This window comes from Apium graveolens, chromosome 6 (assembly GCF_009905375.1).
Source record: "Apium graveolens cultivar Ventura chromosome 6, ASM990537v1, whole genome shotgun sequence".
NCBI classification, from domain to species: Eukaryota; Viridiplantae; Streptophyta; class Magnoliopsida; order Apiales; family Apiaceae; genus Apium; species Apium graveolens.
Window position 1 is genome coordinate 10,943,429 of NC_133652.1, and position 102,742 is coordinate 11,046,170.

Consider the following 102,742-nt stretch of genomic DNA (forward strand, 5'->3'; position numbering starts at 1 on the left):
AATATTTAGAGTTTAATTTCAAAAGAGATTTAAAAGATTTTATAAATGGAAAGATTTGAATCATAAATGTTCAAACCATGTTAACCATTCTTCTCAAAACCTCACTTTAACCATGAATATTTTAAACATGTGATCCAGCCTTGTGAGTTGGTTGTTACTACTAAGTTTTTAGATAAAAACTGTGATTAAAGTTACTTGCTGAGCCTTTTAGCTCATTCGTTTTGTGTTGATCTAACCTTGGATGAAAAGCAAGAAGATGACGAGATTTAGGCGCTCGGCTCAGGTAGAAGCTTTGTGAGATAATCGTTTGTAATCTTTTGATTTTCAGTCACAGTTGAGTAATCTAGCAATTCCAATTCAGAATTATAAATTCTTAAATTGTTATAGGCTAAAAATTTTATGTTCTTGATTAGTGGTTGTATCTTGTTTCATACCTTATCTTGTGTAGATCCTTGTAACTTTTTGGGGTTATTATATTATTAAATTTTACATAGTTTATTATATAAAGGTGTTGTGGGTCCTCAATCTTAACCCCAGAGTTGAGGGCGTCACAAGTTGGTATCAGAGCTACAAAATTTGGTCCCTGAAACAAGTTAGCTTAAAAAGGTTATAGGTTAAGAATATAAGTAAGCAAGAGTGTTTGATTCATATAGAGTTGAGTTAAAGATTATTGGCGATAGTCTGAGAGTTAAGTTAGTATAGGGATTTGGTTAGTGATAGATTCAAGGTCACCCTAATTAGTTTTCTTGGTTGCGTATTTTATGTTTTAACCTCAGGACCCTGATAGCAGTACTGATGATAGTGATCTTGAGTTGACTCCTCCTATTAGCCCTCCTGGCTATCCCATTGGTACCATTATACCTCTATCTGAGGAGCCGCAGTACATTAGTTCTGATTCTGAAGAAGATCCATCTGAGGACACTGTTACCCCTATAACTGTCTCTCCTATTGTGCCACCACTTGAGCCCAATCCTGTTAGGAAAGATCAACCAGCTCCTACCGTTGAATCTCCAGTTCCAGCTAAGGACACTACCTTACCTATGCCTGCTCATGTGAGTTCTTATTTTGCTCAGGATCATGACTTTCTGTTTGTTCATAACCCAAAGTTGAGAGCTTTGGTTAAGAGGATGGATTTTGAGTCTAATAGCAGATGGTTGTTTTCGAGCCCGAGTGGTGTGTTACGATTAACATGGTGGAGCGGGTTTGGATTGTTACGACCGGTATTCCATTTAATCTTTAATTGAGTATTTTATAATTGTAATGGAGTCATTTATAAAATTATATGGATATGTGCTTGTGTGATGGTATTGGTGCATAATAATTATGCTAAATTATTTAAGAATTTTGAGAGCGAGAAATGGATTATTTGCTCTTTTATGTGATTATTAGAGTGTATTTCTTATTTTGAGAAAAGTCGTTTTAAAAATATTTTTATCAATAAATTTCAAAAGTGATCTTATAAAAATTTCTAAAAATTCTAAGCTATTTTATGACAACAGTCTTGTAATTTATGGATATATATTTTTATTCATTAAATTTATTCTTTGTAACTAGTTTGATTATTAATTAGCAAATTACCCCATTACCCATGCATGCATTCAACCCCCAATTCAAAGACAAGGGAACAATGGGAATTTCTAACCCCACTAACTACTTCTACACTAGCCAGTACCAAGATAACCTTGCATGCAAACTTTGCTTTCAAAAGGAGAGGGAGAATTTGGTAAATGCATAGCCCACTCAGTTTTGCATGCGGGTAAAGATATAATATAATGACCAGAACCATTCCAACACACCATACTCCACTCCACTCATTTTTCTCTCTTCTCCCTCCTCCCTCTCTTCTCTCGGTCGAAGCCCCCTCCACCATTCCCTTATATTTTTCATTCAATCTCCCACCTTCTTTCAGTGTAATTACACTTCCTATGCCTAGTTTACACATTTCCCAAAGATTTTTTGTTTAAAAGTTGATGATTCATGGCTACATGTGATGTTTTTGTTTAAACTCAAAAGAAAACCCTTGTTTCTTGTGAATTTCTCCATGAGATACATTACTTATGTGTTAGTAATATGTATTTTTATAAAGAAAACTTGATAAAACTCTTTCCATATTAGTGATCATTCTTGTTAAAGCTATTTCTAGTCTTGTATGTTAGTTTTATAATGATATTTTGATGAAAAACTATGATATTTTACTATTTCATTCGAAAGCATGAATGTATTGTTTAAATCCTTGAATTTCGAATTTGTTTGTGCATATTAGGAGTTGTTTCCATATTATTTTGCTAAAATTAGTTAAGGTAAGATAGTATGCACGATTATTATTGTTGAGTAAGTGTTAAAATTCGAATTTATAAGGAGTAATCTCCCTTGTTTAGTCGAAATGTTGATGATTATTAACTTACATTATTTTTGGTAATTTATTTGCATGAAGGTGCACTAGGGTATGATTGATCTCCACACTTGTTGAGGCATTAGTTGAGAGTATTAGGGTAGTAGGGTTTCTTGGTTAAAGGTTGATCTCTTGGTTTTAAAGTGGGAGTTAAGGTGGAAAGGTTTAGAGTAGGACACTTTGATTTTTCAGATTCACAAACTAGTTGTAGGTGAGTTTTGAATGGGCATTTATTAGGTCTTGATAGGCCCGATCTACATAGATTTAGGACTTGATATATATATATATATATATTTTAGTCCAGGAGCATTATATTTAAGAAAACTTACCATTTAGTGAGGTGCACAAGCGAAAATGCTAAATCTTCCAAAATAGTAAACAATTTAGGTTGGATGTAGTTTTGAGGTCATAAAGTGGTGTTATGAGTAGGCCCTCATTAGGCATTGAATAGTAATGATACTAGGAAGTATATGGAAGATTTTCAAGTCAAAATATGTTGGTTTAGAGTTAGAATCAATGGATAAAAGTAAGTAAAAAAAGGGCAGTTTTTAAGGCACCAAGCAGATTTGTGTCAATTTTGAGGGTATGCCCAGGGAGGCCTAGGTTAGACCTTGATGTCATTCCAAGTGCATAAGTTAGATTTAGGTCTTAAGAGTCCTGTGGGTTAGTTTTGGGAGGAAGGAATAGAGCAAAAGAGTGTCAAAGACCCTAGGTCGCCCAAGGTGTCGCCAAGAGAGTGCAAGTGAGAACACTACGACTTACATTTAGTTTTCTGAACCCTATGAGCGAGGCCTAGATAGGCCTTAGTGTCTTCAATTAGATAGAGGTCATTAGAAGGTAAGGCTATAGGTGTGGTTAAGGGAAATGAGATTACCAAGTTTAGGCACTTCGGGTTTTGAGACTAGTAAAGTTGCACTATGCTAGTCAATTGGTGGAGATTTGATGACTGAGATCATTCAAATGCCCAATGATGAACCAAGTCTAAATAATATATTGCATGTAATTAACTTTGATTATGTTCTCCAAGGTTTTATAGTGCTATATATATAGTAATGTGTGTTGACTTTAGGTCTTATGCAAAGTAAGACGCTAAATGCTACTTGGATTTGAATTGTGCAGTAGCATTAGGGTCGATTGTTCTTATAATAGTCTTTTATAATGAGAGTTATTTTATTATGTAGGATCAAGTGAAGATAGGAAGCTTTCCTTGAAGGTCGAGTAGTGCTCCTGCTTTCTCCTAAGCCAAGTCGATTTCTAGATAAATCCTTCTTTAAGGCAAGTGTCCCTACCCTAACTTATCGTTCAAGTGATGTTTTCTTTAAACTATATTATCAAGTGTTTCTCCCTTGACAAATTTATTTTATGCAAGTACCTTAATCTTAAAATGAGATGTTACAAATGTTATGCCATGCCTGTGATTATCGCAATTGTTCCAAGTTCATTTGTGCACTATTAAAGATCATTTGCTTATCTATATCTTGACCCAAATTGACTTAGTATCCACAATTGATATACCTCGATTACTATTATCATACCAAATTGCCTTCGTAAACTCCAATATTTCAATTTCCATGGTCATAAAACCCCTATTGATTTGATACTATAGCCCTATACCCCTAATACCTTGAGATATCAATAATCCAACTTCATACTTCTTCATTACTCTTTATTATCATACCCAAACTTTGTAACTAGATATATGCCATGTATTACCCTCCAAATTTGAGATCCCTATCTTGTTGATTATCGTTATGATTCATTTTTCAATACTTTCTTCCTTGGTTGATAAACCATTGTTATTCATCATTGACGACCCTGCTAGTGAGATGATAATTCATTTCCGATACGAATTCCAATCCTGGCTTTATAATTAAAACTATATTATTTAGAATCCTTGTAATTTCTCCCTGACATCAGTTTTATAAAAGATAATTGTTTTTCAAACAAAAGAATGTTTTCTTGAGATTGGTGGATTGGACTAAGACACAAGTCCCTTTCACACTTATTATTAGGCTTAAAAGTTTCCTAGGGATCTTAATAAAAAATTGTTAGAACCCGGCGAGGTTCAGGATTACTTCACGGCTGATCACCGGCTGTAATCTGTAGCGTCATAAAATGATTTTGAGCAATGATTTGATTTTGACTTGATAATGATGCTATCCACCCCAATTTCAAATTATGAATTTCTATGCTGATAATTTCTGTCTCATGATATATCTTGCTGAGCATTTGGCTCACTTCTTGCTATTTATTCATGTTATTTCAGCTAGCAAGTATGGTTAGATTCAAGCAGACTGCTTGTAAGTCTACCGATGGAGATACTGAGGCTTAAATGAGAGCTCAGGTAGTGTAGTTGACGTCTGTGTAAGGACCAGTAGTATGTAAAAGTTGTAATAGTTGTAGTGTTGGACTGTTCAAGCACTGAACCTTTGCGATCTTGGATTTTTTTGTTAACAGCCATTTGTAATGACTTTATATTTATCAGTTGTTATCTATTAGTTTTATTTTCGGGCTGTGACAGGTCTTGGTATCAAAGCTAAGGTTTAGAGTCCCTGAACAGTCCACATAGGTTATATGATATATATAGATATAGGAAATACGAGAGTGTAAGTTGATATTATTCGAGTACGTCGCTAATATTCCCTTCGTATATATAGTATAGTGTAGGACGAATGCATCATTCTTCCTTGTCCTCGGTGCCATCCGACGCTATTACTTTCTATGTGTACGATGACTTGAGGCTTCAGTTTGATAGGCTCCAAGGGAAGTACGACTGACTTATGGAGCAACTAGATGTAGCTTTTCAGGATGATACTCGGCTTAGGGAGGAACCTAAGACATAATTGATTACGAGACTCGAGTCCTTAACATAGTTTGTTAACACTAAGCTCGGGAAGATGCCAGCACACCGTGATCGCAACAACCACTACACCATCCAGATGGTAGCAGATGAACTTCAGGGCATTGTGAAGGTACTTCATGGGGAGCAGTTGGAAGAGATCCTGATAGCTCGAGATGATAACAAGGAGACTTAGGAAGATGACCGTTAGGCCGAATTAGGAGCCAGATTTCCTATTTCCTTTCCAGTTGGCTATCCTTTATTTTGTTGTATCTCTTGAACTATGTAGTTTCCTTATTTCCTTTCAGAACTATGATGTTGTTGACCTTTAAATTCAAACCTTATCTGGCTGCTTTGTAAGTTAAGCTTTGTTTTAATAATTAATGCACTATCGTTCCGTTTCAGTTTCGCTTTCGTTTCTATATTTATAATTGTATATCACCTTTATTGCTAATAATCGATATCTGAATGCATGCGATCCCCTAACTTCGTAACACATTGACTTGGAAATAATTGTCGTATTCATAACTGTTTTGTTAAACCTTTTGTTTCAGAATCATTCCACCTAAAAAGACGAAGCAAACCAGTACTTCTTCTGCAGCCGACCCCCGACCCCAATATCCTTCGAATATTAGAAACCCTGCAACAACAAACTAATACAATTTCTCAACAACAACAACTCTTCAACAACAATTCCAACAACAACAATTTCGAAACCCAGAGAATCATGATCAACATCAACATCAACCAGACCCACCCGTACCATCTCAACCAGTTGTGACTTTTAAGGCTTTTCAGAATGTGAACCCTCCAGCTTTTCATGATACCACTGATCCAGTTATAGCCAACACTTGGATAAGAGAAATGGAGAGATCTTTCGAGTTGGTTCAATTAGGGGAGGATCAGAAGAATGTATATGCCACGTATTTTTTGAAAGGGGAATTAATTTATTGGTGGGATTCAGTTAAAGCTTTAGAAGAGGTTCAACCAGTTACTTGGGCAAGATTTAAGGTACTATTTTTAGAAAAAGTATTATCCCAAGTATGTACAAAAGAAAATGGAAGTGAAGTTCCTAGAGTTGAAGCAAGGGAATATGACAGTCTTAGAATATGAGAAGAAGTTCACATAATTATCGAGGTTTGTGACCAAGTATATGGGTACCGAAGAAGAGAAGGCTCAAAGGTTCCAACAAGGGCTTGAATATTGGATCCGAGATAGGGTATCAATGTTTGAGATTGATACATATGCATGAGTAGTTCATAAAGCGACCTTGATTGAAAGTAACGGAGTACAATCAAGGAAGGAAACAGATAACAAGAAGAATAAAGTGTTTCATCAAGGGGAAAGGTCAAAATCAGGGATTCAGTCAGATAAAAATATAAAGAGAATTGGATTCCAGAAAGGATGTAATGCACAGAAGAAAGGAGAAGAGAATAAGAGGCAAGATAATAGAGGGAGCTATCAGCAAAATCAAGGACAGGAAAGTGAGAACAGGAAACCAAGAGTTGAATGCAAGCATTATGGAAAGAAGCATGTGGGAATTGGCAACAAGATTAACATGACATATTATCGATGCAAATAGAAGGGGCACTTGGAAATAAATATAAAGCTCAGAAGATGGGAGTTACGTGTTTCAAGTGTGGGTAGCCAGGATACATGGCTAGGGAGTGTAAATCGGCAGGACCAATTAGGAGTATGATGAGCGTAGCAACGACCAGTTCGACTGTACCTGCTGAGGTATTAGCTTTGCCTCCACCAAAGAACAAGTTCAACAAGCATCCGCAAGAACTTTTAATTTGAAAATGAAGGATGATGTTCAAAAATCAGAGGTGATAACAGGTAAGCTTTCTGTGAATAATGTTGAAGCTAAAGTTTTAATTGATTCAGGAGCTACAAGATCTTTTATATCAGAAACTTTTGCTGATAGACTAAATTATGATATGAAGAGTATGAGTGAAGTAATGAACATAGTAATTGATACCCAAGAAAAGGTACCTGTAAGTCAATTTTTCTCAGAGTATGAGATTGATATCTCCGGGAACAAGTTCCCAGTTGACTTGATACTCTTCAAGCTAGGAGAGTTTGACAAAATCTTAGGGATGGATTGGTTAGGGAATAATAATGCTCAGATAGATTGTAGTTCTAAGGGAGTTTATTTAAGGAAAAGGAACGGGAAGAAGGTGATGTTTAAAGGTAAAAACAAGGACAAATGTTTCTTTCAGCTGTCCAGACTAATAATTTACTTAGGAAGGGTTGTGAAGCATTTAGCTTATGTAGTGGATACGCAAAAGGAAGTTACTAGTGTAGAGGAGATTTTGATGGTGAAAGAGTTTCCAGATGTATTTCCAGAAGAACGACCAGGACTATCTCCAGACCGACAGATTGAGTTTGAGAATAACCTTGCTCCAGAAGTCGAACCTGTTTCGAAGGCACCATACAGAATGGCACCAGCAGAGATGAAAGAGTTAGCGAGTCAGTTACAAGAACTTTTGGATAAATGAGTCATAAGTCCAAGTACGTCTCCATGGAGAGCGCCAGTTCTTTTTGTAAAGAAGAAGGACGGAAGCATGAGACTCTGTATAGATTATTGGGAGCTGAACAAGTTGACGATTAAGAACAGATATCTGTTACCAATGATAGATAATCTATTCGACCAACTAAAAGGAGCTAAGTGGTTCTCCAAGATTGATTTGAGGTCAGGATACCATCAGTTGAAGATCAAACAAGAGGATATCCCGAAGACGGCATTCAGGACAAGATACAGACATTACGAGTTTTTAGTAATGCCATTTGGGTTAATGAACACCCCTGCAGCTTTCATGGATCTAATAAATCGAGTTTTCAAGAAATATTTGGACAAGTTCGTCGTGGTATTCATCGATGACATTACGATATATTCAAAGTCGGAATAAGAACATGAGCAACATTTATGATAGCATTGGAAATTCTTAGACAAGAGAAGTTGTACGCTAAATTTCAAAGTGCGAGTTTTGGTTGCGAGATATTCAATTTTAGGGACATATAATTGAAAGTGAAGGAATTAGAGTGGACCCTACAAAGATTGAAGCAGTTATGAGTTGGGAAAGACCAAAGACTCCTGCATGAAGTAAGAAGTTTTCTAGGATTGGCTAGATACTACAGGAGATTTGTGAAGGATTTCTCAAAGATAGCTATGCCACTGACCAAGCTGACAAGAACGAATCAGAAGTTTGAATGGAATGAGGAATGTGAAGGAAGTTTCCAAGAGTTAAAGCAGAAATTGGTTACCGCCCCAATGTTGGTATTACCAGACGATAAAGGAGAATTTGTGATATATATCGACGCTTCACATAAAGAAATGCCAGAAAGAGGTAATGGATCAAGATATAAATAGTTTGGTAGGTGAGGAATTATGCACGCAACAAGATGATCAAGGTATTCTTAGGTTTTCTTCAAGAATTTGGATTCCACCAGTAACGGAGCTGAAAAATGAAATTTTACAAGAGGCACATAGTTCAAGATATTCCATCCATCCAGGGAGTACCAAAATGTACAGAGATTTAAAGAAGAATTATTGGTGGCCAAATATGAAGAGGGAAATTGCGGAATGGGTTAGCAAATGCTATACCTGTCAGAAAGTTAAAGCGGAGCATCAGAGACCAAGTGGATTGCTACAGCCATTAGAGATTCCAGAGTGGAAGTGGGAACATATTGCCATGGATTTCATAGTTGGATTACCAAGGACAAGGGCTAATCATGATGCCATTTGGGTTATAGTAGATAGACTTACCAAGTCAACTCATTTTCTGCCTATAAATGAAAGATTTTCGCTCGACAAGTTAGTTCATATGTACTTGAAAGAGATCGTAGTTCGTCATGGAGTTCCAGTGTCTATTGTATCTGATCGAGATTCAAGATTTAATTCAAGATTTTGGAAGAGTTTTCAAGAATGTTTGGGAACAAGATTGAATATGAGTACGGCTTATCACCTCCAAACGGATGGCCAAAGTGAAAGAACGATCCATACAATCGAGGACATGCTACGTGTTTGTGCTATTAATTTCAAAGGAAGTTGGGACGAGCATTTATCCCTAGTAGAGTTTGCTTATAACAACAGTTATCACGCCAGTATTGGGATGCCACCTTATGAAGCCCTTTATGGACGCAAATGTAGATCTCCAGTATATTGGGACGAAGTAGGAGAACGCAAAATACTCGGACCCGAATTGGTGCAGCAGACAAAGGAAGTTGTTGAAATTATCCAGAAAAAATTAATAGCCACACAAGATCGTCAAAGGAAATATGCAGACCAATCAAGAAAAGACATGGAATTTGAAGAAGGAAGCTTGGTACTATTGAAAGTATCACCATGGAAAGGACTAACAAGGTTTGGGAAGAAAGGGAAGCTAAACCCAAGATATGTCGGACCTTTTGAAATCCTAAAGCGTATTGGCAAGGTAGCTTACGAGTTGGCGTTACCTCCGCACATGGAGCACATTCACAATGTTTTTCACATATCAATGCTTAAGAAATATAATCCAGACTCCAGGCATGTAATAGAATATGAGCCAATAGAACTTCAAGCAGATTTATCATATGTAGAGAGTCCGATAGAAATTCTAGAGGAAAGAGAGAAAGTATTGAGAAATAAAGTGGTAAAGTTAGTAAGAGTATTGTGGAGAAACCCAAAGGTTGAAGAGTCAACCTGGGAGTTAGAAAGTGATATGAGAGAAAAGTACCCTCATTTATTTTCTTAGAGATTCTGAGGACAGAATCCTTTTAAGGGGGGAAGGATGTAATATCCGGGATATATCGTGTAATTATTTTTGCTATTATATAATATTATGTGTGTTCAGTATCTATTCTGTGAGTTAATTGTTAAGTGTTATCTGTACTTGAATATTCAAAAATAATATTAATTGAGTATTTTAATTTTTATATGTCCAAAATAAAATATAGATAATTATCATATCTTCCTAATTATTTTTATGTTGGTTTATGGATTTATAAGAATCATATGAAATTTCTAAAATCTTTTTCCGGGTAATTAAAATCTATTTTATAAAAACGGGAACCAACCGACGTCAACCGTTGTTACGTTTTTGGAACCCGAAACTCTTTCGAGAACTCCTTCCTAACCTAATTGTAATATTCCGAGCATATTCCATGTTTCGACTTTTTCGATCCGGCGTACGGTTTGTCCTGCGCGGGTCCCGGCGCAACATTTTCGATACAATATTCGTTTCGGTAAATCAATAAAACCCGTATTTTCGATAAACGGGAGCTTTTTATTAAACTATCACAATTATCACTTCGTAATACGTGTAACCAGGCGCTGAGACCAAGACCGCAGTACAAATTGTACTGATTTGGATAATTATCCCGAAAACCGATACCATTTGGATCAGTTTTTACAAATAAACGTACCGTTTTATATCCGGAATGATCCAACGGGATACTAATTTTCCGTAATTATAAATAGCCTTTTACCGTATTTTATTTCGTATCAAAATCATTTGCAGACAGATAATTATATAATTTTCACAGAAAAGCCCTAATTACATAAACTGTTCTAAGAATCAAACAGCAAAACGAAGGCGTTACCGATCTCTGTTTTCAAAGCTTGAGTAACCAAAACGAAGGATTTGAGGTGTTCTATCAGATTCTGAGCTTTGTTTCACTGCAGAAATCAAGGTTATTTTTCTAAAAATTTATTTATTTTCAAATTTATTTTATTAAAAATATGAATTTTTGTTCGGATGATTGTTTGTATGATGTGATGATTGCATGTTGTAGAGCTTGTTTTCCTGATGATTTTCATATGTCATACGTCTGATTTGGAGTTCAATAACATGCTCAAAAGTGGGTTTAATTTTCGAATTTCAAAATTAGGGTTTATAACCCGTATGAATGTTCTTAATTGAAATTTGGGGGTTTCTTATTCTGTGATAGATTGATGTTGTGTTATAGTGGGTTGTGTTCTCTGTGAAATTTGCAATCTAGTCGTATAAGTTTCATGAACCAACGAGGTCTGTAGAGAAGGGAGTTGTGTTTTGAAGTTTTCCGATGTTCGCCGGAAACTGGAAAACTTCACGGCCAAATTCCGGCCAACTCAGGGATTGTTAGGTTGTTTTGATTGCATGATTGTATTCCTGGTAATTTGTAGATGTGATCTGGAGCTTGTGGTAAGGTGAGGATGTCGGAATCGTGTTCTCCGGCGAACTCGACTGTTTTCCGGCGACGGGGTGTAAAATTGCAGTTTGGTCCCTGGACTTTTGGGGACGATACAGTTAGGTCCCTGAAGTTTGCAGACTTTGCAAATTTAGGATTCCTGTTTATAAAATGTTTAAAAATCATATTTCCTATTTATTTTTATTATAAAAATTCATTTTTAATTTTTGAAAATTCTAAAAATTATTATTTTAATTCTGAAAATTATTTTTAATTCACAAATAAATCTAAATTAATTAGTTAATTAATTTCAGTTAATTTATAATTGATTAATTGGTCAATTAATTTGAAAAATAATTGATTAATTGATTTAATTAATTATTAATTAATTTTAATTAGTTATTTAATTAGATTTAATTATTTAAAAATGATTTAAAAATTCTGAAAAATAGTTTCGAGCTTTAAAATATTATTCTAAATTATTTCCAAGGCTCGATAATTATTCTAAAATTATTTCGGAGCCAGAATGGGTCAACCGAACCCTGTTTACTAACCCGAAATTGATTCAACGACCCGTTTTAATTCCGAAAAATGTTTTAAAAATCATTTTAAATACCAGAAAGCCTATTTATGACCCGAGACTTCTTTATAAATAATATATCATTGATTACGTGATGTATTATGTGCTATATGTGACTTGTTAATTGACTATCGGTCTATATATTCGGTGTTTACTTGATTATTGTATAACTTTCAATCCGTTAATCGGATTTGGGTAAAACGAAGGGTAGATAGAAGTATGTGTTGAATAGAATTCCATGAGTAAATTATTGATAGATGTTTATGATATGTGAGAAGAAGAGGCAAGACGTAGGAAAGGGAAACAGGTAGTTGAGGAGTAAAACGATTGTGATTGGAAGCGAGTGCAGTGTAGTAAGCTAATACCAGGCAAGTGTTCTGAACTTTCTCGAGATATTGTAGTACTTGATAATCCTGTGATATTACAAGTGCTTTGAAGCACATATACCTAAATCCTGATTTCAGTTATTGTCCTTGAGCCATGAATCATATTCTTTCTAATCCATTGATTATTGTATACCCAAACAAGAACCACAAATCTACGATACTACTCTACAAATACATGCAAACAAAATCCCAAACACTGAACTGAATTACTTGTACATTCACTCATTGTATCCTATGCTTTGAAAGCCTAAATCTTTGAAACCCTGAAATGTTGATTCCTTTGTTATCCAATTCTTTCATTACCCAGCATCCAAGCTTTTAAATTGCCTTATTGATCCTTACAAGGATTGAAACCCTTTCATTGTTAAACATTTATTGTTGTTAATGATTTCGGTTATTGTTTATTATTGCATATTCTGTTATTATGTTAGAATTGGATTGTTTTTATAAAATTGTGGACCAGATTCGTGGTCAGACCATATAATGGTCAAGTTAGGCCAATGTGTGCCTTGGATCCAGTAGTTAGAGCAATGCTGTGTACCTTGCTCGGGGTTAGTGTGTGACTGATCAGCAGCCTAACCTTGGTTTTTAAATTAAAAGTATAATATCCAATTCTAAATCATAATCCATTGTTCACTTGATATCATAACCATATTCACCTAATGATCATTATTCTCAGTTTTGTCATTGTGACTTGCTGAGCTAGTTAGCTCATTTGTGCGATGTTGTTTATATTCTTTCCAGTTAAAAAGGAACCAGTTGGTAAAGAGGATCCCCAGTCCAGCGCGAGAGCTAGGGGTTCAGATTGAGAAAGCTGAGCTAGTAGGCTTCTTTTGGAATAATTTAAGTTTGTAAAAGTTTGTAATAATGTTTAATACTCAGTTTGAGTTTAAAATAGTTGGGATTTGAACGGTTTGTAATATATTAGTGTGTTTGGCTTGTGTGCATACTTTAACCTGTTGCGGTCCGTGGTGGTTGGGAAGTAGGGTCATTGCATATATTATTATTATCTTTATTATTATTATAAGCAGGTTATAATTAAGGTGTGTGTGTGGACCCCAAACTTCTGACCCGGGTTTGGAGGGCGCCACAGAATGGGTCATTTTTCAGAAGCCCATTAGATTTAGGGTTAGGCATTAATACTCTCTCATCTATATATATATTAAGATGTATATTTTTAGGATTACTTGTCACATTACGTTTGGAGAAAAACCCTAGCAGCTCTACATCTTAGAGAGGCTAGAGAGAAAGAGAGAGAGGAAGAGACAACCAAATTGGCTAGTACCGGCTCCGGTGATCGTTGGACGATCGGACGTTCGTGTGGGTACCTTGGAGAACAGATCTTCGCAAGGAGGGCTGCTGTGGTTCATCAAGATCAGAACTTCCATCACAATCAGAAGGAAAACTTTATTAAGGTAAACATTTATTCTCCATAATTATCCAGTCATTATACATAAATCCTGCGGTAGGGATTCAAATTTTTTTATTTTCTGTTCCGTTTTATTGCTTGAATCCCTAACACTTCATTCACGCGATATGCATACACTTATAATTTGTATGATATAATTCACAAATGAGTGATTTCCAATTGGTAAGAAAATGTCGAAATTGTATATACTCAATTTCGAATGCCCTAAATAATAATTATTTTTTTTAAAAAAAAGTAAGCTCAATGATAAATTTGTCATTATGTTTTAATTCATGTGACACTTAGACACACATATAATTACATAATTTAAAATGCATACGAGTCTTTGGCCTAGTGGTAAGGAGATGTGCAATATAGTGTTCAGACTAAGTTCGAATTCTTTTAACTACAATATTTTCAAAAAATCGTAAGTATAAGACAACTTATACATTTGAAATGGAATAAATTTACTCAATAATTAGATGGAATAAGATATCTCATCAATTAATAGCCCCGTGTTGGGTTATGACATGTCATTATCAAATGTTTCAGAATATAGAGCGTAAAATTTAAAAATTTTAGTTTGTGTGAATTTCATTATAAATAAATGGTACAACCCCTAGTAATTTAAAATAATGTGTACGGAAAATTTCAGTGAAAACAGCTTATTCACGATCGTTCTTGATTATCGATTTATTAATGAATTTATATTAAAATCTCGAGTATAGCTAATATAAATTGATGAACTATAATACTTATGATTTATATGTAAAACATTATCAATCTGCAAAGTATTGCTAATTTAACTCATTGAGTGAATGATACATTTTTTTTGTATGTGTGATTTAATTAAACAAGTACAAGTAGTGTCATTAGTGTACATTTATATACAAAATACTATGTTAATATTGCATATAAAGTAAAACTAATACAACCGAAAATTTAAGTTGACTTGTAGCAACATAATGTTAGTTTTTGAGATATCTGTGCTGAGATATATGTCATATTATTGTCGATATCATAATTTTTCAACTAAAATTGATGTAATTCACCTAATTTCTGATCAATTGAAAAACTCCAGATTTAAATAATCATTCTTAGTTTCATAATAGATAATTTTTTTCTTATTACACCACAATAATACACCACATGGAGGCATTCAATTTCAACCATATGCCTTGATATAATGTATCAATAAAAGTATACACCATTTCAAATATCTCGATAAATTATATCCATAATCTAATATGATCACGAAGAGAATGGATTAGGCCCACCCCGGTGTAACTTTATCCTTTTCAAAAAATATCGAGTATTATTTGTCGGAGTCCCAAAACAAATGTTCTTACTCCCAAGTAGGGGTGGATCCAAGACTTTTCGTTTAAGGGTACACCACACAAATTTTGAGAAGACACCTTTATAGTTTTGAAATTTGAGGGGGTACTTTCATATATTTTCAAAATATTTGATGATGAAAAAAATATAAAATTTAATATTTAATTTTACGGGGATGCGTGTCTCCTGGTACCTCTTAAATAAATACGTATAATTTTGTTATTTCACATTTATATGACATATATTATAAATAAAGAAATAATTATGTACTTAGTTAATGAATTTTAACATAAGATTAAATGCTCTTATAACTTAGCTGGTTATGATAGTCTCATGTAACATGTTTCAAATTAGTTTTAACACCGATAGTCCAATATTTTTGTACATTTTTATACATATCTCTAATTAGGTTCAGAAATAAATAATATATTTGTTTAGGAGGTGTAACGTTCGGAAGCAAGTTGACTCAGGAGTTAGATTCGGAAGCTAATAAATCCGCTCATAAATTAGGTTTGATAAAATTAATTTGCTTAGCAGTTAGGTTAGTTATGTGTTTGATAAATTTAATTTATTCAGGAGTTAAACTTGTTAGTTATGTTGGAGTTTAACATATATAAGAGATTTTCTTAGTAATCTTAGATCAATTTCAGTGGTTTGTGCTGACTAAAAAAATCAGTGTTTTTCCCTGACAAAAAAAAATCAGTGGTTTATAGTTTTCATTTCTTAGAATAATTTCGATGATTATAGTTTTCATGATAACTGTGTTAATCCAAGTTTGTTACTAACGAAGTGTTGGTGTCGTTCAAGACATTATTCTTGTAGACAATAATATTAGTTTTTTGCTCAATATCAGTTAAAAAAATGCTGGATAAAATTCAAAAGCCGCTTTCTAAAAAATATTTTTGAAATAAAATCTACCGTTAGAGAAAGTAAGGTTTTTCATACTTTTCGAAAAATCTGTTTTCCAAATTTTGCGGGAAGCATTTCACTATCAAATCTCATCAAATATATTATTTTTTATAATTTTTAACATCAATACATATATATTAGAAATATTACCAAACAATAATACGATTTTTCCAACATCACTTTTTTCACCCGCATTTTTTCTAACATCACATTAATTGTTAACAATAATTCGAAAAAGAACGTAAATCAAAAATAATAAACAAATAATAATATGTATGCATCACAAAGACAGGATCAAACTGTTTTTACTTTAGATTACAATATCTTTTAAACGTTATCACAAAATTAAATAACACGATAAAATTCTAATGGATTCTAAGAAACGAGGATTATGTTAATGTAACTTGGTCTTGTATTCTGGAAAGGCAACAAAGAAGTCGATGAGATATGTTATAACTGAGAAGAAGAAAAATGAAGACCAATTGTGCGTCGGATATAAGTAGTGATGCAAAAAAAGTCCATAGGGGCTGGTTTTTAAAAAGCTCGGTTTTTTTAAAAACGGATTGGGCCGAATTTTTTTTAAAAATCAGGTTGGGGCGAGTTGGACTTCCCAGGAAATATAAGGTCCGTTTTAGGTTCACGGGCCGGGCCGGATCGGGTCGAACCGGGGTTTATTCGGGCTTTTAATTTATATATTAAAAAAATATTTTAATATTTTATAACTCAAATTATGAGTAGTTTAAATACCGGAGAAAATAATATCTTGATATATCAGATAGAGTAGTTTAGACACTGAAATAAATACTTAATTTTTAATATAATATATATAAATAATCATATATACCTTAATTGCTTATAATATTTTAAAAATTATAAAAAATTGTATATTTTCAAATTTTATATAAAAAATCAGTTTTTTAATCGGGTTTTTATCAAGTCTTTTTTAGATTCGGGACTTTTATCAGAGCTTTTTTAGATCCGAACTTTTATCCGGGTTTTTCGGGTTCGGGCCGGGCCGGATTTTTGAGAAAAAAAAGAGATCATTAAGGCCCGCGGGCCGGGCCAAATCGGGCCAGGTTTTTTTTCCGGATCGGGCTTTTCGGATTTTTTTTCGGATTTCGGGTTTCGAATTTTTTGAATATCTCTAGATGTAAGTGTGAAAATCTTAAAATAAGTAAGAGTTAAAATTTAAAATTAATAATTGATTTATAAGTGATAAATAAATAAATATTTATAAGTTATATAAGTGTTTTGATAATTTTACTTGTAAGTTAAAATATTTTTTTCTTAAATAAATTAAAATAAAGAAGTTTCAAATACAATTATCTTAATTTCGTGAGGTAAAATAACTTATAATTTAAAAACACAAATTTTAAAATTAAAGTAAATTAAAAAATAAAAAATTAAAATAAGTCGGGAACAAAAGCTCACCGAAATTGTTGCGGACCAAAATTGTTACGAGCTTATAAGTCATCAAATTAAGTTTTTGAATGCATTTTTTAAATGTTATGAAAAGTCAACAATGTTATGCTGTTGGAGCACTTCCAACGACGATAGCTAAAATGATTAGGCAAATTAAAATTATTTTTAAAATTTTTATTGAACCTACAAGACCATGCACTTCGGTGGTATTAGTTATAATCATTAGTTATATTCTAAAATATTATTTTATTCCTATTTTTCAGATTTATATGTATATATATATAAACTTTAAATAATAAAATAAACTTAGTTAATACTTAATTCAATACATTAAAAAATATATAATTGTAATTTAATAATTATTACAACTGAAAATATAATAACATATAAATATAATAAAAATATATTTAATGAAAAGTTACTAATATATATTGTATTATATATATATATTGTTTGTTTGTTTGTTAAAAATAATCAATAAATTTTGTTAATAAGAGAACAATATTTTCACACTTAATATTACATAAATTAAAAATATTATATATAAAATAATAATTTTAATATTTATGTATTAAATATTATATAAATATATGTATGTATTAATGTGTATATTTAGGTTTAAATATGGACTAAATGTGACGTGAAAGATATAGCCTGACGCACATATTCAACAAATCAAATATAGAATATCATATATCTAATTTTTTTTGCTAACAGGTGATGGCTGTTATTTTTTACCTAATATCTATATTTGAGTGACATATAAGAATTTTTAGCGAATAAAAGATGATGGTTGAAGATGATTTTAGAAATTATCTATATTCAAGAAAATATTGTACATCCATTGTAATGTAAAGATGATTTCATTTATATTATCTATGAACAAATGCCCTAAAACTTTTCGATATAATCATAGTAGTATATTTTACATTCCCACCCCAATACCAATTTAAATTTTACCTCATTGTGTCTTATAATTCTCTTTTTTTAATTTTTATCACTTTATGTTTTCTGTTTTTTTATTTTTCCTTCATTATCTTTTGCAATCTTTTCATGATTTTCATAAATGTTTAATATGTTTAAAATTATAAACTCTTTTAATTATTGTGCCCGTGTGAAAAATTTTAAATCAAGTAACTTATAACTTAAAATGAATAAGTGATTTATAAGTCATAAGTAGATGGATACTTATAAGTTACGTAAGTGTTTGAATAATTTTACTTAAAAGTCGGAATTTTTTTACTTAAATGAATTAAAATAAACAATTTTTAAATATAATTATCTCAATTCATGAATTTTAAATTTGAATAATATTTACAAACATATATTTTTAAAGTTAAATTAATAAGGAAAAACCGGAAAATGAAAATAAGTTGAGAGAAAGTACGTTAACACTAACATTCAACTTATCAATTTATAAGTTATAAATTTAGTTTATAACTTGAGTGGCGTCGATAAGTACTTACGGTTTATAAGTTAGTAATAAGTAGCTTAAGTGGAGGACGCCAACCAGACCCATTATTCTAGTAATCTAGTAATTTTCTTCATTATCTTTAGCAATCATTTTGTGGTTTTCATATATTTATAACATGTTTTTAAAACAAATTATATTTGTTACATTCAAGAATTTTTTATATTAAAAATATAATTTTTTACAACCATGGTTAGAACCCGGACGATATTAATAAAAAAAGCATTTACTCCCCGTTAAAAAAGAAAAAGAGTAATGCTAGAGTCTTTTTACAAAAAATTGTTACAAAATGACGTGTCATGGCTGATGTGGTAGTATTAAATGATTTTATTGATGTAAATACAGGGGTCCATTTTCATATAGCCAATAAAACTCTATATTTTTTAACTTTTTTGGGAACCAATTTGGTAACCCTGACATTTTCCAAAGAAAAATATACAGTAATACAGAGCATCAGAGGGTACCGCACGGCCCTCACTCACTTCTGACCTCCACTTGTTCGATGAAATATCTGAAAGAGAGATGTTTGCAAAAATTACAGCTCGCAATACCTATTCATTTTTTATTTGAGTTTTCAGGTCATTTCTTTTCATGGGTCTTAAAAAATATGCGAAAACAAGACGTGGGCTAGTGGCTTGTTGTGCTTATTTTGTTGGAGAGAAATAGTTTTTCTTTATGACGAAATATGACGTGAAGTTTTATATGGTGGAAGAATGGATTATGTTAATATCGTTGTCAAGAATGGATTATGGAGTCTGATGATGATGTGGTGGAAGTGATGAAACAAGAGGAAAGTACAAGAGGATACACTGGAAATGTTGAGTTTGATTTTGTCGATTTTCAAGAAAGTGTTGAGAGTTTGCAAGGGCATATTTTGAAGACTGAACTTAAGTCTACATTTTCTTCACAACCGGCTTTCTCATCACCGTGAGGTTCTTTTCTGCATTTGTAGTTTTGCAATTTTCGTCTCATAATCTTTTATTAGAGATTAAGATAGTATATGATACAAGATAGTACAAGTTTATTAGAGATAAAGCTAATATGAACTCGGCAGAGGCACTTTTTCCCTAGCTAGGAATGCATTTTGGGAGATAAATATCTTACAATACCATAACATTTACCAAACACAACATATGATTACACCGTAAGTAACATCTAAGACCATCGTAACAGCAATTGTGTAATTGTCATCAATATTGACACAGCTATCAAACAATAATTGTGTTACCTGCCTCTAATTGACACGAGACACAGCTATTAAACAACAATTGTGTAGCTGCCTCTTATTGACACGGTGACACGGTTGTCAAACGATATTAATCTAGAGTTTATTGAAGTTAACAAATCTCCATTAAAGCAATGAAGATCAAGAAAGTAGATGAAACTGTAACAGAATTGTATGCGCACAAGACTGTAAGTCTACATTTTAGCTGAGAGGAAAAATAGAAATGATTACAGAATATTGTAACTGAATTGAATTACAAAAGGTCTACTAAAAGACTATTTATAGTTTGACTTGATTAGACTACTACTAGAGACTACTAGTATTAACACTCCTCCTTCAGATTGGAATGTGATGAAGAAGACAACACGTTCATTCTGGAAAGCAGATTCCAATGAGCTGAACGAGACAATCCCTTAGTTAGAATGTCAGCAAGTTGATAAGCACTAGGCACGTATACCGGCTGAATTAACTTCATTTGTACTTGTTCCCTGACAAAATGACATTCAATGGCAAAATGCTTAGTTTTCGGATGAAAGACAGGATCTGCTGCAATATCAAGAGCAACCTGACTGTCGCTGTATATCACAGTTGGATAAGACTGAGGAATAAGTAATTCTTTGAGCAACAAGTGCATCCAAGAGAGATCACAAGCAGTATCAGCCAGTGCACGTAATTCAGACTCAGCAGTAGATTTAGAAACAACTCTTTGTTTTTTAAATGCCAGTTCACTAAAGAAGTACCAAGTAGTATACAAAAACCAGATACACTTCGACTTGAATCAGGGCAATTAGCCCAATCACCATCACAGAAAGCCTGCAGTTGCAAATTTGAAGTTGCAGGGAAGAATAATCCCTGAAAAGAAGTGCCTTTAAGGTATCTAAGAACCCTTTGCACAGCCAATAAATGAGGGACCCTGGGGACTTGTAAAAACTGACTTAAGTGATGAACAATATAAGCAATGTCAGGTCGTGAAACAGTGAGATATAACAATTTACCCACGTATTTCCGGTAAACTGAAGGATTATCTAAAGGAAGACCTTCATCTAAAGATAATTTGACATTAGTGTCCACAGGAAGAGATAGAGGTTTACTATCTTCAAGACCAGCATCCACTAACAAGTCATGGATGAATTTATGTTGGTGAAGAAAAATTCCAGAATCAGAACGAGTTACTTCTAATCCCAGATAATACTTCACTAAACCTAAATCTTTTATAGTAAAAGACTGATCAAGAAAAACTTTGACTTGGGAGATAGTCTCGGAACATGTACCAGTCAAAAGAATATCGTCAACATAGACCAAAACTATGACAAAAATATCATGACGATTAAAGGTAAACAGGGAGTAATCTGCAGTTGTTTGTTTGAAACCGAAAGTAAGTAAAGCTGCTCCTAGTTTCTCAAACCATAACCTGGAAGCTTGTTTTAAACCGTAGATGCTTTTATTGAGACGACATACAAGAGGTACAGCAAAATTATACTGAGGATGGCCCTGTGGAAGTTCCATGTACACTTCCTCGGGTAAATCGCCATGTAAAAAAGCGTTATTTACATCAAGTTGATGCACAGGCCAAGACTTAGCTGAAGCAATAGAAAGAATGGTCCTAACAGTAACCATTTTGGCTACGGGTGCAAAAGTGTTGTGATAATCCTCCCCTGCAGTTTGGGTGTAGCCTTTGGCCACCAAACGGGCCTTGAATTTATCAATAACACCATTAGCTAAGTACTTGACTCTGTAAACCCAACGACAACCCACAACCTTTTTATTCTGCAGTAAAGGCATGAGAGTCCATGTATTGTTTGACTCTAAAGCAAGTAATTCCTTTGACATAGCCTCAATCCAACGAGAATCAGTTATAGCTTGGTTATAGTTGTAAGGTTCCTTAACAACATCTTTACTGACAACACATGAATAAATTGTGCTAGGAATTTTAGAATAAAGACTAAAACCATATTTAGTTGCATCAATTGGACAATCTTGCAGGACTGAAGTTGCAGAAATGCAGTTATTAGCAGAAGTGGTAATAGAAGAAACTGTATAATCTTTAAACCAAGAAGGCTGGATTTTTCTGCGTAAAGATACACGAGGGGCTGGAACACTGGGCATGACAGATGGTAATGTACCGGGTAAATCAGTAGAAACTGAATCAGGAGTAGGCTGAGCAGGGAAATCAGGAGAGATTGAATCAGGAGTAGTGAGGGTAGGTAATGAAGAATCATTAGAATTTTGTAATGAAAGATGAATTTCATGAACAGGAGTGTCAAATTCATGACAAACTGGATGAGGAGGGATGAAAATGGGGGAAGATACAGAAGGCTGAATGGAAGGAAATTGAGTTTCGTCAAAAATTACATGTCTGGAAACATGAATAGTTGATGTGATAGGATCATACAGCTTATAACCTTTTTGATGGGATGGATAACCGATGAAAATTGTTTTAAGGGCACGAGCAGCCAACTTATCACCTGAATGAAGTGACATATAGGCAAGACAACCAAACGCCTTTAAATGACCATAATCAGGTGGTTCTTTGAATAATTTGGCATAAGGAGTATCAAAATTCAACTTGGAGTTTGGCAATCGATTTATCAAATAGGTAGAGGTAAGTAAACAGCCTCCCCATAAAATGGTAGAAAGTTTACTTTGAAATAAGAGTGCTCGAGTCATTTCAAGAAGATTTCGATGTCTTCTTTCAATTTTACCATTTTGTTGGGGGGTATATGGGCAAGAAGTTTGATGAATAATTCCATGTTTAGAGAAAAAAGAAGACAATTCTGAGTTTACAAACTCTCGACCATTATCTGAACGAATGCACTTAATAGAACGCTTAAACTGATTTTGAACATAAAAATGAAAATCCTGTAAAGCCTGAACAGCGTGTTGTTTAGTAGGTAGAAGAATTGTCCATAAGGCTCTAGAATTGTCATCTAGGATTGTAAGAAAATACTTGCAACCATTGCAAGTTGAGGTGCGATAAGGTCCCCATAAATCACAATGCACAAGATCAAAGATGAAATCAGAATAAGAATGACTGATTGGAAATGGAAGTTTGCTTTGCTTAGCTAAAGGGCAAGTATCACAAGACAGTTTATGAGAATCAGATTTTAATCCTGACAACAATGGTATTTTTGACATAATTCGACTAGGGACATGACCCAACCTTTGATGCCATAACAAAGGTATAGATGCTGCAGCAATAGACAAAGCAGCAGGAAAAGAAGTAGATGAAGTGGAAGAATTACCAGGTTGATTTTGAAGCTGATATAACCCTCCATCAAGTTTACCAAGAATCTGAGGACTGGTCTGGGACTGGTCTGGGACTGGTCTGGGACTGGTCCTGCATAACACACTCGTTGGTAGTAAAGTAAATGTGAGAATTAGTCTGTGAAGCCAATTTGCTAATAGAAAGCAAATTAAACTTGAAAGAAGGAACTAAGAGAACATCATGAATAACAGTGGTAATTGGCTTTAGCATAACAGATCCTGAATGAGTGACAACAGAAGTCTCTCCATTTGGAAAGTTAACTGAAATTGGTTCCGGCAAAGCCTTAATGTCATGCATTGCTTTACTGTCACAACTCATGTGATTGGTAGCTCCAGTATCAAGTATCCACACATTGCTTGATAAATCAGAAATAGAAGTCAAAGAGAATGTTGTACCTGCCACATTGTGTCCATATGCAAAAGGTATGGAAGAGACTGAAGATTGAGGACCAGTACCATTCTTAAAAAAACACTGCATTAGTGTATTCATTTGTTGCTGCAGAACAGCCATCTGAGAATTCAAATTAGAGGAACTCTCTGATGCAGCTGTTGGATGAAGAGAAGAACTAGAATCAGAACTTCCAGAAGATGTACTGATGTGCATAGCATGATCAGATTTATGAGGCTGTGAAGTCTGGGGATTAGAAAAAACTCCAGTAGGCTTATTAAAGGGCCTTTTCTTGCCTTTGTTATTAGGGTGATAAGGATGATCCAAAGGATATCCTATCAACTTGAAACATTTATCTCGTGTGTGGTTTTTACCATGGCAATAGCTACATTCCAAAGAGCCAGAACTAGAAGGCTTATTTTGATGCTGAAAATGTTGTTTGGGCAAGCTAACCATCATAGCCAGTGGAGAAGATGTAGTATGAACTTGACGTTGCCTCTCTTCTTGTTTAAGCAGCATATAGGCTTGATTAACAGAAGGCCAAGGGTTCATCATAAGCAAATTTCCTCTAGCTGTAGTATAGCTTGTATGTAAGCCCATAAGGAATTGAATTAGCCTCTTCTTTTCTAGCTGTTCTTCCCAGTTTTTAGTGGCACCACAAGTGCACTTAACAACTGGTTCTAAAGCACGTAACTCATCCCATAGACCTTTAAGCTTGTGAAAGTAAAACTCAATGGAATCATTGCCCTGTTCTAACTTGAATAATTCTTTTTGCGTTTCATAGAACTTGTGACCACTAACAATCGAGAAACGATCATTAAGCGCATTCCAAACATCAATGGCGCTGTCCATATAATTCATGCTATTGCTAATATCATCCGATACAGTGTTAAGAATCCAAGTAATTACCATATCATTAACTCGTTTCCAGTGCGGAAAAAGCGAAGAATCAACAGCAGGAGCAACAAAATCACCAGTTAAAATGACAAGTTTATTCTTAGCAGAAAGTGCTATTTGTAAAGAACGTTTCCAGCTAGCAAAGTTATCAGATCCAGTAAGCTTCTTAGATATCAAAATCATACCAGGCTGATCATTATTGTGCAGAAATAATGGATGCATATTGACATTTATACTGGATACATCATCTGTGTTTGAAGAAAGAGGATCTGAATCACTTACTTGTGTAGTAGTATTGGTAGGACGATGAGAATGATCACCTGACACGGCATTGGCATACGATTGATGTCGTGCAGAAGCCATTAGAATCACAGATAAGTGAATCGATCGTATAAGATCAATTCAAAGTAATCGAGAAAGATTGAGAGAGATCAATCAATCAAAGATTGAGAAATATTGAGAGAGAGATAGGGATCGAGATCGATTGAGAAGATAAAATCTGAGAGAGATCGAGATCGTAAGAATAAGATCGAAAAGAAAAAATGAGAACAGATCGAAAATCAATCAATCACAAGAAAATAAACGAGAAGTATATGCGGAATAGCTCTGATACCATCTAGAGTTTATTGAAGTTAACAAATCTCCATTAAAGCAATGAAGATCAAGAAAGTAGATGAAACTGTAACAGAATTGTATACGCACAAGACTGTAAGTCTACATTTTAGCTGAGAGGAAAAATAGAAATGATTACAGAATATTGTAACTGAATTGAATTACAAAAGGTCTACTAAAAGACTATTTATAGTTTGACTTGATTAGACTACTACTAGAGACTACTAGTATTAACAATTAACATTCAGTTGAACATCCTATTAGCAGCTGTGCCAAACCTTTCAAAACAATGAAAATTATGTGTTGAGAAAGCAGAGTAGTCTCTAGATGTTTGGTTGGACAGGTATAATATTATTATTTTTTAACTTTATTTTCCTTCTTAAACTGTCGTTTTACTTTGACAACTCCCTAATTCTTGCTATTAAATCCAACTCGCAAAGACTTTACGTATTATCAACCAGAAATCAATAGTGCATACCTTTCTAAATTTTAACAGTTTTAACCTCCTGACATCTTGCATGTTGATGTTAGACTATGATTTTCTCATTTTGTCATGAATCTTTTGAAGTATCCTTTATTGAAAATCAAGTCATTTCCCTTCCTCGTCTTGGGATTAGTCGTGCCATGTGTGTAATGCCATTTGTTTCACTTGATAGGGGGAACCTCGTGTTTACAAATTGTGGCTGAATTAGCATATGGTCTGCAGTCTACTGATTTTTTGAAGACTAATATTAAGACCGTAACAACACTTATTTATTTAAATGTCCAGATCACTATTACTGGTAAGTATCAAATATCAATAGTGTTGTTGCGCTCCTTGACACATCTAGGGAAACTATAACCAGGTTACGAGTATGGTTACATTGGACTAGAGGATGTGAGTATGGTAGGTCGAACTTTAGTACCACTCTTGGTTCATCAAGAAAAGGCTAGGTGATAGCATAACCCGTCTCAACGAGGAATAGCATATTCAGAGATGACCATCAGAGGATGTATCTATTTACCAAAGCAAGGTTATGTTAAGAGAGTGATAGTATAGTTATATATGTAGGGTCCAGTTCCATGCGGACTGAACATGATTTTGAATCAAGGTAATTTATATAATGGATTGTTAGCAAAAACACCAAAATCTAGAGGTGTGCAAGTATGGTAGCAAGTATGATTTATCGTCACTACTCAAGGACTACATACAACATTAATCACACATGTTCATCAAACACTTTGGTTCTAGGAAGCAAGGACACGGGTGCGTTAGTACTAGTGCGTAGTGCGGTGATACGGGAATTCGACAAATATTATAATACGGTGATACGGGTGCGGGCGGATACGGGAAAAATAAACAAAAAATTCATATATATATATAAATATGGGTGGCAATCCATGGAGGGCTCCCTTAGATAGAGGTCCGTAGAGAACCATTATTTAAAAAATATAAAATACATAATTTATTTATTTTTCATCATATACAGTTACAAATTTTAATTACCAAATTAAAAACGAAGTTGCACAATTTTTTTTATTTAAGATATTATTGAAATTTGATGAAATAGTTTAAAGTAGCTCTGTAGTAGAATCACAGTTTAATCACACTTATCCAAAATTATTCCACAATATAATTAAATTTAAAATCAATTTTTTTTTTCAAATTTCAATTGTTAAACGTTTTATTATATTTAAATATAATTATTATTCTACATTAGCAACGAATTTGATGAAATTCTATAATAGAATCAAGGGTTCTCTACGGTTCTCTATATAAGAGGGTTGTCTCTTGAAAAAAGGCCCATATATATATATATATATTTCACGTTAAACATAATAAAACCTACTAACAAAACCAAAAATTGTACAAAAAATGAAACAAATGCAGCATTTATTAATCTAAAATACCAAAATACAAGTAATCTTTTAGTTTATGCAAAAATGAATACGATAATCGATACTTTTGTTGTAACTAAGAGACGTGGATACGTAATTTTGTGAATGTAGTGTGCTAAAATAGATTTTGACTACAATTTCTGAAGATAAAATTTCAGACTAGTATCGTGGAAGAATCCGTGTGTCCGATACGGGGACTCTGCATGTGACAAGCCCCAAGTGTCCCTGCTTCTTAGTTTGGTTATAACAATTTTTTTGGTTTATTAATTAATAACCTTTTTTTAACGAGCTTCTAGATTTAACTAATATTATAGAATGATAGTAATATATCTAAGCTTCACATTAAATAATATTTAAAACATAGTTAGAAGAATTAAAACAAATAAAATTTGTAATTTTTTTTTATTAATATACAAATAATAGCATATTAAAAGGACCTTGTGGCTCCCGCATCGCAAGGGAAAAAAGCTATTTTATAAATTTAAGTATCAAATATTCATGTCACTAAAATATGAAAATAAAATTAAGCACCAGATTAAATCATACACCACTCAAGCTCAATGTTAAAGTAACTATAACCTCTCGGTATAATAATTAATTCAACTACTAACTACACTAACAAATTTTTAGAATGAACTCACTAAAACGCCACGTGTAATACTTAATAACATAACTCTAGTTATCCCTATATAACAGAACTCCAATAATCTCATAATAGTGTTTCACAGTATTCCAACTTTATAGAATTTAGTTCATAATTAAATTCTCAAAACAATTTCAAAATAATCCAAAAATAGCCAAGATATGTGATCATGATGAACTTGATAATTCTAAAAGATAATAGAAATGAAGCTAGTTTGAAGACATAATTGAATGTCTTCAATGCTTGAGTTCTTATAATGTATTGCTCTACTCAAACTAGGTATGATAATCCTTTGCATGTCTCTATAAAATAATCAATTCAATATTTTAATGCAAAGACAAGAGTATAATTTTCAAAAAAGAAATTTGTAGCCGACTTTTTGGCTTTGTGTCCTGATTGTTCCGTTCAGATTTTGATAGCTAGACCGCTCTTAAATTAGAGATTTTTCATAAGCTTTCTGTGGGCTGTTGAAATGTCTGAATTGGCCTTTCAGAAAGCCTAAACTGTAAAGACTGTGCAAGTTATCCAGAAAATTTGCTCTTTAAGCTGCAATCTGCATTCCTTCTTTATCAGATGATTCCTGCAAGAAGTATTATAGCTTATCAATAAAATATCTAATCTAATTCAATAGATCTTGTATATCGTTAGAAGATTCATAATAAACGTATGCATATTACACACTCAAACAGCCATGTATACAAAAAATAAAGAAATGTATAGAAAAGGGTGCACGGGGGTTTTATATCAGAGTGAGGTGATTATTTAGGATTGTAGAGTGTGTGGCTCCATTTTTGTGTTACAATCAGTTGAGTTATACAGTATTTTTTTTATGTTTGTTATTGTGTTATGACGTCGTCAATGTGGAAATGATTTCAATAACCTAACAAATTGGTATCAAGACCTAGGGTTTGAGGAAGAAATCATTGGTTAAATGTCAGCGACGAAGTGAATTGGTTTCTTGCAGATAGTTTGGTGTTGGAAGCAGTGCTGCTCATAGTTTGGTGATGTATGACTTGAGTCAACTGGGTGACACGATGGGGCTCAATGAGGGGCATATCTCAGTGTGTTGAACTGGAGGCGTAGCGCTCGTGAGGCGTGGTCGAGGCACGAATATCTAAAATAAAATAAAAGCCCAGAGTCAAAATTAAATTTAAGCCCAAATGGAAGCCCAAAATTGTAAGAAATCATTAATAAAGGAAAAAAACCTAACTCAAGATTGGTTTCAGTCTCTTTCTTGCATCTTCTAGCTTCTTTCCGCCGCTTTCTGCTTGTTGCTGCGTTCTGCCTCTTGCTTCATCTTCCTACTTGGTTCAAGCAAGGTATTAACAAATTCAGTGATTATCTCCATAACTCTGTTAATCAATTATGTCTTTTTTTCACATTAAAGACATAAATGCAGTTAGTATATATTTGATTCTCCTGGTATATGTATGATTTACTTTGTGTATTTCTGATATGTGTATCATATATTTCCTTAACAATCGTTACATATACCTAAATGACAAGATTATTTTTGATTTTGTGTCCAGATAATCTAAACTTAGATCTGCATTTTCACCTTCAAAATTGATTTCATTTCTGATTTTGTTGAATTTTGAAATTTGATTTCTTCTGATACATTTCTGATAGTGTATATATATATTTGGGTTGATGACTTATAAGTTCATACTCAAGTTTGCTAGGGTCTCCGTTTAATCTCGATAGTGGTAGATGGAATAATTATGTTTGTTTTTATCTCAGATGTAATGGTGGTTTGTTGACTTCAACTACTGTTTATTATCATCATAGATGTTGCAAATTATGAACTTCTATTACCAAGGTCTTACTTTCTGTGTGTAATCTGCTTCAGTTTGATTCTTTTTATATAATAAAATTCTGATTTTGCGGCTTTAGATCCTTTTAATAACTTGAGCAATTTTGGTTCAGCAGCACATCATCAGTAAAGAGGACATTTGCCTGTTTCAGCACAAACTGAACACTCATATTTTGGATTTGAACAATTACACAACATCCTACATTTCCACATCTTCTAAGCCTAAAATTATTTAGTAGAAGCCTCAAAGCTGGTTTTCACTTTATATGATTACAACATATATCACCCATATTGATGAAATTGTGATCTGTAGACCCCTAGAGACTTTCAAGGAAAAGGATAATCCTTAAAAGCAGGAGAAGTTAAATGAACACTAGTTTATGTCATAGTAAATTAAAGATTAAAGTTGTGAAAACTAGTTTCACTGCTTAAAAATTTTTCTTTCTTTTACTTGCTTGACATGTGTGTACTTATAGCTTGTACAAACATTTTTTTATCTAGTGTTACTTTTTACCGAGGTTATGTCTTCTTTTGCAGTTATCCAGTGCGAGAATATGGAGCAAAACTAGACCTTCAGCAGAAACAAGAGGTTGACGAATAAGTTGGAGACTATTAATGCGATCCCTGCTACTGTTCGAGGGGACATAGAGGAGCCGGTTCGGAAGAAGAGCCGAACAGAAGGCCACAGCTCACTGATTAACCTGAGTGATGACGGCACTTTGGAGCTGGTTGGTAATGGAGTCGCCTCTGGAGCAGAGATCCTGATATCCGGGGGGGGGGGGGGGGGCGGGGGCGGAGTCCGGTAAATGTTGCGGGTGCTCAGACAAATCTTGCTGCGTCAAATTTTAGGGATTATGCGGCGGCCAGATCGCAGGTTTCCCGATCCCAGTCTCCAACCTTTGTGGTGGCAGCTAGCGGGTCGGGTGGTGGTGATGCTAGTGGCTCAGGCACAAAAAAGGTCGGTTATCTCTTTGGGGTTGCTCGTCGGAATGACTTGTCCCATGTCAGTACCCAGGATGAAGAGGAGCTGATGAAGAGGTACGACTACAAGACCCATGCCATTGATGTGCAGAGGGCTATGGGTTCGGTGAGTTCTTGAGTTCTGATTTTTTTTTCCTTGGTAAATTAGTTCAGAATTATGCTTGGATTTTTTCATGTGTTTTTTTATCTGTCTTGCAGTTGGTTTCCCAGGTCAATGGCTACATTGCTCGGGGCATTGACTTGGAGATGCAGCTGTGGGAGGAGAAGTGTCGGGCTGATGCTCTCGAAAGGGAAAAGGATGCAGCAGATGCGGAGGTAAGGAGGCTTCAGGGTTTAGTTTCCGAGCTAAAGGGCATGATCGGGGAGATCGAGGAGCAGTGTGACTTGGCGGAAGCCTCTATGATTGCCAAGGTCGAAGAGGTCTCGTCCTTGGAGAAAGTGATTAAAAGACTAAATGACCAGCTCTTGCAGGTCTCCATGGATTCTGAGGTCATCGCGTCATATAAAGCCTCGGAGGAGTTTGGTGAGTTGGTGACATTGCTTGAAGGTCCTTCAAAAGGGCTTTACTTGTGCTAAAGAGGTGCTGGTCCGGAACCCAAATGCTGACTTTTGCCATTTCGCCGATCACTTCCTCGAGATGACGGAGGAGAATCCCGGTTCAGTTGCGGACTCCAATTCCCCTCCCCCCGCCTAAGCTGCCTCAAATCCCGTTGTGGTGAGACTTCTCCTCCCCCTCCCCTGATATCTTGATCTTGGCACCCTTGCACGGGTTTGCTGGTGTCAGGCATTATAGATTTTTTAATGCTTTTGGTTTATACTATGCTGCTTAGTCCGGCTTTAACGCCCTTTCTTTTGCGGTACAAAATGCATCATTTAGTTTTGCTGTTCACATTGTTGTTGCTTTATTTTTCATTTTAATTGTAAAAATTGTGCTTGTGCGATAGCTATATAGCACACACAGTCAAACCTAATAATTAATAAATTAATAATCTCGCTAAAATAATATTTTTCAAAATAATTTTTAATCCCGATAAAATAATAAACTTTCTTGGTCCGGATCCTATTAAGGTTTAACTTTAATATAATATAGTTGTAACAATTTAAAACTATTTTTTTAAATTTTTAAAAAATAAATGGCATGAACTAGACAAATATATTTGAGATTTGAAATAAGATTTATTTAATCTAATTAACAAAAATTGTTAAATAATATGAAAATGCTAATAATTTGAATTCATTAATAGATAACAATTAAATGTTAGTTTGTCCCAAAATCATTTTTCTTTTTTTCTTCTTTTCTAAACACTACATATATCAACTAACAAGAACAAGCATGTTGTATTAACAATGAAAAAAGAAACAATAAAATATCCGATAACAAAAATTACTTTGTTAAATGAACACTTAAGTATCAAAAAAATAATAGTTAATTAATTATAGGAAAAGACGTGAAAATTTATTAATTTTACTTCATTTTTTATGTTGGGATCTAATTTTGGTAAAAATGATTTTGAAACAAAGAAAACAATTAAACACGGAAGGTTAAAACAATAAAACTGTTTGAGAAGAAAAGTTGAAAAAACGTGAGGAACAAATCTACACTTAAAATTATAAAAATAATTTATTAATTAATAAAATTAAAAAAATATTTTAAAATATTAGCTAAAATAACCGTACTAAATGACTCTGCGATTACAGAGCATCAGGCTGTACAGTACAGTGCGCCCTCATTTGCTTTTGACCCCAAGATGTTCGACGCAATGTCTGAAAGAGGGACATTTTTTTCTTGGGTCTCAACAAATATGTGAAAACCAGACGTGGGCTGGTGCTTGTTCTGCTTATTTTGTCGGAGAAAAATAGTTTTTCTTTAGGGTGGTTAAGAATGGTGGTTACAAATGATTTTCTCATTCAGTCATGAATCTTTTGAGTATTTTTTTCTTTAAAATCAAGTCGTTTCCCTTCCTCGTCTTGGGATTAGTTGTCTCATGTGTGGAATGCTATTTGTTTCATCAAGATAAGGCTAGCTGATAGCATAACCAATCTCAACAATGAGGAGTAGCATATTCAGAGATGAACATCAAAGGATGTATCTACTTACCAAAGCAAGGTTATGTGCAGAAAGTGGCAGTATAAGTAAATATATAGAGTCCAGTTTCATAGTCAAGTGTGGATAGGAAATGATTTTGAATAAAGGTAATTATTTATATTATGCATTGTTTACAGATTTAATAATGATACAGCTTATAAAAATTTAACTTACTTATGTTGAAAATCAACCCACTAAAAAATAGCAAAAAGTGACCGGCATCTCTTTGATTGTGCATCCTGCCCACCAATGACATAAGATAATAAGATGTTTCGGCTTTAAATTTGTTGGCTACCTATTTAGATACGTAATTTATTCTCTTAAAAATCTACACATAAAAATCTAGATATATAATAAATGAGTTCCAAATAGTGCATTATAAGTGTCATACATCCTGCATGTGACGTTGACCAATATTGAAGGTTGTTTAGTAAATAGTGGAGTTATTCTTATAATCTAATTATCTTGATTTAAATTATGATCAAAACGACGCCTCTACTGTACCTACCTCCTACAAAACCAAGTCACGTAATATCCAAAGGCCTTCACGAGTCATTACCGAAGTAAGATCGGTTGTGTGATAGCTCCTAATCCTTCCCCGACATAAATGAATGCCTCACCCACAACTAAGAAACTAGAGATAAAAAAATAGCAAAGAAAACCATTTTTAAGAATAAAACATTTAAGAAAAGGGTCAAGTGGCAATAACACCCCTACGGTTTAGACTTAGGATTAAATATACCCTTGTGATTAATAATGGAGCAAATACACCCCTACTATTAGATTTATGGAGCAAAAAACCCCTCTCTGTTATGGTTTTTAACTAACATTAATTTTTTTTACGTATATATGTATTTATACATGATACTTCATAGCAATTTACACATATAGTACACAAAACGTTCAAACTCCCATCCCTGAATCTCATGAAGTAAATAATTAGTAGACATGAGTTTTTTCTTTTCTTTAATATAAATATATTTTTTGTGGGTCATATAAATATTTGATTCCTAATTATCTTCTTTTTTGTTTATATTAATTCATTGTATGTGGGAACCAATACATACACCTGATTGATATTGTTGTTCTTTAGTGTTTTTGACTAATTTTACTTTTTTACTATAGAGTGACTCGGAAGTGGACTTGTGTTTTTGTTACAGTGGTAAATAATAATATGAACCCGAAATAACACACACAGGAGAAGATGTAAACATACAAAATAAATTGATCCAGATTTTTAAGTTTAAATGGATATTGCCGAGAAATTATTCAAATCTATATATATGGATAACAGGAGGCGAAAATAACATGTTGTATGGAGCATAATGTAGGAGCATATCTTTTTAATTTTTTTAGTTAAAATATATTTATTTTTAAATAACTTTAGTTAAAAATAGTTTTTTTTCTTCAAATTAAAAGTTAAAAATATGACATACACACATTGACAAATTCAAATATAAATTTCAAATATATTATTTATATAAAATTTAATGTATGTTTTATATAATTTAAATTACTATATTATATATATATAATATAAAATAAATATAATATACTCGGATCAGGTCGTTAGCGGATTGTATCATCCTAAATCCATGTCCACTAGTTATCTGATCTGACCCTTGATTAGACCATTCTCCGATCGGATCATTAACGGGTAGGATCTTTTTTGAAGAATCCATAGTAGTTTATTTAGCTTCGGAACGGATCGAATTGGGTCAGATATCTGATACATCGACAAATCCTAACAAATAAACATATTTTTCGTAATTAACAAGTTCAAATTTTTTAACGTCTGTTAACTTCTCCGTATATTAGGGCTTTTTTGCTCCACAAATATGAAAATAAGGGTGTATTCAGTCCCTTTTTAACCACAAGGAATTTATTTTATTCTAAACCTATACCAGACAGGTGTTTTTGCCCCTTAACCCTTATGAAAAAGCTCTGCATTACCTCCCATCTCCCCACCCCTGGAGCCCACTAATCCAATTTTTGATGCATTGAGACGATTTATTGTTTTTTGCTTGATCAAAAAGAGCAACTGGCTCCATAATTGGAGCATGGAGTTATCTAATAAAAATGTTAAAAAGAAATATTAAATTCTTAGATGACACACTTGCTAAGCTCATATATGAACAGTAAAGTAAAACGAACTTGGTCATATGCGTCTTGGCAATTGGCATGGTTAGTTGTGGTTGATAATCTCTTGAAAAATCTGTGTTGTTTTGTTTATTTCTCTTGGACTCCACTTATCTCGATAAAATTATAAAGCCTCACAACTATTGTTCATTGCACAGATATCTGAAATGAGAACCTTTTACACTAAGCTGCTCAGACCAGATTATGTAGATTATGTATAATTGCTTATTAGTGTAGAGGAAATCCTTGGTCTGTTGTTAACATGTGTAATATAGTAATTGATATACTCTCTAATAAACTCTTTGCCCTTTGCTCGACACTCTGCTTTGTCTTTCAAGGAAGTCTTGTACTAACTTTTCCTATTACCTATTAGTTTTGATTAAAGTATTTAATATGATGTGTTTAATCTGAAAAGTATTAACCTAGTGTAATATGTCTTATTAAGTTAGTGTAATATACTCGTATGACCTAAATTTTCCGTACATTTGTTTACTTTATCTAGTTTTGAATCTTAGTTGCATGTTTGCAATGGTATCGGGTTTGGGTTAATAACGTCATGCTTTCCGGAGATAGGACCTTTTCAAGGTTCGTAAGCCTTGTTATGGTTAATACATCTCTATTCAATATTATGCATATGTGTATATATATTACAGGATCCTGAATAATAATTTGTCATTCATACTACTAACCGGTGGTATACGGTATGTTCCAAAGGATCATTCGCTTCCTAAACAATGGATATGCGTGATTGATGATAAGACCGGATATATTTATTTTTGGAATCCAGAGCCAATGTTACTCATTATCAAAAGCTCCGTTGTTTCACTAATAATGCCCATTTACTGGATAAATGTATACCCGATCAATTCAAGTTCTGCAATCCTAACATGTACCAAAGGAGGAAGTTACTTCCATTGATGACAACTATTAAAATGGTAGAGGAAGCAATCATAGACCCGTCAAAGGAGTTATCAGGTATTTGGTTGATTTTAAATCAAGATTGTGTGATTATTTTTTTTTAAGACGTTGACTGCATTGTTAAATATAAATTTAATCCATAAACTCAAAAAAATGTAGAAAATTTAGTTTTTCATTATTTACTTAGATTGGCCCAAATGGTTGTATATGTTAAAAATCTTAATATGATTATTATATATATGAAAGTTAAAAATATTAATTCGACTTAAAAAAATTTATGTAGTACATTATTATTTAAATTAGGAAAATTAATAGTCCTCTCAAGTAGAAGTTCAAAGTGTTTCAGGTTATAAATTGTTTTGGTGCATACAATCAGGGATATCTGTAGACTATTATGTAAAATTAATTTTAAATAAAAGTACCAGAATATAGAGGTGTGCAAGTACGCATAGTAGCAGTACGATTTATCGTCACTCCTCAAGGACTAAATATAGCATTAGTCACAAATGTTAATCAAACACTTTGGTTATAAAACACCAATATTTGGTGTTTGAATTTATGACCTTTATAATGAGGGTCCAGATTTAACTAGCTAAGTATATACTACCTAAAAGATACTGATGTATTTTATCTATGAGTAAAGGAAATGATAATTATTTTCCCTTAGTAGTGGTGGATAATATAACAAAGTCGCACTTTATTAGCCGAAGATTTTTTGTTTAGAGGTTTCTCTTGGTATTATGATATTTAAATTTAACTTAAAATAAAAATAAAAATACAAACCATCAGAAGATATTTAATAACAATATTATAATGTATCTATATATATACAAAAATACAAGTTAACACATACTCCGTCCTATCCATTTTTAGTTATCACATTTCCTTTTTTTAATGGTCAAAGTAACTAATTTTTTTACCAAAGTTTAAAAGTTACTCTTACATTATATTAAAAACTGAAAATTATGTAATAAAATAGATTAAATGTTCTTTCCAATGATGTAATTTTTTCATTTTACTCCATTATAAAATATTAATAATCTTCAGTCAAATTTTAGTCAATTTGACTGCACAAAAGTCAATTATGACACCTAAAAAGGGACAGAGGGAGTATATTATTATTAACAATATAATAATATTTCTATGCTTCGTATTAAATAATATTTAAAACATGGTTAGAAGAATTATTAACAAATAAAATTTATTAATATATCTATTTAATACAAATAATAACATGTTAAAAGACCTCATGCATAAGATATAAGTTAATTTTATAAATTTAAGTAGCATTAATTATATCACTCAAGTGTGAGAAGAAGATTAAGCACCAATTTGCAGGGCTATGCAAGGTAACAAAATTAAAATTAAATGATTCAATCATACGTCACTCAAGATTTAAAGTTATTATAACCTCACAGTATAAAAACTAATTTAACTACTAACTATACTAAATTTTTTAAAGAATGAATTAAATTAAACACCACAATGTAGTATACTTAGAACTCTAGTTATCCCTTTATAACAAAACTCCAACAATCTTATAACGGGGTTTCACAATATTTCAAATTTGTAGAATTTAGATTATATAAATTCTCAAAGCAATTTTAAAATAATCCAAAATAGTTAACACATACGCATATGTGATCGAGATGAAGCAGAGAAGTCCAAAAGATTAGCAAAAAAAAACTAGTTTGAAAGCACATTTGAACATCTTCAATGCTTGAGTTCTTTTTCGCGGCTATTCTTATAATATATTATCCAAATGCAAATTAGGCATGATGAGCCTTTATATATCTCTATAAAATAGTCAATTCAATATTTTAATGCAGAAACAAGAATTTTTCGAAAAACAATTGTGGCCCTCTGCCCTGGTTTTTCCGTTCGGATTATAATAGCTAGAGCACTTCTAAATTAAATATTTTTTCAGAAGAATTTTGTGGGCTGTTGAAACGTCTTAATTGGCCTTCCGAAAAGCTTAAACTGTAAAGACTGTGCAAGATTTTCAGAAAAATTCCTCTTTAAGGTGCAATCTCCTTCTTTAATCAGATGATTCCTGCGAGTAAATATTATAACTTATCAATTAAAAATCCACTTTAAAAATTCATAATAAATTAACTTTTATATTGTGACAAAATTCATAATAAACATATGCATATCATACACTTTAAAAACCATGAAACAAGTACGCTAAAATAAAGACATGTAGTAAACCAGGGTTTTATATCAGAATGAGGTGATAATCTAGGAGTGTATGGTGTGTGGCACCATTTTTGTGTTACATTCAGTTGAGTTGTATATTTTTATGTTTGTTAATGTGTTTTAACAACGTCAATGTCAAAACCATTTTAAACAACTTAGCAAATTGGTATCAAGGCTAGGGTTTGAGGAAGAAATCATCGGTCAAGTGTCAGCGACGAAGTGAATTGGTTTCTTGCAGATAGTTTGGTGCCGTATTAGTGTTTTCAAGAGGAGCTGTGATGTATGACTCGAGTCAACTGGGTAACCCTATGAGCCTTACTGAGGGCCATATTTTAGTGTGTAAAATGAGAGGCATAGCGCTGACAAATCGTAGTTGAGGCATGAATATTTAGAATCCAAATAAAAGCCCAAATTCAAAACTAAATTTCGGCCCAAGTTTGTAATACATCATTAGAAAAAGGAAAACCCTAACTCAAGATTGGGTTTCAGTCTTGTTTTGTCATTGCATCTTCTAGCCTCTTCCCGCCGCTTTTCGCTGTGTTCAGCCTCTTGCTTCATCTTCCTCGTTGATTTAAGTAAGTTATTAACAAATCTAGTGATTATCTCCATAACTCAGTTAATTAGTTATGTCCTTTTTCTTTTCACGTTATAAACATAAATGTAATTAGCATATATTCAATTTACCTGAAATATGTATGATTTACTTGGTGTACGTCTGATATGTGTATCATATATTTCCTTAACCATCGTTACATATACCTAATGACAATATTATTTCTGATTTTGCATCCAATTAATCCACACTTAGATCTGGACATTTTGACCTTCAAAATTGATTCATTTATGATTTTGTTGAATTTTGAAATGTGATTTCTTCTTATATAGATTCATTTTTGATATTGTATATATATTGGGGTTGATGAGTTATAAGTTTATAGTCAAGTTTGCTAGGGTCTCGTTTAATCTCAACAGTGGTGGATGGAATGATTTTGTTTGTTTTTATCTCAGATATAATGGTGGTTTCTAGACTTTGAGGTACAATTTATTATCATCGTAGATGTGGCAAATTATAAACTTCTATAACCAAGTTTACTTTTTGTATGGAATCTGCTTTAGTTTGAATTTTTTAATAAAAATATTCTGATTTTGGGGCTCTAGATCATCAGTAAGAGCACATTTGCCTATAACAGCACAAAGTGAACACTTATATTTTGGATTTGCTCAATTACATGACATCCTTCATTTCCACTTTCCACTTCTTCAAAGCCTAAAATGATTTAGTGGAAGCATCGAAACTGCTTATCGCTTTATATGGTTTACAATGTATATAATATTAGTATCACCGTATTGATGGGATTGTGATTCATGAACCATTAGAGACTTGTAAGGAAAAAGGAAATCCCTGAAAGCAGGAAAAGTAAAGCAAACACTAGTCTTTATCATAGTAAATCAAAGATTAAAGTTCTGTGTAAGTATCATAAATTAAAGATAAAATGTGATAGATTAGCACATTTCATAGTATCTCTTCATTTTGAAAAATGAATAAATAATAATGTGATATAAAAAACGTATAGTAATTGAGGTGAACCGAACTTTAATCTTTTTATGTAGTTTTTGGCTTCGAATCCGTGAAGGCACTCCTTTTTTATGGTTTTTTTTAAATAATTCTGTCTCGATGTTTCTAAAGTGCTCATTGTTCTCCGTGGCTTTTAAACTGGCCAAGGGTTAGAAAATGATCATGTGGAAATGTTATTACTTAAGTTAAATTGTTTCTCTTGATATAATACACATGTAAGTGGCAAGTATTAATATATAAACATTTTAATAAGTTCATACAACCCCATCCCCCTCCCCCCCTTTCTTATTTGCAAATTGTTTGCTTAATTGTGACTGGGTTCATGGAAAATGGGAGAAGCTGCTGTAGAATGTTTGCCTTATGCCCTTTGTGTAAATATACAGTGCTTATTAACAGAACACCTTTTTTTATTGCGGAAAGGTTTAAGTGTTCTAGAAATAGAATTAGTAATAAGTCATCAATTACAATTTGTAAACTAGTGGTTAGCACAAATACGGTTGATGGTTGAATGTTGATGTTTCTTTAATCTGTTTGGTCTGATCCTGTCTTAACATATTTTACATCAAGTAAGATACATGGAGATGGAGGAAGCAAGAGGGGGGGGGGATCATTTAAAATACTTTTTACAGGGTCATCGTTGGAAAATTGGTGAAGACACGAGCAACATTGACTGCCTTTTTATGTTACTGTGGAGCACAATAAATGCTTGACATTTCCCTTGCAAATTTAACTCAAACCGCACCCACTCTGCTATCTAAAATTGAAAACAAAGATCATTTGAGTTGTAGTAATTACCAAGTTATTCCATCCTATTCCTTTGATTTTTGTGTCTAGACTTTAGACTAAATACTTAGAAGCTCACTAGGAAGTCTGCATTATAATGTTACAGATTAACTACATAGCTAAGATGCTCAGTAGGCAGACTGCAAATTCAAACAGATTGGAGACGATGGCTGAAGAATTACAGTCCGAGTCTGGGAATTGTCCTGCTTCCTCAGGTATAAACATATCACTTGATAACATAATAGTAAATATATACAAGTTCAGTACAACCTTGAATAATGGTATTAAAAGAAGGATAATACTGGGGTTCATGTTGAAGAGATTGTTGACAGTGAATTTGTGTCTTGCAGGGGAACATTCGTCTGCTAAAAAAATTAGTGTTGAGAAAGTAAAAAAAGGTTCTGGGAAAAAGAGGGGAAGACCAAAGAAACATATAGGTTTGGTGAAAGATCTCCTACCACCATATACACACATGTGCACACATATATACATATATGTATAGAATTTGAAGATATTTTTTGTTAAGAGTATGTTGAACTAATTATCTGTAGGTGAGAGAAGCACAGGAGCGAACGTAGATATGAAAGATTCCTGTGTAGGGGATGAAATACCAAAAATTGGTGATTTTCATCCCTCTGGTAAGGACCTTATAGTGGCCCCAGTGTCATGTCGTAAATATATACAAGTTCCTACAACCTTGAATAATGGTATTAAAAGAAGGATAAAACTGGGGTTTATGTTGAAGAGATTGTTGACAGTGAATTTGTGTCTTGCAGGGGAACATTGGTCTGCTAAAAAAAATAATGTTGAGAAAGTAAAGAAAGGTTCCGGGAAAAAGAGGGGAAGACCAAAGAAACATATAGGTTTGGTGAAAGATCTCCTACCATCATATACACACACGTGCACGCATATATACATATATGTATAGAATTTGAAGATATTCTTTGTTAAGAGTATGTTGAACTAATTATCTGTAGGTGAGAGAAGCACAGGAGCGAACGTGGATATGAAAGATTCCTGTGAAGGGGATGAAATACCAAAAATTGGTGATTGTCACCCCTCTGGTAAGGACCTTGTAGTGGCCCCAGTGTCATGTCGTAAACAACCTAGAAATGGAGTGAAAAGACACAATGGTATGCTGAGAAAAACAGAAAAGACCCCTATGCTTGAGGGCCAGGCAGATGCAACACAATATCAAGGTATGCCCTGGAACTTGGTTTATGTTAGTAGAAAATGCAGGGCCATACTTTGAAAGTAAATTTCTTGTGTGCTTCTTAATTGCTGAAAGATGTCGAGTAAAAATCTGTAATCACTAATAGTCTTGTTTTGTGGAAATCTAATTACCCGCAATTCATTTCGTGATTTAATGCAATATGCTTTTACTTTCCATGCACCAGCAAGTTGTATTAATAAACATTGAAAATATATGCTTCATAGGTTTTCTTTTGTGGTGGTCAAACATTTAAGATTAGAAATGATTAACTTGCTTAATAGATATCTAGTTTAGATAAATGTGTTCTCTTCTGAATTTCTTACCAGTCTTCTCCAAGAATTTGGTTTTATATTTTTGTCCAGCTCGATGACATGTTAGGTAATGGGGAGTTTTCGTTCGGCGAACCTAATTATTTGAAACTCTGCATGTACTTCTGAAATTTGAATTATCTAGTTAAAGTTAAGTATTTTCGTATAAGTTGACAAGAATAGCAGTGGATTAATCATGAATATTAGGCAAGAAATTCGATGACTGTTGATCAGATTAACTTGTAAGTTCGATTTTGCAGGATTTCATCCGACATTCACTAAAATAAGATCTTTTATAATTTTCTTTTCCTGTTGTCTACTTTGTGTTATGCAGTTATTCCCAATCCTGCATACTCCCATGAAATTGATAATGCGAAATATGATTATATGATGATCAATGGAGATAGTGTTCTGGATGATAATCAAACTCTATCAATGTGCTATAACGCACGACTTCCAATTGGTTCGGATGATTCAAGTGAGCAAATATAATTTTCATCTTTAACTATCTGTAATTTTCGACTAGCGCTATTATATTGGTTATATAAAGTATTGTTGTTGTTTTCAGGAACTTTGCCCGTTGACATACAAGATGATAATGGAACTCCATCTGACCATGGGAATACCGTGAGGTCTTCTGATCTTCCGAATACGGATGGTCCTAGTAAGCTGACTCTCTGAACTCCAGTTCTGATAATAATCTGATATGGTAGCTTATTATTTATGTTACTGTTATATGATCCAGGAGATGTCCCTGATCTGAATCAATGTGCTGAGTTAAATGATGAAGGTGAAGAAGTTGGAAGAGCTGCGATTTTGAGCACTGATTCTATGGAGAATGAGGATGGTGGAGATGTTGGAACAGCTGCTTTTGTGAGCACCGATTCTATGGAGAGTGAGGAGACTATTCCATTTGTTAAGCGTTCTCCCTTATGGGAAAGTATCTGTTCCGGTAAAGCCTATATGAAGATAAAACGTAAGCCGCACTTCCAGCCTTTAAAAGAACAGGAAGAAGTACTCCGCGAGGGATCTGCAATTGGTCTTGTTGTAAGTTTTAATAATCTCTGCAATTGAAAGTATTTTGAGAACTCTGGATACGTTCAAACCTCACGGGTTTGATGTTGATAAAGTTGAAGAAGCTCTGGCCCAACTTAAGTTGAAGAAGCAAAAGCTCGAGGACCTCCAGAAAGACTACATGGAAAAGGAAAGTAAGATATTAAAAATTGTCGAAGAAGGCAAACTTGGCGATGAGGAAATCAGCCAACTCTGCCAGAAGCTTAGTGAGGCTGAAATGAAGAAGGAGAATAGGGAAAAGATCTCTTCGGCATTGCGGTCAGAGCGAGCGGTGGATGCAGAGAACATTCAGAGTTTGAACGCCGAATATGAAAAAATTGTTGGTTCCATTTTGTAAATGATAATTTTTCTGTAATGCATATGCACATTAAAATTGATCTTAGATGAATTTTAGTTGCCCGTTTAGCATAGAAGACTTGTTCAGGGTTCTGAGAAAGGCTAGATAATCTTGTTATTATTATTTTTTTTAATAAAGGCCAGATAAAATTGTGCAAAGCACAGAACCAGATCAGGCCCATTCTAGCATGAGATACGGGGGCCCAAACTTGACTCTACGTAAACTTTGCTAGTCATACTTGAAAAACCAACTTGACCTGCACGTGTGAGCCATAAACTTGTTCATACGCAATTGTCTTTTGTTTTCTGTTTTTTATCGTCGTTAACCCGGATCCGTTTTCAAGTGCGCACTAGATAAAATATATGGGCTCATTGCCCGTAAATCATGTGAACCAAGGTAAATTTAATTTAAACAACAGTCTCTGATTTAGGAAGTATAATCATAAATTTTCCTCCCATGAAATACGAACATGTAACCAAAAAAATAGTTATTCCCTCTTTTCTTCTTTTGAATTTTTCATTTTTTATTTTCCAGTCATCTTTCATTTAAAAAAAATAAAAATACTTAATATTTTTTTAACAATATTTTTTTTATAAATGCAAAAAACTTTCATTAATTTAAATATAGTACAATCAGGATAAAACCCCAACTATTGATACAACCAGATGGTAAAACAAATAATATACTAAAACTTGTTAGATGATTTTTTTCCTGATCGTTTAACACATAAAATTTAAAAATTCTTGAAGTTAAAAACGAAATCAATGACATCCCAAACAATCCAAATTGCACCAAAATATCTGAAAATAACAATATCGCAATTGACCATATCACATAAATAACCCATTGTTCAGACACACCAATCGCATAAACTGATATTGAAGAAGCGGCACCACAGCTATATAGATGTTGGACACCAGCTATAGACATGCCGAATGCACCCCAACTATCTACATACTGGATATCAGCTATAAACATTTCGAAAGTGTAAACTCGTGAAGGATGAACAATATTTGTTTGTGAAGTGTGAACTCTTGCAATAATCACCACCTCCCCAGATTCGATACAGACTTTGAAGATCAAATATCAATAAACTCGTTCTCAACATATCCAACACCAAATAAAACCCAATCATAACTAAACAAAAACCCAATCATAACTAAACAAAAACATAACAAAATACTCCAAAAGGAAAGATAAAACACACACTCCAAGAGTAGAGACACACTGATGTGGATCTCTCCACAAAGAAAGAAAAGAAGAAGAAGAAAAGGGATAAAAGAAGAAGAGGATATTTCAAAAGAACACGATCAATCCAGAAACGTGAACTTTGAATCTCAAATTGCTTAGATCAATCCAGAAACTAAGTAATTCGAATCTAATCTTCAAAACAATCCAGTAATTGAAGTTTAGAGAAAAGAAAAACTAATCATAGTTTATCTCAAAACACAATTTTTATATCATCCATTGTCTCTCTTAAAAGATTACATGAGAAGGGTATTTATATGCTTAGACAATAACCCAAACCCAACCCAATAGGATTCCAAAAGAAATTCAATATCTGCTTGAATTAGCCAATATCTGAATCCTTCCAGGAAACAAATTTAAAAACCAAATCCGAATAGAAAAAAGACCAAAATCAAATACAAATTGGAAAATAAAATCCTAAGTGCTTAAAACAAGAAAAACCCTTTCAAGTGAAAGGTAAAAACTTGCAAGTAAAATTCGAATTAATAATTATATAATAATCAGCTACTTGTCCAACTTCATGCATCGCTCCTTTATTCCTTATTGTCCAAGTAAGCTGCATAACCCATATTTGCGTCCTCTCCAATTGAACATCACCACGAGCACATATAACCAAATCCAAATTAACATATTCATTCCTTGATCCTCATCACACACAAACACACAAAAAATTAAAATTTATTGAAAGGAAATTAACGAGAATAAAAGAGAATGAAGGGGTTGGGATTTTCCAACGGAGAAAATCAATAGAAGCCCCTCGATTTATTTGAAAATGGACAAACACTAAGGAGAGGAGAGGAAGGAGGCGGTTGTGTATTAGATTAACTAAATTTTAAGTTAGGAGAAAAGATGCATTCTCCAATTGTATTATTGGTATTATATTTTTTTGAACAATGTTAATAGTACAAGGAGACGCATATAGGGAGCGATAATTAATTATCTACATCTTGTTTTTCTAAACCCTACTCCCATGTTTACAATACTTTCTGTCTATCTTCTTTAAATCTTCATAAATAATTTATGATAAACATGCAATGCATGCATAATTAAGTGAGTATGGTCAGTGATCCATACATATTAATATTTCTGAATAAAAGAACACGTACATCAGCCATCACAATTGTTGGAAATAATACTAACTATTACAGCAACATAGAGACAATTATATTACATTTAGCAAGACAAGACCAAGATAACAGTTAACGCAACAAAGCATGCAAATAAACAATAAACAATTAATTTATCATCCGTATATTTTTCAATATATGCATATTTGTTAGAAGATATTACAAAAAATAGTAAAAAATAAAAATAATACTGCAACAGTTCCATAAATAACCAAAAAAAAATAAAAAATTTACAAAACAATATTATAACACATTAAAAAAATTTGAAAAATCAAAACGTAAAACTTAAAAAGCCGTGTATCACACAATATAAACTAGAAAATCGGCGTGATGAATTTTTTCACAGAAATCACGTGAGTTTAAAACATTTTATAATATTAAATTTTAAAAATAAATCCGTTAATAAAATATGATTATATATATAAAAATATCATATATTACATTTATTTTTTTAACTCAGTAATTCATCTTCAAGACCCGCAATTCCATCGGGTATGCAATAAAATCAAGTTAGTATCCAGTAGAACTCCAACAATGCAGTAAGTTATCCATTAATTTTCCAACCCCGTAAATGACGTCCATCAAAATCATCATCTAAATTTATAAAACTCGGTAAACAGATGCCGATGGGCTCATAGGCCAAAGTAGAGAAACCGAAAAATAAAATAAAAAGTATTTATAAATGACTTTGCATATTAAAGAGCATCCGGGTGTACATTTGCTTTTGACCCCATATGTTCGACGCAATGTCTGAAAGAGAGAAAATTACTAATTTCAATTTTCATGTGTCATGTAAACAATAAAAAAAATGCTCCAGTAATTTTATATGGTGGAAGAATGAATTAGATTAATATTGTTGTCAATAATGGCGGTTAGAGTTTATTGGGTTGGGATGGGAATCTGATGGTGGTGGTGGTGAAATTGATAAACAAGAGGGGTACACCGGAACCGTTAAGTTTGATTTTGTCGATTTTCACGAAAGTGTTATTTATTTTTTGTATTAAAATTACACGAATAACAATCACATGTCTAACTTAAATAACACCGGTCTACATGAAATATTGACGGATTTAAAACAGATTGGATACAATACAGATTTATAGATCGGATACGATACAGATTTACAGATCAAAAATAGAAATTTTGTAAAATCTGTCTATAGTATATAAAAATATTGTCATATTGCTAAAATTTCAGATAAGGTTTTTTATTTTTTCACATTACCTTACGGTGGTCTGTCTTAAGAACGAGTTTAACTATTGTGGGCTTAATCCTTTTTTATATTACTCTTTTATTTTTGGTGTTTTGATAACTGAGAGAGAGAGTCAGAGAGAGAGAGAGAGAGCAAGAGAGAGAGATAGAGAGAGAAAGCTGGCTAGCCTCCTCGGAGGAGAAATTAAGAAAACCCCATGTCAAGAATTTACAATCCGATGATCTAAAAACTCATACAATTACTGTCTAGACAGAGAGGTACAAACAAAGAAACTGAGACATATGTGTATATGTGTGTATCTCTATGTATCTATATCTTGTTTTTCTTGGTGTGGAACCACCACGTTAATGGTGGATCTAGCTCAAGGAAGAAGATAAAGCTTCATCTCTATTTTATATATTCAAAACTAGAATTTCAGTAAAAATCAAAAAACATACAAGCTGTCCACTCTCTTATATCAAAACAAAAGAAGCAACTAACTCCTAACAAACTAGCTAGCTGGCATCCAGCTGTCAATGAAGTAAGCATGACATAAGGACATGAATCAGCCAATATCCCCCCCTCAAGTTTGAGGTGAAACAGAGAGAAGACCAAGCTTGTCAGCAAAGAAACGATGTTGAGTAGGTGGCAAAGATTTTGTGAGAATGTCAGCCAACTGAACAAAAGTGCGGATATGAAGAATATTAAGAAAGTTGGAATCAACATAATCCCGGATGAAATGGCAATCAACTTTGAGATGTTTAGTACGTTCTTGAAAAACCTTATTCTCAGCAATATACTTGGCAGAAAGATTATCACAAAACAAATCAATAGGAAGGGGAAGAGAAACTTTTAAATCCTGTAGCAAACCTTGAAGCCAAATGAGCTCACTAGTAGTGTAACTCATAGCTCTATACTCAGCTTCACAAGTGCTTTTAGAGGTAGTCTTTTGTTTCTTGGTTTTCCAGGAGATTAAAGCCGAACCAAGAAAAACAGCATAACCAGAAAGAGATTTTGCAGAAAAAGGACAACTGCCCCAATCAGCATCACAAAAAGCTTTCAAAAAGAAAGGATTGTCTGAAGGATAAAACAGTCCCAAACTGATAGTTCCTTTTAAATATTTCAGAATATGAGTAGCAGCAGTCAAATGAGAAGTACAAGGAGCATTAAGAAATTGACTCAACTGCTGTACTGCATAAGAAATATCAGGCCTGGTCATATTCAGATATAAGAGCTTGCCAACAATCCTCCTATATCTTTCAGGATCATCCAATAAATCCCCATCCTTATCAGATAAATGCAGATTAGCAGGAAAAGGAGTAGAAACACTGTGACAATCTTCCATATGAGAATCCTTTAACAAATCAAGAATATACTTTCTCTGATTTAGTAAAATACCAGCAGGAGTCCTTTGAACTTCAATACCAAGAAAATACTTCAAAGATCCTAGATCCTTGATTGTAAAAGCTGCATGAAGAGACTTCTTAACAGCTTGAATATCAGATAAAGAAGAACCAGTGAGAAGCAAGTCATCTACATAAGCAACAACCACGGTAAATTGACCATCAGCACCAACCCTAGTAAACATTGAATAATCTTGAGAAGACTGCTGAAAACCAATCAACAGTAAATGCTTGCAGAGTTCCACATTCCATTGCCTAGCAGCCTGTCTTAAACCATACAAGGATCTTTTCAACTTATAAACCAAACCAGAATGAGGCAATGCATAACCAGGTGGAGGCTGCATATAGATTTCTTCCTCCACACATCCATGCAAAAAAGCATTGTTAATATCCAACTGGTGTAAATCCCAGTCCATAGCAGCTGCTAAAGCAATCAGAACTCGAACTGTAGTGAATTTTGCCACAGGACTAAAAGTATGCTTAAAGTCCTTATTTTTAATCTGTTTATCTCCTCTAGCAACTAATCTTGCTTTACATCTTTGTAAAGTACCATCAGAATTAAACTTGGCTTTATAAACCCATTTACAGCCTATGGCTGTTTTTCTAGGAGGCAAAGGAACAAGATCCCAAGTATCATTATCTTCAAGAGCTTTAATTTCTTGATGCATTGCATCTACCCACTGAGGATCTTGCTTTGCTTGTTGATAACAAGAAGGTTCATTTGTAGCAAAAACATTTGCTAAGGAAACCAGCTCAGAAGTGTCCAAATGTGACAAAGAAGATTCAGTATAAACATTGAATGCTGAACCAGTAGTAGAATTAGGTTTAGGTAAAGAAGCAGAAATAACAAAGTCATCATATTTTTTGGGCATGACTGGAACTCTGTTTGATTTTCTCACATTTTGAGAAGGAAGAAAAGAAGATATAGTATCTGTATCCAACAAATGATTTGTAGAAGGAACAGATTGAGAATATTGAGAAGAATCAGATTCAGAAGATGAAAGAACAGGAAATGAAGGTATAGAAGGAGAATTTTGTTCAGAAAAAACAGTCTCGGGAGAAATAGAAGGATTAACCAGAGGAAAAGAAACAGATTGATCAGTATCAAAACATTCAGAATGAAAAGGAAAGATGTCTTCCTTGAACAAAACATCTCTACTCAGGAAAATTTTATGATCATTTAAATCATATAATTTGTAACCTTTTTGACCATAGGGATATCCTAAAAACGCACATTTTCTGGCTCTAGGTGCAAGTTTGTCAGAAGATTTATAAGCACTATAACACAAACATCCTACAACCTTCAAAATAGAATAATCCGGAAGCTTTTTCATGAGAACTTCATAAGGAGTTTTCCACTGAAGAACAGAAGATGGAAGTAGATTGATAAGGTAGGTAGAAGTCAACAAACATTCCCCCCAAAATTTGACTGGCAAATGAGCATGAATTCTAAGAGCTCTAGCAGTATCAAGTAAATGTCTATGTTTTCTTTCTATGCGACCATTCTGTTGAGGAACACCAGGAATACTTTTCTGATGAACAATTCCATTTTCTTGAAACAATTTTGAACAAAAAATCTGGACAAATTCTGTTCCATTATCTGTTCTTACTGTCTTAACAGAAGCATTAAAGTGATTCTTAACATATGAAAGAAAACCAGAAATGACATAAGGCACCTGCAACTTATTTTGAACCAAATGTGTCCAAGTAACTCTGGAGTGATCATCTAGAATAGTAAGAAAATATTTGGCACCAGATAATGCAGGAGTCCTATAAGGACCCCATAAGTCCAGATGAATCAATTCAAAACATGCATTAGCAATGGTACTAGATACAGGAAATGGCATTTTATGATGTTTAGCTAAGACACAAGCTTCACAGTGAAAGTTTTTGACATTCTTGTATTGATTAGAATCAGGCAAATGTACAAGTTTAGACATAGAAACATGTCCGAGTCTAGAATGAAACAAATCAAGAGAAACAGAGTTTACAGAAATTGAAGAATCAGTACAATTCTTAACAGAAAAGGCAGTTTGGAAATGAGTTGAAATAACAAGTCTGTATAGATTTCCAGCTCTTATTCCAACAGCCTTAACAATACCAGAATCAAAGTCCTGAAATTCACAAGAAGACTGATCAAATTTTGCAATCAGATTATTTTGATCCGTTAATCTTCCAATAGAAAGAAGATTATGATGAAATTCTGGAACATAAAAAACATTCTAAAGAGTAATGTCAGAATTAATGACAATACTACCAACAATGTCAACAAGTTTGAAAGAATTATCAGGTAATGCAATTTTGACAGACCGTGATAGCTTGTGTACATTAGTAAACAATTTCAAATCATTAGCCATATGATCACTAGCACCTGTATCTAGAATCCAACTAGCTGCATTAACTAAGCATGGAATTGATTCAGAAGAAGTAGCAGAAAGAGTACCAGCTAAATTAATAGTTGCAGCAGAACCAGAACTCTGAGTCTACATCATCTTGAGAAATTCTTTATACATTGCAGCCATCAATGCAGAATCCATAGGAGAAGCAGATGAACTATCTCCAAATCCAGATTCAAGATCAAATGGAGAATTCATCATAGGAGTATCTGTAGAAGGTTTAGAACCAAGAACTCCAACAGAAGACACATCAGTAACATTTGCAGCAAATTTGGATGTGCTAGAAGGTTTGCCTTTGTACCAATCAGGATATCCAATAATTTTGAAACAATTTTCTTTTAAATGACCTTTCATCTTGCAATGATCACAAAACTGTTGCTGCTTAAGTTTCTTAAACTCCTCTTTCTTTTTAGCAAAAACAGAAGTATTATAAGACTTCTGTGCAGATTGAGATCCATAATGTTGTCTCATAGACATTAAAGCACTCATTTCAAGAGTAGAAGGAGTTAATCCAATATTATTCTGCTTCTCAATCTGCTGTAACATATGATAGGCCTTGTTAACCGAAGGTAATGGATCCATGCTAAGAATATTCACTTTTGCTTGATCATAAACTTTGTTTAATCCAGAGATAAGTTGAATAAGCTTTTTCAATTGATCAGCTTCAAACAATTTTTTCATCAAGCCACACGAACATTTTAGGAGTGCACCACAAGAACAATCAGGATAAGGATCTAACATTTGTAATTGATCCCAAACTTTTTTCAACTTTGCATAATACTCAGCAATTGAATCATCATTTTGTTCAATTGACATCAATCGTTTATGAAATTCATAAAGCTGTGGCGCAGTAGAATGTCCATACCTCTCTTGAATCTCAATCCAAAGACTCCTTACTGAAGGAGTAAATATGAAGCTTTCTGCAATCTGCTTATCAACAGTGTAAAGTATCCACCCAGTCACCATATAATCATTCCTGATCCATTTCTGCAGATCCTGAGAGTCATCAGCAGGACGAGTTAACGATCCATCAATAAAACCGATCTTTTTCTTAGCACCAAGCGCAAGCTGTACACTCCTGCTCCAATTGAAGTAATTGTTGCCGTTGAAGATTATCTGACCTAGCTGTGAATTAGAATTGTCTCCTGTGGAAAGAAAGTACGGATCATTGTAATTAATAGCAGTATTAACAGGTGTTTGTTGAGTTTGATCATAATCTTGAATCGTTCTACTCGTTTGAGCCATATCTAAGAAGATTAAACGAAAAAATTGCAGAAATTGAGTAGAAAAAAAAAATTGAAGAACGAAGATGAAGATGAAGATGAAATGAAGATTAACGCAGAGAATGAACTAGATCTTGCTCTGATACCATGTGGAACCACCACGTTAATGGTGGATCTAGCTCAAGGAAGAAGATAAAGCTTCATCTCTATTTTATATATTCAAAACTAGAATTTCAGTAAAAATCAAAAAACATACAAACTGTCCACTCTTTTATATCAAAACAAAAGAAGCAACTAACTCCTAACAAACTAGCTAGCCGGCATCCAGCTGTCAATGAAGTAAGCATGACATAAGGACATGAATCAGCCAATACTTGGTCTCTTTGTTTGATCTCCTGTCTCTGTTCTATCAGGGTGTACATTTGCTTTTGACCCCCAGGTGTTCGACGCAATGTCTGAAAGAGAGAAAATTACTAATTTCAGTTTTCATGTGTCAAGTAAACAATGAAGAAAATGCTCCAGTAATTTTCCATCTCTGGATTAGATTAATATTGTTGTCAAGAATGGCGGTTAGAGTTTTTTGGGATGGGAATTTGATGGTGGTGGTGGTGAAATTGATAAACAAGAGGGGTACACTGGAACTGAGGAGTTTGATTTTGTCGATTTTCACGAAAGTGTTGAGAGTTCCAGTGGGCATATTTTGGGAGACTGAATTTCAGTTTACATCTTCTTTACAACCGGGTTCCTCATCTGTTGGATTAATGTGAGGTTCTTATCTGCATTTGTAGTTTTGCAATTTTCTTATTTGGGCAAAATCATGAAATTGTTATGATAAAATCGTATATGCCTATTAAATGGTAGAAGTTTATTAGAAATAATGCTGAGATGAACTTGACATAGGCACTTTTAACCTAGCTAGGAACGCATTTTTGGAGATAAGTACCTTCGTATACCATAACATTTGCCAAACATAACACGTGATTATACCATAAGTAACATCAATGGCCATCCTTGCAGCAATTGTGTATTTGTCATCAATATTGACACAGTTATTAAACAACAATTGTGTAGTTATTGACAGTTTGACATGATTATTAAGGATATTAACATTCAGCGGGACACCCTATTAACAGGTGAGCCAAACCTTTTAAAACAATGAAAAGTATATGTTGAGAAGGCGTATTAGTCTAGAGGCGTTGTCGGGTGGGACAACTACAGTTTATTTTATGTTTTTTAACTGTCATTTTACTTTGGCAACTCCCTAGTTTCTTGTTATCAAATACAACTCAACCAGAAATCAATAGTGCAAACCTTTCTCCATTTGAACAGTTTTAACCCCCCCCTCCCCGGAGAGCGCGGCATTTTGCATATTGACGTAATACAAATGATTTTCTCATTCAGTCATGAATCTTTTGAGTATTTTTTTTCTTTAAAATCAAGTCATTTCTCTTCCTCGTCTTGGGATTAGTTGTGTCACGTGTGGAATGCTATTTGTTTCATCAAGATAAGGCTAGCTGATAACATAACCAGTCTCAACAATGAGGAATATCATATTCAGAGATGAACATCAGAGGATGTATCTACTTACCAAAGCAAGGTTATGTGCAGAAAGTGACAGTATAAGTAAATGTATAGAGTCCAGTTTCATAGTCACATGTGGATAGGAAATGATTTTGAATCAAGGTAATTATTTATATTATGCAATGTTTACTGATTGAATAATGGTTATGATTTTTAAAAATATAAACTTAATTTATATTGAAACTCAACCCACTAAAAAATAGCAAAAAGTGACCAGCAGCAGCTCTTTGATTGTGCATCCTGCCCACCAATGACATAAGATAATAAGATGTTTCGGCTTTAAATTTGTTGGCTACCTATTTAGATACGAAATTCAATCTCTTATAAATCTACTAATAAGAAATCTAGATATATAATAAATGAGCTCCAAATAGTGCATTATAAGTGCCATATATCCTGCATGTGATGTTGACCAATATTGAAGCATTTTAGTAAATAGTTGAGTTAAATTAACAATTCTTATAATCTAATTATTTTGATTTAAATTATGATCAGAACGATGCCTCTACGGTACCTGCCTCCTACAAAACCAAGTTTTCACGTAATATCCAAAAGCCTTCACGAGTCATTACGTAAGTTTAAGATCGATTGGGTGATAGCTCCTAATCCTTCCCCATCATAAATGAATGCCTCACTCAACTAAGAAACTATCCCTTTATAACAGAACTCCAATAATCTTATAATGTGGTTTCACAATATTCCAACTTTGTAGAATTTAGACCATAATTAAATTCTCAAAACAATTTTAAAATAATCAAAATAGTTAACACATATGCATATGTGATCGAGATAAAGTTTAGAGAGAAAAAAAACTAGTTTGAAGACATATTTGAATGTCTTTAATGCTTGAGTTCTTTTCATGACTATTCTTATAATGTATTACCCAAACGCAAATTAGGTATGATGATCCTTTGTATATCTCTATAAAATAGTCAATACAATATTGTTTGTTAATGTGTTTTAACAACGTCAATGTGAAAACGATTATAAACAACTTAGCAAATTGGTATCAAGGCTAGGGCTGAGGAAGAAATCATTGGTTAAGTGTCAGCGACGAAGTGAATTGGTTTCTTGCAGATAGTTTGATGTCGTATTAGTGTTTTCAAGAGAAGCTGTGATGTATGACTCGAGTCGAGTGGGGGTAACTCTATGGGCCTTATTGATGGCCATATCTTGGTGTGTAAGATGAGAGGCATAGCGCTGGCAAATCATAGTTGAGGCAAGAATATTTAGAGTCCAAATAAAAGCCCAAATTCAAAACTAAATTTCGGCCCAAGTTTGTAATACATCATAGCAAAAAGGAAAACCCCAACTCAAGGTTGGGTTTCAGTCTTGTCTTGTCATTCCATCTTCTAGCCTCTTTCCGCCGCTTTTCGCTGTGTTCAGCCTCTTGCTTCATCTTCCTCGTTGATTCAAGTAAGTTATTAACAAATCTAGTGATTATCTCCATAACTCAGTTAATTAGTTATGTCCTTTTTCTTTTCACGTTATAAACATAAATGCAATTAGCATATATTCAATTTACCTGGTATATGTATGATTTACTTGGTGTATATCTGATATGTGTATCATATATTTCCTTAACCATCGTTACATATACCTAATGACAATATTATTTCTGATATTGCATCCAATTAATCCACACTTAGATCTGGACATTTTGATATTTTTGTTGAATTTTAAAATTTGATTTCTTCTTATATAGATTCATTTATGATATTGTATATATATATTGGGGTTGATGAGTTATAAGTTTATGTCAAGTTTGCTAGGGTCTCGTTTAATTTCAACAGTGGTAGATGGAATGATTAAGTTTGTTTATATCTCAGATATAATGGTAAGTTGTTGAATTTGAGGTAAAATTTATTATCATCGTAGATGTGGCAAATTATAAACTTCTATAAACCAAGTTTACTTTCTTTATGGAATCTGCTTCAGTTTGATTTTTTTAATATAAATATTCTGATTTTGGGGCTCTAGATCCTTTTAATAGCCTGATCAATTTGGTTTAGCAGATCATCAGTAAACACTCATATTTTGGATTTGCTCAATTACATGACATCCTAAATTTCCACTTTCCACTTCTCCAAAGCCTAAAATGATTTAGTGGAAGCATTGAAGCTGCTTATCACTTTATATGGTTTACAATGTATATAATATTAGTATCACCCATATTGATGGGATTGTGATCCATAGACCATTAGAGACTTGCAAGGAAAAAGGAAATCCCTGAAAGATGGAAAAGTAAAGCGAACACTAGTCTTTATCATAGTAAATCAAAGATTAAAGTTCTGTGTAAGTATCATAAATTAAAGACAAAATGTGAACATATGATAGATTAGCACATTTCATAGTATCTCTGCATTTTGAAAAATGAATAAATAATAATGTGATATAAAAAACGTATAGTAATTGAGGTGGACCGAACTTTAATGTTTTTATGTAGTTTTTGGCTTCGAATCCGTGAAGGCACTCCTTTTTTATGGTTTTTTTAAAATAATTCTGTCTCAATGTTTCTAAAGTGCTCATTGTTCTCCGTGGCTTTTAAACTGGTCAAGGGTTAGAAAATGATCATGTGGAAATGTTATTACTTAAGTTAAATTGTTTCTCTTGATATAATACACATGTAAGTGGCAAGTATTAATATATAAACATTTATATAAGTTCATACAACCCCATTCCCCTCCCCCTCTTTCTTATTTGCAAATTGTTTGCTTAATTGTGACTGGGTTAATGGAAAATGGGAAAAGCTGCTGTAGAATGTTTGCCTTATGCCCTTTGTGTAAATATACAGTGCTTATTAACAGAACACCTTTTTTTATTGCGGAAAGGTTTAAGTGTTCTAGAAATAGAATTAGTAATAAGTCATCAAGTACAATTTGTAAACTAGTGGTTAGCACAAATACGGTTGATGGTTGAATGTTGATGTTTCTTTATCTGTTTGGCCTGTTCCTGTCATAACATATTTTACATCAAGTAGGATACATGGAGATGGAGGAAGCAAGGGGGGGGGATTATTTAAATTACTTTTTTATAGGGTAATCGTTGGGAAATTGGTGAACACACAAGCAACATTGACTGCCATTTATGTTACTGTGGAGCACAATAAATGCTTGACATTTTCCCTTGCAAATTTAACTCAAACCGCACCCACTCTGCTATCTAAAATTGAAAACAAATATCATTTGAATTGTAGTAATTACCAAGTTATTCCATCCTATTTCTTTGATTTTTGTATCTAGAGTTTAGACTAAATACTTAAGATGCTTACTAGGAAGTCTGCATTATAATGTTACAGGTTAACTAAATAGCTAAGATGCTCACTAGGCAGTCTGCAAATTCAAACAGACCGGAGACGATGGCTGAAGAATTACAGTCCGAGTCTGAGAATTGTCCTGCTTCCTCGGGTATAAACATATCACTTAATTACATAATAGTAACTATCCACAAGTTCCGTACAACCTTGAATAATGGTACTAACAGAAGGATAATACTGGGGTTCATGTTGAAGAGATTGTTGACAGTGAATTTGTGTCTTGCAGGGGAACATTGGTCTGCTAAAAAAAATAATGTTGAGAAAGTAAACAATTGTTCTGGGAAAAAAAAGGGAAGACCAAAGAAACATATAGGTTTGGCGAATGATCTCCTACCACCATTTACACACACGTGCACACATATATACATATATGTATAGAATTTGAAGATATTCTTTGTTAAGAGTATGTTGAACTAATTATCTGTAGGTGAGAGAAGCACATGAGCGAATGATGAGGATGAATATGTTAATTTGGATTTGGTTATGCGTACTTGTGGTGATGTTCAATTGGAGAGGATGCAAACATGGGTTATGCAGCTTACTTGGACAACAAGGAATAAACGTGTGTGGAAAGCACAGAACCAGATCAGGCCCATTCTAGCCTGAGATACGGGGGCCCAAACTTGACTCTACGTAAACTTTGCTAGTCATACCTGATAAACCAACTTGACCTGCACGTGGGAGCCATAAACTTGTTCATACGCAATTGTCTTCTGTTTTCTGTTTTTTATCGTAGTTAACTCAGTGCCGCTTTCAAGTACGCACTAGATAAAATTTATGGGTCAGTAAATCAGGTGAAGCAAGATAAACCAAATTTAAACAACAGTCTCTGATTTAAAAAGCATAATCATAAATTTTTCTTCCATGTAATACAAACATGTAACTAAAAATATAGTTATTCCCTTTTTTTCTTCTTTTGAATTTTGAATTTTTTATTTTCCAGTCATCTTTCATTTAAAAAAAATGTAAATACTTAATATATTTTTAACAATATATTTTTTTTACAAATGCAATTTTTTTTTTGCTAAGTATATATTAAGAAACGAAAAAATAAGGGATTAACCCAAACTCTATGACAAGCCATAGAGGGGAACTATCTATAACCAATCTACAAGCAGATTGGAGATAGAAAGCAAAAAAATATCAAAATATCAAGTCAGGCCTACTACAAACTATCTTAGTAAACTTTAGAGATCCAGATAATCTAGCTTTAAAATAACCATAATCTCATCAAAAAGTTGTTGTGGACCAAAGCATTCTTTATCATGAGCTCGAGATTTTTGTTCCCTCCAGATGTGATAACAAAAGATCTGTAAGCAATATAAAGAGAGAGCTCGCAGAGGCCTATCAGAAATCTGAAGAGCCAGCTCCAAACAGTGAAGCCAAGAGTCACAAAAAATATGCACCTTCAAAATGTGAGAAATCATCCCAAGCACACAAGCACTATAAGGACAATGCCTAAGAATATGATTATCTGTTTCAGTACCTCCAATGCACAAGTAACACAGTTGAGTGCTAGTAATGCCAAAGCGAGCTAGACGAGTAAGAGTAGGGAGACGTCCATGACAAGCCACCCATTGATGATGCGCATAGCGATAAATCACAAATTTGTTCCAAACTGCAGGAGCCCAAGAGACCTCATGCTCCTTGTTCCTAAGAGAGTTCCAAATATCCCAGTTTGTTACCTTAGTTACATCAACACCTGCCCAAAGAATTTTGTCTTCTCTATCAAGATGCACCTCCGGGAAATTAAATCGATCAAGCCAACGGAGAAGAAGAGGGTCGATATGATGATGCCTAGAGTTGGGCCTAGGCAAAACGCAGGTACCAGAATGAAGCAAAACACTAACCATTGCATTGCTAGTTAACCTACATTGACGAATGATTAGAGAATACAAAGTGGAGGCCAAACAGATGCCTTCCCACCAGGGGTCAAACCATAAAGAGGTAGAGCACCCATTCCCGATAGCATAGGTAATGAACTGAAGAGCAGTAGTGCAAGATTTGAGAATCTTCTTCCATATCCAAGATGAATCAGTAGGAATATGCACTCTACCAACAAAAAAAAGCAATAGAGAAGTCCAAGAATTGATCCTAGCAGAGAGCTTGTCAATGAGAAGAATGCAGTCATTAATGCAAAGTTGAGCAGAGATGAGAGGCACTCCAAGAAATTTAACTGGTAGGGAACCTCGAGGAATACCACAGCTAGTATCAAACCAATGCAAAAAATCTGCAGAGGCATTACAAATAAAACTAGAGCTTTTATGTACGCTTGGGGTAAGGCCACTCATCGAAGAGAAGAGAACAATGTTATCCATGATATGCTTGACTGAATCGACATTAGCATGAGCAAAAAACAAAACATCATCCGCAAAAAACAAATGAGTGATGTCCATATGTTTACACTTGAAATGGTATTTAAAGTTAGGGGGCCTAGGTTTCAGTAAACAAGATAACACATTCATACATATGGTGAACAAATAGGGTGACAGGGGGTCACCTTGACGAATGTCTTGAGCACCAGCAAAATAACCATGCACAATACCATTAAGTTTCACAAGGAATTTAGGAGTGCATATGCACGCTTTGATCCAGGAAATGAAAGTGGCATTGAACCTCATCTTCTCTAAAGAGGCAAGAACAAAAGACCATTGCAACGAATCAAAGACCTTGTGTAAGTGAATTTTGAGAGCACACGGCGGAGCACCTGTTACCCTGTCATAACCTCTAAAAAGTTCTTGAGCCAAGAGAACATTATCTGAGATAACTCTACCAGGTATGAAAGCACTCTGAGCAACATCAATAAGAGAGGGGAGAGCTGTCTTCAAGCAAGAAGCAATGATCTTGGAGACACACTTGTAAAAAATAGTGCAAAAGGATATAGGACGAAAGTCTTTCATTTGTGCAGGAGTTTGAATCTTAGGTATCAAAGCAATGAAGGTAGAATTATGCACAGGGTGCATAGTACTAGTCTCAAAGAAAGCATGCACAACTTCACAAAAAGAAGGCCCCGTGATATGTCAAGTTTCCAAGAAGAACTCAACATTCAGACCATCGGGGCCCGGCACCCTGTTCTTCTTCATCTTCTTTAAAGTGGAATGAATAAGATCATTCGTGACTGGAGCCTCTAATTGACAAGATTGAGCTTCTGTGATGGTGGGGCATTGAATGCTCGAGAGATTAGCATCAACACAAGGAGAGGCCTTCCCCAAGAACTCCGTGAAATAGTTAACTGAAACAGTAGCACAATTGGCTTGACCATGCACCAAGCCCATTGAATCCTCAAGAGCTAAAACTTTACTAGAATTCCAATTTTCTTGCATTGGTTAAAGAAAAAAATGTTATTCCCATCCCCCTTATGCATCCATTTGACTCTAGCCTTTTGAAGTAAGAAGTGCTCTTGTTGAAGAAGACATTGAGCCAACTTTTCAGAGAGAGATTTCTCAAAAGCGAGCAAATCACAATCCTTGTGAAGGACCAGTTTATCTTGAACCACTCGGAGAGAAGCTCTAGCAGAAGTCACATTATCATTGATATCACCATGATTTTTGTTGAGCTCCTTAAGAGCATTCTTGGTAAGTTTAATCTTTCTAGCAAGCACAACCATAAGATTACCAAATAAGACAACCTGCCAAGCACTCTGAACAGTTGACAGAAAATTTGGCAACTCAAGCATATAGTTAAAAAATTGAAAAGGTTTACCTAATTTTTTAATCTGCATAAGCTCATGAAATAAAATAGGATTATGATCCATAATCCCTCTGTTTTTGATGAAAGCATTCCCTTCTGTGAATTGAGAAAACCAAAGACCATTGGCTAACATTCGATCTAAACGTTTATGAATAGGGTCATTAGGCCTCTTGTTATACCAAGTGAAAAGATCCCTCACTGTACGCACGTGCCGAAGGCCAACTTGCACAACACAATCTTTAAAAGACTGCATCTCCGGGGTCCAATGCTCTCTACCTCCAGAAACCTCATTTAAAGACAAAATACAGTTAAAATCCCCCAAGACACACCAAAGCATGAGACAAGTGCCGAGAGAGCTCAAATGAGACCAAAGAGCATGTCTATCCGCACCATCATTGAAAGCATAAACAAAAGTCACCAAAAAATGAATATCTTTCTCAATAAAATGAGCATTGCAAGTAATATGTTGAGCTGAGCTAGAGTGCAAAGTAATGTCCCAAATATCTGGATTCCAGCCAACCCAAACAAGACCATTATAATGGTAGTCATAATTAAACAACCACTTCCAAGCTCTATTAATCTTTTTTGAAATACAAACTGCATTATGTAACTTGACTTTGGTTTCTAACACACCTATAAAATCTAAATGATTATCTAAAATAAACTTAATCAACTCATTCTGGTGGGGGCTCTTATTTAGCCCACGCACATTCCATGAGGAGAACCTCATCTAAGTCTGCGAAGAATAGCTGATTGCCCCCACCCCCTAGCTTGGGGCTCTTCCTGTTTACAACCAATGTGAAGCCATCCTCATCAGTAATAGCTTTAGAGTGTGGTTTAGGGATGTTAGGTTTAGGTGTTGAAACACCAAGCCCAATGGCCACCTCCTTATGCACCGGTGTCTCCTCAACAGTAGTAGTAGTGCTTTTACTTCTGGTTCTCTTCCTTCCAGAGGTGGAAAGGTCAACAATTAGTCCTTCTGCAATAAGCTCCATATACCTTGGCAAAGCCTCAGTATCTTCATCCTGGGCTTCATGCTCAATTGTGTCAAGGGGAGGAGCCTGCACAGTGGGCCTTGCATCAAAGTTCTCCAAATCATCCTCAAGGACATGATTAACTTGTTTGGGCTCATTAATTTGAATATCATCTCCATGTTGGTCATCATCAAGAACCACATCACACCCTGCAAGTTCACCAATGATAGTGGGATTAATATCATCAACAAGAGGCGTCTCAAAACCTTTGTCACCCACAAGTTGAGCAGTCTCTGCGCACCGCTTATCAGTCTGGGGCTCAATTGTGACTCCATTAGATGGAGGATCCATTTTTGGCCCGTTTGTGCGAGGTTGCGTCCCAACCCCGGATCTATTTCTGGCTCGAGGCGCAGGCCTCACAGCATCAGGGTTATTAGCACAACGAGATAGAGAATGGCCAAAAGCTTTGCACAAGCTACATGAGAAAGGTAGCTGTGAGCATGACTAACACTTTGACAAGTTCTTCCTTTCCTTCATGATCTAACATAGGAACCCAAACAAAATCAGGTCACGGAGCAGCATACGATAACTGAACCTGAACCTGTGCAAACTTCATTGGTTCAAATCTAGAGGTATTATCATCAAATTTGAGTGGCACCCCCACTGCTTTAGCAATAAAACTCAGACCTTCACGAGACCAGTACGAGTGTGGAATATCTACCAGTTTAATCCAACAAGGCACTGTATGAATAACATTTCTCTTAAATTGGTTCCCCTCCATCCAAGGCACCAAGTACAAGGTTTTGCCTCCCATTTGAACAGAATGCAATCTGAGTATTTCATCCTTCTCTTCCACAGTTGTGAATTTGAAGGTGAAGTACCCCTTAGAGCTATAAAAAAATTTACTCAACCCTTTGTTTTTCCACATCTTGAAGCCTTGCTCACGAACAAACTTGAAATCAAAACTCCCCCCAATAAAATGACCAATCAAGCTAGAATCCCAAGACTTTCTAGCATATTTGAGAAAATTAGTGGGTGGCTTCAAAGTGGCAGGCACATCCTCATTAAACATGATGCGAGCATTATCACAATTCTGTGTGCTAGTACTTGGAACATTTTTTGTAACAATATTTCTCCACGAGTTACCAACAGTGGCATTAGGAATCACAATTTCAGTAGCCTCAACATTAGTATCATTAGGGACTAAAGTTAAGACTCCCTTATTAACTTGTAGATGATCTTGTAGAGACTCTAGAGAAGCAGGAAGCAAGTCTCTAGACATACCTTGTGAAAGAACCTTAGTTTGAGCATGACTTGTTGTTGGAAAATATGGGTATAAGTCTCATATTGGTAAGTCATATTTTTGAGCATTATGACTAAAAGATGTGTGAGATATGATGATATTCTCTTAATAATGGAAATTATTATTTTCCATTAGAATTTGGCTCAAATATTATGGCATAAATTAATTTGATTTTGTTTCAGATTAATTGATATGGTGTATGTCTTGATCTGATCCTGTTTCAGATTATTTATGGAATAGAGTAGCTTGCAAGTATTACACCGATTCCATAATTAATGATATTTAATTATGGAAAAGAGTAGCGCACAAGTCTATCTACACCTATATAAACACCTCTAAGGCGTTAGGGTTAGACACACCAAAACATATTTGCCTCTAAACACAAATCTCTCTCTCTCGGTGATAGTTTCGTGCTCGTTCAAGCTCGCTGAAGGTGCTCGTTATCCGTAACGCCGCCGCTACCTCGTTTTATCCTGGGAGGCTATCGACTCGCACATACGGTGAGAGGCGAAATAGCTTTAAGGAGACAGTTTCAACTGGACTCGAGGATCTCTCTTCTGTTTATATCTTTTCTTCCTCCGTTTGATCTCGTTTACTCACGCACACACTTGTTTGATTATTTGTATTAATCGCAGATTGTTTTAACAATCTTAAAGCTATTTTTTTTTATATACATCTGTGACTGATACATCTGTATCTGCTTGTTTTGTTGAGTAACAGATCGATGGAGAACCAAACTGTGAACGATTCGATGAACATGACGGTTGATCCCAACGCACAGATCACTGGATCTGATGGGGTTCACCAGCAGCCGATTAACCCTAACGCACAGATCGTACGGTCTGATGGGGGTCAAACGCCTGTTGGACATGTGCCTTCGGAACATGTGCCTGTGGGACACACTGTCATTGGACTGTTTAGTGTTCCTCTTGGACAGATATCGGCAGGATTCACTCCTCCGATCATACCTGCGGTGCCTACTGGTGTGCATACACCTGTAGTACAGATGCACGTACCATCTGTTCCACCCGTGGTGCCTGCTGCACCTGTTATGCCAACTGTGCCTGCTACACATGCTGAAAAACCTGAGAAGTTCAACGGAACGAACTTCAAACGTTGGCAACAAAAGATGCACTTTTATCTGACCACGTTGCATATGGATCGCTTCCTTAAGGAAGAACCACCGTTGCTCACTGCTGAGAGTAACATGCAGACTGTGTATGCTGCTGATGCTTGGAAGCAATCCGACTACATCTGTCGGAACTATGTGTTAAATTGTTTGTCTGACTCGTTGTATAACGTATACAGCGCGAAGCCAACAGCTAAGGTCTTATGGGAGTCACTTGACCATAAGTATAAAACCGAGGACGTTGGGGCAAAGAAGTGGATTGTTGGCCGCTTTCTTGATTATAAGATGGCAGACTCTAAGACTGTGGTCAGTCAGGTGCAGGAACTGCAGGTGATCATTCATGACATTCATGCTGAGGGAATGGTCATAAGTGAGTCTTTCCAAGTTGCTGCTGTTATTGAAAAGCTTCCACCTGGATGGAAAGATTTCAAGAACTACCTTAAGCACAAGCGAAAGGAGATGTCTATGGAGGATCTTATTGTTAGACTTCGTATTGAAGAAGACAACAGAGGGTCCGAGAAGAAAGTTAACGTTGCCACTGAGAAGGCAAACATGGTGGAGCATGCTCAAAGCTCCAAGCCCAAGAAGGCTAATTCTGGTAAAGGGGCAAAGCTGGCACCCAAGGGAGGGATTTCGAAGTCGAAATTTCAAGGGAAGTGTTACAACTGTGATAAAGTTGGTCATAGGTCTTCTGACTGCAAGAAGCCCAAGAAGCCCAATAAGAAGAAAGAAGCAAACATGGTAGAGAATATCTCCAAGGAGATGGGTGACATAGACCTCTGTGCTACGGTCTCTGAAGTGAACCTGGTCGGTTCTAATCCACGTGAATGGTGGATTGATACTGGTGCTACTAGGCATGTTTGCTCAGACAAGGCGGTTTTCTCTAGCCTCAAAGCTTCCGATGCTGGTGAGAAGCTCTACATGGGGAATTCAGCAACTTCTACCATTGAGGGTGAAGGCACGGTGATCCTGAAGATGACCTCTGGGAAGAATCTGACTTTGAAGAATGTACTTTATGTGCCTGATATTCGCAAGAACCTTGTGTCTGGTTCTCTGTTGAATAAGCATGGCTTTCGCATTGTAATAGAGTCAGATAAAGTTATTTTGTCTAAGAGTGGTATGTTTGTAGGCAAGGGTTATTTAACTGATGGGCTTTTTAAGCTCAATGTAATGTCCGTTAAGGACGATAATGAAATGAAGAATTCTTCTGCTTACTTGCTTGAGTCTCCTAATTTATGGCATGCTAGATTAGGACATGTAAATTATGACACTTTACGACGTTTAAGTGCAAAAGAATACATACCTAAACTTACTATCGATTCAAAACATAAGTGTGAGACTTGTGTTGAGGCAAAATTAACGAGATCATCATTTAAACGTGTGGAAAGGAACACCAAAGTGCTAGACCTAATACATAGCGACATATGTGATTTAAAATTCGCTCCAACAAGAGGAGGAAACAAGTATTTTATTACATTCATTGATGATTGTACAAAATACTGCTATGTATATTTGTTGAAAAGCAAAGACGAAGCTATAGATAAATTTAAAATCTATAAGAAAGAAGTTGAGACACAACAAACTGAGAAAATCAAAACGATACGAAGTGATCGTGGAGGTGAATATGTTGAACCGTTTGGGGAATTCTGTTCACAACATGGTATAATCCATGAGGTCACTGCACCATACTCCCCTCAGTCAAATGGTGTGGCTGAAAGGAAGAATCGCACTCTGAAAGAGATGATGAATGCGATGTTGTTAAGCTCTGGGCTCCCACAATCGATGTGGGGAGAAGCCATCTTAAGCGCAAATAATATTTTAAATATTACGATGCGCAAGAATAAGGATGTAAGTCCTTATGAAATGTGGAAGAAAAAGAAACCAAGTTATCAACACCTGAAAGTGTGGGGGTGCCTTGCAAAGGTACTGATCCCTACACCGAAGAAGGTGAAGATAGGTCCTAAGACTGTGGATTGTGTCTTCATTGGATATCCTCCACACAGCACTGCATATCGGTTTCTTGTTCATGAATCCAAGATTCCTGATATTCAAAAGAATACCATTATGGAATCAAGGAATGCCTCATTTTTTGAGACGATGTTTCCCTGTAATCCAGGAAACCAACAACCTACGACGTCTAAACGATCTCATGAGTCTGTAGATGACGATAATGGGAGTGACGAAAGTGAAGACGAAAATGTGGGGGTAGTGAGAAGGAGCAAAAGACAACGAACGGAGAAATCCTATGGGTCTGATTTTATGACCTATTTGCTCGAAGAAGGTGACCCAAAAACTTATAAGGAGGCGGTTACCTCACCTGATGGGCCTATGTGGAAAGAGGCCATCAAGAATGAAGTTGATTCAATTATGCAAAATCATACTTGGGAATTAGTGGACTTGCCAACTGGTTGCAAACCATTAGGTAGCAAGTGGGTTTTCAAGAAGAAGATGAAAACTGATGGCACTATTGATAAGTATAAGGCCAGACTTGTAATTAAAGGATACAAGCAACAAAAAGGCCTTGATTACTTTGATACATATTCTCCTGTAACGAGAATAACGTCCATAAGGATGATGTTTGCTATTGCTGCAATGCGTAATCTAACTATACATCAAATGGATGTGAAAACAGCTTTCCTAAATGGAGACATAGATGAAGAAATCTATATGGAACAACCTGAAGGGTTTGTTGTCCCAGTACAAGAAAGGAAAGTGTGTAGATTGGTGAAATCATTGTATGGTTTGAAACAAGCGCCTATGAAATGGCATGAAAAATTTGATGAGGTCGTGCTGGCCAATGGTTTCAAAATCAATGAATGTGATAGCTGTGCGTATTACAAGGATAACGAGAACAGCTATGTCAAGGAGAATGACAATGGCTATGTCATGATGACACTATATGTAGATGATCTACTTATTGCTGGAAGCAATGATAAAGTTATCAAATCTACAAAGGACATGTTGAAATCAAGGTTCGACATGAAAGATATGGGACTAGCAAATATAATTCTGGGAATTCAAATTTCTAGAACATCTGAGGGTCTCGCATTAAGTCAACCACATTATGTTGACAAGATCCTTGAGAAGTTTCTTAAGGATGACTTTGAGAAAGCTAGGACACCTGTGGATATGACTTTGCACCTATCCAAGAACAAAGGTGTAGCTGTTTCCCAATTGGAATACTCGAGGATAATTGGTAGTCTGATGTACCTCATGAGTTGTACAAGACCAGACATTGCATACTCAATTAGCAAGTTAAGTAGGTTTACGAGTAATCCGGGAGCTGATCACTGGAAAGCGATTATAAGGGTACTAAGGTACTTGAGGGGAACTCGAGACTATGGACTGCACTATGGCAGATACCCAGCAGTATTAGAAGGATATACTGACGCAAATTGGATATCTAGCAAGAAAGCACTTAAGTCTACGAGCGGCTATGTGTTTACATTAGCTGGAGCGGCAATATCATGGAAATCCTCAAAACAAACGGTGATAACTCATTCCACGATGGAAGCTGAGTTTGTGGCACTAGATAAATGCGCCGAAGAGGCTGAATATCTACGTCAGTTTCTGGAGGATATTCCAAGATGGCCAAAGCCTGTAACTGCGATAGGGATTCATTGTGATAGTCAATCCGCTATTGGCAGAGCGCAGAGCACGATGTATAATGGAAAGTCTCGTCATATACGACGACGACACAGTTCCATTAGACAATTGATCTCAACCGGAATTATCACTATTGACTATATACCGTCAAAAGATAATATCGCGGATCCACTAACCAAAGGGTTATCAAAAGAAGTGGTTGAGAAATCATCGAGAGGGATGGGCCTTAAGCCTATTGCTTAACGGCATCATGGTGGACACCCAACCATTGCTGACTGGAGATCCCAAGAACTTGGTTCAATGGGACAACTAAATCATGATGACCAAATTACTGTGGGGGTAACCCCTGGCCTGTTCCTATGATGAGGAAACAGTGAGACCCGTAAGGTACGAGGTTAAGCTTTGAGCTTTTAATGATCTTTGATGAATACATGGAGCTCAGGAGTGAACGCATGGAATTCAGTTGAGTAAACGCGGGTTACTCTATAAGATAAAGATCACCTATGTGGGAGAGAAGTGGGGCCGCTTCAAAGGAGAATTGCGAGGCACAATTCTTTAGAAACTTCTGCAGAACCAGGACGATGTTCCATGGCCAAAATGGACATACTCATGAGAGCTGAACGAGTCAGAAATGATATAGTGATAAGTATATCATCGTTTACATAAACGGTCGAACAGTTCAAGGACAAGCACGTCTACTGTCTACCAGTAAAGTCGGTATGCTTACTCGAGCGAAGGTTCAAGGAGCATTCTCTACCTATCGTATGCTATATCTGATCGAAGAAACTATCACCAAGTCAAACTCCGTGTCTGTCTGTCTGTCTAGTGTGTGCTACTAAGATCACCAATCTCACCCATGTGGGGGATTGTTGGAAAATATGGGTATAAGTCTCATATTGGTAAGTCATATTTTTGAGCATTATGACTAAAAGATGTGTGAGATATGATGATATTCTCTTAATAATGGAAATTATTATTTTCCATTAGAATTTGGCTCAAATATTATGGCATAAATTAATTTGATTTTGTTTCAGATTAATTGATATGGTGTATGTCTTGATCTGATTCTGTTTCAGATTATTTATGGAATAGAGTAGCTTGCAAGTATTACACCGATTCCATAATTAATGATATTTAATTATGGAAAAGAGTAGCGCACAAGTCTATCTACACCTATATAAACACCTCTAAGGCGTTAGGGTTAGACACACCAAAACATATTTGCCTCTAAACACAAATCTCTCTCTCTCTCGGTGATAGTTTCGTGCTCGTTCAAGCTCGCTGAAGGTGCTCGTTATCCGTAACGCCGCCGCTACCTCGTTTTATCCTGGGAGGCTATCGACTCGCACATACGGTGAGAGGCGAAATAGCTTTAAGGAGACAGTTTCAACTGGACTCGAGGATCTCTCTTCTGTTTATATCTTTTCTTCCTCCGTTTGATCTCGTTTACTCACGCACACACTTGTTTGATTATTTGTATTAATCGCAGATTGTTTTAACACTTGTAACTGAGTCAGGAGAGCAGGTTGTACGCACGTTTCCAACAGCGTGACTGTGGGAGTGCTCTAGACCCTAACTCGGACCCGTTTCATGGTGGGTAGAACCTCCATCAATAATGAGTTGAAGGCCTCCATTCAATCTTTGTGCAACAGCAGGAGACAGTGGTGCATCAAACATAACATCTGCTTGTTGAATGTGAGCAAATTCATTCTCAAAATCCAAAGCTTCAAGTGCAGCCAAAGGTTGAGGGACAGGTGGTGGAGCAACATAATTATGTCCAATGAGTTGAGACATTTCATCAGAATCCATGCTACGTGAGTTTTCAAAGTTTCTTGAACCCATAAAGTGAGGAAGTGAAGAAACTGAAAGATAGAAGGGTTCTTGTTATATGGGTGTTAAAATAAAGGTAATGAGGTGGGGAAGAAGAAATTACTAAGCGTGTATAGGGTAGAGATGCACAAAAGGCCCACCGGGCCGGGCTTTGACCGGGCCTTAAAAAGCCCGGGCTTTGACCGGGCAGGCCTTTTCGGACTTTGACTTTGACCGAGCCGGGCCAGGCCGGGCTTTCCGAAAATGACAGAGCCCGTTTGGGCCCTCGAGGCGGGCCTAACCGGGCTTTTTTTCGGGCCGGATCGAATCGGTCCGGGTTTTTTTCTAATTTAAATCGGATCGAGTATTATTAGAGATTTCGAAGAATATATATGTTAGCAACTAGATCATCGTAAAAATGTATTAGTTTACATGAAATATTTTATGAAAACAATACTTCGTTGAAAATATTTAAGTTCGGAAAAAAATAAACATGTTTATAGAATAATATGTTTTATCATTGTTATGATAACAATGATATACAAATATATTTAGTGTACTTATTATATCTTCTTTCATTATTTATGCAACAAAATATATAAATAATATTATTAATCACAAATATGTAAATATATATGTGTTTAAAATATTATTTATATTTATAGTAAATGTGAATTTATAAATATATAAGAAAATATATTAGAATAATCAGATTATAACCGAGCTTTTTCGGGCTTTTAATTGGGCCGGGCCGAAGCCCGGGCTTTTAACCGGGCCGGGCCGGGCTTTGCCTAAAAATATAGGGCCCGTCGAGGCCCGAAATCCAGGCCGGACCGGGCTTTGCGTAAAAATATAGGGTCCGTCGAGGCCCGAAGCCCGGGCCTGGGACCGGGCTGGGCTTGACCGGGTTTTGACCGGATCAGGCCGACCCAGAATTTCGGGCCCGGGCTTTTTGTGCATCTCTGGTATAGAGTGAGTGAGTATAGGAGCCGAGATGAAGGTCAGAAGGAAATACAGTTAGAAGAAAGAGAGAGAAGGACTGCTGGATAATAGCATGCACTGGATATTAGATCTGTGTAATAGCTAGGCGGGAAAATGAAATTCTAGAGAGAAGGAGGAGCTTCTCACTCTAGAAACATTCCAACTGTCGATACAACCAGATGGTAAAACAAATAATATACTAAAACTAGTTAGATGATTTGTTTCCTTATCGTTTAACACGTAGAATTTAAAAATTCTTGAAGCTAAAAACGAAATCAAAGACATCCCAAACTATCCAAATTGCACCAAAATATCTGAAAATAGCAACATCGTAATTGACCATATCACATAAAACCATTGTTAACCCATTGTTCAGACACACCAATCGCATAAACTGATACTGAAGAAGTGGCACCACAGCTATCTACATGTTGGACACCAGCTATAGACATGCCGAATGCTCCCCAGCTATCTACATACCGGATATCAGCTATAAACATTTCGAAAATGTAAACCCGTGAAGGATGAACAATATTTGTTTGTGAAGTGTGAACTCTTGCAATAATCACCACCTCCCCAGATTCGATATAGACTTTGAAGATCAAATATTAATAAACTCGTTCTCAACATGTCGAATGCACCCCAACTATCTACATGTTGGACACCAGCTATAGACATGCCGAATGCACCACAACTATCTACATACCGGATATCAGCTATAAATATTTTGAAAGTGTAAACCCGTGAAGGATGAACAATATTTGTTTGTGAAGTGTGAACTCTTGCAATAATCACCACCTCTCCAGATTCGATACAGACTTTAAAGATCAAATATCAATAAACTCGTTCTCAACATATCCAACACCAAATAAAACCCAATCATAACTAAACAAAAACATAACAAAATACTATAAAAGGAAAGACAAAACACACACTCCAAGAGTAGAGACACACAAACACACAAAAAATTGAATTTTATTGAAAGGAAATTAACGAGAATAAAAGAGAATGAAGGGGTTGGGACTTTCTACCGGAGAAAATCAATAGAAGCCCCTCCATTTATTTGAAAATCGACAAACCCTAAGGAGAGGAGAGGAATGAGGCGGTTGTGTATTAGATTAGCTAAATTTTAAGTTAGGAGAAAAGATGTATTCTCCAATTGTATTATTAGTATTATATTTTTTTGAACAATGTTAATTGTACAATGAGACGCATATAGGGAGCGATAATTAATTATCTACGTCTTGTTGTTCTGAACCATACTCCCATGTTTACAATACTTTCTGTCTATCTTCTTTAAATCTTCATAAATAATTTAGATAAATATGCAGTGCAAGCATAATTAATTGAGTATCGCCAGTGATCTATACATATTAATATTTCTGAATACAAGGATAGGTACATCAGCCATCACAGTAACAGTGACCCTGGCTGGCTGCAGAAACAGCAACATCGACTACGTTCCTGTTATAGCCATGTTTGGCATTGAATTTTACCAAACTACCCACCTTTTTGTTTGACTTCCCACCCTACACACCTTTTTATCTCTCACCCCTACACACCTTTTTATCTCTCACCTCCATGTCCCTTTTTGTCCGCTTATGAGGGTGCAGATTGCACAAATGGATTATGTTTGTTATTACAATATTTTATCTAAATTTTATTTTTACTTTCTTAACTATAATTATTATATAATAAAATATTCTTAAATATTTATTTTCCATTTAAAATTCACTTAAGTAATTTGAACTGGCAAATAAATATGCTAATCATTTTATTAGATTTTAAATCATATAATTAATAAATAATGATCATAAAATAATTTAAAATTATATTAATAAGTACTTCCTTTTAATATTGATATGGATAGAACACCTAAACACATATTAAATGTCACATTAAATTACGCTTAAAATTCTTGTCCAAAACGCAATGCAAACCAGGTTGGTCAAGACTTGTTACAGACTAAACTCGTCAAAGTCCCACGAGCAGAGGTCGTCAAGGTCCACGAACATCAGACCCAATACGGCTGAAAAAAACAGAGACATGACGTCCAACATAGACACTAACTCCTGCAAGGAAGAATCTAGGAATCACTTGCCTTACAAGATTCCTAATTACCATCTAAGTTGAAGAGTTGTCTACCAAGTCTTACAACACCAATCTAACCCTAGACTCACTTCTATATAAAGAGTTTTACCCCCTCAATTTAGAACTACATTTTGCCTTAATTCTCTACAATATAGAGATATGTAGGCATCTTGCGAGAACAACTAGTCTCCACTGTGATAACATCCATTAAAACTCGAAATTCACAAATCCTAACATTAAATACTAACAAACCCTAGTTTTTATTACACAACAAATATATAATTAATAAATTTTAAATTTTGAATTTTGAATTTAAAAGTATCATTATTACATCAATTCGTATGAACTGTCAAATTGAACTTTTCGGAGAGTTGTTAAATCAAATTTGCAGTGACCTGTCAACTTTAACCTTTCAATGAACCTTTCAATGAATTATCATTTTTAATTTCTCAGTATATAGTCACTTCAAATAATTATATCATTGAATTAACTTCCACCGCAGTTGTATAATTCAACAAACTCATCAACTTAGTTTCTAAAAAAATTATTGAAATGAGTTCTATATATTCATAACACTAATTTTTTATATAACAGATGAATAATTCTTTTCTTTAAACGAAATTGTAAGACCAAATGCTATATATAACCTGAGGGGTGTAGATGATAATTTATCATCCTGAGTCAGAAGTTTATGAATCTGAAGGTGATGAAACATACAATGAAGAGGAAGATTATTCAGATCATAGCACTGACAACGACGATTAACATTTTTCAATTGCTCCATAGTTTACAACTCAAGAAATCAATGTCCCGTCAGGTAATTGTTCAAACGTTAATCCACTTGACGATGACTTATTTGAAGGTCAAAATTTTACAAACAAGAAAACTGTAATAAGTACTATAAAATAATTCACCTGAAAAATTCAAGAAATTATCATGTAATAAAAAGTGATACAACACAATATGAGGCAAAATGTGTTGTGAAAATTGTCTATGGGAAATTTGGGTTATGAAATCAAAGTGATCTGTTTTTTTGTAACCACTAAATTACCTTAAAAACATAACTGTATTTTGGGAACAATTTAAATAAATCATAAGTTACATCCAGAATAATTGCAGATGTAATTAAATATGAAGTAAGTATAACACAGGTAGATATGTCAACAATGTGAGTCATATATATTTCCTGAAAAGTAGGTATCATTATTATAGTGTTTAAGTATGTGCGCAAAGATTATTGTAAAAATATTTACTTATATATTTCTCTTTTACCTTTATCTAGAGGAATTGTTTGTCGAATTTTTTTGTCAAATTCTTTGGTTCGAAGCATCCTTCCACTATAATCGTAAAAAAATAACATTTAACTCCATTGACTTTTGAACCTTTTCTTTTTACGTTTTTACACTTGAATTCTATTTTTTTTAATCTTTTGACATAATAAAATAATTTTTTAATTAATAAAATTAAAAAGTATTAGCTAAAATAATTTTGGACCATAGGCCAAAATTCAACCTTTACCGCGATAACTTAGAATCAATTTTTTAAAAATATTTGCCACCCCAAATGTGAAATGTTTAGTTTAAGAATATTATATCCTTCGAATATAATAAGTGTAACAGACTTCTAATCCAAAAGTTTGGTCAACAAAATAATCTCAACCGTTGTTCTAATATAATAAAAAACAGTCGGTTCAGATTATATCTATTTAAAATAGATATATTTTTAATACAATCATAAACAGAAAACGATTACTGAAACACAAATTACGATACAATATCCTAATAAAAAAATGATTAGAAATCTAAGCACTCATAAATATAAAAAATTACATTGTTCTCCTAATATTCAAAAACCAAAATATAATATTATGATACAATAGTAGATTGAATATAATTTGATATTTTATAATATATATTTGTAAATTAATTTCTCATCCGTATATTTTTTAATATATGCATATTTGTTACAAGATATTACAAAAAATAGTAAAAAATAAAAATAATATTGCAACAGTGCCATAAATAACCAAAAAATTAAAAAAACAATATTACAACACATTAAACAAATTTGAAAAATCAAAAAGTAAAACTTAAAAAGTCGAGTATCACACAATATAAACTAGAAAACTGGCGTGATGAATATTTTCACACAAATCACGTGAGTTTAAAATATTTTATAATATTAAATTTTAAAAATAAATCTGTTAATAAAATAAGATTATATACATAAAAATATCCTATATTACACTTATTTTTTTGAACCTCAGTAATTCATCATAAAGACCCGCAATTCTATCGGGTATGCAATAAAATCAAGTTAGTATCCAGTAGAATTCCAACAATGCGGTAAGGTATCCATTAATTTTCCAACCCCGTAAATGACGTCCATCAAAATTATCATCTAAATTTATAAAATTCGGTAAACAGATGTCGATGGGCTCATGGGCCAAAGCAGAGAATTCGAAAAATAAGATAAAAAGTACTTATAAATGACTATGCATATTAAAGAGCATCAGGGTGTATTAATTCGTTCATGTTCAGATATATTATTCATTCAAAAATTTGAATCAATCAGGTATATTTATTCAGATTTAACAAATGACCCATATTATTGTAGTGGTGGTGAAATTGATAAATAAGAGGGGTATACCGAAACTGTGGATTTTGATTTTGTCGATTTTTAAGAAAGTGTTATTTAATTTTTTGTATTAAAAACATACACGAATAACAATCACATGTCTAACTTAAAACTTGATTTCAGTTATCGAGCAAATTAAATAACACCGATCTATCTGAAATATTGACGGATTTCAAATATATTGGATAAGATACAGGTTTATAAATCGGATACGATACAAATTTACGGATCACAAATAGAGATTTTGTAAAATTTGTCTATAGTATATAAAAATATTGTCATATTGCTAAAATTTCAGACAAGGTTTTTTATTTTTTCACATTATCTTACGATGGTCTGTCTTGAGAACAAGTTTAACTAGGTATTGTGGGCTTAATCCTTTTTTATAGTACGATGATTTATCATAAAATCTCTCCTCTAAACCCGGTTATATAAATAGAGGCGCTTTCTCCCCTTTTTGTTACTCTTTTATTTTTGGTGTTTTGATAACTGAGAGCGAGAGAGTCAGAGAGCGAGAGAGCGAGAGAGAGAGCGAGAGAGAGAGTCAGAGAGAGAGAGAAAACTGGCTAGCTTCCTCGAGGGAGAAATTAAGAAAACCCCATGTCAAGAATTCACAATTCGATGATCTAAAAACACATACAATTACTGTCTAGATAGAGAGGTACAAACAAAGAAACTGAGACATATGTGTATATGTGTGTATCTCTATGTATCTATATCTTGTTTTTCTTGGTCTCTTTGTTTGATCTCCTGTCTTTGTTCTATCAGGGTGTACATTTGCTTTTGACCCCCAGGTGTTCGACGCAATGTCTGAAAGAGAGAAAATTACTAATTTCAGTTTTCATGTGTCAAGTAAACAATGAAGAAAATGCTCCAGTAATTTTCCATCTTTGGATTAGATTAATATTGTTGTCAAGAATGGCGGTCAGAGTTTATTGGGATGGGAATCTGATGGTGGTGGTGAAATTGATAAACAAGAGGGGTACAGCGGAACTGTGGAGTTTGATTTTGTCGATTTTCACGAAAGTGTTGAGAGTTTGCAAGTGCGTATTTTGGGAGACTGAATTTCAGTTTACATCTTCTTTACAACCGGGTTCCTCGTCTGATGGATCACTGTGAGGTTCTTATCTGCATTCATAGTTTTGCAATATTCTTATTTGGGCAAAAATCATGTTGTTATGACAAAATCGTATATGCTATTAGATAGTAGAAGTTTATTAGAAATAATGCTGAGATGAACTTGGCATAGACACTTTTAATTTTAACCTAGCTTGGAATGCATTCTGGGAGATAAGTACCTTGGGGCAAATCCAACAAGATCCAAAGATCCAAATTTGGGGCAGATTACCCCAAATTCTATTCCAACAGTGATCCAAATGGTGATCCAAATTTGGATCAGTTTTCACTGATCCAAATCTGGATCACTTGGTTTAATATAAAATAATGGTTTTGTTATTTGTAGTTTATGAGATTTTAAATTGATTTTTGATTATTTAATTATATAATTAATAACTGAATATAATTAATAGCTAACAAAATTTATTTTAAAAATAAAATTTAAAATAATGAGAAAACATATTTTCATTAAAATTTAAAGATAAAAAATAAAGAGTCACATATTGCACATTAATTGAGCATTTTTGAGAAAAATATACTAATTCGGAACATTAGTGTGTATATTAATTATTGCAATAAATGTGTTTTTCGTGAATTAAGTGCACAATTTTAATATTTTTATGTGTATTAATTTTTTTTGATTTAATTAATTTATGAAATGTTATATAAATTGTTAATAATGATTAAATGATAAATTTAAGATAAAATTGCTTAATATGAAATTTATATATTATTATGTGTAAAAAGTAATTTGGATCAAATATTTGGATCACACTGTTGGAGTTGATCAGAAATTTGGATCAGTATTTGGATCAGTTGGTGATTCAAATTTGGATTTTTGGATCACAACTGTTGGAGATGGCCTTGGTATACAATAACATTTGCCAAACACAACACGTGATTATACCATAAGTAACATCAAAGACCCTGTCAAAAAAAAAAGTAACATCAAAGACCATCCTTGCAGCAATGGTGTACTTGTCGTCAATATTGACACAGTTATTAAACAACAATTGTGTAGTTATTGACAGTCTGACACGATTATTAAGGATATTAACATTCAGCTGGACACCCTCTGGACACCCTATTAACAGGTAAGCCAAACCTTTTAAAACAATGAAAAGTATGTGTTGAGAACGCGGATTAGTCTCGAGGCGTTGTCGAGTCGGACAACTACAGTTTATTTTATGTATTTTTTTCTTTCTTTTTTTAACTGTCGTTTTACTTTGGCAACTCCCTAGTTTCTTGTTATCAAATACAACTCAACCAGAAATCAATAGTACAAACCTTTCTACATTTGAACAGTTTTTAAACCCCCCCCTCCCCGGCGCGCGCGGCATTTTGCATGTTGACGTAATACAAATGATTTCTCATTAGTCATGAATCTTTTGAGTATTTTTTTCTTGAAAATCAAGTCGTTTCCCTTCCTCATCTTGGGATTAGTTGTGTCATGTGTGGAATGCTATTTGTTTCATCAAGATAAGGCTAGCTGATAGCATAACCAGTCTCAACAAGGAATAGCATATTCAGAGATGAACATCAGAGGATGTATCTACTTACCAAAGCAAGGTTATGCGCAGAAAGTGACAGTATAGGTAAATATATAGAGTCCAGTTTCATAGTCACATGTGGATAGGAAATGATTTTGAATCAAGGTAATTATTTATATTATGCAATGTTTACATGTTTACAGATTGAATAATGGTTAAGATTTTAAAAATTAACTTACTTTATGTTGAAAATCAACCCACTAAAAAAATAGCAAAAAGTGACCGGCATCTCTTTGATTGTGCATCCTGCCCACCAATGACATAAGATAATAAGATGTTTCGGCTTTAAAATTTGTTGGCTACCCATTTAGATACGAAATTCAATCTCTTATAAATATACTAATAAGAAATCTATATATATTATAAATGAGCTCCAAATATTGCATTATAAGTGCCATACATCGTGCATGTGATGTTGACCAATATTGAAGCATTTTATTAAATAGTTGAGTTAAATTAACAATTCTTATAATCTAATTATTTTGATTTAAATTATGATCAGAATGATGCCTCTACGGTACCTATCTCCTACAAAACCAAGTTTTCATGTAATATTCAAAGGCCTTCACGAGTCATTACCTAAGTTTAAGATCGATTGTGTGATAGCTCCTAATCCTTCCCCATCATAAATGAATGCCTCACTCACAACTAAGAAACTATCCTTTTATAACAGAACTCTAATAATCTTATAATGTGGTTTCACAATATTCCAACTTTGTAGAATTTAGACCATAATAAATTCTCCAAACAATTTTAAAATAATCAAAATAGTTAACACATATGCATATGTGATCGAGATGAAGTTTAGAGAAAAAAAACTAGTTTGAAGACATATTTGAATGTCTTTAATGCTTGAGTTCTTTTTGTGACTATTCTTATAATGTATTACCCAAACGCAAATTAGGTATGATGATCCTTTGTATATCTCTATAAAATAGTCAATTCAATATTTTCAATGTAGAAACAATAATTTTTTGGAACAATATTTTCAAGGCTAGGGCTGAGGAAGAAATCATTGGTTAAGTGTCAGCGCCGAAGTGAATTGGTTTCTTGCAGATAGTTTGATGTCGTATTAGTGTTTCTCATAGTGTTTTCAAGAGGAGCTGTGATGTATGACTCGAGTCGTCTGGGTAACCCTATGGGCCTTACTGAGGGCCATATCTTGGTGTGTAAGATGAGAGGCATAGCGCTGGCAAATCGTAGTTGAGGCAAGAATATTTAAAGTCCAAATAAAAGCCCAAATTCAAAACTAAATTTCGGCCCAAGTTTGTAATACATAATAGCAAAAAGGAAAACCCTAACTCAAGATTGGGTTTCAGTCTTGTCTTGTCATTCCATCTTCTAGCCTCTTTCCGCCGCTTTTCGCTGTGTTCAGCCTCTTGCTTCATCTTCCTCGTTGATTCAAGTAAGTTATTAACAAATCTAGTGATTATCTCCATAACTCAATTAATTAGTTATGTCCTTTTTCTTTTCACGTTATAAACATAAATGCAATTAGCATATATTCAATTTACCCGGTATATGTATGATTTACTTGGTGCATATCTGATATGTGTATCATATATTTCCTTAACCATCGTTACATATACCTAATGACAATATTATTTCTGATATTGCATCCAATTAATCCACACTTAGATCTGGACATTTTGATGTTTTTGTTGAATTTTAAAATTTGATTTCTTCTTATATAGATTCATTTATGATATTGTATATATATATTGGGGTTGATGAGTTATAAGTTTATGTCAAGTTTGCTAGGGTCTCGTTTAATTTCAACAGTGGTAGATGGAATGCTTATGTTTGTTTATATCTCAGATATAATGGTAAGTTGTTGAATTTGAGGTACAATTTATTATCATCGTAGATGTGGCAAATTATAAACCTCTATAAACCAAGTTTACTTTCTTTATGGAATCTGCTTGAGTTTGATTTTTTTAATATAAATATTCTGATTTTGGGGCTCTAGATCATTTTAATAGCCTGATCAATTTGGTTCAGCAGATCATCAGTAAACACTCATATTTTGGATTTGCTCAATTACATGACATCCTACATTTCCACTTTCCACTTCTTCAAAGCCTAAAATGATTTAGTGGAAGCATCGAAGCTGCTTATCACTTTATATGGTTTACAATGTATATAATATTAGTATCACCCATATTGATGGGATTGTGATCCATAGACCATTAGAGACTTGCAAGGAAAAAGGAAATCCCTGAAAGCAAAGCAGGAAAAGTAAAGCGAACACTAGTCTTTATCATATATTACATCAAAGATTAAAGTTCTGTGTAAGTATCATAAATTAAAGACAAAATGTGAACATGTGATAGATTAGCACATTTCATAGTATCTCTGCATTTTGAAAAATGAATAAATAATAATGTGATATAAAAACGTATAGTAATTGAGGTGGACCGAACTTTAATGTTTTTATGTAGTTTTTGGCTTCGAATCCGTGAAGGCACTCCTTTTTATGGTTTTTTTAAAATAATTCTGTCTCAATGTTTCTAAAGTGCTCATTGTTCTCCGTGGCTTTTAAACTGGTCAAGGGTTAGAAAATGATCATGTGGAAATGTTATTACTTAAGTTAAATTGTTTCTCTTGATATAATACACATGTAAGTGGCAAGTATTAATATATAAACATTTATATAAGTTCATACAACCCCATTCCCCTCCCCCCCTTTCTTATTTGCAAATTGTTTGCTTAATTGTGACTGGGTTAATGGAAAATGGGAGAAGCTGCTGTAGAAAGTTTGCCTTATGCCCTTTGTGTAAATATACAGTGCTTATTAACAGAACACCTTTTTTTATTGCGGAAAGGTTTAAGTGTTCTAGAAATAGAATTAGTAATAAGTCATCAAGTACAATTTGTAAACTAGTGGTTAGCACAAATACGGTTGATGGTTGAATGTTGAGTATTCTTTATCTGTTTGGCCTGTTCCTGTCATAACATATTTTACATCAAGTAGGATACATGGAGATGGAGGAAGCAAGGGGGGGGGGTATTATTTAAATTACTTTTTTATAGGGTAATCGTTGGGAAATTGGTGAACAAACAAGCAACATTGACCGCCTTTTATGTTACTGTGGAGCACAATAAAAGCTTGACATTTTCCCTTGCAAATTTAACTCAAACCGCACCCACTCTGCTATCTAAAATTGAAAACAAATATCATTTGAATTGTAGTAATTACCAAGTTATTCCATCCTATTCCTTTGTTTTTTGTATCTAGAGTTTAGACTCAATACTTAAGATGCTTACTCGGAAGTCTGCATTATATTGTTACAGGTTAACTAAATAGCTAAGATGCTCACTAGGCAGTCTGCAAATTCAAACAGACTGGAGACGATGGCTGAAGAATTACAGTCCAAGTCTGAGAATTCTCCTGCTTCCTCAGGTATAAACATATCACTTAATTACATAATAGTAACTATCCACAAATTCCGTACAACCTTGAATAATGGTACTAAAAGAAGGATAATACTGGGGTTCATGTTGAAGAGATTGTTGACAGTGAATTTGTGTCTTGCAGGGGAACATTGGTCTGCTAAAAAAAATAATGCTGAGAAAGTAAACAATCGTTCTGGGAAAAAAAGGGGAAGGCCAAAGAAACGTATATGTTTGGCGAATGATCTCCTACCACCATTTACACACACGTGCACACATATATACATATATGTATAGAATTTGAAGATATTCTTTGTTAAGAGTATGTTGAACTAATTATCTGTAGGTGAGAGAAGCACAGGAGCGAACGTGGATATGAATGATTCCCGTGTAGGGGATGAAATACCAAAAATTGGTGATTTTCACCCCTCTGGTAAGGACCTTATACTGCCCCCACTGTCATGTCGTAAGCAACCTAGAAATGGAGTGAAAAAACACAATGGTATGCTGAGAAAAACAGAAAAGACCCCTATGCTTGAGGGCCAGGAAGATGTAACACAATATGAAGGTATGCCCTGGAACTTGGTTTATATCAGATACATGCAAGTTAAAATTTAGCCTGAAAGTGCAGGGCCATTCTTTGAAAGTAAATTTCTTGTGTGCTTCTTAATTGCTGAAAGATGCCGAGGAAAAATCTGTAACTACTAATAGAGTAATAATCTTGTTTTGTGGAAATCAAATTACCCGCAATTCATTTCGTGATTTAATGCAATATGCTTTAACTTTCCATGCACCGGCAAGTTGTATTAATAAACATGGAAAATATGTGCTTCATAGGTTTTCTTTTGTGGTGGTCAAACATTTGAAGATAAGAAATGATTAACTTGCTTTATAGATATCTAGTTTAGATAAATGTGTTCTCTTCGGAAATTTCTTACCCGTCTTCTCCAAGAATTTGGTTTTATATATGTTTTATATATGTGTCCAGCTCGATGACATGTTAGGTAATGGGGAGTTTTCGTTTGGCGAACCTAATTATTTGAAACTCGGCATGTACTTCTGAAAATTGAATTTTCATCTTTAACTATCTGTAATTTTCAGCTGTGAAAGTTCTACTAATGGCTAGCGATATTAAATTGGTTATATAAAGTATTGTTATTGTTTTCAGGAACTTTGTCCGTTGACAAACAAGATGGTAATGGAACTCCACCTGACCATGGGAATACCATGAGGTCTTCTGATCTTCCGAATACGGATGGTCCTAGTAAGCTGACTATCTGAACTCCAGTTCTGATAATAATCTGATATGGTGGCTTATTATTTATGTTACTGTTATATGATCCAGGAGATATCCCTGATCTGAATCAGTGTGATGAGTTAAATGATGAAGGTGGAGAAGTTGGAACAGCTGCGATTGTGAGCACTGATTTTGTGGAGAATGAGGATGATGGAGATGTTGGAACAGCTGCCCTTGTGAGAACCGATTCTACGGAGAATGAGGAGGATATTCCATTTGTTAAGCGTTCTACCTTATGGGAAAGTATCTGTTCCGGTAAAGCCTATATGAAGATGAAACGTAAGCCGCACTTCCAGCCTTTAGAAGAACAGGAAGAAGTACTCCGCGAGGGATCTGCAATTGGTCTTGTTGTAAGTTTTAATAATCTCGTGGAGAGCGCTTCAAAACTGCAGCCCTCTTCTGACATCTCTGCAATTGAAAGTATATTGAAAACTCTGGATACGTTCAAACCTCACGGGTTTGATGTTGATAAAGTTGAAGAAGCTCTGACCCAGCTGAAGTTGAAGAAGGAAAAGCTCGAGGACCTCCAAAAAGACTGCATGGAAAAGGAAAGTAAGATATCAAAAATTGTTGAAGAAGGCAAGCTTGGTGATGAGGAAATCAGCCAACTCCGCCAGAAGCTTAGTGAGGCTGAACTGAAGAAGGAGAATAGGGAAAAGACCTCTTCGGCATTGCAATCAGAGCTAGCTGCGGATGCAGAGAACATGCAGAGTATTAATGCCGAATATGAAAAAATTGTTAGTTCCATTTTGTAAATGATTATTTTTGTGTAATGCATATGCACATTAAAATTGATTTTAGGTGAATTTTTGTTGCCCGTTTAGCACAGATGACTTGTTCAGGGTTATGAGAGAGGCTAAATCAAATTGTTCTTTCTTTTTTTTCGATAAAGGCTAGATCAGGCCCACTCTGGCATGCGAAATAGGGGCCCAAACTTGATTCTACAAGTAAATTTTGCTAAGTACTTTCTATCTATCTTCTTTAAATCTTCATAAATATTTTAGATAAACATGCAATGCAAGAATAATTAAGTGAGCATGGCCCAGTGATCTATACATATTACTCCCTCTATTCCTAAAAACGTTTCTCATTTGTGTTGGACACGTTTGCCAATGCACATTTTTAATTGTTAATATCTTTAATTTCGTAGTAGTATTAAATATAAAAATTTCACTGTATTAAAATATTCATAAATACGAATCCAACAAGATCAAATTTTCTCAAATCGTAAATTAATTCGTACTTGCGGTTAGATCAAATTTTCAATCGCACACGTACCATGTAATTTCAGAAAATCACATAAATCACATCACGAAAATATGGCGCGGTTTGTGCAGTTCATTTATTCAAAAAAATTATTATTTACACATAAAGATAATAAAAATTTAGCTAATATGGGGCTAAAAAATTTTTCTTTCGGTTAAAAATAAAAAAATAACACTAATTGTAATATTTAAGTCAGCATTTATATAACACAAAACTAAAGTAAATAAATATTGAATCTATAGTATATAAATATCTTTATGTATATATATTATAAATAAATATATGAAATTGCAGTGCGGCGTAATTGAACTGCAATATTAAAATGTCAAATTGTAAATTATACCATATTATACGGTTTATTAAAAATTCAAACTATAACTGTATCACAAAAAATTAAACTCATTTTGTGTACCAAAATGAGTTTAATACTCACTCTACATGTTTTATATTTATATTCACTCTTTTGTGCCACGTACATGTTTGATACTCACTCTTTTGTCTCTTCCATTTGTTTACACTTTATCCCTTCCAGTTATTTATATTTCAAAAATTTTCAAAAATAATAAAATTTTTATTATTTTTAAAATAACTACATCCATTATTTCTTTCCACTATACCCACTTTATACCTATAATATTAATAGGTCTCACTATTTTACTCATTTTTTTAATTTTTCTCTACTATTTTATCATTTTTCTTAAACTACATGATGAACCCAAATGTAAGGAGAGATTATGTTTTTTCTTTTGTAGCACGAGTAGGAGTCGAGTTAGATATGACAATCAGTGCAAAATCTTGGACCACAAAAGAGGACATGTCATATGTTAAAAACAGCGTCCTCTTATTCAGCTGACACTCACTTCAATTCAATCCCCCCATGTCCTTGTCCTTCTTCTTAGTCAACTTTTTCATCACCACACACCTCATGTTTGGTTTTTCATTTATGATTTTTACTTGTAATGATCGGATCGATACCAGTCATATTCGGTTGTGTCCGCGATCGCAATCGTTGGCTCGGTTGCTGGCTCGGTTGCGTTGATGAAATCCGTTTATTCGTATTGATGAAATCCGTTGATGAAATCCGTTTATTTGATTGATTCAGTTGACATCCGATTTTCGAATAACATTGCTGTTTTCTTAAACACTTGATAAATATATACATCAGAAATTTTATTGCACATAACTATATTTATTGACAATACAGAATTATCTTTAAGAAATTTGATTGTGAAGTTTTATACCCAAAATTTGGTATTGGATTAATTCGGGTCAAACGCGTGCTAATTACAGGCAAACTCGGTGTTACATTGTAAAATGTTAGGACGCGTCCAGGCACATAGGACGCGCCCAACATTGAGGAGATGTTTTATGGAAGATGGTTTGATAATAAGGAAGCTTGGGAGCACATGGTTAGGGTAGAACGCACCCAAATATTGTGGACGTGTCCACCGTGGTGAATGTGTCCAGCAGTTGTGATCTTTTGGTAATATAAGCTGGAGGACGCGCCTGTCCTGCTCAGGACGCGTCCTGCCATTGTGGAAGGTAGTGAAAGGAAAAATATTAGGGAGGCGATATAGGCGTCATGGAGGTGAGGACGCGCCCAATGACATAGGACGCGTCCTGTACTTGGTCAGTGCTCTCTCATGAGGATCATTCAGAAAAAAGCATGCTTGGAAGGGAGCAATGAAGATTATTTTTACTAATGTATTTGTTGCATGTACTCTTTGAAGAATTCCCTCCTTGAGTCGGTCAAGGAAGGGGATGTCCGTGAAAAGTTTGAAGGCCTCCAGGGGTATGCCTGATGATTGAAGGCCTCCTCCTGTATTCAACGGGTGTCCTCGTTGGGGATGTGAGGTTAACATTGGTGTGTGCTTTGGGAACTCTGTTCTTGTATTCAACGGGTGTCCTCGTTGGAGAACTTTGGAGTCATCCTGCATTTTGCACCCAAAAACTTGGGATCACCTGTCCTATTATCTGGTGGGTCATCCTCATTCGGGGGACAGGGATGCGTCCGGCACTTGGGGTGAACCGTGACTATACCTGCATCCGTAAATCAAGGGAGATAGCTGTAGCGGGGTGTTATCCTTGCGCAGGGAGATGTACTATCCGTGAAGTCCTGCGATTACGGATGAGCCTTGGGCCTTCGCGGTTGGGCCTCATAGTTGGACATTCCTAAAGCTAGCGGAAGATGGATTCTGGATGGGCTTCTACCGGGCCTAGGGATAAGAAGTCTCAGCCCATTAGATTTCTTGTTTCACAAGAACTACGTCAGGCTTGATCCCTATATAAAGGGTACGTAGGCACATTGAGAGGGTAAGAAGTTGAGAGCTGATAAGAGAGCCACCACTTACTCTGATCAATCTCAGCCTAAAACAACCACAAACCACCACACACCGCTTGATTTTTCGACAAAGAACCACCGTCATAGATCTTAATTCCAGCGAGAAACCTTAATTTTTGTTGCTACCAGATTCCTCCGTCAACAAATTGGCACTAGAAAGAGGGGTGTTGATTAAGATTGTAATCTTGGGAGGAAAAGATGTTTTATAATCATGATGGAAGTTCTTATGATGGAAGTTCTTATGATGGAAGTGATAGCAGATCTGAAGGAGAAGGCGAGGGAGGCTACACTCGCCATGAACCCTACGTGCCCAGAAACATGGCAGATCCCCGAGAGCTCCAGATGTGGGAGGAACACCTCCAGTTCTCATCAGCAATGCTGATATCTTAGAGCAGTTGTACCGCATGGGGGATACGCTTAACAGTATTCAGTCAAGGCTGAATACGGTGGAGCGTCGCAGGACGAGGATGGGTCGTCATTTTCCCCCTCGTGGCCAAGCCGTAGGGAAAGCACCTGTAGTTGAGGGGGATACCCATGCCAGCGGTAAAAACCCACGAATCACTCTGCGGCGTTTGGAGTATTCGGATGATGTAGAACCCATTGTGGAGCTTATCGATGAGGACACGGACGGTAGAGCGAGGCCTCGTCCCGGCAATCAGGAAACGCCACATCCACACAGGTCTGGGCGTACGATGGACGAGTGTCGTCGTGTGGAAAATATTCAAAACCCAGAGGAGAAAAGAAGAGATGTTTTGACCTTGAAGAGAAGGCTTGGCATAAGGTTGGGAGACGATGATTTGAGAATGTTATTGGTGGAATGGCAGAAAGAAAGAAATGCTGGAGACACGAGGCCCCGTGATACAACGCGTGTGCTCCCTACAGACCCAAGGGATGATAGGGCGCGACACCGCGAGCACGAGCGTGCCCCTCCGCGAGGAAGGTTTGGGAATTATGGTCGAGGCTATCATGGGAATGGACGAAGAAGGATGGGGTACCATCATGCTAGGGCGCCATATAATGGAAGAAAAGATGGCGCGCCCTCTACTGGAGAACCCCTTGTCATTGTCCCTATAGCTTCCCACAGTGTTACGGGTAATGGAATCAGGACGCATCCTCATGACCGGGACAACACACGAGGTCAAGAAAGGTTGCAAAACAATGATGAGATACCACGCCACGGTCAGGAGGAACTTCATGTGCAAGGGAACGCTCAAAATCAAGATGGAAATATACCACAGCCGCAGCCTCAGGGCGAGGGGCGGCAAGATCCACCGGTACACCCGGGGGGTAACCAAGGGGAACAACCCAACGTCCAAACCATTCCTGGGGTAGGGATGTTCAGCGTGAATGATCTTAAGAGATTGCTCAACCATCTTGAAGGAGGTAGGGTAACAACGACTGCGCAAGCTCCTTCCCCTTTTGCTGCTGTTGTGAGGGAGGCGCAGTTGCCCGCAGGATACAGGAATACAACCAATGACTTGCGTTTTCACGGGAATTCTGACCCGATGGAATTTCTGGGTGTTGTGCATATGTTGTGTACTTAATGATTTCATAAACAAAACATCTAAGTAGATTTTACTTAGTGAAATTATTTAGCACTCGACGGATAAGAATTATAGTCCCGACGGATAAGAATTATAGTCCCGACGGATAACTCATTATAGTCCCGACGGATGTTAACTTATTATCCATCGAGTGAGTAGCTTATGTAATAATAAGTCTGTAGCACAGTTATGTATACACCTTTTTATAGAATCTGTAGTAGCATATAAGTCATGTTGACTTTAACTAGATATGCAGAATAGGTTGATTAATTATACATAAATGATGTCTTGTAATTCTGTATAAGTGAAATGAAGTCATATGCTTGATTGCTACCCGACGGATAACTTACAAAGCAACCGACGGATGATCAACAACCCGACGGATGATCATGTACTCAACTAATAAAGAATTCAAACAGCAGTTGAACAGTGAAAAGCTGAGCACAGCCGTCGAGATGTATACAAACCTACTGTGGAAGCCCATTATCTGGGTAATAGAGGACGAAAAGCAGCAAAACTTAAGACTGATAGTTTTTTATATATATTCAGTCTTTTTGACTTTGTAATCTTGGTAATATATAAACCAAGAATGTAGAAAATAGAAAAAAAGAGTTGAGATACACAAAAACAGAGAAATCTTTGTAAGCAGAATTATTAGCATTTCCCTGTAATCTCAGTAGTTCAGTTTGTAAGCAGCTGTGAGCATTCTTGCACACAGAGTCCTCTCGATATATAATATATATCTCTGGTGGAATTGTTTAAATCCACCAGAAAGTTTTTAAAGACTCTTATTTTTAATTACTTAGGTTTTGATTCAATTAAGTTTCTATTCCGCATTGTGCTAATCAAAACAGGTATATCTATATTCGAGTTGAACATTTTTATTTCGAGAAAAAGGTTCAAGAATTCCATTCAACCCCCTTCTGTAATTCTTACTATATTGTTAAGGGGCTAACAATTGGTATCAGAGCAAGCTCTTAATCTACAAAGAGTTTAAAGATCAAAATAATTCAGCAAGATGAACAAGAAAGATGTTGGAGTCAAGATTCCTTTTCTAGATAAAGATAATTATCCATCATTGGAAGGTAAAGGTGCATCTTCATATGCTTTCTCAAGATGAGGCCTATGTGGACTGCATAGAAAGAGGCCCTCATGTTCCCAAGCCGAGGCACGAATGGTCTGATCCTGACATTGAACAAGTCAGGAAGGATAAAAAGGCCATGAACATTCTGTTCAATGGAGTTGATGCAGACATGTTTGACAACATTATCAACTGCAAAACTGCCAAGGAAGTCTGGGATACTATACAGATAATCTGTGATGGCACTGAGCAAGTTAGAGAAAATAAGATGCAGCTTTTGATTCAGCAATATGAGCATTTTCACAATGAGGAAAGTGAGTCACTCACTGACATTTTTAGTAGATTTCAAAAACTACTAAATGCTCTTAAATTGCATGGAAGAGTCTATCAGACTAAAGACTCTAATATGAAATTTCTTAGATCTCTTCCAAAGGAATGGAAACCAATGACAGTCTCATTGAGAAACTCACAAGATTATAAAGAGTTTACTTTGGAGATACTGTATGGCATCTTGAAGACCTATGAGCTTGAGATAGAGCAGGATGAAAGGATGGAGAGAGGAAATAAGAAAGGAGGATCCATTGCACTAGTTGCTGATTTGGAAAAGGAGAAGGAAGTGAAGATGGAAGCTGTTGAATCAACTTCAAAGGTCTGTGAGAATAAGGGCAAGGGGCTTGCAGCAGAAAGTGAAGATTCATTGAGCCAAGATGACATGGAGGATATTGATGAACACCTAGCATTTCTTTCCAGGAGATTTTCCAAGCTCAAGTTCAAGAAGAACTTTGGAGTAGCCAAGCCAAATAGAAACATGGTGGATAAGTCAAAATTCAAATGTTTCAAATGTGGCTTGGCAGGGCATTTTGCAAATGAGTGTAGAAAGTCAGATTCCAGTAAGAAAATGTTTGAGTCTGTGGATTATAAGCAAAAATACTTTGATCTACTCAAACAAAAGGAAAGGGCTTTTATTACATAAGAGAATGACTGGGCAGCAGATGGTTTGGATGAAGATGGAGATGTCAGTTATGTCAATCTAGCCCTAATGGCCAAGTCTGATGAAACAGAGACAAGTTCCTCAAGCAATCAGGTAATCACTACAAACCTTGCACATTTATCTAAAGTTGAGTGTAATGATGCCATAAATGACATGTCTACAGAATTATATCATTTGTGTGTTACACTTAAGTCTCTTACTAAAGAAAATGCTAAAATCAAAGAAAACAACTTGTTTTTAAGTGAGAGGAATAATGTGCTTGAATCTCAGTTTATTGATTTTGAGAAATTAAGAATTGAGTGTAAGATTGCCAAGGAGGAATTAAGCGAGTCCTTGAAAAAGGAAGAGATTTTAAAGAAGCAGCTCGAGCGTGAACAAGAGGTGATTAAAGCATGGAAAACATCCAGGGATGTCCATGCTCAAATCACCAAAGTTCAAGGAATTGAGTCTTTTTGTGATGAAGCCTGGAAAAAGAACAAAGAGAAACTAGAACCCAATTTGGTAGATGGTTTGCTAACAGATGTAGACTCGATGGATGATGAGGACTATCCGTCGGATAACAAAAAGTGCTATCCGTCGAATAATGAAAATCCTCATCTGTCGGCTGTAAGCAAGCCCATTAGCAAAGCCAAACTATCTAAGCTAAATGAGAAGTATGGGTCTGTTTCCAAGAACTTTGTTTCAGGAGAGTCAAGTCAAGTTAAGAAAGGGAAAAAGGCTAATGTTGGTCACATGACTGTCAAACAGTTAAGTGACAGACTTGAGAAAATTGAGGTAAAAACAGAGACTAAAAGGAAAAACAATAGGAATGGTAAAGTAGGGCTTAACAAACACAATAACTACACACCTGATAAATATGCTCCTAGAAAAATCTGTGTCAAGTGTGGTAGTGTAAATCATTTGTCTGTTAATTGCAAATCTGCCATGCCTACTCCCATGTCTGTTCAGTCTCAATTTCCTAACATGAATGCCATGCCTCTCATGCCTGTTAATGCTATGCCTACACAGAACATGAATGCACAGTTTGCTAATATGCCATTTGCACCTAATCCATATTATGATGCATACAGTATGCCTCAAATGCCATTTAGCATGCCTTACTGGAATAACATGTTTACACCAAGCATGCCATTTCCTGTTAGCCATAATATGCATGATAATTATGTTGCATTTAATGGTTTCAAAGGCACAACCCATATGACTAAGGAAGAATCTGAAATTCCTAAGTCAAATGAGATAAGACCTAAGAAACAGAAGAAGAAAGCTAACAAGGCAGGACCCAAGGAAACTTGGGTACCAAAATCAGCTTGATTTGATTTTGATGTGTGCAGGGAAATAGAAAGAATCTTTGGTACTTGGATAGTGGTTGTTCAAGACACATGACTGGTGATTCTACCCTGCTCACAGAGTTTAAGGAGAGAGCTGGCCCAAGTATTACTTTTGGAGATGACATCAAAGGTTATACTGTGGGATATGGCTTGATTTTAAAGGACAATATTATCATTGAAGAGGTTGCCTTAGTGGATGGTCTCAAACACAATCTGTTGAGTATCAGCCAGCTTTGTGACAATGGCAATTCAGTAACCTTCAATAAAGAAGCCTGTGTTGTGACTAATAATCAAAGCAACAAAGTAGTTCTCACTGGTGTGAGAAGAGGAAATGTGTACCTAGCTGATTTCAACTCAACTAAAGCAGAATCTATAACTTATCTTCTCAGTAAAGCAAGTCAGGATGAAAGTTGGCTATGGCACAAGAAGCTATCCCACTTGAACTTCAAGACCATGAACGAGCTGGTAAAGAAAGAACTAGTAAGAGGCATTCCTCTAGTGGAGTTTACAAAGGATGGACTGTGTGATGTCTGCCAAAAAGGGAAGCAGATTAAAGCATCATTCAGGAAGAAACTTGATTCAACAATTGAAGAGCCTTTGCAACTGCTTCACATGGATTTGTTTGGACCAGTCAATGTATTGTCAATCTCAAGGAAAAGATTTTGCCTAGTAATTGTAGATGATTTTTCAAAGTTCTCTTGGACATATTTCCTAAAGTCTAAAGATGAGGCTAGTGAAATCATCATCAATCACATAAGGCAAGTCAAGAATCATCCTGATTTCAAAGTTAGAATAATCATGAGTGACAATGGAACTGAGTTCAAAAACTCTGTAATGAGAGCATTTTGTGAGGAAAATGGGATTTTGCGTGAGTTCTCAGCAGCAAGGACTCTACAACAGAATGGAGTAGTGAAAAGGAATAATAGATCACTTATTGAAGCTGCAAGGACAATGCTTGAAGAATCAAAATTACCAACATATTTCTGGGCTGAAGCTGTAAATACTGCATGCTACACTCAGAACATTTCTCTGATTAATCAAGCAAGATGCATGACTCCTTATCAATTGTTCAAGAACAAGAAGCCAACTCTAAACTTTCTTCATGTCTTTGGCTGCAAATGCTATATCCTGAGAAATCAAACTGATCAAAATGGGAAGTTTGATGCTAAAGCAGATGAAGGAATTTTTATTTGATATGCTATTGGTAAAGCATATAGAGTCTACAATCTAAGAACCAACATTGTTGTGGAATCTATACATGTTGTGTTTGATGATAAAAGATTGAAGGACTGAAAGATGGAGATTACCATGAGAGCCTCAAATTTGACAATGTGGAGATGGCTAGTGATGAAAGTGATGATGAAAGTGATCAAGAAACAGTGTCTAAGGATAATGCAGATAAATCCACTACCAATGAAGCACAAACCTCTACATCTGTCGAGTTGCATAATGCTTCATCCGTCGGGAGGCAATCTGCGTTATCCGTCAGAAGACAACCTGCCTCATTCGTCGGTACTCAAAATTCACCATCCGTCGGGTTATCAAAAGGAGCAGGAAGTCAAGATAGATCACCTATAGAAAGTACCCCTTTCTCAAATCAAAGATCCACAAACTCATGGGGAGTTTCTAGAAATCAAAACTCAATCACACATCAAGACAACATTGAGGTCTCTTCATCTAGAGCTAATCTACCTCAATAAAGGAAATGGACAAAAGATAACCCCTTTGAACTTATCATTGGTGATGTTTCTTCTAGAGTTCAAACAAGGAGAGCAACTCAGGACGAGTGTCTATACAACAGCTTTCTGTCAAAGCAAGAACAAAAGAAGGTAGAAGAAGCTTTGTTAGATCCTGATTGGATTTTAGCTATGCAGGAGGAGCTAAACCAATTTGAAAGCAATAAAGTATGGAAGCTAGTACCCAAGCCTAAAGGAAAGAATCCAATAGACACCAAGTGGGTATTCAGAAACAAGATGGATGAAAATGGCATAATAATCAGGAATAAAGCTAGATTGGTTGCTAAGGGCTATTGTCAGCAAAAAGGAATAGATTTTGATGAAACTTTTGCTCCTGTTGCAAGACTTGAAGCCATCAGAATCTTCTTAGCCTATGCAGCTCATGCAAATTTCAAGGTCTATCAAATGGATGTCAAAAGTGCCTTTCTAAATGGAGATTTGGAGGAAGAAGTGTATGTTAGTCAACCTCCTGGTTTTGAAGATCCAAATTTTCCAGAATATGTCTATTATCTTTTGAAAGCACTTTATGGACTAAAGCAAGCACCTAGAACCTGGTATGACACTTTATCAAAGTTCCTTTTGGAAAATCACTTCACAAGAGGTACTGTAGATAAAACTTTATTTTTCAGAAATGTTAATGGCTCTAGCATACTTGTTCAAATTTATGTAGATGATATTATTTTTGGCTCTACAGATGAGAAACTTTGTAAAAAGTTTGCCAAATTGATGCAGAGTAAGTATGAAATGAGTATGATGGGAGAACTAACTTACTTTCTTGGTTTACAAGTTAAGCAAGTTAGTGATGGAATATTCATTAGTCAAACCAAATATATTTTTGATCTTTTAAAGAAGTTTGATCTAATGGGTTGCACATTTGCAAAAACTCCCATGGCCACTGCAACTAAGCTTGAATTAAATACTACTGAAAAGTCTGTGGATATTTCAAGTTATAGAGGCATGGTTGGCTCACTTCTATACTTAACAGCTAGTAGGCCAGATATAATATTTGCTACATATTTATGTGCTAGATTTCAGGCTGATCCTAGAGAATCTCACTTGATAGCTATTAAGAGAATTTTCAGATATCTCAAGGGAACACCAAAACTTGGCATTTGGTACCCTAGAGATTCTGGTTTTGATCTAACTGGTTATTCAGATGCAAATTATGCAGGTCGTAGAATTGACAGAAAGAGCACAACAAGAACTTGTCAATTTATAGGAAACAAGCTTGTGTCCTGGTTCAGTAAAAAGCAAAATTCAGTTTCTACTTCTACAACTGAAGCTGAATATATTGCTGCTGGTAGTTGCCGTGCACAGATTTTATGGATGAAAAATCAATTGCTAGACTATGGTTTGTAAGTTGAGAGGATTCCTATTTTCTGTGATAACACAAGTGCAATTGCCATAACTGAAAATCCAGTGCAACATTCAAGGACTAAACACATAGACATCAAGTACCATTTCATAAGGGAACATGTAATGAATGGTACTGTGGAGTTACATTTTGTTCCAAGTGAGAAGCAACTTGCATATATCTTTACCAAGCCACTGGATGAATCCACCTTTTCAAGGTTGGTAAGTGAGTTAGGTATGCTTAATTACTCTTAAATTTATCTGAATTATTTTGCAAGTTGTAATGTAGCCAGAAATTTAGTTGATTTTTAAGTCTTGGATGAAATTTTGGCTAAGTCAAAATTTACATCTCGACGGATGATCGTTATCCATCGAGTTTAGTCATCCGTCGATATACTATTTGCCAATAAAAATCAATTACTTTTCTGGAATCTTTTAAAACTCGACGGATAACAGTTTATCCTCATCCGTCAAATTGTCTAAATCTCAGCCGTTAATTCCCTGAACAGTATCCATCGAGTATACTTACAGTTTGTAAGCATTACACGACGGATAATGGGTGGAATTTTTACAGTTTACTTTTAAACGGCTATTTTAGGCAATTTCTATTGGTTAATCTACTTTTATTTATTATTTTTATCAGTTATTTTTGAGATAGTATAAAAGCTTATTTCATTTCAATTGTTTTATTTTATCATTCTCAAATTCAACTGCTTTAATTTCATTCTCTCTCAAGCAAATATTCTCTTTCTCTTCAAGCTTTCATTCTCTAACAATGGCACCTGTAGTAAAGATTATGTCTCAAACTGGGTTCATTTATGAGAAGAACAACTTCATTGCTTTGGTCAATAAGGGTATTCAGCAATTAGAGGACTATCACAAGATGATGGACTTTGTGAAGAACTGCAAGTTAAATTATGCCATGTTGGAATCACCCACAATCTTCTGTGAAGTTGTTGAAGAGATATGGACCACTGCAATCTACAACTCTACTGACAAGACCATCACTCTAACCATCAAAGGTAATAAATTCTGTATCAATAGTGATGTGATAAAAGCATGTTTCAAAATTCCTGATAATAATGTGACTTCACCACACACTGACACTGATCTTATCAATATGCTTAATTCCATGCATTATGCACTTCCTACTTCTAAACTAAGTGATATTAGAAGAATGGGTCTTAGGAAGGAGTGGAGTTTCATGTGTGATGTAGTTACTAAGGTTTTCTCTGGAAAAATCAGTAATTTTAATTCTGTGAACATTTCCATGCTTAACATGCTATACATGCTAGTTACAGATAAATTTTACAATTTCAGTGACCTTGTCTTCTATGAGTTAGGTTTTAAATTAGGTGAGTTAGCTAAAAGAGGAAAGAATGTATATTATGCTAGATTTTTCATGTTATTGGCTAACCATCTATGTCAAGAGATTGTGCTTGGGAACCCAAACAACAAATTGGCTTGTTGGGTTCAAGAAAGAAGAATCATTGCAGATTTGAACAGGGCCAACCATCATAAGAATCTGCCAATGTTCTACTTTCCTGTAATGCAGGCACCTCAGGTAAGTGAGGTAAGTTCATCTATCTCTTCAACTATTCCAACCTCCTCAATTTCTTTGAGTTCAGGAGTAGCTATGGCAACTGTGACAATGACCAAACAGTTGCCTACCAAAGCTGCCAAAACTACTGTTATTTCTAAATCCAAATCAAAGAAAACCCCCTCTGGTATCTCTCAAAAGGTACCAGTTGAAAAATCCACCAAAGCCAAAGAGGGGAGTGTGAAGGAGGGTAAGTTAGGTGAGGGAAGGGGTGAACATCAAAGAAACCCCAAGAATAAGGTTGGAGAGTTGAGTGAATCCCAGCCTAGCAATACTGCAGTTTCCCAACAAACTGCAGTGCTTAAAAAGGACAAAAGCTCACTTCTAGCTGCATCATCCCAAAAGGATGTAGTTATTGGACAAAGCTCTCAGCCAAGAGCACAGACCAAAAGGGTTAGGGACACAAGCTCACCCCAAACTTACATAAGAAAGAAGAAATCTAAAACATCTGGGGATGCACAGGGCACACACACAGTGCAAACTGGTGCTAAAGACACAGTCCCTGCACTCTCTCAAATTCAGTTTGATGTGGCTCCAAAAAATGTGGAGTCACAGCCAAAATCTCTAATAATAGAAGCATTTGAAACACCATACTCACCAACAAACTCTCTGGAAGTGGATATGATAAATACTTCAATTCCTGATTCCCCTTCTTTAAATCTGTTGGGGAAGCCAAAATCTAGTGCAAGTGAGCATCATCTTTTAGATGATTTATTGGCTCACTTGCTAATTCTTTCAGATACTGTTGTGACATATGTGCCTCAAATAACTTCAATCAACACAGAGTCAACAATAGTTTCCCTTCCCACCTCATTCATTTCTACTCTCTCGATGGATATTTCTCATCCGTCGAGTAGTGATTGTATCCCGACGGATAAGCTTAACAGCAGTTATCCGTCGGATAGCATTACCACTCACTCGATGGATATCACTTGTCCGTCGAGTATCTCTGCACAACTTCAAACTTCAATAATTTCAAGTACAGAAGATTTAGTGGTAGTACAGTCACTCTTAGGACTGAGAGAGGAGAGTGCATTGAGTGAGAGGCTGGGTTGCTCCCAGGCAAAAGGAGAGGAAAAAAGTGAAAATCAACAATCCATTTATTCAGGATTGACAAAAGTGAGTGAGAGGAGTCCCACCTTAGTAGGTGAAGGTGAGGGTGTGAGGGTGGGGAGCCAGGGTGAGACCCTGATGCAACAAAAGAGAGATTATGAGAGAAAAGCAGGTATAGAAGTAATAAGGGTGGATACAGCCATTGCTCATGAGTCAATGATTGTGGATGATGCTGAAAAGGAAAGACAATTTTAGCAACATTACAAGGCTGTAATTTATAACATTTCCTTGGATGCTGACACTTTTACTCATCCTCTGTCAGCCTATCAATTGTTGGCTGCTCAGGGCAATGAGGAGGCAGAAAAGACATTAAATTTAGTGCATACTTCAGAATCTCTAAAAAGGGATAAAGCTGCTGTCAATTTGATGCCTCCTACAGCTGATGAGACATCTGAAGAATTTGGGGTAAATTCTAATGATGATGACTCTATTTCATTTGATGGAAGCATGAACTTAGGGGGAGATGAAGGCCCAAGTTCTATTCCTGATCTACCTGAATGGGCTTTGACTAAGGAATCCATTCCTGGATAATTCAATGTATCCTTGGTCAAACAAATTATGTCTATCCAACAGGCCATTCAGAAGAGCTCAAATGCTGGTACCAAGGCTGTTCTTCAAGCTCACCTAGAGTTTTTACATCTAATGAAGCTACAGCAAGTCAGACAGAATCTGAGTGTAGATGAAATCAAAAAGGACATAGCTGACTTGAAGACCTACAATTCTGAGAAGCTGGATTCAGTCATGCCATATGGTACCATGCAGGATCTATTACTGAGACTGAGAAGAGAATCAGATTCTGAAAAGAAGCTGGCCAAGCTGGAAGATAGAGTTCAAGCTATTGAGAATTATGTGGCCATACTTCTTCAAAATTAACAGTCTCAGACAAGCCTTCTCATGCAACTGGCTAAAGCACAAGGCCTAACTCCTCAACTTGATGATAACAAAAAGGGGAAGAGAGAATCAAGTAAGGGGGAGAAAGGACCAAGTGAGGGGGAGACACTTCAAGTTCAAATCAGCAAAGTAATTGTACCTTCAATTACTATCTCCAAGCCAACAGTTGCAGATGGAATAGATCTGATTAAAGCAGCAGCAACAAATTTGAAAGTTGCTGAGAAAGAAAAGTTGAGTTTGATCAACTGGAATAAGATTGATGAGGAGATACATAAAAAGTTTGAACTTGTCAAGGAGACAGTCAAGTCAGCCATCCATCACTCTCAAGTCAAGCCAATCAGTGTGAATGAGATGAGCATGAATTATCTGGAAAGAGGACAATCTTCCTGCATCAAGTCTCCAAAGGCTGAAACAATTCTTAAACCAATGGTAAATTATCCAAAATCATCTTTGAAGAACCCCTTGGACACTATGTATGAGACACCCAAGCCTGATGAGAAGAAGCTTCTATCAAGATCAATTGTCTTCTATAAAGATCCAGTTAATTCAGCTTCAAAAAGGAGAATTGCTAAGATATTCAGAAATGGAAAGGAAATTTGTGTGGTAGCTGGACATCCATAATTTGCTCAAGCAAAGAGAGAAGAAAAAGCCAGATTAAAGTAGGAAAAGAAGCAAGTTGCTCTAGATGCAAAGAAGTCTAAACAAAAGAAAGAGCAGATTGCTATCTACGCCAAGCTACAGGCTGTGAATTCATCTCAACAAATTCCCTCTCAACCATCTGAAGCTGCTGAATCAAAGAAGAAAATTGAAGAACATAATAAATCTCCCAAGGAAGAAAGAATTGTCTAGAAGAACAAAAAAGAAACTGGATATTGTTGACAAGGAATTGGAAGATCAATTTCCTAAGGAACCCACACCAGCTACAACTCAAGCATCAAAGCCCTCTGTGGTATTTGAAGACATAAGGGTGGTGGATCCCTACAGGAATATTCATGGTGAACCTATTATGCCAAAGGATGAGCCAATAGAGTGGGATAATATACCAATTCCTGACTTCAGCTTACCAATCCTCAGCAAGCCAAAAAGGACAAAGTCAAGGGCAGTCAAGAAAGTGAAGTTGTCACCTCTCAAATCCAAATCAGTAGTTAAAGCTCAACCCAAAGCCAACAGGGGAGACTACTTGTACTTATGTGACATCAAAGAATTTTCAGATCTAAATCTTTATCTGGATGAACTGGATGAAGTAAGGGGAATTAATGCATACAGGAACCTACCTGAAAGGTTAGTGTTCAAGTACAAAGGAGGAAAGGAGATTGTGTGGCCACTTCACAGGATTCTTCAAGAGAGCCAAGCTGTGCTGATTAAAGTTTATTCATCCTTCAAGAAAAACTTTGGGTTTAATGTCACTGCAAGAAGACTAGTATTGAAGAAGATTGAAGAACTAAGGAGTGTTAGAGCTAAAGATGCACTCCCAAAGACTCTAATCATCCCATACATAGGGAGAAGAATGCATCTTAGGCCCTACTGGCTGATGGAGTTCATGGATGACAAGGGTGTGAGAAGATTCTTTAGACTAGAAGACCAATTGAGTATCTCTAGCAATGAGACTCTCTTGGAAATGCAAGAAAAGCTAGATCTCTCATAATCTGATGAACTGGAATACCACAGGCAGCTCCAAAATCAGATTGAGGAAAATAACAGAAAGCTTGGAAGAAGATCCAGACCTTCAAGGAACTAGAAAAATCTGCTCAGGATAGAGGAGCATCTTGAAATGACTGTGAGCCAAACTTTGTACATTTTGATTAATTGAAGCACTTTTAGTATTATCTACTTATCTTTAAAGCTGTATGTTTAGGATGTTTTGTTATCATTAAGTATTCCTTAATTTATGGCTACAATTCCAGTAGACATAAATTGGGGGAGATTGTTGTGCATATATTGTGTACTTGATGATTTCATAAACAAAACATCTAAGTAGATTTTACTTAGTGAAATTATGTAGCACTCGACGGATAAGAATTATAGTCCCGACGGATGTTAACTTATTATCCATCGAGTGAGTAGCTTATGTAATAATAAGTCTGTAGCACAGTTATGTATACACCTTTGTATAGAATCTGTAGTAGCATATAAGTCATGTTGACTTTAACTAGATATGCAGAATAGGTTGATTAATTGTACATAAATGATGTCTTGTAATTCTATATAAGTGAAATGAAGTCATATGCTTAATTGCTACCCGACGGATAACCTACAAAGCAACCGACGGATGATCAACAACCCGACGGATGATCAACAACCCGACGGATGATCATGTACTCAACTAATAAAGAATTCAAACAGCAGTTGAACAGTGAAAAGCTGAGCACAGCCGTCGAGATGTATACAAACCTACTGTGGAAGCCCATTAACTGGGTAATAGAGGACGAAAAGCAGCAAAGCTTAAGACTGATAGTTTTTATATTTATTCAGTCTTTTTGACTTTATAATCTTGGTAATATATAAACCAAGAATGTAGCAAATAGAAAAAAAGAGTTGAGATACACAAAAACAGAGAAATCTTTGTAAGCAGAATTATTAGCATTTCCCTGTAATCTCAGTAGTTCAATTTGTAAGCAGATGTGAGCATGCTTGCACACAGAGTCCTCTCGATATATAATATATATCTCTGGTGGAATTGTTTAAATCCACCAGAAAGTTTTTAAAGACTCTTGTTTTTAATTACTTATGTTTTGATTCAATTAAGTTTCTATTCCGCATTGTGCTAATCAAAACAGGTATATCTATATTCGAGTTGAACATTTTTATTTCGAGAAAAAGGTTCAAGAATTCCATTCAACCCCCCTTCTGTAATTCTTGCTATATTGTAAAGGGACTAACACTGGGGCATTTCAACATTGAGATGGATGTATATCAAGTACTTGATTTGGCTCGATGCCGTCTCCTGGCGACCACCTTTAGAGAAGGCGCTCAGCAGTGGTTCCAGAAACTTGGTCCAGGTGTGATCACATCTTGGGAACAGATGAAAACTTTGTTTCTAACTCAGTTCCAAGCTGCAGTGAAGTATACGCCACCGGTTACCACACTGGCCAATGTGAAACAGAAGGAAGGAGAAATCTTGACATCATACTTTAAAAGGTTCAATGCAGAATCCACTTTGGTGAGGGGCGCAACTGATGAAATACTGAAAATACTTCTTATAGCTGGTCTACGTGTGGGAACAGATTTCTGGAAGCACCTGCAAGGGAAGTACCCTGTGTCGTTAGCTGATGTACTTGCGCAAGCGGAATCATTCAAAGCGATTGAGCAGTCGCTTGCAGAAACAAAAAAGAATGATAACACCCACAACTCCAAGGGGCGAGCCAAGAGAAGAGATAGATCCGGGAGCCCGGATTATCGGCGGAATGCCAGAAGCCCTAATAGGGTGAACACCGTGAACACGCGGAGAGAATGGATCCCGTCATCGAACTATGAAAGGAGAGTAAGCAACTACACTCCACTGGCAGCATCCATTGATCATATCTTCGAGGTGAATAAGGATAGAGGAATCTTCAAGAAACCAGACCGTCTGACTTCATGGCAGAGTTGAGATAAGAAGAAGTATTGTGATTACCATGAGTCTACTGGCCACGACACCTATGAATGTCATTACCTGAAAGATGAAATTAAAGAATTGATCAATGCGGGATACCTGAGAGAATGGATTGACAAGGTAAAACGACGCATGGGGAATGATGACAAAGGGAAAGATGAAAGGCAACCCCCGCGGGAAGAGGACGCTGAAAAGACGGCGGAGGTTAAGTTCCAAAGAGCTGGTAGTATCAGGGCAATTTTTGGAGGACACCCCTTTGTCGGTGATAATAATCGGGCATTGGAAAGAAATGCAAGAGAAGCAAGACACCCGCCACTTACCAACATTCATAGTTTGGAAGATAGACCTCCAAAAATATTCAAAGGGGAATCAGGTGATATTACATTCAGGGAGAGAGAGTCAAGATGGGTACATCATCCCCACAATGATGCACCGGTAATAACTATGCTTATTGGGGTAATGAACGTGCATCGAGTCTTTTTGGATAACGGGAGCTCTGTGAACATCCTGTATTACAGCACGTACAAAAAACTGGGTTTTACGGATAGAGACATGTATTTTGAAGATGCACATGTCTATGGCTTTACTGGAGAAGCAGTGAGAGTTATGGGTTCGGTTAGGCTTCCCGTCACACTTGGGGAATGAGCTCTGTCTGTCACTCAAATGATAGATTTCAAAGTGCTGGATCAAGACTCTGCGCATAACATACTGATGGGCAGACCTTGGTTACGGGCGTTCAGGGTGATAACCTCGATACATCACTTGATGATAAAGTTCCCAACACCTAACGGGGTAGGCAGTCTGAGAGGGTCGCAATACGGGTCACGCGACTGCTATCACAAGGCTGTTAAGGAATTCCGCAGGAGAAAATATGAGGGAAAAGGTCTTCCATTTGAGGGTGTAGAGGACATTCATACAAAACCAAGTGGAGAGGTTCATGCCCACTATTTTGTGGAAGACCCAGAGGAGGAAGAAACCCATACTACCAAGACCCCTGTTTTGACGTTGGGGAATGTTTCGAGGATTCGTAGTGTGAAAGAAGTTGTGGTGAACCATATAGAAGAGATCATGCAAAAGAAGGTTAACGGAGAAAAGTTGGTAGGAAGAAGTGAGATTTTACAAAGCCTCGAAAGTAGCCTCAAGGTGGATGCTCCTCAAAAAGAGGACACGCCCTTGAAGAGTGAAAATGGAATTGAGGTTGATGCTCCTCAAAATAAGGACGCGCCCTCCACACCTGCGTTGCACAAGACCATGCCTTGTCCTGCAGGTAGATGCTCCCACACATGGGGACGCGCCTCGGATGCAAAAATGGGCATCGAGGACCCCCGTGACTTTGATCTGGATCCCAGGATCCCTATGCCCGCCGAGAAGACGAGGCCGGCCGAAGACACAATATATGTTCTGGTCGACAAGGGTGACCCGAGCAAGGTTTTGAAAGTGGGATCTCAACTAAGTGATGAAATGAGAAAAAGACTTACTCATTTTCTGATTAAAAATCTCGATATCTTCGCATGGAGTCATTCGGACATGGTGGGAATCGACCCCGGAGTAATGTGTCATCGGTTAAACATTTTCCCTAATTACACGGGCGTACGACAAAAGCGTCGCCCAGTGAGCG

General features: G+C 35.3%; 5 protein-coding genes and 1 long non-coding RNA gene across 13 annotated transcripts; 4 read left to right on the forward strand and 2 right to left on the reverse strand.

Annotated features, from left to right (window-relative positions):
- Positions 1-19,800: 19,800 nt before the first annotated feature.
- Positions 19,801-25,550, reverse strand: LOC141668424 (uncharacterized). 2 transcript variants are annotated; one of them, XM_074475309.1, is made up of 3 exons: positions 23,778-25,550; positions 23,360-23,454; positions 19,801-20,605 (listed from the first exon to the last, which is right to left on the reverse strand). In XM_074475309.1, the coding sequence occupies exons 1-3, from the start codon at positions 25,027-25,029 to the stop codon at positions 20,561-20,563; spliced, it is 1,392 nt and encodes a 463-aa protein (XP_074331410.1). In that variant the 5' UTR covers positions 25,030-25,550; the 3' UTR covers positions 19,801-20,560. The 2 variants fall into 2 exon arrangements, with proteins under 2 accessions (XP_074331410.1, XP_074331411.1); XM_074475310.1 differs by having other exon boundaries at positions 20,551-20,605; positions 23,360-23,442; positions 23,777-25,550.
- A 3,308-nt stretch (positions 25,551-28,858) lies between these two features.
- LOC141668425 (uncharacterized) lies at positions 28,859-31,435 on the forward strand. The gene is made up of 3 exons (XM_074475311.1): positions 28,859-29,118; positions 30,150-30,699; positions 30,792-31,435. The coding sequence occupies exons 2-3, from the start codon at positions 30,643-30,645 to the stop codon at positions 31,167-31,169; spliced, it is 435 nt and encodes a 144-aa protein (XP_074331412.1). The 5' UTR covers positions 28,859-29,118; positions 30,150-30,642; the 3' UTR covers positions 31,170-31,435.
- A 3,418-nt stretch (positions 31,436-34,853) lies between these two features.
- On the forward strand, positions 34,854-43,356 carry LOC141667057 (uncharacterized). Of its 3 annotated transcripts, XM_074473397.1 has the most exons (9): positions 34,854-35,793; positions 40,401-40,509; positions 40,645-40,731; positions 40,846-40,932; positions 41,071-41,157; positions 41,272-41,493; positions 42,150-42,293; positions 42,366-42,479; positions 42,561-43,356. In XM_074473397.1, the coding sequence occupies exons 2-9, from the start codon at positions 40,419-40,421 to the stop codon at positions 42,887-42,889; spliced, it is 1,161 nt and encodes a 386-aa protein (XP_074329498.1). In that variant the 5' UTR covers positions 34,854-35,793; positions 40,401-40,418; the 3' UTR covers positions 42,890-43,356. The 3 variants fall into 3 exon arrangements, with proteins under 3 accessions (XP_074329498.1, XP_074329496.1, XP_074329497.1); XM_074473395.1 differs by lacking the exon at positions 34,854-35,793 and having other exon boundaries at positions 40,219-40,509; XM_074473396.1 differs by lacking the exon at positions 34,854-35,793 and having other exon boundaries at positions 40,223-40,509; positions 42,384-42,479.
- A 3,565-nt stretch (positions 43,357-46,921) lies between these two features.
- LOC141667058 (uncharacterized) lies at positions 46,922-57,027 on the forward strand. The gene is made up of 4 exons (XR_012552462.1): positions 46,922-47,071; positions 52,229-52,578; positions 56,695-56,803; positions 56,939-57,027. It is a non-coding gene; the product is annotated as an uncharacterized LOC141667058 (long non-coding RNA).
- A 2,974-nt stretch (positions 57,028-60,001) lies between these two features.
- On the reverse strand, positions 60,002-62,658 carry LOC141664571 (uncharacterized). The gene is made up of 3 exons (XM_074470526.1): positions 61,961-62,658; positions 61,112-61,851; positions 60,002-60,999 (listed from the first exon to the last, which is right to left on the reverse strand). The coding sequence occupies exons 1-3, from the start codon at positions 62,656-62,658 to the stop codon at positions 60,002-60,004; spliced, it is 2,436 nt and encodes an 811-aa protein (XP_074326627.1).
- A 12,752-nt stretch (positions 62,659-75,410) lies between these two features.
- On the forward strand, positions 75,411-83,163 carry LOC141667662 (DUF724 domain-containing protein 6-like). Of its 5 annotated transcripts, none has more exons than XM_074474226.1 (7): positions 75,411-75,593; positions 75,701-76,052; positions 80,893-81,001; positions 81,137-81,217; positions 81,338-81,559; positions 82,160-82,255; positions 82,337-83,163. In XM_074474226.1, the coding sequence occupies exons 3-7, from the start codon at positions 80,911-80,913 to the stop codon at positions 83,041-83,043; spliced, it is 1,197 nt and encodes a 398-aa protein (XP_074330327.1). In that variant the 5' UTR covers positions 75,411-75,593; positions 75,701-76,052; positions 80,893-80,910; the 3' UTR covers positions 83,044-83,163. The 5 variants fall into 5 exon arrangements, with proteins under 5 accessions (XP_074330327.1, XP_074330326.1, XP_074330329.1 ...); XM_074474225.1 differs by having other exon boundaries at positions 75,701-76,047; XM_074474227.1 differs by lacking the exons at positions 75,411-75,593; positions 75,701-76,052 and adding an exon at positions 78,463-79,003.
- The last annotated feature ends 19,579 nt before the right edge of the window (positions 83,164-102,742 follow it).

Bases quoted from the DNA above. Each gene is read 5' to 3' on its own strand.
- LOC141668424 (XM_074475309.1), bottom strand. From the start codon at position 25,029: ATGGCTTCTGCACGACATCAATCGTATGCCAATGCCGTGTCAGGTGAT. The intron at 23,455-23,777 runs GTACAACATTCT...TGTGTTATGCAG, and splicing joins ATATGGACACAATGTGGCAG to GACCAGTCCCAGACCAGTCC. The intron at 20,606-23,359 runs GTAATTCTTCCA...TCATTTTGTCAG, and splicing joins TCAGCTTCAAAATCAACCTG to GGAACAAGTACAAATGAAGT.
- LOC141668425 (XM_074475311.1), top strand. From the start codon at position 30,643: ATGAAGAGGTACGACTACAAGACCCATGCCATTGATGTGCAGAGGGCT. The intron at 30,700-30,791 runs GTGAGTTCTTGA...TCTGTCTTGCAG, and splicing joins TGCAGAGGGCTATGGGTTCG to TTGGTTTCCCAGGTCAATGG.
- LOC141667057 (XM_074473395.1), top strand. From the start codon at position 40,392: ATGTTACAGATTAACTACATAGCTAAGATGCTCAGTAGGCAGACTGCA. The intron at 40,933-41,070 runs GTAAGGACCTTA...TGTGTCTTGCAG, and splicing joins TGGTGATTTTCATCCCTCTG to GGGAACATTGGTCTGCTAAA. The intron at 42,294-42,365 runs GTGAGCAAATAT...GGTTATATAAAG, and splicing joins AATTGGTTCGGATGATTCAA to TATTGTTGTTGTTTTCAGGA.
- LOC141667662 (XM_074474226.1), top strand. From the start codon at position 80,911: ATGCTCACTAGGCAGTCTGCAAATTCAAACAGACTGGAGACGATGGCT. The intron at 81,218-81,337 runs GTATATGTTTGG...AATTATCTGTAG, and splicing joins AAGGGGAAGGCCAAAGAAAC to GTGAGAGAAGCACAGGAGCG. The intron at 82,256-82,336 runs GTAAGCTGACTA...TATATGATCCAG, and splicing joins TCCGAATACGGATGGTCCTA to GAGATATCCCTGATCTGAAT.
- LOC141664571 (XM_074470526.1), bottom strand. From the start codon at position 62,658: ATGTCTAGAGACTTGCTTCCTGCTTCTCTAGAGTCTCTACAAGATCAT. The intron at 61,852-61,960 runs GTATGCTGCTCC...TTTCTCATGTAG, and splicing joins CAGGTTCAGGTTCAGTTATC to CTTGTGCAAAGCTTTTGGCC. The intron at 61,000-61,111 runs GTGCGTGGGCTA...TACATAATGCAG, and splicing joins TGAGGTTCTCCTCATGGAAT to TTTGTATTTCAAAAAAGATT.